The sequence below is a fragment of the Symsagittifera roscoffensis genome, chromosome 3, assembly GCF_963678635.1.
Source record: "Symsagittifera roscoffensis chromosome 3, txSymRosc1.1, whole genome shotgun sequence".
Taxonomy (NCBI): Eukaryota; Metazoa; Xenacoelomorpha; order Acoela; family Convolutidae; genus Symsagittifera; species Symsagittifera roscoffensis.
The window spans coordinates 48378768-48522946 of NC_087064.1; the positions used below are offsets into that span (position 1 = coordinate 48378768).

A 144179-nucleotide genomic window follows, 5' to 3' on the forward strand; every position below is an offset into this window, starting at 1 on the left:
GGTGATTGAAGCAGATGAAGAAACCTTACCCTACGCAGAAGAGGACTGGCAACACCCAGAACAAATGGAGGTCCCCAAGAATTTGGAACCAGGTCATCCGCTTACGTTACAGACTCGACAGAGTGACAGGACAAGACTCACGAAGAAATATAATCCTTACGGAGATGACTTCGTAGTGGACAGGATAGATCTGAAGAAGATAGTGGAAGAAGTGGTGGTTCTAGGAATAACTGTGTCGCAACACATCGGCATAGTCGACGACCACGACGAGGAGTGGATCGATGACCGGTCCAAGCCCGATGTAGAATTCGACGACGAGCAACAGCAATCCTATGAACAAGACTTAACGAATCTGCGTGTCTTGGAATGGCTGAACGAAATGACGTCGGACCCAATGGAGACCAGTGTCACGATTCAAGATGTAGATTGTGAGAGCATGAAATACATAAAAACTGAAAGGGATGATACTTCTTCGACTTAAAATCCGGTATGCGATCAACGGGGACGTCGATGGATATTTTTGTCCGGGGAGTGGGTGTAAAACTTAAAACTTACCCACGCTGAAAAATTATTAATAAAAAATTAAGAATAGCAAGAGAGACATGTGATCTAGAAGCAGAAACAGGCGAGGACCCTAAGAAACCGGATATAGGGAGAGTAGTTGAGACATACTTTAATTGCCAAAATAATACTCAAGTAGCATAATATTGACAGATAGCGATTTTATACTCACAAATAGAACATGTGCGATGGCGATCACAGCAGACATGAGTTTTAAGACAGCGTTAGCAGCGGATTTTGAGAGAGAATAAAAAAACATAGAATTCCTTTGGAAGCAAAGACCAGGAATAGGAGGCGTAGCAGCCTTGCCTCCGGCGGCGTCACAGATACCGGGAAAGTACTTATGCTTCTCGGTGACGAGGGCGAAGGAGAAATGGCACATGGACCCGGAAAACCTAGTCTTGTCCTTGAACTCCCGCTCCCAGTGTACGACCCGAACAAAGCACAACTGCATTCACGGGAGCTGCATGCACTGATGCACGTAATATTTTCTGATACTAATATACAAGTATTTTTTATAAGAAAGATTATTTAAAAATAGGCTGAGTTTAGGTTGCATGCAGGAAGGCGTCATACTAAATGTGTGTTGTGTGTGATATGTGTGTTAGATTATTTTATGTTTTATGTTATTAAAACCCTGGGTAGGAAGGGATTAGTGACCATGAATAACCGAATGACGATCTTAGGAAAAGATCCAATTTTTGGACAGTCCATTCTTAGGTCGAATTCAAAAATTTTAGCAACAAACTGATTTTGATAAATTTTAAGATCAAAACCTTTTTATCCAACTGTTTCAAATAATTTCCAATATAAAATTAGAGTAAAGCTGACAAATGTGATTTTCGTGACCTCTTTTCTGGATCCTGATCGATCGTTTAATTATTCGCCCGATTTGTATTGATCAAACTGATAACAAGAATCGAATCTAAATGAAGATGGACAACTTCAATTTGAACAAATATATGGACCTGGCAGAGGCGTATGTAGGACCGATGATAGATGCGATCTTTCGTCGGCTGATGGATCGAGACTTCACTCTGGAGGACCCAGATGTAGTCATGTTGCTGGCCGCCTTAATAAACATCTTGGGGCAAGATAACCGAGCGGACCGCCGCACGGAAGTCTTATTGATGGCAGCATATTAAGAAAGAGGAGTAATAGACTGCCCGAACATGAGGGCAATGAGGTGGAGAAACGGGGCTCTCTCAGGAAGTGACTTGGCGAACGAGCCTGGATTGGGAAGTTCTAGGACCTACCAACCAAGTGAGATGCCTCTGCCAACCAAGAGTAGGCCTGGTCTCGTTCACAATTGAGAGCAGCTGTGCCACCAAAGAGGCCGAGAGTAGAAGAAGAGGTTCAGACGAACGAAACCATGCAAGATCTTAACGGAACGATAGAAGAACTGGAGAAGACGAGAACGGAGCTGGACGAAATGACCAAATTCATGCTCAGTACGGAAGAAAACAGAGACATGTGGAAGCGACTGTTTGAAGATTGCAACAAGAAACAGGCTGAAGAAATAGAGCGCTTGAGGCGAGAGTACAAAGAGCGATCGGAGCGGCTGACGTTGACGACAGCCGTAGAAAGAGTGATACCTACAAGGAACATTCCTCGTGGGCAGTCCCCGATGGATCTTTTGACGCCTCGCGAGTTGAGTCAAACGAGGGAGACGCGACTCCCAGGTACAACTGGTCAAGTGGCAATCCCGGACCCGAGTGATACCCTAGGTGACCCAGTCGTGGAGCAAACAGTGAGAAAATTGATAGAAACAGCTGGACGATTGGTCGCTAACAGGAATGTGCCAGGTTCCGTGTTGACTGCACCCTATGGAACAATAGATGATTCGGGCAGAGTACAACACTCCCAAGAGAAGAGGACGAGAACGGGAGTTAGTCATGCAACGTTACCAACAAAGAGCTCTAAGGTCCCAGACAGGAATATACGAGAAATGCCGATGAAGAAAGTGTCCCGAGTGCAGAAGAACAACCACGTGAAGAATAACTTCACAGGAGCCTGCTCCAATCGATCCACTTGGAGCCCAGTAGTAAACCTGCAGCAACTGCCACTTGGGACATCACATCTGATACTGGGTGACAGCTTGGTGATAATACTCCAGAAGCTGAGGACCACCTGGATCACTACGGTGATGGCCTTTGGAGGTGCAACGATAGCCCACCAATAGGACAGCACGTAAAAATGGTCAGGCAGATAAGAGCACCCCCAGGTCACGTAAAAGAAAGAGCGTACCCGAAATAAGTGAATCAAGAAGGTGATGTTCAGAGATACAGTGGACTGTAGTCGTTTAGGAAAGACGAGACCATCTTTGCGGCGTATGACAAAGCAGAAATGAAGAAGGCAAAGATTATGATAGTCTCGAACCCAGACTTCATATATACCTCTAAGCCTCTCTTTTGGCCTGATGTTATAATGTTGGCAGCGGTCGACCTGGAGCTAATGCAGTCGGTGTCAATGGCAATCGGGGTACAACGATAGACGGAAATGAAGCCAATCACAATCGTATTTGCTGGCATGAATGACCATCTACACAGTGGGGGTTTCCTGAGCAGACTCAGAGAGCCTACGACAGCCGAAGATGCTTTATGGCAAGCTATAAGGATATCCTCGAATCAATGGGTGAAGTAGTAGACACCCTGAAAGAAGGTGCATCCACCAAGATAACACCGAGAGCCGTGTTTGCACTGTCTCCGGGTTATGCACATCTCCCGGATGGACTGAAGTTTGTACTCGCGATGGTGGCGTTGTTCTCGGAAGGGAAGTATGATGTGATCATATCTGCCCAAAATCGCGGAATAGATATGGAGAACCTAAGACCACTTAGGGCGGAATTACCTGCAGTGTGGTCTGACATCTCGAATGCGATGCGAGGATTTAAGAACCATTCATTACGTTAGTATAAGACGACGTATTAGAGTTGGAACTCAAACTGAAACCAGGAATTGACAATGAACATCGAGCGATCGTAGCGATGTCAAACGTTTTATGGTTCCGAGGAATGGAAGTAAAGGAGAAAGGAGAGAGAAGAAAGAATTCCAAGGAGACGAGAGCTCACTTGGAAGCAATGGTTCTGAGAACAAAACCAGAGGTTAACAAATGGCTGCACTTGACCCCTCGAATAGCCGCATTGGGCGCGGATGCTTTGGAGCGAGGCCCAGTGATGATCAGGAAAATCCATGCCTACCTGGTGAAAAAGGTAAACCTGGCCAAAAATGCTGAAGAAAAGTCAGCCGAGTTCGTAAACAGAGTGTGCCAAGTTACCCTGGAAGCTTTCTGGACACAGAATGTAAAGGGAGAAGAAGGTTTTGACCGGATTGACAGCATGCTGGAAGGGTTAGGATCCGGATGGACCGCGTCCTTCTTGGCGAAAATCAACCCATCGTTTTCTCGATATTTGATAGAAGAATTCCTCCAAGCAGTCGTAGAAGTATCGATCGTTGAAGTACTAGCCCTGTTCGTGACATTTGGAGCCGATAACTTCGTGGGAGGACCAGCGATACTGCTCACCGAAGGAACACAGACTTTGCGACTAGATGGACTTCTAACGTTGATTGCTGTAACACATGGAAACTTGGGAGGATTTATGAATTTGACACGCTCTCTGGAGCAGATGAAGGAGAATGTGATGAAATTCGATGTGAAGCGATCCACGGATTCCTGGAATAAGATAAGAGATTTGCGACATACTCTCATCCAGTACCTCCTGCAGCAGATTCGCTTTGGAACAGGAGAAGATGAAACGATTCAGAGGGAGGAAGACGTGCGACGTCATGCTGGGGGCATGCCCCTGCTAACTGACCTGAGCTTAGCTATGAGGACTGATCCCTTAGCATTGATCAGAGGAGCCACGCAGTTCGTGATAGTGATATACAGTCCCGCAGTCACGTTTGCGTTCCCTGACGTTAAGGTGGAGGCTTACAGGAGGTCGGTGTTGCACCTCTCATATCAGCAGTGGACGGAAGTACACTTAACTGGTGTGAACAACACGCACTACAAGAGTTGATGAGTGAGGATTTGTTATTCGCGAAGATATCAGAGCCGGAGATGACCGTCATAATTTTTGATGATCACTTCCAGGACAGGATGGTGGAACTGGACAGAGGGCACATTGAGGTATTACCGAAGCTCTACAATCTAAGACCCTACGACAAAACAAACGGCGAAGTCACAAGAATTCCTCGACTGACCGCAGCGTACCATAAATTGAGAGCAGAAACGAAGGGCTGGGGTGACTACAAGGAACTGCCAGAAGAGATCCTGGAATTCCTTTCGATTAGATTGATGTTGCTCGGAGCAGACTCCGCAGTACAAACCCCTAGATTGAGAGCCTTTGAGACCAATGAGAGGGGGGTAGCGAAGTTCTCTGAGATGATGCAGATGTGTTTTGTGGGCAGGAACGCCGCAGTGCTGCAGTATACGCAGTTTGCTCACACGGATGAAGCAACGAAGAGACGATTGAACAATACAGCGACGCCGAAGCCTGGAAGGTTTGACGAGGAATGGGCGAAACTGGATCTAGCGCCTATGATCATGAGAGGCAAGGCTGATTTACCAGAAGCCTCCCTAATCTTAACGAGTGTAAGACCAGAGTTAACGGTGGGAGGAACACTACAGACTAGAACCGTGCTAGCACCATTCGGCTCTGAAGAAGTCAAGTTCACGGAGAGGAAGAGGATCAGTCAGCTGGCAGACTAGTTGTACCGAAATTTCCTGATGGGGCAAGGGATGAAGAGCAAGGGCCCTCAAGTTCAGGGAAGAATCCAAGACGAGACGATGGGCAGGGAGGAAGCCGTCGATCGGAAGAATCTATGCAAGAGGATCCCGATCAAGCCGTGAAAGAGGACGATAAGGTTTCGACAGGAGGGATGTCCAGCCTGGACTTCAATTTCCTCAACGACTTTGAAAACGGCACCGACACGTTGGAAGCGACGACTGAGCCGGCAGACGAGGGAACTTCCACGCTGGAACCCCCGTCGGCCTTCATGGGAGCGAACCGGAACTGTCCGGAGAGCAGCTCTCCGAGCAATTCTAAAAACACCGAAAAGAAACTCTTGATGGAATCACCAAGGAGAAGAAGAATAGAAGGCACTGCCATATTACCTTTCTTGGGAACGTTGCCCGAAGAAGATTAGGAAGTGCATCATAGAGACCATGAAAATAGGACGAGATGCAGAACGATAGAGTGGCCTTCATGGAAAAGGTCTGGACAGTAGTATAGAGCTACGGACCCAGTCTATTTTGAAAATAGGTCTCAACCGACCACTAATGCGGGAAGTGCTTGACAAACTCGACAAGTGTGAAGGGAGATTGAGCGAATTGCTGATCGACTCGGCCACTGATGAAAGTGAGGCAAACTCTCCTATAAAAATGACGCCGCAAGAAGACAAGGGAGAAGTGGTATAACTGTCAAAAACCCGAAAGGGAACGATGCGATCAAAAATGGTGATTGATAGGATTAAGGAAATAAAAATGAAACTAGGCAGCAAAGTGACATTGAGGAAAGCTAGAAAAACAAAGATAGATTCCTAAATCTCGATGAAAGCTGTCAACTCAGCCAAAAGAGAACGCGTCGATGAAGCCATGGACTTGGGACAGGGTGATGATCGATTGCCTGGCACAGACAGGATGTTGACTGACGTAGCGATGGTGCCTCCCATTCTCATGGCAGGAATAAAATCAGCCAGTTACAAAACCGAGAGGAGTGACCGCACTCTGACTAGAGCGACGTTAGAAATGGAGATACTTAGCCAATGCGGAGAGTACCCTTAAAGATTTCAAACCGTCTCCCATGAATTACGGAAAGGAAGCGTCGTAGGACAGCTAGTCCCAGTGGAATATAACCGACTGACAGTATCGAAAACTGTATCGATTGATGAACCCGCCGGTGGATTCATGGAGATGTTGGATTACAGAAATTCGAAGACAAAAGTGCCATGGAAGGTTTTTTGGAGACGATGACGCAAGGCACCACCCTGAAGCAGAAGGCATACGGGACTCTGGTATTGTCTGAAATACACGCGGAAACGATCGAGCAGTAGTGCTACGATACTTCGAAGAAGAAATGAGAACCACGCCGAAGGTACACGCTCTGATAGCAACACCCTATGTGAGAACTGAGCTACAACTGAGGTTCGCTTGGTGCATGATTGGACTGACACGCGCGGAATATGATTCGGAAGAAATAAAAAGATCGAAGGGAGAAAATGTGTTCTTAACGACGAGTGTGAGAGATCTGATAACCCAAGAAGGAGCAGCAGTAGCGTGCGCGAAGCGGGGAGACGCTCTCTGTTTCATCCGGTTCATGATAGAACAAATTTCAGTGCCAGCATTGAACACTTGTGTCAAGATGCTAAGAGAAAGCGACGAACAAGCGAAAGCCTTGCTCTTGCTAGCACTTTTGGAATTCCATTAGAGCAAGCTGATGCGAGTAAACATGAAGGAGCCTGTGGAGCTGGAACCTATTAAAAAGATTGACGAAATAAGGAGATTCCCTAGCAAGGAGATGAGGCTCTCGAAAGAATCTATGGGAGCACTGCCAAAATCCAGTAATTACTGTGGACCTATCAGGAAGAAATCACACAGTTACGTGTCCGGAATCCTCAGGATGGCGTACAACCATTTCGTAAATGAAGACATACGCGATTGCTTCCTTGATTACGCGCAGGCAGTGGTGCTAAGATTCTGGACGTCAAGAATTGCAACGATAAGAAGTGCTGCTAATCAGCAGACCAAGTTGGGACTTGTCTTGGAGAAAAAGATGACTGCACCTTCAGTGCCAATATCTGACAACCGAGTGGAATTTGGATTGGGATTCTCGGAAGGACTGCTGAGAACGAGCTCGATGATAGTGTGGGAACTGATGAAACCATCATGGTGTCCGATTCCTAATGCCAATTCGATATTGCATGCGACACAAGACGTGCAGAGGGAACTAAACTCAGACTGTAACTTGCGTGACCTGAAAATCATCTATAATTTGATGACGACAGCCTCAAAGAGCAACGGATAGAACAAAGTAGAGTTGCCTGGCTGGGGACCAGAGGACTGGGTCAAACCTGGTAGCTGTCTGGCAGAAGCCTGTGGACTGGAGGGTCACATCTGTGGAGATCTTGATTGCGTAAAGAACCTGGAGAAACAACACAAACAATTGACGATATTGTTTGGGAACATGGTGATGAAGGCGAAAACGGAAACAGAATTGATTGCCACGGAGGAACCGAGGTGAATCTAGTGACTGCACTAGGATTCTACAGTATGTTTGGTTTTTTAGAGTCACTAATGAATCCAGAACAAAAGCGTGAGATGGTTACGACCATCAGTGTAGAAGTTTTTCCGGGAGTGTTGCAAACCGAGCAGAAATATATTGGAAAGTGGAGAGAAGCAGCGATCGAGACGGAAATGAACATCCGGCACAGTGAAACTTATCGTAGACCGACGAGAGGGAGATATTTAGTGGGATCAACTCTAGCTCCAATGGGCAAGAGCAGATAACCAGTGCATTTTGTAGCGGTGGATGAGAAGATTACGAGAGCGATCGTGGATCAAGCCTTCTCAGTACCAAAATGCGTAAGACTAGCAAGAATGTCAGAAAAATCTTACGAGTTGCTGTGCAAAATATTCTCAGCAGTTCCGGAGAGAACCAAAGAGGAATTCGAATTGATACTGGGTAAGAAGTTCTTGGGATACGCCAGTGGAAATTTCAGTGACTTTGAAAGACAAAGGCGCAGAAAGGATCAACAGTCACGGATTACAAGGCCGTAGATGAGAATGATGAAGTCCATCGAGTGATGATGGAAGTGGAACCACTACTGGAAGCTTCGGGAAAGCGTAATTGGAGATGCATCATGTCAACACATGATGAGTTCCCCTGCCATTGCTTGCTGCAAACATGGTGGTATCCCGCGCGTTGTAATCTGGTGTTGATCTGGGACTGTAGCGAGCTGCTCTCCATGGGCTTACCAGATTCATCAAAGCCCATAACGATAGTGATAGTAGGAGTTATGATGGCGATACAATGGCTGGAAGCTCATGTATGAGAGAACAATAGATAGGAAACGCCGACGAAAGAACAGTTACAGGAATTGGATTGTCTTAAATATTTAGATCTTTTTGAGACAATGTGCAGAATCTTGAACATTCTGATGGAAGTGGAAAAAATATGGGCCAGAAGACGACTGATGCCATGGTTCAGAGCCAACATGACTGCATGGTTGTACGAGTATGCCAAGAAACTCATGTCGAAGCACAGCAGAGTGTACAGTGCCTATCAGCTGGTTATTGGAGCAGGAGAATTTAAGCGAGCTTTTGTAAGTCATCGGATTACATTAACCATCGCAGTTAAGACAACTTCTAGGACAAGTGAATGTGACGGAAGGGAAAAAGAAGAGATCTTGAAGGAAGCCTTGGAGAGGAACGTGACGTTGTGCCTCCACAACAGCTCCTGCCGAAACAGAGAAACTAACGTTGACCCTCTACCTTGTTGTTAACAAAGAGTAGAAGAGCAGAAGTCGTGTTGCAAGACACAGAGACTGAAAATGTGGAGTTAATGTCGCAGGAGGAGGAGATGGATCATTGACAAATGGGCGAAAAACAAGATGCAAAATGAAAGAAAGTGTGAAGAATTTAGAAAAATTAGAACTTCTAAACGACGAACAAAGAACAAAACAAAGAAGCAACGAAAGAGAAGATGTTAAAACTCAGAATTAATTTGTGGGTGACAAAAACTCAAATGAGAAACAAAGCAACTAAGTTCACAATTGGAACTGAAGAGAAAACATTAGTTGAGTTTTGAAGATTAAAGAATTGGTTGCATTTATAAATTTGCATTATCATTTTAGTTGATAGCTTTAGAGACACTTACTACTTATTTAGAGAGGCTTGAGTGGAGAGTATATTAAAATATTCCAACCTGTTTGATTATTTTTAATCAACTAAGACGGCTGATCACTTTGTGGTGACATGAAAGGCTTGGATAATCTCTTGAATAGTGAGGTTATTTCATTTTTCCTTCTAACCAAAAAGTTCCTTAATTTTAAAATTTAGGACCAGTAACAAATAAATTTCCGAAGGGAAGAAGCGTAGTAGGATAATTTTAGTTTGTTGGTTGGCAAGACTGTCCTGCGGCCCAACTTTTTTGAAACCTACGAGAAAAAGTTTTAAATAAGAACATAGACATTGGAAGTCAGAAAAAAAATGTTTTATCTTAAGTATATCCTCAAGAGTGCAGATTAGTGAAAAAATTTGGAGGGATATAATAGTGTAGTATGATGCCATTTATATTCTGCAGTGAGTCGATATGACGTGGATATAAGTGATTTTCTGCATTTTGTAAATTCTGGTCGATGGCACTGTACCATTTCCATGGAGTCAACGAGACTTAATGAAGACATTGACCGGGCTGTCCGGGGAGTATGTCTAGCTGGGAAGATTGATGGTTTTGATAAATTAGTGACGTTATTTGAACGATTAGATGTATCGGGACGGGTTAGTTTTGACTTACATGCTAATTTTCAAAGTAATCTGCACTCTTGAGGATATACTTAAGATAAAACAATTTTTTCAGACTTCCAATGTCTATGTTCTTATTTAAAATTTTTTCTCGTAGGTTTCAAAAAAGTTGGGCCGCAGGACAGTCTTGCCAACCAACAAACTAAAATTATCCTACTACGCTTCTTCCCTTCGGAATGTGCCAAGACACGTAACCTTTTATTGTTTCGCACACACTGAAACGGCGAAATCACAACAACAGAATTCGTAGAGAACAATAGTAATCTCAATGACAACAACGACTAAACGGTAGAAGATTGAAATTATGGTTACAAATTGTCAGAAACCACTCCGAGTTGTAACGATTTTGCCGCTACAATCGCTACCGAGCAGTTCAAAAGAACCAGGAAGGCTATTGTGACGACTTGTCTAGCGTTCCGAGAAGAAATAAGAGTGTTATTTCTCCGGATTCCAGAATTCAGAAGGGTCTCGGCATTGAAACTTGAACTGTTTTATACAAACTTTTAGCTTCCCGGAACGTCTTGAGTTGAATTCAATTAATAAGAATTTCGTTTTCAGATAATGAGAAGCGAGGAGTTGAGTGAAAGGGTTGATCCATCTTCGATGGAGATGATGATTTTTATCTACTGAACAAAAACAATAGTAATATATTATATATGTAGTAGCCCGTTTTTAAAAGTGACCTCGTGGTCTGGGGATACTGAGAGCCAGCCCTGAGCTCACTATTTTTGCATATAATTAAGTTAATTAGAGCGTTCTGATCGAAGCCGGAAACAATAACGTTTTTTTGTTGACTCGACGTTAGAAAGACCACCAAAAGAACTGGCTTTGGCAGAGACGGTGAAAAGCATATAGAGCTGTGTTTAGACGCTAGCCAGTCATTTTAGAACCTAGTATGAAATTCCGTCGATATGTACTTCCGGGCCAATGTTACACAAAGCCAGTTCTTTTGGTGGTCTTTCTAACACCGGGTCGACAAAAAAAATTTACTGTTTCCGGGTTCAATCAGAACGCTCTAATTAACTTAATTATATGCAAAAAAAGTGAGCTCACGGCTGGGTCTTAGTATCCCCAGACCACGAGGTCACTCCTAAAAACAGGGCTACTAATTATTTAATACATTACTATTAATTTTGTTCAGTAGATATAAATCATCATCTCCATCGAAAATGGATCAATCCTTTCCCTCAACTCCTAGCTTCTCATACTCTTAAAACTAATTCAGATGTTATGAATTCAATTCAGGACATCTCCAGGAAGCTGAAAGTTTGTAAAAATAATGTCCAAGTTCTCTCCCGAGACTACTCCGGATTCTGGAATCCGGGGTAATAACGTCCTTGATTCTTTCCGGAAGGCTGGACACGTCATCCCAACACCCTTCCTGGTTCTCGTGAGTTGCTTTATAACGATTCTTACTGCACAATCGTTACAACTCAGAATGGTCTTCTATCATTAATTTCAACTGCTATTCCAATTTGCATTGTTCACCTCGTCTATTTCAACAAATATAGTTGTTTTCTCTGAGAAACTTGTTGTTGTTGTATTTTGCCGTTTCATTTGGTGGTAATCTCCAGGTCGTGACGTGTCTTGATTTTGGAACGAATTTTTTAAAATTAACTGGAAACTCTAAATTAACCCTTCCGAGTTCGTCAAAATGAACGATTAAGACCTCTAATTGATTGAAACAGTCAGTCTTCTCACTCCGACGTTACAATAAAATTTCGAGTTCCAACTTGCATTTTGACACATTCTGGTCGATTGTCACAACACTGAAACTCGCGAAAATCAGAACAACGATTTTCGTTAAGACAAGCATGACGTACCAGAAATTATAGCAAACGACAGATTTATACTACGGTTGGCGACACTTACGTAAGAAGTTTCCGAATTGTAACGATTGTAGCTGTACAATCATTACCGAGAAGTTGCCGAGAAATCGGATGGATAACGGGAGGAGTTTACTACACTCCCAGATGGACGAAAAGAGCGCTTTTCGTCCGGATTTGAGTTTCCGGAAGGGTCTCGGAAAGAAACTGAATCTGTATTTTTAACAACTTATATGTCCTGAAACTGAAACTGTGTTTGTAACAATTCAATTCGGATATGTCCTGAATTGAATCAAATAACATTAAAAATAGTTTTTAAATAATGAGAAGCTAGGAGTTGAGGGTAAGGGTTGATCCATCTCCGATGGACATGATGATTTTTATCTGCTGAACAAAAACAATTGTGATATGATAATAAGTAATAGCCCTGTTGTTAGGAGTGACGTCGTGGTCATGGGATAATGAGACCCAGCCATGAGCTCACTATTTTAGCATGTAATAAAGTTAATTAGAGCGTTCTGATCGAAGCCGGAAACAGTAACGTTTTTTCGTCGACCCGATGTTAGAAAGACCACCAAAAGAACTGGCTTTGGCAGGGACGGTGAAAAGCATTTAGAGCTGTGTTTAGACGCTAATCACCTCTCCGAATTCGTTCAATTGAACGATTAACACTGCTAATTGTTCAAAACAGTCAATCTTCCCGCCAAACTGCTCCAATCAAATTTCGTTGATGACAAGTATTTTCAGGTCATTCTGGTCGAATGTCATTTTTTCCTTTTGTATTCCCCTTAAAGTTTTTTGTTGCCCAAATGTTTTGACTTATGTTTCATCGGTTTAGTGACCTACTTTTGAGTCGTTTAGAGTTAAAATGTTTTTATTGCCCACTGGATTGCAAAAATTGCTAAATTCTTAATAGAAAGTTTAGTTCAAGTTTATTCAGGAAATTATTTTTGGCTCTGTTTCCTATTTTTCTCGGCTTGATAGAAGAAGAAGAAACAGTTACTATACACAATAATAAAATAAAATAAAGGATTTAGGACTAATCCAAGGGTTCGCATAAAACCCAGTGATTGGGAGGTTCAATGTTTGTGTTTCAGTTGTTACAGTTAAGTTTCTTCAAATCTCTACAGTTGTTGCAGCCACATAATATCTGCCAAGTGCATGAATCTTATTCGTTGTAGCGCGTTTTGAAGAACTTCGTATAAACTTCCAGCAGTTTAATTTTGCATCCTGGATCAAAGATTATGTCAAATTTGAAGTAATCGTTAAAAAGGATGGCCAGACGGCAAGCTCGAAACCAGTAATCTGATTCACACTTCTTCAGACGTATTTGTTGGCAGGCAAAATTTCGTGTTACTGGTGTTCTTCGAGTACCGATGTCTGTGATGGTTACTTGACTACGCCAGTCTATGTCAACTTTTCCGGATAGTATTTTGGCAAACAAGAGAAAAACATGAAGTTCTTGATATAAGGAGATTGGAAGGATGTCAAGTTTCACGAGCTTATCCTTAAAGGATATGTTGTTTGTGATGAAGATCCATGATACTGCTTTTCGCTGGATACTTTCAAGAGTACCTAAGTCGCCTTTTGATGGTTTCCAAAGGGCTGATCCGTAGTTTAAAATTGGCAGAACATAACAGATACATGCGTTCTTTCTGGTCCAAAACGTTGCTTTTGAAAGATTCCGTTTTAGGATGAAGAGAGCGTTCAAGGCTTTTTCGGTCCTTTTCTTTGCATGCAGAGTCCACGAGAGTGTGTCATTTACGAGAATGCCCAGATATTTCATACTTTCAGTTGTTTCAAATTCATGGTTTGACAGTGCAATAGGAGCTGTACCTTTAATGCAGAGCACTTTTATTTTTCCTAAGTTCGTTGACATGAAATTTTCGTCACACCACCGCCACAGTTTTCTAACGTCTATATTCAGTGTTAAAGGGTTGTCGCCTACAATTTTGTAGTCATCAACATAACCGAACGATTTGGACATGACACATGATGGAAGATCGTTTATGAAAACCAAGAAGAAGAGCAGTCTGAGGATGGAGCCTTGTGGTACGCCACTGAATACTTCTAATTCATCTGAAACAGTGTCATTTAGTCTCACAGTTTGCTTCCGTTTATAGAGTTAGCTTCTTAACAGATTCAAACAGTTTCCACCAATCCCCAGAGCAGCCAACTTTTGTATGAGAAGCTCATGCGTGACTTTGTCAAACGCTTTCTCGAAGTCTATGAAGAAGATATTCAGATAGGAGCAGCTATAGATTCAGACTCTAAGCAGCTATAGATTTCATGCAGATATTCTATAAGGTTCGTTATAGTTGACCGTTTGGGTCTGAAACCATGTTGGGCTGATGCCAGAGTTGGGTAAACAATTGGAATCAGCTTCTCGAAAATCAGTTTCTCTAGCAGTTTTGAAACTGTTGAAAGCAGGCTGATAGGCCCGTAATTACTCACATCTTGTTCATCTCCGTCTTTGAGTATTGGTGCAATTTCACTGACTTTCCATTTTTCCGGAAATCGGGCTTTATTTGCGATGAGGTTAAACAGTAAGTGCAATGATTTCGGCAGTGACTTGGAGAGACTCTTCAGAAGTAAGTTCCCGATCTTATCCGGTCCTTTGGCTTTATTTACGTCCAGTAGTTGCAGAGCGTTTTCTTTTTCATCGGTTGTAAAGTAAATCTGATTTAGTAGGGTGCTATTTTGTTCGCCTATTTTCGTATAGTAGGTGTTTTGAGTGAACACTGATTGAAAATATTCGTTGAATAATATTACTTTTTCAATATCTGTATTGGCAGTTCTTTGATCCAAAAAAATTTCGGTAGGGATAGTGTTCGACTTGGTGAGCGACTTCAAGTATCTTTGTATGTCGCTGAATTTGCCTTCCTTGAAGAGCCTGTTTGTAGACATTCAATTTTAATTTTGTTTGACGGCGTGGGCTGCCGTTGTTGTTTCAATTGAAGTGTTTTTATTTTCTTGATGAGGTTTGAAGAGTTGCCACTTACCCATGGAGCCAGTTCGGACCTATGTTTCGTAGTTATTGGAAGAAGATCCTTTAATATTTCATGTAGCCACTTATACCAAAGTTCAACCATCAAGTACACGTTGCTCATGCAGTATGGTCGGAAGGGATGTTGGAGAATGATCTCATTAATTTCTTTCCAGTTAGCTTTCTTGTATGCAAATATACCGAAGTCTAGCTTTTGTTTGGGAGACGGTGAAGAGATTTGTACAGGTCAGATGTCAAACGAGACTTTAGCTTGATAAGGTTTGTGATCAGATTTGAAGAGACTTCTCAGATGATTATCAATGACTATGCTTGTCACATAGTGGGTTTTTATGAGTTGCTGAAAATTTGATTCACATAGTTCATTGAGGATTGTTTGCTCGAAGAGAGATGTTGACGTCATTGAGGGCCAGTGTGTAGATGAAAGATTGATGTCTCCAGCTATATATGAGCAAACAGCACTGTATTCGAACTGTTTTCGCCTAATGAACTTTAGGAGCTCAACGATGCCCGGAAGAGTCCATGTGTACGCACTGTTTGACGGGGCGCTGTAAAGACAACATATTAGGAATGTTTTAACTAAGCTTACACGAATTATCACACAGTTTTGAAAAATTGAGTCAATTTGAGAGCTTGGAATGTTTTTGCTTACTGCTATCAGTACACCGCCATGCTTTGTCAACCCTTTATCAGATAGTCTGTCTTTTCGATGTATCGCATAGTTGGTTAGAAACAGACCTATATCGCTAATGCTCTCTGTGAGCCACGTTTCTGTTAGGCAGATAATTTGATAAATATTTTTCACTTGAACGGCATTGGAGAAATTTGTTCGGCGTTGGTATTCAAGTATACTTCTCACATTGTAAATTAGTATATTTATGAAAGCTGCTAGTCATTCGTCCGCCACGGGAAGCTTCTCTTTTGTCCACTTTGCGCCCTGTCGAATAAACAGGGTTGCGTTACGATCACGCAGATTTTTCGGATCAGTGCCTTTATTTATCAGTTCTCGTCGTCTCACAAGAGCTAAGTTTTCAAGATCAGCTTCTTCTTTTGTCAGTTGTTTGCTGAGAAAGATTGGTTGACTGAAAGTTTTCAGCTTTCTCGCCGATAGCAGTACCATTCGACGCTGATATGCATTTGGAACTTTTAATAGGATAGTTCTCGTTTTGTTCTCTTCATATCGACCAAGTCTTATGACGTCGCCTATAATAGCATTGACTTCCATATGGGTTAGTAGTTTTTGAACTTCTGCAGGGTCGTGTTCTTGGCGTACTCTTGCTTCTTTTTCCGTTGATTCTGGGATACCACGTATACGAATTCCAACGAGTTCTTCGGGAGGTTTCGGCATTTGTTCTTGTTATTTGGTAATTGGACTATTTTGGGCTGGTTGCCCGGAATCGGGCGGTTTCCTTTTGAGAAGCGTTTTGATTTCGGACACAGTTTTCTTGAGGTCAGTCATTTCGGTTTCAAGGTTTTTCATCTGACTTTCTTGGTGTTCATTTGAGACCGTGTTCACATGGGCAGATTGTGCAAGCTTTTCGTGGCGCTTCTCTTCGATACACTTGTTACAAAGTAAGGCATTTTTTCCAATAGCCAGTACTCCATTGACAGCCGCTTCACTCAGGCCAGTACAATTTTTAGTCAGATGCATTTGACAGCCACGGACGAAGCAGTCGAATGAACTTTCATTTTTCAGGATTTTCTCATCACAGGTGAAGCATGAATCAGAGATTGATTTGACTCGATTTCAAGTGTTATGTTTAGACATATGTTTAGCCTAATTGTTGTGATAAACTTATTAAATAGTTTCATATACTATGATGACGGGGACACGTGGACGCTTGAAGAGTGCTCAAAATTCACCGTGTACATCCTGCAACGCAGCCGTGAAGAAACAAGACGAAGGAATGCAATGCGATAGATGTGGCGAGTGGTGGCATCGGGCGTGTACGGACATCCCGCAGCAGTTTTACGACCATCTATCATCGGTTCGTGGGATTATGTGGGCCTGTGCGAACTGCCTTGACAATGCCAAGACAGCAATGAAGACGTCCATTCGAGATAAGTCTATTGAAACTTCTCTAGAATCTATCAAAACTGAAGTCATCAATCTTAAAGCAGCTCTTGTATCCACTGATACTAAGACAATTGTAAATGGCCACACAGCAACGCCTGTTACACCTGATGATCAAAGTAAAATGGGAATAAGAATAAATGGCGTGCCTGAACTTTCCAACCAGAAAATGCATGACAGAATGGATTCAGACTTTCAAGCAGTCAGAAAAGTTATGGAGTATTTGGGAGAGCTTGGCAATGAGCCTATTACTGATTCCTTTCGGCTGGGAAAGTATCGATCTGATGCTACCAGGCCGAGAACCTTGCTGGTGATGTTTAAGAATCCATGGCTGGTTCGTAAGTTGCTGGCTAAATCGTATATCTTGAAAGATTATTCTGATAGCATCTACTTATCCAGAGAGCTTACTGTTGACGAAAAGAAATTGGAGTCGCGTATTCTCTTTGAACGTTATAAACTTGTCGAAACCGGTATCTCAAAAAATAGACTGAGAGTTAGAGATTTAAACTTGTATCTGGATGGCAAAGAACATGTGTTTTGACTAGCCAACCGCAAAATTAGTCTCCGTTTGCTGAATGCCCGTTCATTGAAAAAACATAATGCCATTTATGAACTACAGTGTGATGCCAGTTATCACGGATTTGATATTATCTGTATAACTGAGTCTTGGTTAACCACGGACATTAATAATTCGTTTATTGCTATTCCTGGGTATAATATATTTAGGAAAGACCGCAGTTCGTTGAACTCAAACAAAACCACAGGCGGCGCTGTCTGTATTTTTGTTCGTGAAGGTATTGTCAGTGATCGGTGGACTTGTCATCATTTTGATCAGTATGAAATTCTGTGGCTGTCACTTAGCGTAGGAAATAAATATTTGTTGGTATGTTTGGTTTATTTCCCACCTGATGCTACGTATGGCTGTCAGCTAGAAATGCATATCTCACATTCCATCAATGTCTTCAGGGACCAGAACCTATCGTCACTTGTTGTACTCTGTGGGGATTTCAATAACTTGGATACTGATGACCTCGTATTAGATTGCGGTCTTTACGATGTTTGTACGGAACCCACACGCGGGAATAATAGACTTGACAAAATATTGTGTTCGGATGAAATTTATTTCAATGGTATTGAACGATTTACTCCTACTTTGAGAACGGACAATATGGGTTTGGTTGCTTATCATGGTGTTGAACAATCTGAAAAGAAGGTTGTTTACTTTCGTGGCCATAGATTTGCCAACAAAAATCATTTGAACTATTTGCTGGATACCCATGATTTAAGTTATTTTCTTAACTACAACGATCCAAATGTGTTGTTAGGGGAACTTTCTAACGAGCTTCTGAATCTGTATAAGGTCGCCTGTCCATTGAAACGTGTTGTTCTTAGCTCAAAGGATCCACCTTTCATGACTCCGGTTATCAAATACCTTTTAAGGAAGAAGCATCGACATACACGTCGAGGTAAACTTGCGGAAGCGAATGCTGTCGGCCTTCAAGTTCGTATGTTAATTACTAAACGTGCCTTTTCTGATTTCAGTGGTCGAAACTGGTGACAGCGTGTGAATACTTTATTGAATAAGAATACAATAGCCCCAGATCGCACCTGTGCTTTTTCGGCTGAGCAGCTTAACCAGTACTATAATGGCATCTCCATTGCTTCTGGAGGCCCATTCAAGCCTACTTATTTGGAGACTACAAATGACGGTCCGCAGTTTTCGCTCTTGCAAATATTTAATGCCATGAAACGCATTAGACGTACCGCTACTGGCCCAGACGCTCTGCCGTTTTGGATCTTTAAGGACAATGCTCACAATTTGGCCGAAATCTATTGTCATATGTTCATATTGTGCTTGGAACAAGGTATTTTCCCGGAGTTTTGGAAGCTTGCAAAAATATTTCCCTTGCCAAAGTTTCGTCTCCAAAGCAGCCAAAGGATTTGAGGCCTGTCTCTGTTACTTCTGTTATGTCCAGAGTGTTTGAAAGGTTAATTTACCAGAACTATATGCAACCTTATAACAGATGGCTTACACGTAACCAGTATGGTTTTCGTAAACATTCTTCTACTTCTTGTTTGCTCATTAGGCTGCAATATCATCTCTGGAATTTCCGTGAAAACTATGATTATGTTCGCTTCTTTTCTCTAGATATGTCAAAAGCTTTTGATACTATTTCCCACAAGAGTGTTATAGAAGGAGTAATCAATATTGTCCCAGTAGTCGATCCTGCGGTTGCCAACGTAATCATTAACTTCTTGCAAAATAGAGCCCATTATACATCTCTCAATGGCTTGGATTCAACTGTTTTGTATACTAATCAGGGTGTCCCTCAGGGCACTGTCCTTGGTCCGCCTCTTTACAATTACTCTACCCATGCTATTGATGTTTCAGATATTTCCACCACGTTATCAACTTATGCTGACGATAACAATCCTCTTGTAGCTGGCTGCAATAGCGCTGACAATGCTCGGGAAGTTATTAGTGTGACATTCGACCAGAATGGACCAAAATGCAATCTCTGCAGATTTCGAATTTTTAGCAGTGAATCTTCCGAGTTAATGATTTTGAAGGATTAACGACGTTATTCGGATGATTAGCAGAACGGTGAAGGTCAGGATATTCCCGTATTTTAAAATTTTAAATTTTCGAAGTGATGACGTAACATTTCTGAGAAACGTCAGAAACGGCCATTTTGGCAGAAAAGCTAAAAAGAAACAGAACTTAGGACTTAGTTTTATTTTCCGTCGATATGTATCTTCCGGGCGAATGTTACATACATGTTTTTATGGCGCTCCTGGGTGTTATTCTTTTTTAACATCATGACCGGCAGAACCGTTAACGAGCACTCCGCGCCGAGCGGATGCTCACATTAACGCCCTTAATAGGCCTAAACCGCCGGGGCGGAAGGGTAGTTCGGAACGCGGAAGCCTTCCGGATTACCGTGAATAGCTTTTTAACCTAGTTAAGACCGAAAATTCACGAACCAGGAAGGGTGGGGGGATTCGCGGTCCCGTCATCTCCTGAATAGTTTGTGACCAAAAACACTTAAAGATATATATAAAACCAAACAAAAAGTAGTATAGTACCCAAGAAAAACAAAAAACATAAAAAAATAACCGAAAAACCAAAAACAGTAAAAAAAAAAAGTAAAAAATCAGCAGAAATCATCCCCCCAGACAAGATGTGATCCGACCCCCCCGTTTGTTGTTGATAGATATATTGTTGTTACAGGCATTTATATCAGTCAGGATCGTTACGATCAGTTTTGTAGCCCGTTTGTGAGGCTTGTACTGTAGGGTTATTTGAGCATTTAAGCACGTTAATGATAAATTGCGCTCAATCCGGAAGGGTCAGCTGATTTGCTCTCAATTCGGTAGGGTCTTGGGAGAAGATTGATCCGGCAAGCAGTACAAGAAGCAACAAGAAGGGGCTCAACGACAACAACAATCGACTGTTGGGTATCGTTAACAAGTTTTATATCCCTTTTGGTACAAAAAATAAAGATAGCAATCTGTGGGGGGCTCGACAGTGCTGCACTGTAGTGACCCTTCACCGAACTGCGAATATCCGAGTTAAGCACCTTAATTCGGATATTAAACAACATCCGGAGGGGTATAGTATTACTAATATTGTTACTTATATAGCCTATATTAATAGTCTCATATCGTTTTTCAGTGAAAACAACGAAAACAGACCTGTTTTTAGGGTCAAAATAGCAATATTTTGATCCCCCACAAGTTGAGATTTTTGAGATATCGATATTTTTTGAAACGAAAAAAAGCGCTAATGTAGTGTGTTACATTGTAACTGCACTACCATAATAGATAGAACCGGTTAAGTTTAGTTCGAAAGTGGTTGGAACTATTTTGGTACCGAAAACCGAAATTTCGTGATTTTTGAGAAAACGAAACACTATAAATTCACACATTTTTTGAAAATTTTGAGTTAGAACAGTAAAAATAGTTGTCCGGACAACGTCCACTAGTGAATGTACAAGTTTTAAAATCCGCTACCCGAAAGCCTTCCGGGTTGCAGAGAAATCGAACTTAACGTGTTTGATTTGGTGGATTCATCAATCCGGAGGGGTACAGGTAGCACAGTTTTTCGCAAATTTTTTCAACAAAAGCGTTTTAGATCGGGTCTTTTGCATTGAACTAGAAGAGTATAGGCCTTCTGAGCTCGGATCAATAGTTTTTAGGTCGAAAGGACCAGATTTGCGGAAAAAGTTAGGCGGAACCTATAAGAGAGAAATTTCTTGACTTAAAAAAAAAGACGTTTTGATTAATAACTTTGGAACTACTAGGCATATCGAGTTGATCTTGGTACCAATAGATCAGAAATTAGCTGTACTTACTGATAGGAACAGACTTTTTTCGGAAAAATAAGCGTGAAAATTTTTTTGAGATTGTTTTTAGCAGATTCACCAATTTGGGAGGGTAGACCCTTCACGTTTTATAAATTTCTTTTAGAAAAGCCCTTATACCCTTACCAAAAGGTAAGAGCGGTTGAATAAAGTAACTTTAGGCTGTTCTAGACGAAAAGGGAAGGCTAAAGGCACAGCAAAACCTTAAACGAGCCGAAGTTAGGCGAGCGATAAGACCCTTCACCGTTAGCGTGAATTGTCAAATAAGAGGCTTAACTTCAATCCGGAAGGGACTAGAAAAGCATTACATACCCTTCCTAGTTAACCTGAAAAGCAAAATAGCATCGGAAAACGTATCCGGAGGGGTATAGGTTGAAAGAAGGAGATCTCCGAAAAGCTACTTTTACAAAACCGGAGGGGTCCCAATCCGGAGGGGTCAAAAAAATTTTTTTTTTCAAATTAGGAGGGGTCCGAATCCGGAGGGGTCTTAAAGTTGCTAATTCGGAGGGGTCCAAATCCGGAGGGGTCTTATATTAACTAAATCAAAGGGGTCCCAATCCGGAGGGGTCTAGATTTTGTTAGTCCGGAAGGGTCCTATTTGCGCCAATCCGGAGGGGTATTTTTTTATTAAAGGACTTAGGTAGACGGAAGAAAGACTAAAGTGAGAGGTATTAGGTTATTAGCAGACAGGCTAGGAATCAGTGACTGCACTGGTAACTTGCCTTTCAATAAAAACCAGACCAAAACAAAACAGGTCCGAACTCGGATATTCGCGACTCTAAGTCTAAACTAAAAAGAGCGTGATTCATTGGTGTGGATTGTAACTTAATACGTTTTTGTGAAAAGTGACTGCCCTGAGGATTTTAGTAGGTCTAGCTCGGGCAGTCCGAAGGCAGATAGGTAACACAGTACTCGGTGGGTGCAATAGACGCCCACTTGAGAAAATTACTGCCTTCAAAGTTTTGTCTGTTTGGTGCAGCACCGAGCAGGGAAAGCTTTTTCTTTAAAAGACAAGTTCGACTATTGTACTGTGACAGACTAAAAGTACACTACAATACGTTTTTTTCATAGAGGCATTAATATTCTGTCATTATATATATATTTTTTTTGATTTTAAATCAACGTAAACTGTGCTTGATTGGGTAGTGAGTACACTATCTTTTAAATTGACTGATAACATCATATTGTGCTAGTTTTCGAATCTTACGACCGATAATCGGTTAGTGTGAATAAATTTTATACAAACTGTACTCTGATAACATACAGGGATTCGTGGTCACTATTTAATAGAATCTTGTGAAACTTATTGTGTTGTGTCATTATTATTGGTAATCGAACTATAAGGTCACTAGCAATCGAATTTAGTGTATAGGCATTAAGAAGTGACAAATAGAGAATGAGTCTAGACAAATCAAGGATACCAAAACGAGGTAATAGCTCTAGGAAATTCATACCTGAAGAGCAAAGAAAAAAGATGACCGATCCTTTTGTGGATTGGATCAAACAGGCCCGGACCGACAAAGGGGAGACGGTTTCAGGCAGAATGGTTGAAACGAGAAGTCAGAAGACCTCAGAAGAGCGAAAAGAACTGTTAGAAGTGGAGGTCAATACAGACCATGCCATGAACGACAACCAGGAAGTACATGGACTGGGAGGGAGAGGCAGAAGGCTGGCGAGTGAATCTACTCCGGTAGAACAGGGCCAAGATTTTGCCACTTCCACCGGGACATTGGATCGAGAGGAGATTGCGGAACTGTCCGACATCTCAAATGAAATAGCGGCAACTAGAAGATCTCCAACAGACAACACTATGATGGCAGGCGGGACTGAGAAACAAACAACGTCATCATCGTTCTCAGAAAGAATGAGGAACACCTTAGGAAACATCTTTCCATTCACCATGGGAGGAGGCGCAGGAAATGAAGGTGAATCCCAGGAGGAAGAGGACGAAGAAGAGCAAGGGGACTTTGGGTCTCAAGTCAGCCTCAATAGTTCGACCCAGGAGAATGAGGCATACGTCGGAGGAGAGACTGGAACCATGGACAAATTTGGTGTAGTGACAACGATAAGCAAAGAGGCAAATACACCGGGCCAGTCAAAAGACTTCGCGTCTATGACAAGTTCAGAGCTGCAAGCTGGGGAGAGTAGAAACAGAGGGCTAGGCAACGCATTGGCGGATCCTGAGGTAGATAATGAAAAGACGTCGAGGCAGAGAGTCAAGGCCCGGATCTCGACCAGCACGAAGCTACCTGGGACCGACCGGGTTACACCGCCACTCGTGGATAACGGGGCAGCACTAGAAGAAGCCTTAGACAACATAGTGGACAGTTTAGGAGAACAAAATGAACAGATGTCCATAAGAATGAGTGAACTAGAAAGGGCAGTTCACATCGAAAGAGAAAGTCTGCGGGAAGAAATAAACCGCAATAGACAAGAAGTTGGTAGGAGCGAAAAACGCTTAAAAGAAAGAACGGACGAGCATATGGCGAAGAACTTGTCGCGAATGACAAGAGAAGCGGAACAGCGAGAGTTACGCTTAAGAGACGACACGGAGAAATTAAGAATTCAGCAAGAGCAGTCTCTTGGGACTCTTGACACAAAGATAGACGCGATGATGGAGAGGCGAACTCAGGCTATCATGGTTAGGTTGGACGGGCTACTAAGCAGCAAGAGTGGACCAAAAGAAGGAGAACCGAACACGGGAGGTCCCAGCAGGGAGCCGAGGGTGAACTTCAATGAACATCAAAAGAGGAAGACGTATGGATCCACTAGAGGCAGGGGCAGTTCATCAGGCTATGCCACGAGGGGTAATGGAACATGGGGCCCGAACAGTAGAACAAGTTCAACGGGGAACAGACAGACCTCTAATGAACGACCAACGCAAGGCACACATGCGACTGGGAGAAGTGATTCCGGTAACAGGGGGCATGCAAGCCCGAAGAGGAGTCATGTGGGCCAAGCGGGAAACACTCACGGCGATTCGGATTGCAGGGATGCACCGCATACAGAGCCTTTGACGAGGTGTGAGGACACTCAGGCGGGACACTCATGGGATGCTACGGCAATGGCCACAGCATTTGAACCCCCTAAATAGGTCTTTGGAGACATTCCTTACAAGGTTATCCAGAACCAATGAACGCAGTGAGAAGTCCAGAAGAGTCTTTAAGAAACCAAGATGCTATAAAGATGAATCTGATGGCTGTATAGATACCTGGATAGAGGTAATGAAGCTGCATTTTGAGGAAGAGGACTTGTCGGAGAGACAGGAATGCAGTGCGCTCACCAGCAACTTGGAAGGGACAGCCCTGAACTGTGTCATGGCCAAGAAGCAATATCAACGTGACACAGCTGAGAAAATCTTCGAAATCTTGTTAAACCGTTTCGGATCAGGGGTGCAGGGGCACCAAGCGATGATGCGCTTCGAGAAACGGAGGCAACGAGAAGATGAAACGATAGACAAGTTTCTCGATGACTTGGAAATGCTGAGAAGACGCAGCCAACCGGATGAGTCAAACCGAAGAATGAACCTGGCCGTAGCCTCAAAATTCATCGATGGTGTGAAGAATGATGAACTTCGAACAATGCTAGCCACGCATTACACACCACTATCAACCAATGCGCCAACACCAGAGGAGTTGAGGCTCAAGTCAAAGGAGTATCTTTTGTTGAAACCTCCTTCGAGATCTGGATACTACAAGAACAATTATGGCAATTTTAACAACGGACCAGCAAACCAAGGGAACAATTGGTACAAACCGAGGGATGATATGGACAAGAGACGCTCTTGTGCCAATTGCAGTTCAACGGACCATCATGTGTCAGCATGCCCAACTTACAAACAAGGCATGAAAGCAATAGGCTTTAGCCTCGAGGACGAAGATGCGTCAGAATTGGACCATGAGGATTTCATGAGAGGAGTAATTGCAAAATTCGGCCCGAGGTGTTTCTTTTGCAACTTGGAGGGTCATTTTAAATCAGATTGTCCGCAATTCTGGGATGCAGTGGCAGACATCAAGCATCCAAGACATGAAGAAGCTTTGTCAGGAGTGAAAGCCAGCAAGGCTCGACTTTTGAGTGAAGCGGAGGCACGCCGAAAGGATAAACCTCAAGAGCTGGCGGCAAAAAAAATGCAAGCGGTGACAGAGGAGACACGTGAACCGGAACCAGCAACTGATGACTTCAAGGTCGATTATAGGGCAGCCGCGAGGGATGCTCTAAATATAGTGCAGCAGGAACTGGTGACAAAAGAGATCGAACAAAAAGTGAAACTTGAACTGGAGAATGAGAAACTTCAGGAGCAACTGAATACCTTCGAAGCAACTGAGTTCGAAGAAACTAAAGCACCAAGCAGTTTGAACATGAAACTTAATGTGATCTCCGGTCAGAGGTTCGGCATGGTGCCGCAAGGAAGCAGGATACAGTCGATAATCTCAGTGGCTGGACATCAGGTGATCAGAAATCTGAGTGAACCATCTGAGTTCACTTTGATGCATTTGGACACATATGCAGATTATCTGAGGCAGGTGGAGCCACGCGCCGAGTCGAGAGCCGTGCGAGCACTACTATGGACGCTACCTAGAGGTCTATGGGCCGTATCAAGTGATGCTGAACGTGGATGGAATCAGTATCTACACCAGGACTTATGTAACAACAGATGATGACCAAATGGGGCAAATCTATTTGGGTGAGGAGGAACTCAAATTCCGCAGGATAGGCCATGACGCCATGATGGAACAAGACGCAGTACACATTGGGTATGAAGCAAATGTGACCGCACATCTGCTCGACGCCAACGGAACAAAAATCGGAGTCACAGGGCTTCTGGACACAGGAGCGGTAGTGAGTGTGATGCCGATAAAAACTTGGGAAAGAATGGGCTTCACGCGGGAAGATCTAATTCCAACAAATCTCCGACTGGCCGCCGCCGATCGAGGAGCTATCTACGTAGCCGGAAGAACACCAATAACGGTCCTCCACATGGGAGGACGGGATCTTTGGATGAGCTTCCTGGTGGTAGAGAATTTGGACGACGCCGACCAATTCATCTTGGGCAGAGATTTTGTCAGGAATTTTGACGTGATGATTGACTTGAACAACGGTCTGATACGGATTCGAAACCCGGACCGGAAGTATGTTAAGAGACCAATTAATAGGATAATAACAGACAAAAACAAGGTACCAATTTTTTTGGATAGAAAAGTAAAACTACAACCAGGACAAGCTGTGGTAGCAATTTTTAGAATGAGAAATTTGAATTCGTTAAGTGATAGTAAACAGGTTTGCTTAGTACCGAATCCAAATAGTCAGAGTTCGGTGATTTTAGGCCGGAGCTTCTCGGTAACGCGAAACGGACTGTGTGTCAGTGTGTTGTTGAACACACTGAACACCACGGTTTCAATCCAGCGTGGAAAGAAGCTTGGCTACGCTTTGCCGATGAGGACCGACTATGAGGAGACACAAAACTTGAAGAAGTTTAGTGTGAAATACTGTCCTTATCATGCCAATAAAGATAAAATTTTAAAGAGGATTAATGAAGTAAAATCTTTTCATAAATTGTTTTCAATGAAATCCGAAACGGACGACGGCTTATCAAGCTGCTCGAATTTTCCGGAACGCCCCTCGTCATATGAATTAGAATCTGACAAACCGGTTTTGCCAGAGATAGAACATTTAAAAGGGAAAATAGGTGAGGGAGATTTCAAAAAATTGCGGGACCTCCTAAATCGGAACCCAGATGTATTTTCAAAACATAAGGCGGATATCGGTTGCTGTAATTTCGTCGAACACGAAATCGAACTAGAAGAGGGCGCCGTTCCCCATAGGGAAGGCGCAAGGCGAATGACGCCACACAAATCGGAAGCGTGCCGAGCGGAAATAGAAATGTTGCTAGAATACGACATGATAGAACCCTCGAAATCGCCATGGGCTTGCGGGGTAGTAATGGCGAAAAAGAAAGGGGGCAGTTTAGATTTTGTTGCGACTTTCGCTACTTGAACGCGGTAACGATAAAAGATGCGTACCCGATACCGCGAATAGACGAGAGCCTATCTAAGCTTGGTGATGCCAAGTTCTTCACCACATTGGACTTAGGTTCTGCCTTCTGGCAGGTCCCTCTGCGGAAGAAGGACAGAGAGAAAACCGGATTCGCGTGCGAATTGGGATTGTACCAGTAGAAGAGGATGCCCTTCGGCTTGTGCAATGCAACGGCCACTTTTCAAAGACTGATGGCTCAGGCTTTGACGAGAGTGACCAAGAAGTACGGGAATCTCGTGATGTGTTACGTGGATGACGTAGTCATAGCGACACCGACCCTGGAAGACCATATTGATAGGCTCGATGAGGTCTTTGGATGCATCAAAAGAGCAGGATTGAAGCGCAAACCATCGAAATGTGAAATCCTTAGGGATTCATTAAAGTACCTGGGAAGAATGGTGGATAAAAATGGTGTGAGGCCGGACCCGGAAGCAGTGGAAGCAGTGTTGACATGGAAAGCTCCCAGAACGGACACACAGCTCCTGAGCTTCCTAGGGTTTGCGAATTACTACCGGGAATTCATAAAAGGATATGCGGACAAGGTGTACCCGATGCAGAAGCTGATGCGCAACAAGGGGAAAAAGTTCGAATGGAACGATGAGGCACAGGTTGCTTTCGAGAAAATAAAGCGGGAACTGTGCGAAGCGCCAGTGCTAGGCATGCCTACAGAAAAGGGCATGTATGTTCTTGACACAGACGCATCGGTAGTGGCCATCCCAGGAATATTGCACCAAGAGCAAGAATGGAACGGAAGAACAGTTCTCCGTCCCATTGCATACGGCAGCAAGGTCTTGAGTGACACAGAGATGAAATATGGCGCACCAAAAGCAAAAATGTTTGCAGTAGTCACCTTCGTGGAAAAGTACCGTGCATACTTGGGGAGCGCTCCCTTCAAGTTACGCGTGGACAACAGAGCGTTATCCTGGTTGAAGACCTACTCGATGGATCAGAGTTATATTGGTAAATGGATAGTAAGATTGGATGGCTACCATATGATAATCGAACATAGGATGCGTGATAAACACCAGAATGCTGACAACCTCAGCAAGAAAACTGAGTTCTATGAAAGATTGGAGCAGAAGCAGGCCAATCAGGCGGAAATAAAGGAGGGATTCTCGTTTCTGGACAAAGAAACTTATGAAGCACTTCCCTTAACGAGATGGTTGGATAAATCTGGACATCCAATTCCAGGGCATCCTGAGTTACCTGTAGAGAAAGCAGCCGAGATAAAGATCCTATCCAAAGAGGACCCGGTCCCCTTGGATCTGTTGCTGCGCTCGAATCTGGTCCAGCAAGAACTCTCTCGCATGAACATAAACAGGCTCTCATTATTGGATAGAACGGTGCAAGTCACACCTCAAGTGATGCGGATGCTGGGTGGATTGTTAGAAAGAGAAGTGACCAGAGATGACCCCGAGTGGACAGCAGCAGTGGCATCGCTAACAGTCAGTGAGAAGGTGAAGATCATGCCGTCCAGACGACAGCACGAAGAGAATGAGAGGATTGTAGGACAATAGTTCAGCAACCAGTATCCTCAATACCCCACGAGATTTTGACCAGTACTTCTTACGGACAGAAAGAACAGGGGGGCAGCAAGCGAAAGAAAACCGTCACCTTTGTGGACCAGGATAAGGAAGATGAAAAGGTAGAACAAAAAATGATGCAAGACTTTTTGTCCGGGGAGACGAAAGATGAGAAGAACCAGCGATCACAAGATCAACACCCAGGACAAGAAAAATTGTCCGGGGAGTCTGAGATAGACGAGAAAATTCCTGATGAGAAACAGGACCTAGAGAACAAGGTTTTGTCCGGGGAGATCAGATGGATGCGAAGAAGGCACAGACATGATCTGGAGGAGCGTGCAGTCTCCAGCACAACCTCTTCGATGGATGATAATTCCCGCAACTCAGGAATGGACACCTATTCAGACAGGAACTCGAGCTCGGGATCAGAACTGTCAGAACTAGCGATACACACACTACTAGTGGAAACTCGGGCAAGGGATCTGGACAGAGAGGTGTACCAGGATCCTGACAGCGATCGCTACCTTATACCAGGCGAAAGAGTCTTTGACAACGCAGCGGATGACTTGGAGACAATAGCGGTATCGAAACGTTCGATAAGCCTGTTGCCGCAAAAAGAGGTAGTCAGGACTGATCTTCAGCCGTTTAAAAAAGAAACACAGCCGTTGGCGAAGATTTGGTGCGTTAAGATTGAAGAGGACACACACCAGCCCAACGAGCTGAATAGTCAGATGAGGGTCATGAAGACGTACTTAAAGGCGAGATACAGACTCTCGGACCTTCTGAGGGCGCAGAGAAATGATCGCATGACAAGCAACCTGAAAAGGTGGATCGAAAATGGTTCTGCGGATAAAGGGGACCTCGAGGAAGATAGTTATTGCATCCTGAGACAATACTTCATGCAGAAGGAATGGAGGTTATATTTGAACAAAAACGGGATTGTGGCTTGCAAAAGAAGGGAGAAAGACAGAGTCCTATACAAGTATAATGCGATAGTGTTACCGCAACTCTATCAGACAGAGCTATTATTCAGGTCACATGATCAGATGGGCCATCAGGGGATCGACAAAGTATATCAGAGGATCCTGAAGCGCTTTGAGTGGCCTGGGATGAAAAAAGCATGCGAGAAGTGGGTAACAGCATGTCTGTCATGCCAACAGGTCAAGGATCCAAGGAAGTTGCGATTTCCTTTACAGTCGATCGAGTCGTCTGAATTCAACGAGGTGGTGCAGATAGATCACCAAAAGATATGCATGACAGACAATGGTTATAATCAGGTGCTGGTCATGATAGATCATTTTACGAAGTATGCAGAGGCCGTGCCCTGCATAACTCCCTCGGCGGAAGAGACATGCGACCACCTGATCAATACGTGGATAGCAAGACATGGTTGTCCGATGACGTTTCAATCGGATAATGGAACAGCTTTCGTAGGAGAGCTTACGAAAGAGCTTATGAGACGCTCACAGGTCGCTCAGGCTCACTCCACGACATACCACCCTCAGACGAATGGCTTAGTGGAAAGACAGAATAGGACGTTAGTGTCGATGCTGAGAGTATATTGTTCCAGGTACATGACCGATTGGGACAGATACCTTCCACAGGTGATGGGAGCATATAACAGCACGCAACACTCCACCACCGGAGTCAGTCCACACATGATGCTAACTGGACACGAAAAGTCTTTACCCTTAACCTTCTTCTACCCAGAGTATGAGGGAAAGAAAACGTCCCCACAGGTCAACGTGAGGGATGTGATCAGACGCCAGCCAACAGGAGTTGAATGATTTGTGTAGACAAAATACTCAGCAAGCACAGGCAAGGCAGAGGAAAAGATTCGACAAGAAAGCAGCTGGTGCAAAGGCTTACTCGGTGGGAGACTAGGTATGGGTATTTCAGAACGTTATACCACCGAAAGGGACGAAAAAGCTCCTAAAAAAATGGAGGGGACCCTTCATGATTACAGAGGTGCACCAGGAGGGACGCTTTTATAGACTGAGTACTGGCCGAGCCGCCCACTACGAGAACATCAAGCCACACAATCCATCGAAAGAAGACTGGTGTATACCTGCAGACATGGAAGAAGGGGATTATCTAATGATGAATCCTGCTTGTGAGGTCAATGAAAAGGGCACCAGGGGGAAGAACGATGGAAACGAAGTCGTAGAGGAAGGTACGGATACACCGCTGGACCTGGATCTAAACGAGGCGATCGAAGTGGACGATGAAACCTTACCCTACGCAGAGGAAGAATGGCAGGATCCCGAACAGACAGAAGTTCCCGAGAACTTGGCACCGGATCTTCCGTTCACAATACAGACTCGTCAGAAGGACGGGACGAGATCAAGAGAGAAATACAATCCTTACGGTGACGACTTTGTAGTGGATAGGATAGATCTGAAGAAGATAGTGGAGGAAGTAGTGGGTCTAGAGGAAATAACTGTGTCACAAGACATTGACATAGTCGATGATCACGACGATGAGTGAGTTGACGACTGGTCAAAACCCGAGGTAGAATTCGACGACGAGCAACAGCAGTCATGTGAACAAGACTGGACGAACCTGCGTGTCTTAGAATGGCTGAATGAAACGACCTCGGATCCTGAGGAGACCAGCGTCACAATTCAAGACGTAGATTGTGAAAGCATGAAATACATCAAGACCGAACGAGATGATCCTTCCTGGGCTGCCAAGGAAGGACGAATACTCATTCCAGCTTCTAATCTCGACTTCATACCCGGTATGCGATCGACGGGGACGTCGATGGATATTTTTGTCCGGGGAGTGGGGGTAGGACTTACCCACACTGAAAACTTGACAATAAAAAAATTAAGGATAGCAAGAGAAACAGGAGACTTAGAAGCAGAAACAGGCGAAGAACCTAAGAAACCTGACATAGGCAGGGTGTTGAGTCATATTTTAACTTACCAAATGAATATTCAAGTAACATAATACTAACAGACAGTGATTTCATACTCACAAACAGAACATGTGCGATAGCAATCACAGCAGACATGAGTTTTAGGACAGCGTTAGCGGCAGACTTTAAGAGAGAATACAAAAACAGGAATTCCTTTGGAAGCAAAGACCAGGGATAGGGGGCGTAGCGGCCTTACCTCCGGCGGCGTCGCAGATACCGGGAAAATACTTATGCTTCTTGGTAACGAGGGCGACGGAGAAGTAGCACGTGGACCCAGAGAACCTAGTCTTGTCCTTGACGAGGCTGAGGGACTTCCTCGTGGAAATGGACGTCAAGGAGCTCTCGCTTCCAGTGTATGATCCAAACAGAGGAAGACTGCATCCTCGGGAATTGTACGCGCATGTGCACGTGATATTCTCTGATACGAATATACAAGTATACCTACATAAGAAATATTACTTAAGTATAGGCTGAGTGACGTGCGAGAGGGTATTAGGCCAAAGACTAAGTTGTATGTAATATGTGTTATGTTATGTTATGTTATGTGTTAGGTTATTAAAATCATGGGTAAGTAGGGGTTAGTGACCATGAACAACTGAATGACGATCTTAGGAATAGATCCAAAGTTTGGACTGTCCAATCTTAGGTCGAATTCCAAAATTTTAGAGACCGATTGATTTTAATAAATTTTAGGATAAATATCTTTTTATCTGAACTGTTTTTAAGCAAATTTTAACGATATATGTTAGGGTGAAACTGACAAGTGTGATATTTGTGACTTCTTTTTGTGACCTGATTGATTATTTAATTACTCACTTGAGTCAAAACCTTGTAAGCGAATCGAATCAAATCAAATCTTAAGAACAGTATGGACAATTTCAACTTAGATGAATTGATGGACCTGGCAGAGGCATATGTAGGATCGATGATAGATGCGATCTATCGTCGGCTGATCGATCGAGACTTCGCTCTGGAGGAACCAGAGGTAGTCATGTTGCTGACCGCCCTGATCAACATCTTGGGGCACGACAACCGTTTGGACCACCTCACGGAAGTCCTGTTGATGGCAGCATATGGAGAAAGGGGAGTACTAGACCGCCCGAACATGAGAGTGATGAGGTGGAGAAACGGGGCTCTCTCAGGGAGTGACTTGGCGAATGAGCCTGGACTGGGAAGTCCTAGGACCTACCAACCAGGTGAGATGCCTATGCCCTCCAAGCCCAAACCTGGGCTGACGAGAATGCATCGGGAGATGAACAGCGAGGCGACCTCGTTTGGTTCACCACTGAGAGCAGCTGTGCCACCAAAAAGGTCGAAAGTAGGACAGAAGGTTCAGACGAACCAAACCATGCAAGATCTGGATGAGATGAACGATGAACTGAAAAGTACGAAGAAGGAGCTGGAGGAGATGACCAAAAGTATGCTCCAGATGGAGGAAGATCGAGACATGTGGAGAAAGTTGTTTGAAGACTGCAACAAAAAGCAGGGTCAAGAGATTGAGCGCTTGAGGCAGGACTACAAAGAGCAATCGGAACAGATGGCGTTGACAACGGCCGTGGAGAAAGTGATACCTGCAAGGAATGTTCCTCGTGGGCAGTCCCCGATGGAGCTCTTGACGCCTCGAGAAATGAGTCAAACAACGGAGACACAGCTCCCAGCAGAGACAAATCGAGTAACAATCCCGGATCCTAGTGACACCTTGGGTGACCCCGTCGTGGAACAGACAGTGAGGAAGCTGATAGAGACAGCTGGACGACTGGTCGCTAACAAGAATGCGCCAGGTTCCGGGGTGACCGCACCCTATGGAACGATCGACGACACGGGCAGAGTACGACTCTCCCAGACCGTGATCAGACAGGGGATAAGTGACGTGACACCACTCATGGGGAGCTCGAGGGCCCCAGAGAGATGAACACGGAAGATGCCAGCGAAGAAAGTGTCTCGCATAATAGACGTGCAAAAGAATAATCAATTGAAATATATAATTTCACGGGAGTTCCGGAGACAGATCCGAGGGCCTGCTTCAATCGAGCGACTTGGAGCCCGGCAGTAAACCTGCAGCAACCACCACTCGGGACATCTCATCTGATACTGGGAGACAGCTTGGTCAGAGTGCTGTCGAATTTGAGGACCTCGTGGGTCACCACGGTGATGGCCTTTGGAGGCGCGACGATAGCCCAGTTATATCGAATGGTGGAACTGATGAATCCAGGGAGGATCCCCAATGTGATGATCTTGGTTGGGACGAATGACATCTCCCGAGGTTCAGATGAGCAGGAAGCACTATGGGAGTCAATGATGGTGTGTTTGTTTACTACCCTCTGGCAGAAATTCAATTGCGCGGTACTGACCGTTTGCACTGTGCCAATGAACACGAGAAGCCTGACAGCAGCAGGAAGAAGGCACAACGAGGGAGTCGTCAGGTGGAAAAACATCTTGAGGAACCTCGCAAGTCGGAACGCCGGAAGAATGATCCTCATGGACATCGAACATGAGTTGAGAGCTATGGATCAGGCCAGACTGACCACGGACGGCATCCACTTCGACAGTATCGAAGGACAAGCTTGGTTGAATCGAGTCTTGCAAGAGCGGTTGGACGAACTAGAAGCGGAACTCTTTGACACAGGAGTGCTGAAGGAAGAAGGAACAGCGAGTGACGCGGTGATTACCACCTTCGTGCCTCCTAGCCTGGAAACACGCTTGGGTACGGTCCCGGCCGTCACGAACTACAGGCAACAAAGCTCCAGCGAACCAGGTCAAAGGACAGACGTACAGGATTGATTGGGAGAAGCACCGATGAGGAGGACCATCCATCCTAGGAGAAGGATAGGACCTGTCAACCCAATCGAAGAGACAGCCGGCACGTCTAGATCGGACACTAGATCGGACACTAGATCGGAGACGACAAGTACCAGTCGAGAGGAGACGTCCGGGCAGAGGCTCGTTGATGTGGTCAAGACCCATACCGTCTCCCTAACATGTATACAAAGACGAGCTAATGAAGCTGGATCTCCAGAGGGTAAGCTTCATCGAAGATGCAAGGAGGATGCTGAATGGAGCGACGCTATCCGTCAGCAGATTGTACTCGATAACTGGCGTAGACTGGTTGATAGCCGCTAGCATAAATTTCAGCTCCACGACGGCCTTGAGATTTGCTGACCTAGAGGGACTGGCCTCTAACAACACAATGGGACCAGTGAACGCGAGACCATTGCAAGATGTGAGGTTGAATCATGATGAGGGGAATCGTGAAGAGAGACCAGGAAGATTCCTGACGACGAGAGCGCTGATTGGACAACACGTGAAGATATTCAGGCAGCTGACGACACCCCCTGGTCATGTGAAGGAGAAAATATACCCAAAACTAGTGAATCAAGATGGTGATGCCCAAAGATATGGCGGATTGAAAGCGATAAAGAAAGATGAGACCATCTTCGCCGCCTATGACAAAGCAGAAATGAGGAAGGCCAAGATAATGGTAGTAGCGAATTCAGAGTTCGTGCACACCTCCAAGTCTCTGTTTTGGCTGGACGTCATAATGTTGGCAGCGGTCGACCTGGACCTACTGCAATCGATATCTCTGGCTATAGGGGTACAAAGGCAGACGGATATGAACCCAATTACGATCGTGTTCGCTGGCATCAATGACCATCTACACAGTAGAGGTTTTCTGAGCAGACTCAGAGATCCTACAACGGCAGAGAACGCTGTATGGCCCGCGATAAAAGATATCCTTGAGTCGATGGGTGAAGTGGTGCATGCGACGAAGGAGGGGTCATTCACCAAAGTGACACTGAGAGTAGTATTCGCGTTGTCTCCGGGATATGCACATCTCCCGGATGGACTGAAATTTGTGTATGCGATTGTGGCCTTACTTTCGGAAGGAAAATATGATGTGATCATATCAGCCCCGAATCGCATGATAGAAATGGAGAACCTGAGGCCACTCAAGGTTGAACTACCTGCAGTGTGGTCAGATATCTCAAACGCGATGAGAGGATTCAGGGACCATGCGCTACACATGTTAGTGTTGGACGAAGTGCTGGGGTTAGAACTGTCCAACTTCAGTCGACAGCTCAAACTGAAACCGGGAATAGACGACGACCATCGAGTGATCGCGGCGATGTCCAACGACTTATGGTTCCGAGCAATGGAAGTGGCAGGTGAAAACACAAGAAGGAAAAATTCACTAGAGACGAGAGCTCATTTGGAGGCGATGGTTTTGAGAACCAAGCCGGAAGCCAACCAGTGGCTACACCTGAATCCTAGAGTAGCGGCATTGGGTGCAGATGTTTTTGAGCAAGGCCCCGTGATGATCACAAAGATACATGCCTACTTGTTGAAGGAGGTGAACCTGGCGGAAAATTCTGGAGAAAAGACCGCTGAATTTGTGAACAGAATGTGTCAAATTACTCTGGAAACCTTCTGGACCCAGGAAGTGAAGGGCCAGGAGGGCTTTGAACGGACAGACAGCATGTTGGAAGGGTTGGGAGCCGGATGGACCGCGCCCTTCTTGGCAAAAGTTTACCCGAAAGTCTCGCATACTTGATAAAAGAATTCCTCCAAGCAGTAGTGGAAGTATCGGTAGTGGAACTAATAGCCTTGTTCGTGACATTTGGAGCAGAGAGTTTCGTGAAAAGACCGGCGATACTGCTCACCGATGGAATCCAGAACCTGCGGCTAGACGGACTTCTGACATTGATTGCAATTACCCACGGAAACTTGGGAGGACTGATGAAACTGGCACGTTGTCCAGAGCAGATGAGAGAGAGAGTGAGGAATTTGGATATGAAGAAATCCACGGACTCGTGGAGCAAGATAAGAGACCTGAGACACACTCTTATCCAGTATCTCTTACAACAAAATCGCTTTGGAACGGGAGAAGACGAGACGATTGAAAGAGAGGAAGATGTTAGACGACATGTTGGAGGCATGCACATGTTAACCGATCTGAGCTTGGCTATGAGAACCGATCCCTTGGCGCTGATCAGAGGAGTCACGGAGTTCGTGACAGTGATCTATGGACCAGCAGTCACGTTTGCGTTCCCTGACGTTAAAGTGGAAGCATATAGGAGGTCGGTGCTGCACCTGAACCTCATATCGGCAGTGGACGGTAGTACACTGAACTGGTGTGAGCAGCACATATTGCGGGAGCTCATGAGTGAAGATCTGTTGTTTACGAAAATATCAGAGCCAGAGATGGCAGTCATCAATTTTGACGATCACTTCCGTGATCGCATGGGAGAAGTAGAAAGAGGACACATCGAAGTATTTCCGAAGCTTTGGAATCTGAGACCCTATGATAAAACAAATGGTGAAATAACCAGAGTGCCTCGTCTCACTGCAGCATATCATAAAGTGAGAGAAGAAACGAAGGACTGGGGTGATTACAAGAAGCTGCCGGAGGCAATCCCTGAATTCCCTCTGATAAGAAGGATGTTGCTCGGAGCAGTCTCCGTGGTACAAACTCCTAGATTGAGAGCATTCGAAACCAATGAAAGGAGAATAGGGAATTTCGTGGGAACGATGGATCCATACTTTGTAGGGAGAAATGCCGCCGTGTTACAATACACACGATTTGCATATACGGATCAAGCAACGAGAAGGCGAATAAGCAACGCCGCGACTCCCAAGCCTGGAAGATTTGATGAGGAATGGAAGGGATTAGGCTTAGCTCCGATGAGGATGAGAGGCAGGACCGAACTGACTGAAGCCTCATTAATTCTGACTAGTGTAAAACAGGAGATGAAAGTGGGAGGAATACTGCAGACGAGAACCTTCCTAGCACCCTTCGGCTGCGAGGAAATTAGAGTGGTCCATGGAGAAGAGGGAGATAGATCGGCCGGTACATTGCTCATACCGAGATTCCCGGGAGAAGCCGGCAATGATGAACAAGGACCCTCGAGCTCGAACAAGGATAAATCAGAAGGAGATGACGGACAGGGAGGAAGCCGTCAAGCCGAAGAACCCATGCAACAAGATCAAGCTGGTGGGGAAGACGACAGGGCATCGACAGGAGGAACATCCAGCCTGGATTTCAATATCTTCAGTGATCTTGAGAACAATGCAGATACGTTGGAAACGACTGAGCCAGCGGATGAAGGCATCTCGACACTGGAGCCTCCGTCAGCCTTTATGGAAATGAAACGGAATTTGCCGGAGAGCAGCTCTCCTGGCAATTCAAGAAATAACGAACAAAGAATCCTTATGGAATCACCTAGAAGAAGAAGAATAGAGGCCTCAGCCAGAGTACCTTTCTTGGGAACGCTGCCCGAAGAAGAATGGGAAGTACATCACCGAGACCACGAGAGTAGGACGGGATGCAAATTGGACAGAGTGGCGTTTATGGAAGAAATCTGGACCGTGGTTCAGAGCTATGGGACCCAGTCCATTCTGAAAACGGGTCTCAACCAACCCTTGATGAGAGAAGTCCTTGACAAGCTTGATGATTGTGAAGGGAGACTGAGTGAGTTAATGATTGACTCGGCCACTGATGAAAGTGAAGCTAATTCTCCCATCAAGATGACACCGCAGGATGATAAGGGAGAGGTGGTGTATCTGTCAAGAACCAGGAGAGGGACGATGCGATCAAAATTGGTGATTGATAAAATCAATGCGATGAAAATGACGTTAGGCAGCAGAGTGATGCCGAGGAGAGTTGGAAAGACGAAGGTGGATTCAGAGATATCGATGAAAGCTGTTAATTCAGCGAAAAGGAAACGAGTCGAGGAGGTCATGGATTTGGGGCAAGGTGATTATCAGCCGCCTGGCACAGATAAAATGTTAACTGATATAGCGATGGTGCCACCCATTCTCATGACGGGGATAAACCAACAGGTTATAAATCCAAAAGGTCTGACTGGAGCAACCTTAGAAATGGAAATACTCAGCCAATGTGGAGAGAGCAACCTTAGAAATGGAACACTCTGACTGGAGCAACACTCTGACTGGAGCAACCTTAGAAATGGAAATACTCAGCCAATGTGGAGAGAGCACAATGAAAGACTTTAAGCCATCTCCCATGAATCACGGAAAGGGAAGTATCGCAGGACAACTAATACCAGTGGAATATAACCGACTAACAGTGTCGGAGACTGTGTCGATAGATGAACCCACCGGTGGATACATGGAGATGTTAGAATACCGAAACTCGGCTAGAGGGTATGTGATGGCCCTGGAAGATGGAAAAGCCATGGAGGGTTATCTGGAAACGATGTTGCAAGGCACCACCCTCAAGCAGAAGGCGTACGGGACTTTAGCGTCAGCGTCGTCTGACATACAGGCAGAAACGATGGATCAGTTGGTGAGCCTTCCATGGAAAGCAGTGGTATTAAGGTATTTCGAAGAAGAAATGAGGACTACGCCAAAAATACATGCTCTCGTGGCAGTACCTTACGTAAGAACAGAGTTACAACTCAGGTTCGCCTGGTGCATGATGGGACTGACTCGCGATGAATATGATTCAGAAGAGAGGAAGAGGTCAAAAGAGGAGAAGGTTTTCCTTATGACGAACCTGAGGGATCTGATAGTCCAAGAAGGAGCAGCAGTAGCGTGTGCGAAGCGGAGAGATGCTCTCTGTTTCATTCGATTCCTGATAGAGCAGATTTCAGTACCTGCATTGAACACTTATGTTAAGATGTTGAGGGAAAGCGATGAGCGAGCGAAAGCCTTATTCTTGCTAGCACTGCTGGATATGCAGCAAAGTAAGCCGATGAGGGTGAACATGAAAGAACCCGAGGAATTAGAACCCATGAGAAAGATAGACGAAATCAGGAGATTCTCAAACAAGGAGCTGAGACTCGCGAAAGAATCTATGGGGGCATTGCCGAAATCCAGTGAATACTGTGGACCGATCAAGAAGAAATCGTATAGCTACGTATCCGGGATCATAGGGATAGCGTACAACCCTTTCCTGAGTGAAGACATACGCGATTGCTTCTTCGATTAGGAGCAGGCGGTGTTGCTAAGATTCTGGACGTCCAGAATTGTAACGATTAAAAGCGTTAACAATCCACAGGCCAAATTGGGACTGGTCTTGGAAGAAGAGGTGACTGCACCTTCAGTACCAAAATCTGACAAAAGAGTGGAGTTTGGGTTGGGATTCTCAGATGAATTACTGAGAACGAGATTGATGGCAGTGTGGGAATTGATGAGGCCATCATGGTGCCCTAGTCCCAACGCTGACTCGATGTTGCGAGCGACACAAGACGTGCAGAGGGAACTGAATGCAGACTGTAACCTGCGTGACCTCAACATCATATATAATGTGATGATAACGGCCTCTAGGAGCAACGGAGAAGATAAAGTGGAGTTGCCTGGCTGGGGACCAGAAGACTGGGTCAAACCTGGTAGCTGTCTGGCGGAAGTCTGTGGACTGGAGGGTCACGTTTGTGGAAGTCTGGACTGTGTGAAGACCCTGGAGAAACAACACAAGCAATTGACGGTATTGTTTGGAAACGTAGTGATGAAAGCAAGAACAGAAACGGAACTGATAGCAGATTGCCATGGAGGAACCGAGGTGAATCTAGTAACTGCACTAGGATTCTACAGCATGTTTGGTTCTTTAGACTCACTATTGAATCTGGAACAGAAACATGAGATGGTCACAGCCATCAGTGTAGAAGAATTCCCAGGAGTTATGCAGACTGAGCAGAAATACATAGGAAAATGGAGGGAAGCAATCGAGACGGAAATCAACATCAGGCACAGTGAGACTCATTGTAGACCATCAGGAGCACGATATTTGGTGGGTTCAACATTGGCAAGAGCAGATACCCTGTACATTTCGTGGCTGTGGACGTAAAGAGTACGAGAACGATCGTGGATCAAGCCTTCTCAGTGCCGAAGTGTGTGAGACTGGCGAGAATGTCCGAGAAGTCTTATGAGTTGCTATGTAAGATGTTCTCAGCAGTTCCAGAGAGAACCAAGTAAGAATTGGAGTCAATACTAGGAAAGAAGTTCATGGGATATGTGAGCGGGAACTTCAGTGACTTTGAGAGACAGAAACAGAGAGGATCAACTGTCACAGATTACAATGCCGTAGATGAGAATGATGAAGTCCACCGAGTGTTGAAGGAAGTGGAACCATTACTGGAAGCTTCGGGAAAACGTAATTGGAGGAGCATCATTTTGACACATGACGAGTTTCCTTGCCACTGCTTGCTGCAGACCTGGTGGTATCCCAAGCGTAGCAATCTGATGTTGATCTGGGACTCTGGAGAGCTGCTCTCCATGGGTGTACCAGATTCATCACAGCCCATAACAATAGTGATAGTGGGAGTTATGATGGCGATAGGATGGCTGGAGGTTCATGTGAGAGAAAATAATAGACAGGAGGCACCGAAGAGAGAACAGTTGCGGAAATTAGATTGTCTTAAAGATTTAGATCTTTTTGAGACAATGTGCAAAATTCTAAACATTCCGATGGAAGTGAAGAAGATATGGGCAAGAAAACGATTGATACCATGGTTCAGAGCTAACATGACTGCATGGTTGTACGAATATGCGAAAAAGCATATGTCGAAGCACGGCAGAGTGTACAGTGAATATCAGCTGGACATTGGAGCAGGAGCTTTCAAGCGAGCTCTCGTGACTCATCGGAATGCAGTGACTACCGCTGTGAAAAGAATTTCCAGGACGAGTGAACGTAGTGGAAAGGAGAAGGCAGAGATGTTAATGGAAGATTTGGAGAGAAACGTGACGTTGTGTCTCCACAACAGCTTCTGCAGGAACAGAGAATCTAACGTGGATCCCCTACCTTGTTGCAAACAGAGGGTAGAAGAGCAGAAGTGTCGGAGGACGGCTTCCAGCAGCGTCAGGATAGCTAACGACGTGTTGCAAGATACGGAAACTGAGAGTGCAGAGTCAGTATCACAGGAGGAACAAATGGAACATCGACGAATGGCCGAAAAACGAGATGCAAAAAGAGAGATGAAATTAGAAGAATTTAGAAGTTTTAGAACTACTAAACGACGAAAAAAGAAGAAAACAAAGGAGTGATGAAGGAAAAGTTAAAACTCAGAATTGTTTTATGTGTGTGAAAAAACTCAAGTGAGAAACCAAGCAACCAAGTTGTAATTGAAAACTGAAACGTTTAGTTGAGTTTTGAAATTGTTGCATTTATAAATTTGCATTTTGATTTTAGTTGAGTGGCTTTAGAGACACTCACTTACTATTTGTTTAGAAAGGCTTAAGTAAAGGAGTGTATTTAAATATTCCAGCCTACAGGACTGTTTTTAATCAGATAGGAGAACTGATCACTTTGTGGTGACATGGAAGGCTTGGGTAATCTCTCGAAGAGGGAGGTTGTTTCATTGTTCTTTCTAACCACAGAGTTTCTTAGTTTTAATGTTCAGGACAATAAAAAGCAAGATTTCCGAAGGGAAAAAGTATAGTAGGATAATTTTAGCTTGTTGGTTGGCAGGACTGTCCTGCAAACCAACACCTTTTAAATCTAAGAGAAAAAGTTTTAATCGGGACATTGACATTGGAAGTCAGAAAATATGTTTTATCTTGGATCATATCCTCGATGTGCAGATTAATGAAAGAGTTTGAAGGTTATAGTGATGTGGTATGATGCCAATTAAATTCTGCAGTGATTCGATGTGACGTGGATAAAAGTAATTTTGTGCATTTTGTAAACTCTGTTCGATGACACTGTATCTATTTTACGAACATTGCGTGATTCAATGAGGACATTGACCGGACTGTCCGGGGAGTATGTGACATTCGACCAGAATGGACAAAATGCAATCTCTGCAGATTTCGAACTTTTAGCAGTGAACCTTCCGAGTTAATGATTTTGAAGGATTAACGACGTTATTCGGATGATTAGCAGAACGGTGAAGGTCAGGATATTCCCGTATTTTAAAATTTTAAATTTTCGAAGTGATGACGTAACATTTCTGAGAAACGTCAGAAACGGCCATTTTGGCAGAAAAGCTAAAAAGAAAAAGAACAGCATTAGTAGCGATTGCGAGAAGAACGGAAATTGTGGTTAATAAACGACAACAAATCCGTCGAAGAGAACATTCCGAGTTGCAACTATTGTGTCGCTACAATAGTTGCAAGGCCGTTGCGAACAACGGTGAAGGGTGGAAGACAGCCTTCCGGATTACGAAGAAGTCAAGTTTAACGTGCTTGATTCAGTGGATTCAAGAATCCGGAAGGGTTTCGGGACTGAAACTTTTATCCTTTTACATAAACTTTTAGCTTCCTGTCATGTCTTGAATTGAATTTAATTAACAACTAGATTCATTTTGATAAGGATGAGAAGCTAGGAGTTGGGGGAAGGGTTTGATCCATCTTCGATGGAGATGATGATTTTTATCTACGGAACAAAAACAATAGTAATATAATAAATAGTAGTAGCCCTGTTTTTAGGATTGACCTCGTGGTCTGGGGATACTGAGACCCAGCCATGAGCTCACTATTTCTGCATTTAATTAAGTTAATTTGAGTGTTTTGACCGAAGCCGAAAGCAGTAACGTTTTTGTCGACCCGATGTTAGAAAAGACCACCGAAAAGTACTGGCTTGGTAGAAACGGTGAAAAGTATATAAAGCTCTGCTTAGACTTAGCCAGTCGTCTTAGGACTTAGTTTTATTTTCCGTCGATATGTATCTTCCGGGCGAATGTTACATAGTTCGCTCTGTCACCAATTTGACGCAAGAAACTTGTTTCTCAATGTTCAAAAATCTTCCAAGGAAAAGCGTATCATTTTCAACCATAGTGGCAGTAATGCCATACATATGGTTGAGGGCATTGAGGTTGTTGATGACCTCAAAGTGCTGGGGTTTACGATTGACTCCAAATTTGGTTTTTCTAAGCATATTGACAAAGCTGTTAAACAATCGAATTCTATACTTTTTTCAATCTGGCGCCTTGGTAAAATCGGTTATTCGAAGGACGAACTTGCTATTTTGTATCGTGTTTTTATTCTCCCAAAGCTGTACTATGGCATTAATGTTTGGGGTGGTTCAAATGTTAAAGATCTAGAGCAGATAAATTTGTTTCAAAGACGTGCAATAAGGCTCGGCGTTACTGATACTTATGAACCAATATCTGCAACTATTAGAAGAGCTGACCAAAAACTCTACGATGCAATCCTCCAAACAGGTTCTGATCATCTGTTGTTTGTGTGCCAGTTGGTCATATTTGGAAGTTTGACCTTGAGAGAAGCAAAAAACACTTGATTTTGGAGTGAAATTTAATTTTTCTAAATTTCGAATGGAACCTGTCATGCACGATTTTCTCGCGAGAACTGAAAATCAGAAAAAGAGATCAGAACAATTTCAGAACAATTGAGTGAAAAACGCGGGAAAGTCGCAAGAAAAAGCAGTAGGAAATTGCTATTCGCAATTTCCATCACTATAATAATCGAGAGTAGAGCTGTCCCATCTGTGACAGAGACGAGAGCATTCCCTCGAATTGGATTATAACTGTAACATTCGCCCAAATATCACACAGCGACGGAGCGTAGAAAAAGTACCTATTGACGACTGGCAGGCGTCAGTTACCTTAATTCCACTCGTTTTTCACCGTCTCGACCTTGCCAGTTGATTTTCTGGTCTGTCTAGGGCAAAGTAAAAAGTTACTATTTTTAGGCCATCAGTCAAACGACTTTTGATCAGCTTTCGTTTGCATGCGAACACAACCACATAGCTGAGTCTCGGATCCTCAGACTACGTGATTGTCATTAAAAACACGGCTCGAACAACCTATTTTTATATGTTTTTGTGTGACAGTTTTATATTAAATCCATTGGAGATGGATTGACCCTTTCCTTTCTCTATCTACTCATGCTCTGAAATATTAAATAATAACGGTGTTTAATTCAGATCTAGGACATTACAGCAACTGTTATGGCTAGTTTACACAGTCCCTTCACATATAACAGTCTCTGGGGGACCAAGCCTCCGCTCCCGTGATTTTCTTGAGACAACACTCTTATCTCCTATATTTCGTGTCCCGGGAGGGTTCCGTGGTATTTCTCTTCCCCCCACTGAAGCCTCCGTCTCCACAAATATCCGTCACTAAGGTCCTTATCGTGTGTTATTGCCACGATAAGAGGCTCCGTAATTTTCTCGTCTCGGATACAACCGTTCGTCACAAAATATGGCGTCGTTCTCCTTTTTCTCTATTTTATTCAAAATGGCCGTCTTTTTTCTATTTCTCAGAAATGTTCTCCTTCAAATCGAAATTTTAAAAATAAAAATTCCAGAACATTCTGACCCTCCGTCGCAACACTTTTCTGTTCGTAAGGCCTTTAGTCACTTTTCTTTCCGTCGCGGGAAGGTTATACTGTGTCATCCGGCGGAATGGCACATACTCCCCGGACAAGTCTCCATCAATGTCCCTATTGATCGCACAACACCGGGTTATCGTCAAGTAGGTATCCAGTTTTCTGTAACCAATCTTACAAATCGCATAAGAAAATGAAATTTATCTACTCCACCTCAACTCACTACGTGTTCACAAATGGCATCGTACTACATCTCACTGCCTTTCAACATTTTCACAAAAGTTGCACCATGAGGAGTGTCCTAGATAAAATTTCCTTTCTGACTACTTACGTCATCTCGCCATAAAACTTCTTTTCGCTTCTGATTAAAAAGTGGGACGTGGCACGGCCACGCACCCGTTAAAATTAACTTAACTTCACTCACCAAGTATAATTAGTCATTTATGCGGTCCTTTCAATATTAAAACTAAGAAACTCTGTGGCTAGGAAAGTTATTGAGTTACCCACCCTTCTCGAGCGAGTTTACTCAAACTTACCATGTCGCCACACAGTGAATTTGTGTCTTACACAGGTTAAAAACTTCAGTCGGGAATAAATAGGTAAATATACTCACCTATGCTCCTTATATACATACATAGATAGTAGTAACTAAAATCAACAATTTCAACAATTTTAACAATTGCAACAATTTTCAAAGTTTGGTCTGACCAAACTAAATCAAAACAAAAAGTTTCACAAGTTCAATAATCAAAACTTGGTTGATTTGTTCAAGTTTTTACACACAAAGACAATCAAGTTTTTTCTCCTTCTCTTCTCTTCCTCCGTCATCTTCATTCCATCATTTCTCCATCCTGATGTTCAGCGTCACTGTCTTCCAGAACTTTCTCTAACATGTCCAGAGAGTTGCGGGCCGTGCCCCAACCCTCCTGCTCCAACAGCCTCGGTTTGCAACAAGGTAGTAAGTCCACATTCACCTTCTGCTCCCGGTTCCTGCAAAAGCTGTTGTGAAGACACAGGCTCACGTTTCGTTCTAGGTCAGCTCTTAAGACCTCTTTCTTTTCATCTTCAGTAACACAAGGCGCTCCAGCTACTCGCTTCACCGCAGTGGTGACCGCGTTTCTATGCGTCAGGAAAGCTCTCTTATAGGCTCCTGGTCCTATGTCTAGCTGGAAAGATTGATAGGCTTCCGTGTTCCTTGACATGTGACGCTTCGCGCGTTCATACATCCAAGATGTCATCACTGCACGGAACCAAGGCATCAATCTTTGCCTTGACCATATTCTTTCAATGGCTTTAGGTATTCTCAGAACCTTGCAAGTGGTTCTGAAAAGATCCAATTCACTACTCATTTTCACGTTGCTCAGCTGTTCAGGAGTCGGCACGGCCATCTCCTGCTCATTTGTGTCCGCATAAGCCTCCAACCATCTCACTGCTAGCATGGCGCTAACCACCACGATTGACACTGGTTGATTCTGATCGGGCAACCCCGTGGAGTACAACTCCTCCACGTCCCAAATTAGGATCAGGTTCCCACGTTTGGGGTACCACAACGTCTGCGCTAAGCAGTGGCAAGGATACTCCCCGTGGGTTCTCACTATGTTCCTTCGGGTTCGATACCCTGAGGCTCCCAGCAACGGTTCCACTTCCATCAGGATTCTATGTAGATCGTCTTTCTCTTCTATGGTGGGGAATTCAGTGGGTAACGCTCCACTCGCTTTCTGCTTCTGGAACTCACTCACGTTGCCTTCGTTCAGTATCATGAACTCTTCACCCACAACGTCTTGCAACTCGCCTTCGGATCTCTTCGGGACTGCCCGAAAGATCTTTGCCAACAAGTCATATGACCTCTCTGACATTCTGGCCAACCTCACGCATTTTGGCACAGAGAAAAGCTGGTCAACCAACACCTGTTGCGTCCTCGCATCCATCACCACCATGTGCGTAGGATACTTGCTATTGCAGTATGGCGCGGAGCTTGAACCCACCATATATTTTGAACCAGTAGGTCTGTGATAGGCTTCACTATCCCTCAGATTCATTTCATTCTCTAGGGCTTCTCGCCAGCCTCCAATCTTTTGCTCTGTCTGTAATGCTCCAGGGAATATCTCCACGCTGAGGGACGCCACTAGCTCATGGGCACGCTCCAAGCGCTCGAGCGATTCTATCGAACTCGTCATGCTACAAAATCCCAAGGCTGTGATCAGGTTTACGTCCGTCACCCCATGGCAGTCTGCGACCAATTCCATGGCACTCTTATCTGACATGCTCAATCTTCCGTACAATCGTGCCAGTTGTCGATGCTGCTCGCTCAGCGTAATCAGGCAGTGTCCCATGTTACAAACATGTCCTTCCATCCCACTGTGTTGAGCCAAGCATGTGCCTTGCTCCAACCAATCACTCGACGTACCTTCCTCGGACAGCTCCGTGGACGGGTTGCTCTTCTTCTTCATCAATCTCATGCTTAGCAGGTGATGTATCATGGCCAGATCATGTAAACTCGCATCATCATCCCTTTCCAATATGACATCCGCGGTCATGTCCCAGATTAAGCCTGCGTTAGGATGGGGACACCAGGAAGGCTTCATGAGTTCCCACATCACCACTAGACTGGTTTTCAAGGGACCGTCCCAAGAACCACAATCAAAACTCACTTGCCCTTTTAGCTCGGGAATCGAGGGTTCGACTACTCGTTCCTCCAAAATAATTCCCAGCTTGGGTTGTTCCACCATCAGCATTCCGATCTCCTTAATTCGTTCAACCCAGAAGTTGAGCACTGTGACTTGCTCGTAGTCGAAGTATGCTTCCCTGGCTTCTTCGTTCACGAAGGGATTATACGCCATCCCTGGTATGCCAGACACGTATTGGAACGACTTCAGTCTCCCTAGGGTTGCAAACTCTTTTTGTCCTCTGACCGCTTCAATCAAGTCTCGACTCACTTTCAATTCTTTGTTGGAGTATCTTCTCACTTCTTCCAACTTGCGATAGCTTTCCATATCATTCGACTCCTTGTTTGGCACGGTCAATGGCATGTCCTGATATAGCTCTAGGAGTGCCCTAAGGAAGTTCCTTTCGCAATCAACTCCCTTTTCCCGAATGATCTTTATACATTCTCCCAACACAGGAGTGGGGATGCGATCCACCACAAACCTGACAAAGCAAAGGGCATCCTTCCGTTTAGCCCATGCTATCGCTGAATCGTCTTTTGAGATCAATGTTCGTAAAGCTTCCATCAATTCTAGCTCCTGTTCTCGTGATTTCGAGTCGTTGCTGGCTTCATACTCCGCCCTTTTGATGCCCATCAAGCACCAAGCCAGTCGTACTTGCAGATCAGTTCTCACGCAAGGATGAGCCAGGTATGCTGCTACAGTCGCAGGTGCATTCATCGTCTCATCAAAGTATTTCTGGAGGGCCGCCCTCCAAGAAATCTCTAGCAACTTTTCTAATCCAATTTCGTTCGCTTCTGATGACATTACTGTCCCATATTCTTTTCGATTGAAGTTGGAGTTCTCCGTAAGCCCCTTCAAGTATTCTTGCATGGCTCGCTTCTCGTTCCAAGCCATCAGGTGCCCTCTCGCGGAGTTCCTCGCTTTCAACATTTCCACATAACCCCCTGCCGGATCTCCCATGTGGACCGATTCCGGCACAGTTATTCGACTGTACTCGACCACGTCGAGTTGTCCTTCCAGTTTCAACTTGGCCATGTTGATTCGCGAGGGCCTGTAATCTTCAAGTCCTCCAGATCCACATTGACTGATTACTTCCATTTCTAACTTGGTGTCTGCCAGGGTTCGCGCCGTCTTCTTCGACCTTGTGGCGGTCACGGTCAGACCTGCCAAGAGCATAGGGGGTATCAGATTCTCTTTTTCTCCCCCTGTCAGCGTTGTAGTATCTCCCTGCCCGCTCTCGCCTGAGCGACCTGCGCTCGCTAAAGAGGTCACCACTGCGTTGGCTCTTGACTTCACCACTTTCGGGTTCATGGCTCGACTTCCTGTCTTCCCTTTTAGTCGCTTCAGCCCTTTCCTGGCTCGTCTGACAGGTAATTTCTTTGCAACATGCTGATCATCGGCACTGTCTTCTGTTACTGACTCGGTCAGCACATCCGACTCCATGGAGCTCACTATTTTCTCCAGGACCTCACGCATGATGGGTTGGTTCAATCCCACCTTCATTATGGACTGCGTCCCATATCGCCTTATCACGTCCCAAGATTTCTCCATGAAGTTTACTCGGCTCCAGATTGCTCCTGTCTTGCCTTCCAACTCCATTTGATATCTTTCCCATTCTTCTTCTGGTAATGTGCTAATGTCTCTTCGCTCCAATGAGTGGCTGCGCAGGTTGGACGGGCAAGGGCATCTCACCTAGCCGGTGGTCCCTTTGCTCACCTAGTCCTGGCTCACGAGCCAGGTCGTGGCCAGACATTTCTCCGCGCCTCCATCTCATCAATCGGTTTCGGCCTCTCTCGGCGTTCCCGGACTCACCGAAGGCCAACATCAACACTACTTCCGTAGGGCGATTCCCTCGACCCTCTCTTCCCAGTGCATTGAGGAGTGCGACCACAAACATCGCCAACCCCGGGTCTTCTCGTGTGAAGTCACAATCGATCAGCCGCTGATAGATCTCGTCTAGAGTCGCTCCTAGACTCGCTGAGAGGAATTCCATGAGTTCGTTAGTATCTCCCATTTCTTTTCGTGTTGATTCTTCGTGTAATCTCTTCTGATTCAGTGTCAGTAAACAATTTCCGATCAATCAAGATCTAAAAGACAGGTCGCGACTTAGAACCATCATTTTAAGATGCAACATCAATCAATTCTCTAAAACTCTCCATTGAAATTCTCTTTTTCAATTCTGATTTAAAATTTTAGCACCAAGGTGGATCGTCCACCTTTACTTTTGTCAGAGTAGCATGAATGTACGCTGTCACCTTGATGACCTGGGGTGCCCCAGGTCTTTTATGACACTAACATAAAACATAACATCACAATAACATAACATAAACATCACATAAAAACCTAATCCCTAATACTGTACCTAAGACCTAACCTAATCTAAAACTTGACTCTAATTCTTATCGAGCAACTTAATAAAAACCACTTATCGCCGAGCGCAATTCTTAGCATATGCTCAGATAGTATTTTTTATGTAAGTAAACCTCTATGTCAGTCTCTGAAAATATCACATGCACAAGAGCGTACAACTCTCTCGGATGTAGCTTTCCCCTATTAGGATCGTACACTGGCAACGAGAGAGAGGTCACACCTCTCTCAACCAGGAAATCCCTAAGTCGAGTCAAGGCCAACACCAAGCTCTCCGGATTCACGTGTTGCCTATCAGTAGCTTTCGTAACCAAAAAACACAAATATTTCCCTGGTATCTGTGATGCAACAGGGGGCAACGCTATCACTCCTCCTACACCCGGCCTCTGTTTCCACAAAAACTCGATATTCTTGTACTCCCTTTTAAAGTCGGCCGCTAGTGCTGTTTTGAAGCTTACGTCCGCAGTTATCGCTATGGCGCATGTGCGTTCCGTGAGTATGAAATCGCTGTCCGTTATCACGATATTGTTCGAATAATGGTTCGGGAGATCAAAATACGATTCAAAGACTCGTCCAAAAGGTGGTTCCTTAGCATTCTCGCCCTCTGTCTCTAGTTCTCCGGTTTCCCTTGCCGATTTTAATTTTTTTATCATGAGATTTTCGGTGTGGGTGAGTCCTACCCCCACTCCCCGGACAAAAATATCCATCGACGTCCCCGTCGATCGCCCAAAGTCTAGGAGACCGAGGTTGGATTGTGGAACACGTAGAGGACCATCTGGGGCGACCCAGTTGGACTCGGTATTGTCATGACTGATGTATCTGACGCCATCTCTGTCGACGTCCTGAATCGTCAGGATCGTCTCTTTTGGATCTGTCGGCAGATCGTGGAGCCATTCGAGCACGCGCAAGTTTGTTAGTTCTTGCTCATGAGTCTGTTCCGCTTCTGGTTCGAACTCCACTTCCGGTTCTGATCGATCGTCGATCCAATCTTGATCCATATCGTTCACAAGGTCGATTTCTTTTAGGATTGCTACTTCGTCCAGCCCCACCAGCGAGTCTATGACATCACTCACTACTATCCGGTCTACAACGAAGTCCTCGCCATACGGATTGTATTTCTTCTGGTTTTTTCCCCTCTTACTTTGGCGTGTCTCCATAGTGAGCGGAAAGTCAGGCTGTATTCCTTTGTCAATTTCGGTTTGTTCTGGGCAATCCCAGTCTTCTTCGGCATATGGTAGAGTTTCATCGTCCACCTCTACTCGCTCAGTCAACTCGAGATCCAGTGGTAGATCACAATTGTCCACCATCTCATTCCCGTCGTTCTTGTCGCGAGTACCCCTTTCATTCACTTCACAAGCAGGATCCACTATTAAATAGTCTCCCTCTTGCATGTCCGCTGGGATGCACCAATCCTCGGACGAGGCGTTGTGTGGTTTGATATTCTCGTAATGAGCCGCTCTTCCGGTGCTCAGCCGATAAAAACGACCTCCTTGATGCACCTCTGTTATCTGAAATGGACCACGCCATTTCTTTAATAGTTTCTTGGTTCCTTTTGGTGGAACCACTTCCTGGAACACCCAGACGTAATCGCCAACTGAGTAGGCTTTTGCATCGGCTGTTCTTTTATCAAACCTCCTTTTTTGTCTAATTTGCGCCTGTTGCGTATTCCTCCTGCATAAGTCATTGAGGTCCTGTTGTCTTCTAATAACGTCCCGCACGTACGTTTGCGGTGCTGTCCTCTTCCCTTCATATTCAGGGTAGAAGAACGTTAACGGGAGTGCTTTTTCATGACCCGTGAGCATCATATGCGGACTTATTCCCGTGGTGGAATGCTCCGTGCTGTTGTAAGCACCCATCACTTGCGGTAAGTGCTTGTCCCAGTCATCCATGTAGCGTGAGCAGTAGACTCTCAACATGGATACCAGTGTGCGATTCTGCCTCTCGACTAGGCCATTCGTTTGCGGGTGATAAGTGGTCGAGTGGGCCTGCGCTACCTGCGACCTTTTCATTAACTCTTTCGTGAGATCACCTACGAATGCTTTGCCATTGTCAGATTGGAACGTGATGGGGCAGCCATGCCTTGCTATCCACACGTTTATCAAATGATCGCACGTTTCTTCTGCCGATGCTGTCATGCAGGGTGCCGCCTCCGCATATTTCGTAAAATGGTCGATCATTACCAGCACCTGATTATAGCCCGTTGCTGTCATGCAGATTTTCTGGTGATCAATTTGCACCACTTCGTTGAAACCTGACGATTCTATTGACTGTAGGGGGAACCTCAGTTTTCTGGGATCCTTTGCCTGTTGACAAGACAGGCATGCGGCTATCCATTTCTCACAAGCCTTCTTTAATCCCGGCCATTCGAATCGTTTTTGTATCCTGTTATACACTTTGTCCACACCTTGATGTCCCATCTGATCATGTGAGCGAAAGAGTAATTCGGTCTGGTACAACTGAGGTAACACGATTGAATTGTATTTATAAAGGAGCTTGTCCTCTTCCTTGCGCTTACAGGCCACGATTCCGTCCTTATTCAGGTACAACAAGTCTTTCCTCTTCAGGTAAAACTGCTTCAGGATTTTGTAGCTGTCTTCTTCCAAGTCTCCCTTGTCAGGTGCTCCATTCTCGATCCATCTTTTCAGACTGCTCGTCATTCTATCATTTCGTTGAGCCCTCAGGAGATCTGACAGCCTGTACCTGGCTTTCAAATACGTCTTCACCACGTTCATTTGCCCACTCATTATCTCCGGAGCATGAGCATCGTCCATCAACTTGACACACCATATCTTTTTCAAAGGCGTCGCTTCTTGCACAGATGGTTCCAGATTGGTACGGACGACCGTACCATGTGGCAGCAATCTGGTTGGGCGTTTTGAAACTGCTATCAGTTCGAGCTCGTCTGCGGCATTGTCTACCACAGTGCCCTCTTCATCTGAGGTGTATCTGTCCCTGTCTGGATCCTGATGTATTTCTCGGTCCAGCCCACGCTGCTTCCAGTCTACCAATAAGAAGTGGATCGCAATCTCTGACATGTCGGAATTGGAAGTTGTTTCAGACGTGTTGTCCCCGGACTGAGGTCCCGAATCAACACTTGAGTCGACCGATTCTCCAACATCATATTCCAAGTTGTTTGAGATGTTTCTCGACTCCCCGGACAAAACTCTGTCCATCGGTCGCCTTGAACCCGACTCCCCGGACAAAATTCTGCCCCTAGGTAGTCTAGTCAACCTCTCCCCGGACAAGTTGTCCTGCACGGGCTCAAAGGCGTTTGACTCCTCAGACAAGTCGTCCTTGACTGGCTCGAAGGTGTCAGACTCCCCGGACATTGTCTCGTCCAGAGACGAACAATCTGGGCTTGGCTCGTATTCCTCTTTTGCATCCGTGAAGTGCACTCTCCTCGTGAAGCTAGATTTCGACCTGATCCTGACTTCCTCAGTAGCTTGGTTCTGACTCAATGTTCTATATTCAGTGAACGAGGTTCTCAACAAGACCTCTTTCGGCATCGCGGTCACCAGCTGGTTGACGATCGACCTGCAATCCCGTTCAACGCCTCGGCTGCGAATGGACACTGGCCTCTTCTCTGTTCTCTCGGTGACAGTCAACCTCTGCATGGTCTCCATCCATTCACGATCATGCCTATCCACTTCCCTATCCAACAAGTCACGGAGTTTTCCCATGACGTCCGGCGCCACGTTCACCGTCTTATTCAATAAAGCGATGCTGTTTATACCCAGCCTGGTCAGTTCTTGCTGTACCAAGTTGGATCGGACTAGCAGATCCAACGGAACGGGTTCGCCTCTGGCTAAAAGCTTTATCTCCGCAGCCGTCTCCACTGGAAGGTCAGGGTGTCCAGGTATAGGATGTCCTGATTTGTCTAACCACCTAGTGAGTGGCAGCTCATCATAGGTTTCTTTGTCCAGAAAGGAAAACCCGTCTTTGATCTCTGATTGGTTAGCTTGCTTCTCTTCGAGGCGCTCATAAAATTCTGTCTTTTTGCTGAGGCTATCTGCGTTCTGGTGCTTGTCACGGGTACGGTGCTCTATGATCATGTGGTATCCATCCAAGCGCACGATCCAACGACCAATGTAGCTCTGGTCCATCGAATAGGTTTTCAGCCAGGCAAGGGCACGATTGTCCACACGCAACTTGAAGGGAGCACTCCCCAAGTAGGCCCTGTATTTTTCCACGAACGTGATCACAGCAAACATCTCCGCTTTTGGCGCGCCGTACTTCATCTCAGTGTCACTCAGGACTTTACTTCCATAAGCTATCGGACGAAGAACCGTTCTCCCGTTCCACTCCTGCTCTTGGTGAAGTATGCCTGATATCGCAACCACTGATGCATCCGTGTCCAGCACGAACATCCCCTTCTCCGTTGGCATGCCGAGGACCGGTGCCTCGCAAAGTTCGCGTTTGATGTTTTCAAATGAGACTTGTGCCTCATCAGTCCACGTGAACTTTTTGCCCTTGTTTCTCATCAACTTCTGCATGGGGTATATTTTGTCAGCATACCCCTTGATGAACTCGCGATAATAATTGGCGAATCCCAGAAAACTCATCAATTGTGTATCTGTTTTAGGTGCCTTCCAGGTCAGCACCGCTTCAACCGCTTCGGGATCTGGTCTCACTCCATGTTTGTCAACCAGGCGGCCCAGATACTTTATGGAATCCTTGAGGATTTCGCACTTAGAGGGTTTGCATTTCAGACCCGCTTGCTTCATGCAAGAAAACACCTCTTCCAACCTCTCGATGTGGTCTTCCAAGGTTGGTGTCGCGATCACTACATCATCGACATAACACATGATGAGATTCCCATACTTCTTAGTAACGCTAGTGAGTGCCTGAGCCATCAGTCGCTGGAATGTGGCTGTCGCGTTGCACAATCCGAATGGCATCCTCTTCCACTGGAACAGTCCCAGCTCACAAGCGAAACCTGTTTTCTCTCGATCTTGCTTTCTGAGCGGCACTTGCCAGAATGCTGAGCCCAAATCCAACGTCGTGAAGAACTTGGCGTCTCCCAGCTTGGATAGGCTCTCATCGATGCGGGGAATCGGGTATGCGTCCTTTATAGTCACTGCGTTCAGATAACGGAAATCGCAACAAAATCTGAGTTGTCCCCCTTTCTTTTTTGCCATGACCACGCCACAAGCCCATGGGGACTTCGACGGCTCGATCATGTCGTACTCCATTAACATCTCGATTTCCTTCCTACACGCTTCTGACTTGTTTGGGGTCATTCTTCTCGCCCCTTCCCTATGAGGTACCGAGCCCTCTTCTATCTCAATCTCGTGCTCTACAAAATTGCAACAACCTATGTCGGCCTTATGTTTCGAAAAAACGTCTGCGTTCCGATTTAGCACCGCCCTGAGCGAATCTAGTTCCTTGTCGGATATTTTACCCTTCAGATGCTCTATCTCAGGTAGGACAGGCCTATTCGCTGCTAACTCTGCTTCCGTCGGTCTCTCAGGAAAGTTGGAACAACTAGACAGCCCATCATCTGTTTCCGACTTAATTGAAAACAATTTCCTAGAAGATTTCAATTCAATTACTCTTTTCATTATACATTCTTGGTTCGCATGTAATGGACACTTAGTTACATCAAACTTCTTCAAGTTCTCCACACTCAGAAAGTCTGTGTTCAGAGGCAAAGCGTAGCCAAGTTTCTTTCCCCTCTGTATTGTCACTGTTGTTGCCTCTGTGTTCAATAACACACTCACACACAGTCCGCTCTGAGTGAGCGAGAAGCTTCTTCCTAAAATAGCCGAGCTTTTACTGTTTGGATTTGGTACCAGACACACCTGTCTGTCATTGCTGAGTTCATTCAAGTTCCTCATCCTAAACGTTGCTATTACGGCTTGGTTCGGTTTTAATCTAACTTTTCGATCCAGAAAAATCGGCACCTTGGCCTGATTAATTAAGATCTTATTAAGGGGTCTTTTCTCATACTTTCTTTCAGGATCCTTGATCCTAATCAATCCGTCATTGAGATCTATCGTGACGTCAAAGTTGCGAACGAAATCCCTTCCTAGGATGAACTGGTCGGATTCGTCCAAATTCTCTACTACTAGGAAGCTCATCCAAAGATGTCTCCCTCCGAGCTGCAGTGAGATGATCGGGGTTCGCCCGGTGACATAGATCGCTCCCTGATTGGCAGCTGCCAACCTGATGTTTGTCGGTATGAGATCCGACCTCTCAAAACCCATGTCGGTCCAAGTTTTGACTGGCATGACACTGACTACTGCTCCCGTGTCCAGCAGTCCCTTTACTGAAAGTTGTCTGCCTTGCACGTCCAGAACGTGTGCGGCCAGATCTGCCTCGCAACCAATATGCACAGCATCTTGCTCGAGCATCGCGTTGTGTCCGATTCGTCTGACCTTCAGCTCCTCTTGACCAATGTATATCCGGCCAACCTGATCGTTCGCATCAGTTATGTGAGCTTTCGTGTAGATATTGATGCCATCCACGTTCATCAGAATCGGGTAAGGGCTATGGACATCGATATAATGTCCGTCCACTTTCATCAGCCTCGGACCTCCCGTTGTGAGCAGCGCTCGCACTGCCCTGGAGTCCAGTTTGGGATCCTTCTCCTTCAGGTAGTCGGCATAGATGTCCAGGTGGACCAGTGTAATCTCGGATGGCTCGCTCAGGTTCTTGACCACCTGGTGCCCTGCGACTGAGATGATAGACATTATTTTGGTCCCTGCCTTCGTCATGCCGAAAGTCTTGCCAGATATAACGTTCAGTTTTAGTCCCTGTTTCTTGGGCTCTTTTTCATCTTCTGCTCTTGTCGTCTTACTCAGGACATTAAGACTTTCCCGAAGATCTGTGCTCTCCAGCTCCGACCTTACCCATTGCTCCACTTCTTTCGTGGCAAGGTCCTGTTTGACATTCTGCAGCGCTGTCCTTGCCGCCAGGCCGTAATCCACCTTGAGTGGACTAGACGACTCTGCTTCGAGGTTCGAGGCTACCACCTCGTCAGGCCATGTCTTAACCTTTTTGGTCGCAAAGGTGCTCGGTGTCGTTTCCTTTCTCCGAGATTCAGCCTCGTTCATCAGACGTGCTCGACTGGCCTTGACACCCGAAAGCGCCTCTTCGTGGCGGGGATGTTTCGCGTCCGCTACTGCGTCCCAAAATTGAGTACAATCCGACTTGAAGTGTCCCTCCAAATTACAGAAGAAACACCTCGGACCATATTTCATGATGAGCCCTCTCACGTACTCTTCATGATCCTCGTCGGTCGCGTCAGCGTCCTCGAGAAAGTAGCCTATGGCCTTCATGTTCTGTTTGTATGCAGAACACGCAGAAACGTGATGGTCCATCGAACCACAATTCGCACACGACCTCCTCTTGTCCATGTCATCGCGAGGTTTGTACCAACTGGAATTCGCACCAGTGTTTGTCCCGCTATAGTTGCCATAATTGCTGTAACGGTTTTGCGCCCTCGGTTTTATCAGTAAATACTCGCGTGACTTCATACGCAAGTCGTCGGGCGTGGGTACCTGGTCAAGCGACAGGGTGAAGTGAGTGGCCAACATCGTCTTCAACTCCTCACTCCTTACACCATCCATGAACTTCGAAGCGATCGCCAAGTTTCGTTCGGATATTCTCTCATCCGGGTTACTTCTCCTCCTGAGCAGTTCAAGGTCATCCAAGAATTTATCTATTGATTCTTCATCTCTCTGACGTCTCTTCTCGAACTTCACCATGGCCTGGTGCCCTTGTACTCCCGAGCCGAAACGATTCAGCAGGATGTCGAATATCTTGCGAGCGCTGTCTCTCTCATTGGCTCTTTTCGCCATTACACAATTTAGTGCAGTACCCTCCAAGTTGCTCGTCAGCGCGCTGCACTCTTGTTTCTTGGAGAGATTCTCTTCCTCAAAGTGTAACTTCATCACCTCTATCCAAGTATCAATGCAGCCGTCCGACTCGTCTTTATATGACTTTGGCTTTTTCAGTGTTCTTCTTGACCTCTCTCCTCTCTCGGTTGACTTCGAGAGCTTGGTGATGAATGTTTCAAGAGATCTGTTCAGAGGCTCAAACATCGAGGCATACATCGTTGTGTCTTGTGAGACTGTAGTCAGATCTGGTACTGAACTGACTTGTGGCACGGTTGGCAATCTTGTCTCCGGGGTGGCATCTGCCTCCGGTGGGACTGGATTTGTCCAGCCAGGCCTCTGCGGGGCTGCCCTTGGCCGCTCCTTGTTTCTATGTTCGTAGTTCGTTCTCGAGCCTTGCTGGGCTCTGGCACTGTTGCCCGTACCATCTCCAACATTCGCATGGCGTGAGCGCTCCCTTGAGTTGGAATGCTCCTGCCAACTATTCCCATTCAGGATCGCGTCAAGCTTCCGCATCATCAAGTCAGATTTGGCGTCCAACCTCCTTTCCAGGCCAGTCATCGTTTGGGCGTAGGTATTATCATGATCATTCAACAATCGCTCGATCTCTCTTGTCATCCTAGCCTCCCTTTCCTCTGACTCTTTCTTTGCCTGTGCCAGGCTCTCGGCTAGGCATTGATCAGTGTTGCGAATCAACTGAGCCTGATCAAACCTCGCCTGCGACTTCACGTGCGTCAGCTCATCTTTCAAGCTCTCTCTGCCATGGTGAGCTCTCTCGTCAACTTGATCTATCTTCTTAGTCATGTCCCGTCTCAATTCATCCAGGCCATTCATCACACCAGCGAACATATCACTTATGTCACCAGCTGCCCCCAGTGACGGGGTTAGCTGCGGCGGTAGCCTAGTACTCGATGACGCCCCGTCCTTTTGCTTGTGCATTGACGTCAGTAGTCTGTCAAAAGTTGATGACGCTCCCATCGTTATCCCATCTGACATGGGCCTGTTCGGCGAGACTGATGACGCCTTGCTGCTCTTCCTGTTCCTTGGGCACGGTGTGAAGTCTACACCCGGATGGGATGTCTCCGGGTAGTCATAACTGGAAGTCAAATCAACAGTTGGTAGTGACGCCATGCGCTCGTCGTACAGAGACCTCCAACTCTTCTTGGCTTTCGAACCCGGTTGTTCTTCACTCGGGCTTATACTCGACATCATCGCGTTGTTGCTCTGCTTGGCCAGAGATGAGTGGGTACTAGCCGAATGTGAGTATTCTCCCCTCCACCTGTGACTCTTGGTCTCCGATTTGGACATTCCCTTGAACAAGACTTCTTCTCGCGGCTCGACCTCGGAACGCTCCGAGGTCTCCTCTGTCCTCTCGACTCCCTCTCGTTCGAGGACCTCGTCTGGCTCAAAGTCGGGTCGAATGAGCGTTCGCTCCCCTTCGTCAAAGGGATCCACCGGCGTTTCGCTCGCAGGCTCGGCCTCGGCGCTCCGCCCTTGATTGCCATCAAGGTTTTTCTCGCTCCTTAGTCTCATTTCGATCACTGAAAGATCAGGTTGACCTTTAGTCGATTCGTCTTCAGCAAACGCGTCGGAAGCGCTGCTAAACGAGGTTTGGCTACGCCTAGTTCTAAATTTCCGCGTGCTTCCCTTGCTTAGCCTGGGAATTTTAGTAGTCGATCCTAACGAGTCCCTGCGCTGCATAGTTTTGTACAAAATGAAAGTATTCGTAATTTGATGGCAATGCAAACGTACCACAAACAAGATCTAGTTAAATCACTTAACGCTGCCTACTCGATTCCGTCAGTATCAAAATGTCTCTTAGATCTCTCACGACTAAATTAGTGACTCAGCTAAAGTTACACACAGGGTCTACCCAGTATTGATATAATGCTAACTCAACCCGGTTGTATAGTATAACAGTATCACTAAGTTTCCACAAGATATAATCGACACACAAAACACAATCGATAATCAGATAAGAATATCCTACAGGTGACAGCGACCTTTTGTCAGTATCAATTTATCGCCACACAATTTATCAAGTCACTGCTTTGTTAAAATTAAACAATCTTCGATAAAAAGCAGTGATGATTCAGAAATAGATAAATAAAACTTAGTCTTAAAGAAAAAGACTTCCCCCAATCGGAACGATCCGAAAGAACGAAGCCCAGGACACAGTCTTCTCAAGTGGGTGTGTATTTGCCTAATACACCCACCGAGGTCTTCTTTTAGGTGTCCTGCGATTGCCCGAGCTGTCCTACTAAGTAGCTCAAGGCAACCTCTTGGTCGAAAATTCGTCAAATCTATGAAAAAGCTCTCCCACACTCGGACTGCTCCAAGTGCACGAGAGTAGGGAACAATTCTTCTTCTCAAGTGGGTGTGTATTTGCTTAATACACCCACCGAGGTCTTCCTTTATTTGTTCCCGGATTGCCCGAACTTCCCTATTAAGTAGCTCAAGGCAACCACTCAACCAAAATCACAATCAAAAAAAATCTTGTTCGGGTACTTCTAATACACCCAATATAGAATCCAAAGTTGATCACGAATTTCCGGGTCAGAATGGGTTCTTATGACCCTGATAAGCACGCCTAATATCCTAATATGATCCTAATTAAATGGATATTTTCCGTTTCCCAAATTGCCACAGAAGGTTTACTCAAGTCTCTTACAAGGAGGGTCGCTAGAAGGTTTAAGACACTCCGGAGGGTTACCTCGGAGGGTACCTCAATCACTCAAGTTACTTAGGAGGGTATCTTAATCACCCAAGTTACTTCGGAGGGTCCCCTTAAATTTACTAAGGAGGGTCAATAAGATGCTTAATACGCTCCGGAGGGTCACTTCGGAGGGTACCTCCAAAATTTTCAAATTTTCTGATCTCACTTGGAAGGTTCTCCTACTAGCTTCAAAAAGCGTCAAAATAAGCTAAGGGTTCTAGGGGGAGCTGTTTCAACTTCTTAGGGTGATCTCGTGGAAATTTTCCACTAAGGAGGGTTGCTAAAGGGTTTAGCTGACTCCGGAGGGTCACTTCGGAGGGTTCCCCCTAAAATCAAGAAAAAGGGTTAAATCACCGCAGTAAAGCCTCTGAAAGCGGTCTACCTGACTTAAGACTAGGTTGGCTGACACGGTCAACCTTCCCAGTTGAATAAAAAGATGTTTTGATAAAATTTTCTGCCGCTCGGAGGGTTGCCCGTTACTTGGACCCTCCGAACCAACAAATTCTAAAAAATTCCGAAATAATCAACCCAAAAACGGTTGCGATTCGGAAAAGTGGTCAAAAACGTCGACTTATGGTACCAAAATTATCCCGATCGGATAACTAGTCTTTGAGAAATCGCCAAAAACGCGTTCGTCAAAATGGCCTTTTTCACCACCTGTGTAGGATCTGAAAGACTTTTTTCGCAATTCCGGTCGAAAGTGCCTAAAAATACTTGAAATGAGCGTAGTAGCCCTGTACGGCACTGGAATAATGCAAAAAACCGGACCAAAATTGGTTTAGAAACAAAAATTTGGCCAAAAACTATCAAATTTGGACCCTCCGATTCCTTCCTTTTCCAAACCTTAAGTCGTTAGCTCTATCCACGGAGCTACTCGGAGGGTTACCCAAAAATTTCTCTAGTAACCGAGCACGTTATGCTAGCACGCTCCTAACGCAAAAAATTTTATTGCTCTAACTCTAAAAACTCAAAAAATCGATCCCCAAAACAGATTGACAAAATACAGAAAATTATCAAAATTTTGGTCGAAAAATTCTCGTTTTCCTAACTTCTACTGAATCTTTGCTCACGCGGTTTCTTTAATAAAGGGGATCGAACTACGTGGCTACTCTCTATATAAAAGCTTTTTGCCTATCGGAAAAGCTCGGATATCCGAAAATTTGGGGGTCTACAGTTTGGTCGAAAATTGGTAATTTTCGACAAAAAATGGGTGTTTCTTGGGTCTAAATAGGAGATAAGTAATATATAGTAAGGACAATAATCTATAAATAGTCGTTAATAAATAGTACTATACCCTCCTTTGCACCAAAATATTCGAATTAAGACCCTTACCTCGGAAATTTGTAATCGATGGAGGGTACAATCGGACCGCGCCAATCGTGCCCCCCACCACTTAAGTTTTAAGGAAATAGTACCCGAACGATACTAAAATTGCTTCAACGATACCCAACAGTCGTTGCGGATGTTGTCCTTGATGTCCCTGTTGAGTGTGGAACACGTTGATCAGCCTGCCACTCTACCCTCCGGTCACCGGCAAAATCACCATTAACGTGCTTAAACACTCAAATTACACTCGAGGGAGGGTACCCAACCCTTCACCAAAACACACAATCTCTCTATCAGAAACGATATAAATCAATCTGAAACAACAACAAATAGGAAGGTCAGATCACATCTCGTCCGGAAATAACATATAAACTGTCACTTTATGTTTTTTTACTTTTTTTTTACTGTTTTTGGTCTTTTTTGGATTTTTTACTGTTTTTTGTACTTTTTTTTTGTTTTTAAATAATTATTTTTGGCTTTTTCTCGGTTATACACTATTTTTTGTTTGGTTTTACGCTTTCTCTTTAATTGTTTTTGGTCCTGGGACCTCAGGACAAGCGGGCTCTAGATTTCCCACCTAACCCTCCGACCCCCGGAATTTTCGGTGTTAACTAAGTTAAAAAGCTAAATCGTACTAGACGGAGGGGTACGCACCTTCCCCCTAGTACGAAAACGGTCATTAAGGCCTCTAACTCGGGCATACGCCCGGAGCGGAGGGTACGTCGCTGAAACGCTTGCTGATCATGATGGTTTCATGCCTTTAACAGGCCCACCCAGGAGCGCCATAAAAACGTCTATGTAACATTCGCCCAAATATCACACAGCGACGGAGCGTAGAAAAAGTACCTATTGACGACTGGCAGGCGTCAGTTACCTTAATTCCACTCGTTTTTCACCGTCTCGACCTTGCCAGTTGATTTTCTGGTCTGTCTAGGGCAAAGTAAAAAGTTACTATTTTTAGGCCATCAGTCAAACGACTTTTGATCAGCTTTCGTTTGCATGCGAACACAACCACATAGCTGAGTCTCGGATCCTCAGACTACGTGATTGTCATTAAAAACACGGCTCGAACAACCTATTTTTATATGTTTTTGTGTGACAGTTTTATATTAAATCCATTGGAGATGGATTGACCCTTTCCTTTCTCTATCTACTCATGCTCTGAAATATTAAATAATAACGGTGTTTAATTCAGATCTAGGACATTACAGCAACTGTTATGGCTAGTTTACACAGTCCCTTCACATATAACAGTCTCTGGGGGACCAAGCCTCCGCTCCCGTGATTTTCTTGAGACAACACTCTTATCTCCTATATTTCGTGTCCCGGGAGGGTTCCGTGGTATTTCTCTTCCCCCCACTGAAGCCTCCGTCTCCACAAATATCCGTCACTAAGGTCCTTATCGTGTGTTATTGCCACGATAAGAGGCTCCGTAATTTTCTCGTCTCGGATACAACCGTTCGTCACAAAATATGGCGTCGTTCTCCTTTTTCTCTATTTTATTCAAAATGGCCGTCTTTTTTCTATTTCTCAGAAATGTTCTCCTTCAAATCGAAATTTTAAAAATAAAAATTCCAGAACATTCTGACCCTCCGTCGCAACACTTTTCTGTTCGTAAGGCCTTTAGTCACTTTTCTTTCCGTCGCGGGAAGGTTATACTGTGTCATCCGGCGGAATGGCACAAACGACTGGAGTATTATTCGGAACTGGACTAGAGTGAACCTTCGGTGGAAAGGTGGACAGCTTGAGTGTCCTAATGGTTCACAAGAAAACTATTGTCTAGAGTATAAACTCGTTCTCATTGTTAAAACTATAAAACATTAGACTCATTTAGTTACGTTATTTAATTCTTGAGTTAGTTAACGACTGGATTATTTCCCACTTCTTGAGCGTGCTACTATGTGAGTACAAATTTAAATTCCTAGAGTGTGTTTTATAATTGTTATGTTGAGGTAAGGCGAGTTTTAGGTTGATCCATCTGAAATGGATCAAAGTTCCACTGTCTAATAAAAAGTAACTTAACGGATTGTTCCAACCCGGTTTTTAACGGCGTTCATGTATTTTGGGTATCTAGAGACCTAAGTATGGGGACGTTTCTAATTCTAGAGTGGGGGGATATTTTAGTAGTAGCCTTTAAGCTGTAACGGGTCGTAGTCTCATGTCACAAGCGAACCGAACTGGCTCCGACCGTTCTTGAGGTAGAAAAACACAAGAGATAGTGTCCCTGACCCTTGAGCCAGTGGTTATAGGGCCTATTTTTCTTAAGCCTCATGTGTGACTGCAGTAGACGAATGTTACATTGATTTAGTTCCGAAACGTTCTACCTACTCAGCAAACAACCTGCGCTGTCGTAATCCACCTATTGCTCGCTGTAAGATGGAGAGGCAAATGAAAATATTTCCGTATCGCCTGCTGCGCAGACTTCATGACATTTAGTTTAATTTTTTATGTCTTATTACGATTTATAGATGTCATTCTATAACTAATTTAAGTATCTATCTATCTATCTATCTTTGAGGGGCTCAGAGCCAGAGACTCAATAAGCGCACCTATGTAAAGAGTAAATCTAAAAACAACTTCAGTACTTATAGGGAGGGGCTCAGAGCCAGAGACTCGATAAGCACGCTTACCTGTTTAGATTAGTTACCAAACACAATATTAACATTGTTGCAGTAGTAAAGTAAATGTGAAGTAAAAGAAATAATTTGACCCTGATAAGTTTCAGGCCTAAATTATATTGGCTTAATGGACTCATACTGTGTTTTTCGATGAGCGAAAAGTTTTTGTATGTGCCATTGGTTGTTTTCAGTGGAGGGGGACCTTTTTTAAGTCTTGTTGGTTTTTTTTCAGCTTGAAGGGTTCCTGCTAAGGTATTATCGTTTTTGTTACCGCTCGGTAAATTTGTTTCGATTCGAATTTCACATTCCATTGCCCTGGCATGTTTTTGTCCCGTTTCATTTTGGTAGATCTAGTTTTTTTCGACATTTTCGAATTTTTTTTATTTCTCTGGTTTAGCGGTCCCCCCTTTCAAATTCAATTTTAAAAAGCTTATTTAAAGTTATCATATTGCAATGAAATTTGGCGTGGTGAACAAATCGACAACTGAACAAATTTGCTCTTCATACTTTACAGCGTAACATCACGCATTTAGCCGTAATAACACGTAAAACATACATAAAACTCGGTATTTTGAAAAGGGGGGACTGGAAAAGAGCCCGGTTTTCTATCGCAAGTGGTGCGAAGCACAGCTTCGCTTCTGTGTGTAACTTTAACGCACTGTTTTTTTTTCGTATCACTAAAATTAGCCTTAAATGTACACACGAAATGGATTTTCTCAATACTCGAAAATGGAGCTATGATAACAAAATTAAGGCAATCACTAATCATATATCTTATTTTCCAGACATCAAAAATGCTCCCCTACGACGACGCTGTGTTCAAAGGTTTTGCTTTTTATGGTTCTATCTCACTTGTGAAAATGATGGGCCTGGCCCTGTGGACAGGAAAAACTAAGCGAGCTACTCAATCTTTTGTCAATCCAGAAGATGCTCAAAGACAAGGAGTGGCGCCTGCTACAAGCGAAAACAAAGACGTAGAAAGAGTGCAAAGAGCTCATAGAAATGATGTCGAGAACTTGCTCCCTTTTCTAGGATTGGGAATTTTCTACTGTGCCTCCCGGCCAGACCCAGTAGTTGCTCTGTGGCATTTCAGAGCGTTTGCTTTGGGGAGGTTTATCCACTCTATAGCGTATTTAAATGAAAGAGGAATTGAAAGGGCTTTCGGGTTCATGTTGGGAGCTGTCGTTTGCGTGTCAATGGCAGTCCAAAATGTGATGTACTATGCTGTTTCTTACTAAGTTCAAGATATCTGCATTTGAAATCATTCATGCAGTATAGCTTAGCACAAAAATTTTGAAAATAGTTTATTTGAGACTTGTTTGAATATACTTCAACTGTTTGGTCATTGTTGCTACAGAAAATTGATTACTATCTATGCACATTGTTTTTCAAAATTTGTTCTGATGTAACCATGCATTACGTGCGTCTTAAGTACTATTCAAGCTACTGCAAACTAATGAATTAATAGAACAAAAGGTTGATCCAGAGCATGGTGTTCTTTCCCAATAAACCCCCACCCCCATCCTACCAAATATAAACAGCTCCAACAATTTGCTTTTTGTATTTTCAGAAAGCGCCGAACAAAGCAGATTTCGAGAGCTCATTATTCGCGAGTTTGATACAAGTATGGTTGCTTAGGCCCTAAATTGTGAAAGGATCCCTGAAGAAAATAAATCAGGCTTCAAAGTTATTGAAAAATTGCTTTCAAATTTGTGTAATTGCGTTTTTCGGCATTTATCAAAACAGAAATACTTTTGTTCTTGCTTTTTTCAGGGACCCAAATACCATACTTTTACCGCGAATTAGTTTTTTCATTGGTTTTGCATGCATGCTCATGTTTGAGTCAGTAATCGTTATTTACTAGGCCGCTGTATTCTGATTGACAATCCCGGAAGTACATGGAGCGTTTTTTAGCCTGTCGTTGTTGCCAGCAGAATTTGATTATCAGACCAGCTATGGCGAGAAGTAGAAATGAGATCACACAGACAATGAAAAGAGTCACACTGAAACAAAAAAAACAGGAATTTAATTCTCGGTGTTTGCTCAAATTTTATTGTTCACATCTTGATTAATTTTCGGGTTAACAACTAGTTTAACAGAATCACATGAATCATTTTACCTTTGGTTCATGTTAAATAAAAAGTCAGAAGTTAGTTTGCGCATATTGCGAAGAGGTAACATATAAAACAAAGGTCAATGGTTCGAATCTGGCCAGGACCTGTTTTTTTTGGCGGAATTAATCGGACTTCTGTTTGTCTGCTTTTTTCCGTCGGCTTAGTTATCGCAGCATCAAATTTGCCTAAAATTGCCATTTTTCATTAGAATTTTAAAAAACCTAATCAGTGTATACCGGTTTTGGGCTAGTAATTATGTTCCAAGTTTTCCCAATTTTTTTTGTTGTTTTTTCATGCTGTTCATAAAAAGATTTTGGAAGTTGTTTTCTCTATAAATTCATGGACTGTTCTGTGCGTTTGGTGCAGCGGTAACACTCATACTTGTGACGACAAATCCCAGAAGTTCGATTTCAGTCGTTACCTGTTTTTTGTCGAAACTGAAAATTTTCGAATATACTAGACTTTGGTGTCTGCTAATTTGGGTTTTGCGTCCCGCAGAAAGGTTCGGTTTCTTTTAGGTTTCCTTTCAGGAAAGCTTTTGCAAAGATTTCAACGGTGCAATCAATTTTGTTTCAATAACTCTTAGACGAAACTTTTTTTGACAAAAAAAACGATTTTTGTGATTTTTTTCGAATGTTGATTTGTCTTTTCATTTGCTGGTAATCATAATTATAGATATTAATGTCAGATCTGATACATCTGTGTCAGCTATATCAGTTTTTCAATAGGACCGTTTAAGTTAAACATCCAGAAAGTAAATCCTATTTCGAACTTAATTTTAGGATACGGGAGTTGAATTCGCTCCAGTAATTACAAAACTTAGGACTGCGCTCAGGTAGATATGCTTTTTTCGAGTTCAGTTTAAGTCTTTTGCTGAAAATTGGCCAATTGCGATCTCAAATTACAAATGTGAAAATGGCGCAAAGACGTGATTGAATTTTATTTGGTACGTGGATTTTAATTTTTAGATTTCCAGCGGAATATAAAATGTATCTTTTGATCCAGTTTTCTTAATCTAGATTAATTTTCCAAAAAGTTCCAATATGGAATTCTGAAATTTTTTATTTCGATTTTTTTAAGAGGAAATTTGGAATCAAATGTACCTTATTTACTATTACTATCGAAGTTCTAGGCTTTCGTTCAGGTTCAGATCCTCTGATCGCGCCAAGAACCAAAACGACACATTTTGTAGTAGGAACTTTCTGTGCTAGCTCCACAGCAACCGGCTATCCTTCTGTATGCTTGCAATTTTCTGATTTCCTTTTTCGTATGAAAGGTTTGTTTCTTTCAAATGGTGTCGGGATATGTTTTTTGGTTTTGTTATCTTATAATTCATCGTTTGAAGGGGCTTGCCAAATTAGTTCATTAGGTTTGTCATGAAAATGTTTGTTCGGATCAAAGTATTGTCGGCTTAGTTGTTGCCTCTCGGTTAAATTTTTCCGATTGCTTTTTTATTGCTGTCGGTTGTCTTTCTGGATATGTGATCCGCAAATTGAATATCAATCGAGACAAACATATGAAGTTTTGCATATGTCGTTTTTAATGAGTTAGCTTAAGGCGTGCATTTGTAGTTTAGAGTCTGGGGTTTGAATCTCAACCGGACGCGGTTTTTTGATGTCTGTTTTTTGACCATCGAACTAATTGGGATTTCGAATCAATAAGGCAAGTTATTTGAGCTATTTACCAGCTTTCTATTCACACTTTGCTTAGGCGGCGAGTAATCCGGCTGAGAACTCCTTCACTATTGTATTGAGATAAGAAGGTTTTTGGTCTTTTTATGAGGCCGTGAACTAAAGGAACTTGAAGTCCACACGCTATTTAAAGTACAAGTGATAAGTTTTCTCGTATAGTTAAACTTATCACTTGTACTTCAAATAGCGAGTGCGGGTTGGGGATCCTTTAATTGACGGCCTAATTTTTTCGCTTGTTTGCGAAGAGCAGCTTCGCCTCTGTATCAATTATCTATAAGGTTTGATTCTTAAGCTGTTCACAGATGTTTGCGAAGTTTTACCTCGCCTGTGTGTTAGATAGAAAATTTTGGACTTAGTGAAGTTAACTGACTTTCTTGTGGAATAAAAACAAGTTTTGTTTTCAGATAATAACTACTTAAGCATGACCGAATCAGATACATCGAGTGCTACAAGCAGCGAAACACCGAAAAACAATGAAAAGCGGCGACGAAAGAGTCTGCTTCGTCAATCACTCCTTAATGCTACTTTCAACTCATCGGTGATTGAAGAAGGATGTCTCTCGCCCGCCTCCAAGGCAAATACGGACGAATTGACGGACGGTGATACCCACCAGAACCAAGCCAGAAGATCTGTGAGAGCAGACGATGTTCTGTCTAGCTCTCATGTGCCAAATAAAGAGCAACTTGAAGTTGTGTCGAGACCAAACATGGACACAGCTCAAGTTGTGAGTCATTATCAGAGTTGCATCCAAGCTGCTAATTCCGGAAAGTTGAACTCGAAAAATGCGTTTTCTTTGCATCTAATTGACATGATGGGAGAAGTACTGAAAACCATCAATAAAGACCAGTTTTTTCAAACTGCAGGATGTACGATTGACGTTGGTGCAAAAATTTATTCGTACCGTGTTGATGGTCTACACACTGATGCATACAGAGTAGCAAATATCCTGGGAGGGGGCAAGAAAGAAGACAAGGAAAATGCGGACGATGGAGAAGCGGATATGGAATCTGAAGTGCCGATCCGATTGAAGAAGAAAAAGAAAAACTTCAAGTGTATCGTTCAAGACACCAGCAAGATTTTTAAACACGTGGTGTATAACGTTGACCATGATGCAATTCGGCTCAAAGCGGGATCATTGATTGACACGACTAATAACGATTTCGTGAGTCTGAATTTACCTATCGAAGAAGGTGACGATCGAAAAGAACGAATAGTGACTGATGGGAAAGAAAAAATGAGAATTTTTAAAACGGAATACCCTGACGCGAGTACCTTCCCACTGATCTCAAAAGATGCATTAAATTTACCTACGTTAGAAGATTTGAAACGAAAGGTTTTGTGTCCACCTATAGATGAAATTTACAGGATATTCAATGAATCACTGCTCAACAGAACTAATGATGAAGGAATTAATGATTCGAGATTGGACAAGTTTTTGACTGATGTTCAAGACAACTTCGCTTTCGACCCGGACGCACCACCAGTTCCGGACAATGATGACTACTCTATTCATTTTGATCAAGATGAGAACATTGGATCTGTTTCTCGCCTCGAGGAGACTTTTGGAGCTGTGCCGCATGGAAGTGAGTCAAGTAGTGGTGAGTTTGATTTAATGGGTCAAAGTCAACTGACAGTGATCGAACCATCACTTGAGAACCTACTGAAATTCATTCAGCCGGGAGAATTTACCAACTTCAGTGAGCCAGTACTTAATGCGTTTTTCGGAACCAGAGCAAAAGCTGCGCAGCGTAGGGGCAGTAAAGCTGTCAAGAAAAAAACCAAAACATCACCGGATAGCATAACAGTGGAATACAAGTTGGAAACTGTGTCACTGGCTAACGAGAAAAGGCAGGCTGCGACTACTTTGTCAGACAGAAACCTGGACAAAAACAAGAAAACATGCGCAGAGTTGAGTCGCGAGGAGTACCCGCGTCAAAAGTGGACCTCGTACTTTGAGCTGGAACTAGACTTTGCGAAGTTCCATAAGTCGGATAAAAGAGTCCCAAAAGATGTTCATATTGAAATTGAGGAGGGATATAATTATCAAAATGAACTGGATAAGAGTAATGTAGCACCAGTATTCAGAGATGACGATTACCAAGATGATGGCAATGATAAGCAAGACATGGATGACGATGAACCTCAGTTCTTTAATGCCAATGGCGATGATTTTGACGTTGATGATTTTGCTAATAACGAAAACGAAATTAATGATAATGCTCTTGTTGACCAACCAGTGTACACTCAACAGTTCAAGTTGAACTACTCGAAACGAGCAAAAACTGTTGATGTGCGAAAAGTCAAACAGTGTATGTTGGCGACCCTGATAAATAAAGCCAAGGAAACTGAAAATACAGATAAGGAAAGTACAGTTGAACTAACTGAGCTATTCGCGAAAGCAAAAAGAAGGCTGCCCGAGCGAGCTGTTGGTGATCTTTCAATTCCGATCACGCTTGTAGCGCTTCTAGACTTGGCAAACGAAAAGAGTTTAAAGTTGGATACTAATGAGAATCGAACCAACGTATTGGCTTCTTTTGAAGATAATACTTAATCATGTACTGGTAGAAACTCATGATCTTGTTTTTCAGAAATAGTTGTTATTGTTTGTAGAAATTGAGTGAATACTTTGAAAAATTTCAAATCTGCGGTTTATTGTGGTTGGTCATTTCTACCCAATCAATGTATTTTTGTAGTTTTTCTTTGGCATATTTTGAGTGTTTGATTTTCTTGTGAATGAAATAACAGATTTTGTCTTTGCTTGTGATACTAATTAAATATTTGATTCGATATTTTTTAGCTTTGTTTTTTGAGAAAAAGAAATGTGAAAAAACTGTACTTTAGCTATAGACTGCCTGGAAAAAAGAATGGTTTTTAATTCAATGTTCTGTGCTGCAAAAATTATATCTTTTAACCAGTTTTTAAAATCAAAAGATATAGAAGCTTTGAAAAAAAAACATCTTTTGTCAAAGCTTTTTCTGGCACTGGTAATGTTTTATTAGCGCACCATTTTACGGCTCTTTTTCCTGCCCCACCCTCACACGAACAGAAATTTAATGGTTTAATGAGTGGTTTTATGAGGTTCGTTTTTGACTAAATATGTTTGTCATGGCTTAATTTGTTCGTACGTTAATATTCAGAACTATCGGACAATGCAGTAGCGGATTTAAGGGGGGGGGGGGGGGGGTTTAGACGCTCACCCACCCTCAGGGATTCGACCCCCTGACTACCCTTTAGCACTATTTCAAGACCTCCATTTTTGGCTGGCTGACCCTGAATTTTTTTAAGGCGCCTTTCGCGCAAATATATACTATTTTTGATCGCCAAAATCAATTTGGTCGGCCTCAGAAAAAGTTTTTTATTGCAATTTGGGAGAGCTCGGAGGGTCTTTTCAGTGATTTGACAGAGCTCAGAGGATCTTTTCAGTGATTTGAGAGAGCTCGGAAAATCAATTTAGCTCACCACGTCAAAAAAAATCATTACGTCAAAAAAGGTTGACAAAATTTTCGTTTTTTTGTAACTCTCCTTCCCCCTCCCTTGAGAAAATCCTAGATCCACCCCTGTGGCAATATGAACAAATTTTTTACTTGTATATTTCGCAGTAGAAGGGGGAGGGAAAAGGCACATTAGACCTGCCGGTTTTGGCTCTACATACATGATGTACAATAAAAGATGTCGTAGCTAAGTGGATAAGGCGAGTGACTGTTGAGCGGAATGTCGGAGTTTGAATCTTGTCGCCTTGAAGTTTTTTTAAATAAAATTTTGGATTTGATTTTTTTTCAGGGAATAGTTTTGTATTTTCTTGTGTTTACCTGATGACGTTTTTAGTACTTTTTGTTGTTTTTGTTTGTATTTGAGAACGGCAGCTTGGGCCAATTTTTATTGCCATCATTTTAAACGCAACGGTATGTTGCTGTTGGTTCATTAATGCGAATCTCTGCTCCGCGTGTGTGAATTTATGATAGTGTTTTTTGTTACTATTCCGTATAGTTTTCTGAATTGCGGTTCTTTTGTTTATGGTTTTTGATACGTTGTATGGCTTAGTTCCCATCTGATATGGTGTTAAGAATTTATGGGATTGTGGTATTTTGCATTTAAAAGCTACTCATATCATATTACTACTTCATAAATACCCTTGCGATTAGCAAGGGTATTGCAATCGGGTATCAGACCTTTTTCCCATAAATAACTTTGTATACAGGACTCATCTGGACGCCTGATGGTATCTTAATTCATAATGAATTCTAATTTCTTAGTATCTGCTGCACTTTTAGCCTGGAGGTATCGAATGGGCCTGGAACCGCAAAGGTCTTGGGTTCGAATCTGACCTGGACTTATGTTTTTAAACGGGAAATTTTCTGTTTCAAATTAAACTGTCCGCCTAATATTTGTCTGCCTATGTTTTGCCGACTCAATTGCGTTATATGAGAACCGTTTAATTTCGCTGTAAAATATTTTCATTGTAGTTGCTTTTAGTGCGTAGCGAAATTCGATTTACACATTGTTTGTAATTTTACCAACACGATCTGTTGAAATTTCGTTTTTTAAAATTTTTTTGATTTTTTTTTGGTTAAATCGGTTTCGGCGTAATTTATATCGACATAGTGTCCTCTTCTTTTTCATCGTTTGATAACCGAAAAAAATTGTGTGCGTTTGTGTTCTGAGGGGAAGGGGGACTTAATGTTTTCACATTTGTTTACTTTAAACTTTTTTAGTTTCAATACTTTTTTGCTGATGTTTTTTCGGCTTTATGGTTGTCGATTAAGCTCGTTTTAGTTTCCGAATTGGATATACCACCTTGCATTCGGTACATATATGACTGCCGTGTATACTACTTGGGCAGTACGTATATATATTTTTTCAATTGATTTTCAGCTGATTCGCTGTCGGCTTTAATTCTGTCGGCTTATTTTTCTAATATTTTGTTTTCTACAAGGTTCCGATAATGGTTATGAGATCAATAAGACTTAGGATCCAAGTTTAAACTTGCGATTGTTCAATTTAACCCCACTTGTGGAACTCTATAAAAAATGTTTTAGTTCATTCTTTAACGGCAACAAAGTTCCAATTCCTCTTTGATAGTTCTTGAGTCTCTTGCTATTTTAATCATGTACTTGTTGTGTCGAAAAATTATGGATACACAATAATTCCAAAATGTGTGCTGCACTTCTTTGTTCGTGTAATTTCGAGAGAATCGTTGCAACCTCTATCGATTTTCTGATTGAATGGATTATTTTGAAGAAGTAGTTTTCAAAATATTGAATGCAAACTTGATGAGTTTTTTCAAATTTTGGATAATCCTTGTTGGTTTTTATTTTTTTAAGAGTACTGAACTTAGTTACGACTCTGATATTGGTTTTGCTGATTATTTTTTGTTGTTTTTTTTTTCAGGAAAAGTCTTAACAGTCTATTAACTACAGATGTGCATTCATACACTTAAGTATAAATGCACTTTTTGAGTTCAATTGAAGATCATCTGCTAAAAGTGACGTAACTAGTATGCTCCAAATACGAACGTGAAAATGGCGCAAAAATTCGTGAAAGAATTCTAGTTTCGAAAATGGAATTTAATTTTTAGATTTCCAGCGGAAAAAAAACTTTACCTATTGATCCAGTTTTCTCAAATTGGGTTAATGTTATCAAAAAAGCGCCAATCACAAATCGTTCTAGAAATTCAAAGAGCTGTAGGGGCATCTATTTTTTTCTTTGAAATTCGAAAGATGAGATTTTTTAGTGTTTTTTTATGTTTACTTGCGTTCATCTCTCTTATCTAATCTTCGATTGGTCATGTTTTAGTTTTTCATAGCTTCATAAATATCTAAATAGTTCCGGTTAGTTTTTGAAACGTCAGTGCTATTTTCTAACAGAATCAACAGATTTTCGCTGACTAACAAACGTTTTTTGAGCATTTTTGCATCTTATATACCCCGTCGATTCAAAGTTTGCGTCAAGTACAAAAAATTACTGTTCCGTGGCTGTTTCGAAGTGAGTTGGGCTTAAAAGCTTGGATTCTTAGGATGCTTCCAAGCTCAACAATTTTTCGGCTCAACGTGCGTCTGCCCAAGTTTTAAGAATTAAGTAACGTTGGTGGTATTTTGTTAATGATAGTATTTCTTGAAAAGTTGTCCTCAAAATGAACTTTTTTCGTGACACATTGAGACAAACTTATGAAGATAAAAGCTAGGTTTTCATGCGATCTTTCATGTATAAGTGGTGCAAAGCTGAACTTGCCTCTGCGTAATCAATGCGTGCTCTGTTGCCAAATTAATGCCCACGCAAGGGGTGAAATCTGACTCAAACTCAGCCGAAACGTTAAATGTAATGTAATCTGTTGAATGTAATGTTTCAAGTTTTTTTGTTGCTAAGAAGTAATGCACAAAGAGAATTTATTTCCATTCATATACTGTGCAAAAATTGCCTGACAGTTTTTTTGAGAAAATCTTTCAAATGGCTCAATCGCAGTATTAATGATCTGACTTTTTTCTTTAGAAGCTCGCATCAAATTATGTTAATAATTAGAGGGTAAATTTAGTCTCTGCAAAATTTACGAGGAGGGGATAAATAAGACTGCTTGTATATCAGGGCGTAGCACTGAATGTTCAGACTGTCTTTTACCATATGTTGGTAAAAGCTATTTATGAAGAAAAATTTTACTTGCTAAACTCGTCCGCTTATTTTGTTTTTCAAAAAAATTTGGAATATGCTCATTTTTTCAGGATAATTCGCCATACAAAAATAGCTCTTACGTTTTCAGCATCATATGTAAATCCTTAATGTGCGCATATGTTAATCCATTGTATAGCCAATTTGTAATTTTCAAACCCGCAGAAAGTTATATAAATAATTGCCGGCAAAATATCCTTTTTCTTTTGAACGAAGTGTGTTGATATCTTCATTGAAGTATACACATTTGACATAAAAAAACTATTTCGATCGCCTTAATTGGTCTGAAAAAAAGTTCCTTAGCCGTTCTACAAAAGTCCAAAGAGAAAGTGATTTTTATTTTCGGAAGTGCATTTCAATTTATAGATGTTTCTAGAGGAAGATAAATTTCTTAATAAACGTGTCCTAATTTTGCTCAATGCATCATCAATTTTACTCTTAAGTATCTTTCGCAGAGGATATTAACTAAAGTTTCAAATGAAGTACAAATTCTTGAAAATTCTGGAAATTGCGAAATGGTTGCTGTTTTTTTTCAGTTTTGAAACGATGGGATATTTTTGTTTTTATGGTACACTGTAAAAGAAATTATCATCATTATTTGGTTTGTAAACCCTTGATAAAAGGCAAAATAAAAAGCGAATTGCAGGTTATGTAAAAATTGAACATTTATATTTTCTGTGCGTGGCGCGAGCAAAACAATTGAACGATTCTGATACCATTAAAAGTAGCTGTTACCAACTACAGTGAGAAGACTAAAAAACGAAAAGTTAAACAAAAAATCATAAATATGTATAGGTATATATATAGATACATGTGTTTAAATATATATCGATATCTCCTTTTTAGCTCGTTGCACGTTAGAGTTAATGTCTATAGTTAATGTGCCTAGAGTTGATGTGTTACTGGATGTACTGGTAAAAAAAAATTTCCGATGTTAATTTTTTATAGTAGGCTTAATTGATTTCGGCCCAAATTTTGCCGGCTTAGCCCAAGAGTTCGTTTCCAGTTGGGACTTGTTTCTTTGCCAATTGAAAATATTCGGCTATTCTAGATTTTTGGGTCTGCTTATTTTTTCTGACTTAGTTTCCGCAGAAAGGAGTTAATTGAAAGTTCCACTTCATTCTTGCATTCGAAAGTTCTTTGTAAAGTTTATAATTATGCAGGTAATTTTGTTCTAGATATTTTGGGCTTTTGCAATTTTTTTTGACAAAATTCGATTTTTTTGAAGTTTTTTTTTGGCATTTGATTTCAATCATAGTCATTCATTTTGGAATCGCAAGCGTTGCGAAGCTCAGCTTCGCATCTGTGGTATTAATATTTTTATTATTTCTGTATTTTAAACTTAAACTGCTGTGGAAGCGCTGTTTTATGCAGCTGAATTCATACTTTTCCCTGCTTTAAATCAAAGACTTCGGGACTTCTAGTCTGTTTCTGACAGTTGGTTGAATCAGCAAATTAGTTTCGCGTGAAATAAAAGTTTCAAAGTTTTTTTTAATTAGAGATATCTAAGTACAAAATTCTTCCAATTTCGTGGTTTCATTAAAATGTCGTTTTGACAAAATTAGGTAGATGTTTCTTTGACGATTACAGAGAAAATGCTTGAAAATATATATTAGTTTTTATTCGGCTGCATAATGAGCCTCTGAGCAATTTTTCTATTGTTAACTTTTTGTTTGACAAATGAAAGTGGGGAGGAACTGTTTTCGGGTGTGTTTTAAGCTTTTTTAAATTTTTTTCAATGCAAAATTAGGTGAAACAAATAATTATCCAATTGTTTCGAGTGATGTATTATTGTAAAGCACTCTAATTCTAAAATCGAGTGAATTTTCAAAAAATTGAAAATTTTCTCTATGCCAAGAAAAATTGGTTAGAAATCGATTAAGAGGTAAAAATGTAGTCGGGTATTACTTATTAATTAATGATATAAGATTTTGTTTTGTTCTTATCACATCACGCTCAAAACACTGCCCAAAATTGAACAAAATGATAATTCTTAGTTTTTTCATCTTAATGTTGTCGGTACTTTAATGCGATTTTTCTGTACAATCAGCTTGTGCTTACACTTACCGTTGGTTGAATACCGATGTTTTTATAGATATCGCCCATTGCATCAATTTCAAAATAAGGTTTACATAATATTCGATGGCAAAATAATCATTCTCATGTCTTAAAACTTCTTTTAAAACTCGAAACTCATACTTTATAGTTTATACGTTAGCATCCGAAATTACTTTTGAATCAGTAGTTCTTTTTGTTTTTCATAAAAGTTGACTTCAGCTGACAAAACGTAAGCTTAAATCTTTATAGAAAAAAAATAAAAAACAAAGAAACGGGTATTCAAAGTTTGAGTTGGTAAAATGACGAAATAAGAGGACTCAATAAACGTAAAAATTGCTCAAATGAGAAAACTCAAAAAATCATTTATATTGAAAAAGAGAGGTCCGACTGGGGCTCGAACCCCAAACCTTAGGATGCAAAGGCAATTGTGTTAACTCCAGGCCAAGTGGGAATGAGCATCCAATTTGTTAAGGTTCATTAATAAAAACTGCGATAAAACGAAATTCAACCGACAAAAATTAGGACGAAGCCCAAAAATTAGGACGAAGCACACAAATATAATTGTTCACAATAATTCGCAATTTTTTAGCATGTAGTGTGAAATAAAAATAAATGGAAAAAGATAATAGAAAAATAAATTTATATTATTTTTATAATATTCAAATCTCATTGCCAAGGCGCATTAAAGGAAGATCAGTAGTTTCGATTCCGTTGTCCCAACAACTAAGTGATATTTTTGACAAAGGCCTTTAAAGCTTTTTATCTGTAAGTCAATTGGTATTAAATTTGATTTCGGGGTCTAAACTGGAGAAATATACTTGGAATGCGAATTACGTCAAATGTTTTATTTCATCTTACGCTATTTATAGGTTTATTAAAATTGAGACATCACTGACTGGCACTGACCTCTTCTATGTCGATTTGTTTTTTGTTTTTCCGAGCATTGAACGTTGGAAAAAATGGATCCTAGTGTTTTTCTTCATGGAATCTTATGTTATCTTACACGGATACCGTTTCCAAAAAATAATCAAAGAGCAAATGAAATTGTGTTTCCTTATTTCACTTGGTTACTTCCGTGTATAACTTTTGCACCTCTCTAACAAATTAAACTTGCTTTATTATGGAACCTCAACACCTTGATGCATATTTCCATTTTGCCTAGTGGTAACCCAAAAGCCCTGGATTTTGTAAGCGTGGGACTTGAGGATCTTGTTTTTTTTTCGATACAGTTTAATCAGATTTTTTCTTGAAGTTTTGAATAGTCGGATTACCGTTTGTCTGCATATTTTTCTCGGCTTTTTTCGAACGTATAAACTTTTCTTCTGATTTAAACAATTTGTAGTGTAATTGAAAATCGTTCTGTAACTTGTTATATTATGAACTATTTTCAAATACATTCCGTTCTATTTTTTTTCAGTTTTCCTTTTTAATCGTTTTGTTTTGGCTTATTTTACATCAGCTTAGTCACCTTATTTTATATTCTATGGGTAAAAATTGTTGTTGTGTTCTTGTATGTTTTCAGGAGTGTAGGGTGTAAAAACTTGGATTTTGAAACCTGAAATCTCTAATTTTTTTACGACAAGTTAGTGTTAGCTTTTTCTTTTTTTGGCTGAATGGTTTTGTATCCTAGTATTGTCGTCTAAGAGGCCGCTCGGTAAGGAATGCTTAACGCTTATATAAGGCTCATGATTTGTTTTGCGACTTTTTTCTCATGAACTTGAACATCAGTCGATTCAAACGTTTGAAGTGTTTGTAGATCTAGTTTTTTGTTTATACTTCCGTCTCATTTTCTCTTCGCAAGCGTGTTATGTTATATTGTGTTGTATCGCAAATGCTGTGAAGCTCTGCTTCACCTCTGTGTTTCAAATTACTTATCTTCAATTGCAACTAAAAAAGTTCATCGATTTCCCTGACAATTGTTGCGTTAAGGGCTTTTAAAAATAGGAGACACCAGTCAGATAGAACAAAGTATCACCCATGACTTGCATTTACGTTCATGTCGGATCAATCAAATGTTCATACCTTAAGGGGTACGAGACTCGACATGAAATGTTTTACCTCGTTCAAACTACCATTCACGGCAAACACTCAATTGAGGGATTAAATTAAGGTGCTTCTTATAACTTCCATCAGTTGATTCGTTCAGCTTTTTGACGTATTATGCTCTTGGAAGTATTCTTTTCTTGAATGCTTTCTGCTCAATGCTTAGCTTTCATCGTATCTAATTTCCCTTCTTGTGATTTGGCCTGATAACGGTGATATACCGGTCACCAAGTTTTGACGCGAGTAAAGAATTAAGTGCTATTTTCTAATGGAGGTAATGTGTTATTGGATCCACCTCGACGAAAATGAAAATTATTTCGATAACTTTGGAACTAAGTTTTCAAATTTTTGCCCGACATAATGATAGCACAGTGCCCGCTGAAATCAATTGGGGCTTAATTTTTCCTTGACAATGTATCTTTGCAATCGAAGACACAGTATCTGAGTTTTGACGTGTGTTTTGATTTTCACAACTCTAATTAAACCGCAAAAATTGAGTTAAGTGATACAAAATAATTTTTTCATTTTGCCATCTGCCGTTTCTCATTTTTTTGATTAATTTTTTTAAATCTCTAATACCGAGATAATAATAATAAATTGTTTCCGAACGATATCTAGTTACAGAGTTTTTTATAGAAATTTATAAATACAAATTATAATTATTTGGGAGAACAACATTAAGCCAGCACGGCCCGTTTTCAGGTGTCTCATTAAGCGGAGAACAAAAAAATTAGTTAACTTCTTCGATCCAATGCAACCCGTAAACATTTATTAAACGTAAAACCTCTTTATTCGCACCTTTAAACCATTCTTTTTATAAAAAATTATTTTTTTTGTTTTCTCGGGTAGTCCTTTCTACCTAAAACCTTGAAACCAACAGAAACAATTTCTACAAATTGAGCATTAAAATGTCTCAAAGCATGCCCAATAAAACCGAAAACCGTGTTTCCTAGAATGTAATTATCCAAAAATTTATGATGACAACTATTCAATTGAAACCGAGAAGCCCCATTCAAGAAATTGACCCAGGCGGGAAAAAATACTACAAAATTAACATTTCTCTAGTTTTAGGTGTAATCGATCCTCTGTTCAGTCTATTTATAGCTAACTTTTGATTTGTTTCTCTTTGAAAATATCGCGTTTAACTCTTGTTCAGTAATAGAATATCTCAAGGGATCAACTTGGCACTCTTTTCGAATAGTTTTCCCGGTTAATTTCAGAGAAGTTCGTACGTTAAAAATTCTCTTACGGTATATATTTTATTTTCATGCTTTATTTCAGGAATTGAATTCATCCTGTGTATAAAAAAATTATTCTGATTAGCCTTCTGATTTTCATTTCCAGTTCTAACAGTTTGGTTTTGTCGGTATTCGCATAAACTAAAACTCCATATTGATAATTGGGTGCACATAACCTTTATACGCAAATATTAATTGCCGTCCAGTTAGAAACTTTCTCAATTGAAAAAACACTCCACGGAATTGCAAAACTTTATTTTTACCTTATCTGCTGATAAAATTTCAATGTACAGTCAAGGTGAATTCCAAGATATTTAAAACATTCTACATCTTCTATTTGGGTTTCATTTAAAAGTTACTTGACAGGTCTTTTTTCAGTTTTTTTGGTCCGACAGTGGCTCATGGTCTTGGTTCTTTTGATATTTAGTGTTAATTTGTTCTTTTCTAACCAATCATTTACTTCAAGCAAAGTCGATTGATGTGCGAGAGCAATATAGTCTATTGTTTCATCAGCATACAAAAGTACCCCCGTTTTTTTTGTGGCTATTTGAAGAGCTGTTGTGTAAAGTATGAATAAAGGTGGCCAAGGATAGGTCTTAAAAGAGTTTGTGTTGATGTGCTGATAGCCATTGCCAAGGTAAGATTCCAAGAGTTTTAAGACAGGCACTCTAAATCCCATATGTTCCTATTTTATTAACAGATTACAGTGATCAACAATGTCAAAAGCCTTTGTTAGGTCTAAAAAAGTATTCTGAAGTTAGTTTTTTGTTCGATAGCGATGTTGAAACTTGTTCCAACAATGTAAGGATGGCGTCGACAGTGCTCCTTTTTGATCTGAAGCCAAACTGAGAGTTTCGGATGATATTAAACTTGTCTACATATGATTGTGCTCGTCTGAAAATTAGACGCTTAAAAGATTTTTCCAGAACTGGAAGAAGCGAAATTGGTCTATAGTCTGAGGGGTCATCGATATTTCCTTCCCTGAAAATTGGTACAATTTTTGCAATTTTTAAAAATTTTGGGTAGATTTCTGAAGTTAGGCAGTCATTTAAAATTTCAGTCAAAGGGCCTGCTAATATAGTTTTTAAATGCTTGACGAGAACGTTGTTGATATCATAGCAATCTGTACTATCTTTATTTTTTAGATTTCCGATGACTTATTACTTCAATTAAATCAATTTTTTTTTTCAAAAACAACGATTGCTGCTGACGGATAACATTATTATCCGTGCAAGTTATTTTGCTTTGTGAAAGCCTGGCGCCAATGTTTGCGAAGTATTCGTTAAAATGCTCAGCGTTCTCCTTAGATAGATTAAGTGACTTGGAGTAGTTTCAATAATTTAAGATAATAGTTGCAACTTTATGTTAATTTTTACAACTCTATTTTACTAATCGGACTTCGACTTCCGCTTTTTTAAGCAGAATTGAAAATTTAGTGCCGAGTAGCAGGCGCAAAGTAAACATCATAAATAGTAAGGGATCGCGATGTGCTTGAGCTCGTGGCAGGAGGTTAGCGCTCGTGTTCCAATGCTGCTCGATAGTTAGGATTGGTTGCTCGCTTTTTATGACTTAAGAATTCAAGTTTTTCATTATTCATAAATTATTCGTAGATCCATATGCAAACAAGACATTAAGATAACCATTTCCTGATTTTAACAGCAGTAGGGAACTTTTCTGATTGTTTTTCATTTTGTTGCTTCCGTGCCAGAAGTGCACCAAATTGAATTGCTTCTTGTCTGAGAGCTTGAGAGCCTGAGACCAAGTAATAAATTTTAAGCATTGGACCTGATAATCGATTTTTTTCGTTAAAAGCGAGTTATTCGCTTTTAGTAAATTTGAATTATAGGAATACTTTACGTAGTAGCACTGCCCTTCATCCTTCACGTGCACTAAATACGGGGTAAGTGAAAAAATTGTACATCCTGGATGTGATAGTTAGAACTTGATTAGCTCTAATGAAAACAAAGCTGGCGTTCGTCCATGAGAAACATAATAAGGCATGATATCATTGCAACAAACCCATGCTTCAGTTCAGTGAAGTTCAAACTGTTGCAGTTAATATTTTCATGTGAATTTTACCCTGAGTCTATTATATATAACATAAGTTGCTTGGAAATCTCTTCATCTCAATCTCTATTTGCTACGAAATGTTTCTACCCTGAGCCTTGTAAAATTCCTTTGAACCTTGACATTAAACTCATTATTTGCTTCATTGAAACGCATATTTCTTTGCCACTAGTTTAACTTGCTCGGGCTTTGATTTCAGTTGAATGATTGAACTGAAGTTGTGATTTGATGCTTTTGCTGCTCCTTTGAAGCTAGTATTATGCCTAAGCCACCAGCACCGAAAAAATCTCACTATAAAATCAACCTTCTCTTCTTTGCGAGATTCTTCGAAATTCTGAGACTTTCAAATGGATACTTGTCGTTTATTCTTTCCTCGTTTATTCTTCTCATTTCTATTTTACAGCAGATTTTAGTCTACTATGTCGGTTTACTGGCTTCGAAGTTCACAAAAACTCTTGTGGATCAGGATTTTCCAGCATTCAAGCAGGTTTTATGTCAGGCCTTGGCTCTAATGAGTGCGATATCAGTGGTCAACGCCGTAGTTCAGTATGCTTCTTCGATGCTTTACGTTCACTGGAGACAAAATATGTGCAAACATTTGCATAAATTATACTTCTCGGGGTTTAATTATTTCCATATCAATTCGACCCTGAGCTCGGAAAAGTTCATTGACAACGTGGACCAAAGACTCGCAGCAGATCTGGATAAGATGTTGTTGACCTTTGCAAATATGTTTCCACTTCTACTTCTGTCCCCATTCACTATAGCTTACTATGCCTGTAAATGCTATTTGACAACTGGAGTTTTCGGACCCTTGGTGATTTTTGGCGTGTTTTGCGTCGGAACTGTCGTGAACAAATTCCTTATGGGTCCCGTCGTGACTCGAACCGTCGCGCAAGAGCTAGCGGAAGGGAATTTCCGGTTTCTTCATATGCGTGTGCGATCAAGTTGTCAAAGCATAGCGTTTTACAGAGGGGAAAAGTACGAATCTATAAATGCCGATGAGCGGCTGGATAAATTAATCTCAGTTCAAACGAGACTCTTTTTCTCACAGTTTGTGGTGAAGACTTTCACTTCGTTTTACGACTACATGGGTGCTATTCAAAGCTATCTAGTTATTGCCATTCCAATTTTCGGAGGTCAGTTTGACCATAAATCGCCAGGCGAAAGGTCAGAGTTGGTGTCTGCCTACGCGTTTCAGTCTCTCTATCTCATATACTGTTTCAGCCAACTGATTGACCTGTCGAACAAAGTGTCAGAGCTAGCGGGAGTCACTCACAGGGTCGGAGAGTTGTTAGAAACCCTGCAAATTATGCAAGGCAGTGTTGAAATGATTGCCGAAAATAGAATGAAACGTGAATCGCAAAATTCAGATCAAGGTTCTCAGACATTAGAAGCTCTTCAATGTAGTTCAAGTGATAGTGGTTTACATGATGATAATTCAAAATCTGATAACTCCGGACATGGTGAATATCTTTTGAAAGTGGAAAGTGTCTCTTTTGGTTTGCCAGGGGGAGAAAAGTTTTCATCGATGGTCGAAAACGCTGAATCTACAGATGATGACGTACTGATTAAATTTCTAGATTTCAATCTTTCATCTGGCGACAAGTTGCTCATTTCAGGACCTAACGGGGTCGGAAAATCCTCGCTTTTTCGTATTCTTAACTCAATGTGGGAGGTTCAAAGTGGCAATGTATCATTTCAATTGAACAAAACTAAAATGTTCTTGCCTCAAACGCCATATTTTTGCCAAGGTTCTCTAATTCGACAGCTGTTCTACCCGAAAATAGTTGAGATTAACGACTCAACTATCGACAGAGTAGTAGAAGTATTGAAAACTCTGAACTTAGAGTATATTATTGAGAGATGCGGGTCTATAACGGAAGATCATGACTGGGACTGGTCCAGTGTGTTTTCCCAGGGCGAAGCGCAGAGACTTTCATTTGGCCGGGTGATGCTAAGCCGACCTAATATTCTCTTCATGGACGAGTCAACTAGTGCTGTGAGCAACGATGAGCAAGCGAGGATCTACAAAATATTGTCTTGCCAGAGTGAGATTGAGTGTTTTGTGACTATTGCTCACTCTCCCTCTCTTACTCAATATCACAACTGTGTTTTAACTATTTCTCCGGATAAAACGTGGAAGTTTGAACAGCTTAGGAAGTAGCTCTTCAATATATGCCAAATATCAAACTTAAATGATGTAGCCCGTTTCTTTGATAATCAGTATAAATGAATTCGGAAAAATAGTTTGTTTTTATTGTATTAGAAATTAAATTTATAGTTAAAGCCAAATTTTTAGCAAAATCCTTTTCGGTCAGGGAATCTATCTGAGTGAAGGATGTAAAAATTGTTGAAGTGAAGATGTAATCACCAACAGATTTAGGGGGGGGGGGCTGCCGACCCAAAGGGTCCCTCTTTGTCCTATTTTGAGATATCCATTTTTGGCTGACTGACCCTAAAGTTTTTCTTAAGAAAATCAAAAAATCCGCCCCCTCTAGAAAACCCTAGATCCGCTCCTGGATGTAATACAACCTAGAAAGCACTGTTTTTTGACCAATTAAGGCACTCAGGATCACCGATGGTCTCAACAGTTCGGAATTAACTATAGAACAATTTTTATATGATAGTTTGAATAATTTTTTTTTTAAATGTTTTTATAGCATTTCTGTCATTTTCACTTCATTTTGAAGCAGTGCCGAATCTTTGCTGAACGAAATGGAAGAAACTTGACGGTTTAAGAAAGCGTTTTGGCTATTGGATACTTGTTGGAAGTTCGTTACAGGAGCAATAATGGTAATATAAAACCATTGTAAATGGCACATTTTTCACAGATGTGTGCCGTTTTTTGAGCGTTCGTGTGATGAGAGGAACTAGTAAAGCTTAGATCTTTGGAAAATCAATCATAAGCGCTTGCTCTTGTCTTCAAAAAATGAATTACTGAACCTATCGAATAGGAAAAAAATTACCAGTATAACTTTTTGTAAGGTTGATCGAATCATGATTTAAAGAATTTTAATTTGATATATGACTCGTCTCATACTGATCAAAATTTGTAGTACCTTATTTGTTATATCTCAATTTGTTTTATCTTTTTTGCCTCATGACTATCTTGAAAACAAGTTTATGCCGAAAACTTATATAAATTTGTGTTTAAGTTGAAACAAAATTAACTGATCATTACGAACCTGTCGTTGTCCTTTTCCTTGTGGAATTTGGGAAGCTCTTCGGAGTACCCTGGCCTGTAGCTAGTAACTGGACAAAGGTTGTAAAATAAAGATAGAAAGACATAGGCATCTATGATAATGTGGATGTGAAGTGAATTTAACTGATCTATCATCATAATTTTTTGTATAATTATACTTACGATCATGTCTGAAAATTGTTTGATGGTCAATTACTTGTCTTGCTTTTTGTTGTTAGTCTCAAGGCATTCAACTTTGGTGGTCTCAAGCCATTCGACGAACTAAATAACACTGGAAAAAAATTTAGTTTTGGAAAACATGATAAACAGAAATGCCAAAAAATCAAGAACATTTTGAAAAAATAAGTTTTTTCCCATTCTTTCAATTGAGCGACAGTTTTTTTTTGTTCCGACAATTGGTGGGAGAGAAATTTATATAACTTATGGTTAAATGCTGCGTTCGAACATTTTTTGGTTCTCAGAAGGAATTGCTCTAATAAAATAAAGGTCTTGGCGAACCAACGATCTGACAAACTAAATCAGTTTTATTCGTTCCTCTCAAAACTTGCATTTCCAGAACTGCTGGCGAAATTTCTAGTTCGATTGCTGGTAGCGCCGTTAAATTTCGGTTTCAGTCCGGATAGATCTTCTACTTAAATTTGACCATAGATCTTATTTTGAAAATAAAATATTTGTCGGACAGAAGCTACGGTGGATCGAGGTATGCCCCCCCCCCCCCACACACACACGCGCGCGCGTAGTCTTGCTCGTACTTAAATTCACTTCACGTTTATAGATTTGTGAAAAGGAAAGCAATTTCGGAATTATTATCTCCATTTTCCGCTGCTAATATTAACCAATTCGAATGAGCAATTCAGAAATGTCATAAATTATAGCATCAACTGAGGCTGTTTTGTTGTGATTTTTTTTTATCTGATAAGGTTTTTATTGTTGAGTCTTATGGTTTGCTAGCTCCAAACGTTGGTACGGTTGTTTCTAATGTCCCTTTAATCTACTGTGACAAAGGAGGATTTTGGCAATGTTTTAATGCATTTATGTACTTTAAAAAGCGTTTCAAGCCTGATAAATTTTCTTCAAATATGATAAATATAAATTTAGCCGTAAGCTTGTTCTCCTGATTGTTTGTTGTTGGGTCAATAACGACAAAAAAAGGAGTGGGATTGACGTAATAGTCAAGCTATATTCGTAAAGCTAAATAATCAAATTAATGATGTCTGTCTTTCGATAAGATTCGAGAGTCATATCGTGGCAGCCTCTTGATAGTTTAGAAATAATTGCTGATAAATGTTTTTTTCGGCAGCTCCAAATAAGTTGCGTCCAAATCGTAAAAAATAATTTCTGAATAGCGCTGTAAAGTTTGTTGTGAACTAGTGATTAAAAAATATGATGAGAATTGAAGGTATTTAAAGCAATGGCACTGTGTCTTCAAAAATAAAATTCACAATGAGATTAATGGGGCCCTACACGTCATAGGAAAACAAAATCTTCTTCTCGACTTCGTTTTTGTGCCAATTAGACTAGAAATAGGGGAATAAGTCGATGTTTTAATTTCAGTTTCTGTAGCTGGGTCAGTTTTTTTACTGCAGCTAATCATAAGGATGTTTCCTGTCTTTTTAATCAGTACATTAACTTTGAATGCGGTGGTTTAACATTTATTGGTGCTTAAGTCCACGTGATACTATCATTGTCCCATGCGATAGAGATAAATGGGAAGGAAATATGTAAATTGAGTAGTGTTAATCGAGGTTAGGCGGGTGAAAGTAGTGGCAATCAAATTTGCATTTTTGTGCTTTGTCTAAATTTCTGTCTGAGGTTAAATTCAAAACCCCAAAAATTGTTCTGTGTTGGTCGAAAAGTGTCCGTAGAATCAATTTTTGTGGCGCGTATTTTTTTTTTTTAAATTAATGGGCAAATTTCCTTGGGAAATTGGTGTGTAATTATTTAAATGTGACAACGGCGTGATGGTCGAACACTATCTTGCCTTCTTTTTAAAGAACGCAATGTGCTCTTTTCTCCTAAGTAATAGAAACCCAAAGTGTTTTTTTGCTACTTAGCTTTGAATGCTATAAATGGCTAAGATTTGAGCGACGAATGACCTTAAAAATCTCCTCCAATGACAGTTAAAGAGTTTTTGTCTTTTCAGATTTGTTTTTGTGAGACTTGATATGTCCTCTATTCCCAGTTCAGGACAAGTTTCCTCTGCTGATGGCCTAGGGGGAGGAGGAGGGGCAGGGGTGGGCGTGACAGTGACAGGCTCTGATGGGTCGGAAAGAGATCCCTCGGACTACCTGTCAATAACTCCACTGTAGGTTAACTCTCTTGGCAAGGCCACTAGACTGAATGTAGTGAAACTTTTATTTACAAATTAAGTGAACTTATGCTCATTTTTGTTGTGCTTGTGTTCTTTTAGATTTTAAAATATCACAAGATTGGATTGAGATTTTTAACTAGAAGTGGATTTTCAAGATAAATTTAATGATAAAATTGCCCGATTTCAATTGGCCAAAATGATATTTATAGCTCCTCTGCAACACTTACTAGTTGTTTTAGCTTGAAGCTTGCTGAACTGCAGGTAACTTTTCGAAAATCTCAAATTGCATTTTTTGGAAAAGGGAGCCGAGAAATAGCGCGTGCTGGTCTCTTTTGTTTTAGGGAAATTTAATTTTAAGGTTGATCGATCAAAAATGAATTAGTAAAGTAGTACCAAATAAGGTAAAGAGTTGTGGGCAATGAAAAGGTCGAATCCTTGAAGGGATCTGGTTTTTGTCTCTCTGACCCTTACCCAAATCCGCCCCTGGCTTCTCCATTAAGTTTTGATCTATTTTGACTCTCTTCTTCTGGAGATGGAAATTTAATATACTTATAAATTAAAATTCATCGGAGGTAGATGTGATTTCAGTCGAGATTTTCCTCGATATCCTCTTTTGTTTTGAATTAATTTGGTCTTATTTCGACCTCAAAGTATGACATGAAGATTGGTTAGCGGAGAGGAGAGTCTTTTATATTATTTTCCATCATGTTTCCTCTTGTTTCAGGGGAGCCGGCCAGGAAGTGGGGAGATCATGCATTATGCTGGAGTACAAGACTAAGAAAATTATGGTGAGTTTTTTAAGTATGATGAGCTTTTAATTTGTGATAAAATTGAATGAGATCTTGCGGTAAGTTGTTTGTAGGCGGGTTTTAGGAAGTTTGTGAATAGCAAAAAATGGATTTTCCTCAAAAATATCGACAACTGCGTCACCTATGTGTTTCAGTGCAACCAAATTGATTGATTTCCCGGCCCCCCAAAACTCCAAGCTGGCTTTTTTAAGTGCTGAAAAGGCCGTTAGATTTTGTGGCTCACGCTCTCCTCAAAATTAATGCCAAATGAAGTCTAAAGAAAAGTTATAGGATTGAATGAGCTTAAAATGGATCTTAAATAGAAACCAAATTTTTGTGTGGGTTTGGCTGCGCAATTTATATTGCAACTGTTTGCAAGCTGGTTGGATAATTGGTGTAAGCATTACTTTTGTATCATGGCAGCTCCGAATTTGTTTGTAGCTTGACTGTGGCATTCACCCAGGTCATCATGGGTTCGAGTCACTTCCGTACATCGAACACGTGGAACCCTCTGAGATTGATTTCCTTCTGGTCACGCAGTGAGTAACGTTAATGATTGATTTGATGGCAAATTGTTTACCTTTTTAATAAGTTATGGTTAAAAATGGCAGAAAAAATTCTTTAAAAAGTTTTGAATTGCACAAATTTAATTCTAATTCTTAAAGAGTGTATGCTTTGGATTTAGTTTCCATTTGGACCATTGTGGGGCACTGCCCTACTTCCTGACAAAGACTGCCTTCAAAGGAAGATGTTTCATGACTCATGCCACCAAAAGCATCTACAAGCTACTCATGTCGGATTACCTCAAAGTCAGGTCAGTTCAATTCTCCGCCATTGATACGGTCCTTGAAATCAGGGGCGGATTTAGGGGGGGGGGGGGGGGCGGACGCCCCCCCCCCTCAGGGATTCGACCCCCCTTTGGTACTTTTTAAGAAATCCATTTTTTGCCGACCGACCCTAAAAATTTTCTAAAGGCGCCTTTGGCGCCAATATATACGACTTTGAGGGGGAGCGCGCGCCAAAAAAAACTGTTTTTTCAAAAATTTTACTGCGGCGCAGAAAATTTGGCAAAAACAGGGACCTTTTAGTGCTTTAGAAGAGCTCGGAAAATCAATTTGGTCGATCTAAAAAAAAAAGGTCGTCAAAAAAAGGTCGTCCCCTTCAAAAAAATCCTAGATCCGCCCCTGCTTGAAATATTAGCAGTTTTCCACTTATTATCAAACTAATAAATTGTTGCCAGTATAGGTCCAGCATTGTAACTGATTTAAATAAATAATCTTTCAAATATGTATAAAGCACCCTTCTGGGATATCGCCTTTAGAATATGAATGTCTCTTTTCGGTGGTCTCTGACCGCAAAAAAAAAGATTAAACACTGGATGATGATTTGGAAAGCGGTTATTCTTACGACCATTGAAATTGAGGAGGAACTTTTTATTCGGGTGTGTTTTTCGTGTTGTTTTTCTTTTTGTTTTCCACGCAAAATTGAGATGCCACAAATAATCATCACACTGGGTTGATTGGTATATCATATTAAAGCCCTTTCAGTTGTGATTTGAATCACTTAAAAAAATTTCCCAAATTATTTCCCAGTGTCGAGAAAATCCGGTTTGAAATTTTTGATTTTTCGTCTTTATTCGAGCGAATAAAACAAACGAGCAGGCTTACAACAGCTGACTTATGCCCAATTTAAGACCTTTAAACTTGATTTTAAGCCAGTAAAACTAGTTTTTGCTTCATTTTGTGAACTCAAAATTTCAAAAGTTTTCAGCAAAAAATATATATATATTTTTTTTAGTTTTTCGAGTCATTTTTCTACAATTTTTTTTTCAATTTGCCTCTATTACTATGACTGTCTAATATGCCTAAATTATATTTTTATGTCAGATCCTTCTATCACACCAAGCAGAAAAAACTAAATTTTGGCTTATTTGGAAAAAACTTTTTTAACAGTAGTTTTCTAAAGACTATGGTCGGAACATTCTGCGCTATTTGCATATTAACGGGCTATCGTTGTTTAGTTTAGATTTCTCATGTAGCAGCAGGGGCGGATTTAGGGGGGGGGCGGACGCCCCCCCCCCCCCCCTCAGAGATTCGACCCCCTGCCGACCCAAAGGGTCCCCCCTTTGATACTTTTTCAGAAATCCATTTTTGGCCGACCGACCCTAAAATTTTTCTAAAGGCGCCTTTGGCGCCAATATATACTAATTTTGAGGGGGAGCGCGCGCCAAAAAAAAACGCGATTTTTTTGTCAAAATTTTTCAAAAATTGCCCAAAAACGGCTTTTTTGACTGTTTTTTCAAAAATTTGCCTGCGGCGCAGAAAATTTAGCCAAAGTAGGGCCAAAACAGTGCTTTGGGAGAGCTCGAAAAATCAATTTGGTCGACCTAAAAAAAAAAAAAGGTCGTCAAAATTTTGGAAAATTTTTTGAAAATCCGCCCCCCCCTCGAGAAAATCCTAGATCCGCCCCTGTGTAGCAGGTAGACTTATTTCAGTTTTGTGTTTGAAACTTGAGGTTCTTTTAATTCTGTTTAAATTGAGATCAAGTTTGAATTTTGGCTAATTGTTATATAATTCTTCCAAGAACTTATTTAACTTCTCATTAACACTTTCACGAGTGTTTTTGAGTTCTAGTGTCTTAAATAAAGATGACATTCAAATTTTTACTCAATAATTTCGTTGTTCTGATCTTTTATTGAACTAAAGGGAAAGTACTATGGATCAGTGTGTTGTTTTGCCGCCTGATTTTGTCTACCTCAGGCGAAACTCGCGTGTAGTCAGGTGTGGTTTATATTAAAGGTTTTTTGCCGTGATTTAGATTCCAAAAAGTTTCAATAACTGGTCTGAATTTATCTACTTTTCAGACTAATTTCCACTCTGGATCAAACTGCATTTCCAGACTGCATTTCTAATCTAGTTATTCCTCGTTTTGTGGTTTTTGTTGTAACCGTCTCTTATAGCTTATTTACCCATCCAGACTCTAACTATTTCACTAGCCAGATTGGTCCGATAAGTTTGAAACGAGTTTTTTTAATTTTCTTCTTTATGTACTTTTTTCAAGTTTTATTCAAAAATGAGCATGGTCGAAACTTTCTGTGGTACGCAGTGGCTATACTTCTGTATTAAATTTTTTTAATTGATTTACTTGAAGAGACTATTTTATACTTTCGTCTGAAATAACCTTCATTTAATTCAAGTCCAACCTTTATTTTCTCTTCTCCCATAAGTTTTTGTCGTAATTTCTGATGAAGTTTTTTATCGTCTCAATTTTTATCTAGCTGTGTCATCTGCGTACAGATAGGCATGGGTGCTTTCATTCATTTGTGGTTTTTCATTATTATACAAAATTTACAGAATTGGATTCAAAATTCGAGACTTCAATTTTTTAGGCTGTTTGTTATTGATAGAAACATCTTGTTTACGATCTAAAAGTTTGAAGCTAAATAATTATACGCTGGAACTGTTGTTGTGTTTTTGTAAAATTTTGATTGCAGTTAGGTTTTGATGGATTCTAGCGAAGGCGTTTCGTAAGTCACGGAATTTGCAATGAGCTTCATCTAATTAAGTATTCCACTGAGTTTTTGATACTTCACCTAAGGTGATAATTGCTTTAATTGTGTTGTTTTGCCGCCTGATTTTGTCTACCTCAGCGACACGAATGGAAATCCGAGGGACACGAATGGAAATCATACAGACCTTCACTCCGGTCAAAAAGATAATTGCGGATTGTGATCGAAATTTTTTATGAGCGTATAGGTTCTACACCATCCCATCTTTTGAAAGATATCTTACCTCAGCGTACCTGTTACTCAGTTAAACTCCGTAACCGATTACCATGCAGTAGCACAACACAGAAAGAAAAATACAAGAACTTGTTCCCTGACCGTCTCCTTCGGCAACTCAACGACTGATAGATAGCGAAATAGATGTATTTCTATTTTAATTTAAGTTTTTTGTTGTTGTTGTTGTTTAGCTGGCATATCGGTGAACTTTTTTTAGCAATAGCTAGGTTAAGACTGATACAAGGGAAATGGGTCTAAAGTTGCTGGCTTAAATTTACTTCTGTCTCTATGCATGAACTATTACTCGTTGATTTTTAGGCTGGCCTTTTGTTCCGACCATTGAAAATGGGACAAATTTTGTATTCGGATGTGTTTTAGTTTTTTCTTTTTTTGTTTTCCAAGCAAAATCGGGCAGTACAATTAATAATTGGAATGGTTTGATTGATATATCATATGAAAGCCCTTTCAGTCTTGATGCGAGGAGCATTGAAAAATTTCCAAAAAGCGAAGAACGCGATCGGGTAGCGTTCGTTATATAAAATTGGATGTAAACTGGTCAATTAAACTTAAAGAAAGAAGATTTGAAGTAAAAATGTTTTTATTTGAACGTTTTTTCATGTTTTTTGAAGATAACTTGTCAGTTTTGGCTAATTTTATACGCCTTTTTTATTTTTCTCATCTCACCGCTCACAAAAATTGACACAAAATAAAAGTAACAATTAGAAAAGATTTTTATGATTTTTCCTGATTGTTTTTTGATTGATTCCGTTGCTGGAAGTTATTCAAATACGAATGTTTTTTTTTGATGATTTTATTTCCTCTGGTTAACTCTTCTGGCGAGAAAATTGTTAAAAGTGATCGTTGGTTGCGATAGATACCATCTTGTTGTTTGCTGCAGCAGTCATTACTCGTTTTGCTGCTTGGTCGGAGGTAACTGGAAGTTGTCCAAATAAAACGTTTTTTTTTGTAATGGTTTAACTTCAGTTGGAAAACCTCCTGAATTTAATAGTAGGAACCATCTTTTTTTCTAGCCCAACTTTAAAATTAAAGTGTTCACTTATTTGGTGTTCCTTTTTGCTATATTCACGATCTGTAGCAGTGGAAGTTTCATAGCATCTGTTCTCTGCTTTATTTTTGTTTTGTGTTTGTGAATTATGAAGCGTCCGTGGCCGAGCCGAGTGGTTAGTGTGTGAGTCTCATTATCTCTAGGTCGTAGTATATCACAGATCGAGTCCGAGACGTAGCCGAATTTTTGCTAATTCGCTGCTTATTTCTACTTTTTTTATTGCTCATATAGGAAAAAGAGCTGCTTTTTTTTATATAAAAAGAGCTACATATTTATAGAGCTGCGTTTTGTCGGATTCTCGCAAGTGTTCGCAAAAGGATGCTTCGCCTCTGCGTAATTACCTTGTCTGTATCAGAAATCAGAATGAAATAACAGATCACTCTAAGGAAGGTACTGTGAGTTGCTCCTGGTATATGACATGCTTTTTGAAATCATATCTGAGTACTGCCCACAAAGAACTATCAAAAACTCTCAATGTCTCTAAATCAACTTCCGAAACGCTTCTCGTGTCGAACGGTGGTTCAAAATGTATGCCGGTTTCTTTTTCGTGTACCGCTTCGAAAGCAACCTTTCATTTTTTTGCCATTTCTCCAATATGTTTCAATCAGAAATATATTTATGTTGCTCTTCAATGCTCTAAAAAAAATTTGCACTAAAAGTTATAATATTATTTGATTTTTTTGTAAGTGACGCGCTAAATGAAGTTTTTAATACTAATTTTCCTTTTTAGTAAAATCAAAATTTTTTAGTCTAAATTGCTAAAACTCAAAAGTTTAAACCAATTTTTCTCGACACTGGGATAGTTTTTTGAAAATGTTATAATGTCGTTCGAATTACCACTGAAAGGACCTATATGATGTCACTCGAACCATTGCGATGATTATTTGTGGTACTTGATTTTGCGTGGAAAACGGAAAAAACTAAAACAAACCCGAATACAAATCTTTGTCATTTAAATGGCCTGGACAATAATAATTTTGTTACTTGAAGGCAGTTACAAATTTTCTGATTAAATTTTTTTCTCAAAATATTTAAAAATTCCTATTCATTTCAGTTCAGTTTTTTTCTTGAAGGTCGGCATGAACAAGCAAACAGATTAAACTAAATTCCGAAATTCAAATTGCCCTATTAAATATTTTGAAATTTTAATTTGTTTCTTCACAAGGGGGAGTGAACACAAACAGGAAAACAGCCGAGCTGAAAAATGAAATTAATTATGGAGCTATGTAGCTGACTTGCGGGCTCTGCTCCGCTAATTGGATGATTGAAAATTAAAACTCGACATTCAATTACAACAGCTGTAATCTTGTAATGTCAAATTATCATTTCCTTTTTTAACAGTAACATCGGATCAGATGACATGCTTTTCTCAGAAACAGACTTGGATGCATCGATGGAGAAAATTGAAACGATCAATTTCCATCAGGTACGGAACTCTTACAGAGACACCATTCGAAATGAATTGACTCCCGAAATTAAGAACGGTAATCGAAGGTCAGCGGAAGCTAGGAAATCTATGGTTTTGTTTTCGACAGGTTCAGGAGATTAGTGGCGTGAAGTTCTGGTGCTACCATGCTGGCCATGTGCTGGGTGCCTGTATGTTTATGATTGAAATAGCCGGAGTCAGGGTAAGTACAGATTACTTTTAGCTATTATCTAGTAACTTGCTCCTAATTTTTAAACTTGAGGGAACACCTTTAGACCATAAAGCCGCCGCTTTTGATGAAGTTTGTGTTCAAATAGCTAAATAAGTGGTCGAATAGTTACAGCTTTCCGAATCAGTTGTGATGTGAATATTGATGATTGACAGGTGCTGTACACTGGAGACTACAGCTGTGAGGAGGACCGACATCTGATGAAGGCAGAGGTGCCCCAGGTCAAACCACACGTCCTCATATCAGTAAGTGATTATGGAGGAATAGGACTGCATATAATGCCCGTTCGTTTTTTAAAATGGAATAAATTAGGGATAGGAAAACTATGCTCTAATTGTAAAAACAACTGTTGTTTTGCTGCATTCTTTTCTCCTGTGATACCTTTTCAATCCGCCTGAAGTTCACGTGAAACTTAATTGAAGTGCCCTCCTTTTTTGCTTGAATCTGAATTAAAACATTTCTATGATTTGACAGCTGAATTGTTTTTTTTTGTTCCTTAGTGTCCACTCCAAAAAAGAATGAATTTCTGTGATGCAGAAACAATCAGTGTTTAGATTGTGATAGGAATTCATAAGCACTTAGCCACCGTTCAGTTTCGATGTTAATCTTCGAGTGTTGGTTGCATAGTCGATACAGTCTGTTATCTAAAACGTTTCTGTATAGGAAGCAACCTATGGGACTTATCTGCACGACAACAGAATGACGCGGGAGACTAGATTCACAGGCAAAGTGCACGAGATCATCAGAAGGGGAGGCAGATGTCTCATTCCTGTGTTCGCTCTAGGCAGGGCACAGGAACTCCTGCTCATACTCGGTTAGTCTACCAAGAAACTTTTTGAGTCTCAGTTGAATTGAATTTAAACTTTCGTTGTAGACAAGCATTTGAGATACATTTTCATATATCAAGTACATTACAAACTCTACACCAGGAATGGCATGCAGGTTACTCAACCCTTCTAGTAGAATATCTCCAGGTCACCTAGTTCATTATTTCTTCATCTATTTCTGTTTAAGGCAAGTGAACATATTTGAAAACCATCAGTCAACCTTCTTCATAGTCAATAATTCCAAACTTTGAGCCTATCGAAACATTTGAATGACTTTTTTTTCAAAAAAAAAGATGCGCTCCTCTCAAAGTTTGTGTTAAAATGCGACTTGAGATCAAACTTATGGTCCAGCGGTCAAGACGACCACACGGTACCTGTGGGTAATTTTGGCAAGTACGATTGGGTCGTTTCCACTGAGCTTACTACTATTGCTAGGTTACTGTACCTTTTCTCTATTGATCTAAATGCTGTGTTCCTTGTTTGATTTGTTTCGTTTCGAACTATTTAAAAAAGTTTTTAAAAAAATTTTTTGTGTTCTAGATGAGTACTGGTCGCAGCAGCCGGAGCTACAGGATGTGCCCATCTACTACGCCTCATCCCTGGCCAAGAGGTGCATGCCAGTCTACCTCACCTTCTCCAATGCCATGAACGAGAAGATGCGCAAACAGATGGCACTCCGCAACCCATTCGCATTCAGACACGTCTCAAATCTCAAGGTCATTGTGTTCACAAGGCAAATTAAAATACAGTTGTTAGAAAAAAGTGGAGTTTCTCAGCTGCATATATCATTTTATACATGCGCTTATGCATGCACGTGTCAGTTTATTAATGCGCTTACTTTTCCTGAACTCTTTAAACGGTATACTTGATATGCTAGGAGGCACTGAAATTTTTCCAGGTAGAAACATAGCTTTTGCTCAAAATGCACTGTCTAATGTCACAGTTTTGGAAAACTTATCGATGTTTCAAACCGATTTATTCAGAGCATCGACCACTTTGACGACATTGGGCCCTCAGTGGTGATGGCCAGTCCAGGTATGATGCAGTCTGGCCTGTCTAGAGAGCTATTTGAGAGCTGGTGTACTGACTTCAAGAATGGAGTCATCATTGCCGGATACTCAGTTGAGGGAACCATGGCCAGGGTTAGTTATCACTTCATCAGCCATCAGCTAATGACTTCATATGTGTAACCGATGATAATTTAGTCATTTTGAGTTGTTACTTGGTGATTTAGAACTAGCTGTATTTACTTTTGAAGCTGAACATTTTTTGGCTATCTAATTTTAAGTCAATTAAGCTGAAATTTCGACGGACAAAAGGAAGTCCGCCCTACTTAAATGTGAATTTACCTAAAGCTAGCTTGTTTGAGCACTTAGGTGAGCGTTTCGAAACAATATACTCTTATTCGCTTCGGATGAAAATTGGGTTGTTTCGCCTTAAAGATGCTCCAATCCTCCGCAATAACAAACCGCTGTTTTTGTCGAAAAATTGTCCCACCGCGAACTGAGTAATGCAGAATACTACAGCTTCACTTCTACAGACAATTTTTTTGTCTGCAGAATACAACTCTGTGAACCGCAGTCGTCCTTTTGAATCTATGTAAAAGTTAGTCGACATGGAAAGTATTAATTATCTAAATAATGAATCAAGATCATGATAGTGATGCGACGATTGTTGCGTATCTGCAGGACATCCTGGCCCAGCCCGAGGAGGTGACTTCGATGAGTGGGATGAAGCTGCCTCTCAAATGCAGTGTGGACTACATCTCCTTCTCCGCCCACGTCGACTACAGACAGGTGTCCGAGTTCGTCAGGGCACTACAGCCGCCGCATCTGGTCCGCCAATTTCAGTTTTTGCTACGGATTTTTATGTATTTCACAAGAAATGGGGTTGTTTTTACTAGAGCAATCCGTAGGTTTTTGTCCACTCTGGAAAATAGGTTTGAATCTTAATTTGTTAGGGTAACATTTTGTATAGCTAAGCGTGATGGTAGCTTAGAAAAAAAACGACTTGTGAAGTTCTAAGTCCCGTGGCTACAATTTTTCCTATTTTGGCTTTCTAATTAGAAGCGTAATGATTTGAATCATGATAATCAAAAAAATATGAATGTGTCAGTTGCACACGATGATCAGTAAATACTCCTGTGAAATGTCAGGATTGTTGAGTTAATGCAGTGAGTAAGTTGAGCAAGTTACGAGCGTCATTGTGTACGTGGAATGTGGATGAATATATAGATGATTTTTTGGTTTTTCATAGTTTCACCTTGATGCGCCTTAGGGCTCCTGCGTGTTCATTGTGCATCAAAAAAAAAGTTTTTCTCACTATATAATTCAATTCAATTAGATACTAGTGCACGGTGAGGAAACAGAGATGGGCCGACTGCACAATGCACTGGGTAGACAGTACGAGAACAGTGCCAGCTACCAGCCCAAGATGTACATGCCCAAGAACAGCCAGAAGGTCCAGCTATTCTACCCCGGAGAGAAAATGGCCAAGGTAAACTCCGACAACCCATCAACTCAATTGATGAGATAGCTGAAAATGGACACGTCAAAAAATGTATTTTATTGAACTTAGTCCTATTCGGTTACGACGAATAGTATGGTTAAAAATTCTTCGGTTAAAGAATCCGATTGCAGAATTTCAGCTTCATATGTCTGGATTTTTGATTTCTCGTGTCATTGCTGATGATCAACTATAAAAACTACGAAGAAAACCTTTGAATTTTTGCCAATTCATTAGAAGCCATCAAAACATCAATTAACTCAACAATGTCACTGAATGAAGTTATCATAACAGTTTGAACTATGCAGTTTGAGGGGATTAAACAGCAGGCATGTCTACGAGCATGAATGATTCGAATATTTCCTTTTGATATTTCCCAAAAAAGAATGAATGGAGCTGGCGGGTATTCGGTAGTGATGGTGCCCAGCAATCATATGAGTGCGGATTCAAATCGAATTTGCGCCTGAGTTTAAGTAAGCTTCAATTCAACCCTAAATATTTAATCTCCGGGTAGCGCCTCCTGGCTGGTTGACTAAAAAAAATAACGCATTTGAATTTTGACACGTTACTAGATTTTGTTTGGATTGGAGTAGCATATGGAATATTTAAAGGTGATGGGAAGTCTCGCAGTTCAGAAACCCCAGATGGGACAGAAGGTGTCTGGGGTGCTCCTTAAAAGGAACTTCAACTACCACCTTCTGAATCCAAAAGACATAAATCGTAAGTGCAGAAAATTGGAGTAGAAAAATTTGAGACTAGTTATTTCAAATGAACGTATTCTTTAAAACGCTACGGATTTTGTGCTGAAATCTTATTTGTCAAATAATTCTGAAGAAAAAATGTTTGCTTTATAGTTATTAGTATACAGTTTCTTTTTATCGCAGTCTTAAAGTTTATCCTGAATTGTATAATTTCATCGTCTTACTAATCTGAAACCGGAATTTATATATTGGAATTAAAGTTCACATATCTAGACGTAACACACTCCCTCCCGAAAAGAAAACAGAGTACATTTTTATATAGTTCAAATAAATAGTAAATGATTTGCGGATTCTGTATGGGTGGCGTAAATTTGATTCAGTTTTTGAGGAGCGCTGATGAAGTGGTTACGTCTCTCTGCCTCTCAATCGAAAGGTCGGAAGTGATGCAACATTACCCAGCCCAGTAAAATAACCGCACAAATTGCATGCAGTTCTTAACCAGGGGCACAACAGCGGTTATCTGTGAAGAACTGGACAGATCCTATGTTGGTACTTTCTTTCGTGGATAAATCATCTTAACTTAAAATCAAAAGCTCTGATATTCCGTGTAAAGTCGTCATGAATGCCTTTTTTGTTTACCTGTTTTCAAGTATAGTCTGTATTTTTGTTTTTCTCAGACTACACAGATTTGACTATCAGCCGACTGAGTCAGAAGCTGTCAGTTCCGTTCACTCGCAGCTTCGCCACAGTACAGGTGGTGTTGCAGCAGCTATGTGGCCTGGATGACGTCATCCTCAACCAGGGAGTGCGCTTCTCCCTTAAAGTCTACAACAACTCCATCACGGTCACCCTCGAGGACGGAATATGCATTCTAGAGGTAGATAAATGAAGTGTATCTTACTTTTTGATCTTTGGAAGTATCATGGATGGATCTCCAGATATCAATGGATGGATCTCCAGATATCAATGGATGGATCTCCAGATATCAATATTTATGGTGCGGCACCCCAATTATGTTGGGGCACTTTTACAGCTTTTTGATAGCATGTGCTTTGACATTCGAATAGTAATAAGCAAACACAGTTGCTGCATTTTAATTCATCAAATGAACCGAAAAATGGCTGAGTGGATAGTGCGTATGACTCAAAATCTATTGATTGCAGTAGGTCACAGATTCGAAGCTTACTCGTAGCCGAGTTTTTGCTAATTCGAGGCTCATTTCTACTTTTTCTTTTTTTCACTTGATAGAGCTGCTTTTTGACCGTGTTCTCGCAAGTGTTTGCAAAGAGCAGCTTCGCCTCTTTGTTAACTATCTGGAACTATCTATCGTTCTATAGTTAAATGTTATTAAAAGTAATGAACGTAGTGAGTACTCTTATATAGGTCTTGCTGATTTTTTTTGGGTCTTGTTTCAGGAAAAAGTCGTAAAATTTGTTCACGCTCAATTTTGATCTTTCGCGGTTTGACTTGTGATTTCTTTTCAAGTTCGGTGCGCTTCCATTGTTGAAAGAAAGGCAAAATCCACTATCCAGCAGCAAAAGTGTAAAGGTCACGAAAAACATTCGACTTCTAATTTCGAAAATGGAAATTAATTATCAGATTTTCCACCGAAATAAAAGTTTTGCCTATTGATCCAGTTTTCTCAAATTGGGTTAATTTTAACAAAAAAATGTCCATCATAAATTATTCTACAAATTCAAATAGCTGTAGGGATATCTTTTTTTTTCTGTGAAATTCGAAAGTTGAGATTTAGTGTTTTTTTAATGTTTACTTGCGTTCAATTCTCTTTTCCAATCTTCGATTGGCCATGTTTAGATGTATATGCAACTGTTTTTTAAGTTGCCAACACAGTAATTGATGATTATCACCACAAATTGCATTCTGATTGCAAAATTTTTTTTGTTTGAACTCAGCTGTAGCCTGAGATTTCAGATGATTCTAGTAGTATAGATACTACTAGATGCTAAATTGATACTGAAGTTCAACTTCATGCTTTATCTTATCTCTTTTGTGTTCTCTGTGGGTGTGTAGTGGGAGGCAAGTACAGTGAGTGACATGTATGCGGATGCGGTGGTGGCAGCTCTCCTCAAGAGCGAGGAGGAGAAAGACGAACCATCGGCTAAGAGGGGTGAGGTTTATTGTTAAGAAGTCTTGTTTTGAAGAAGTCTCTAAGATTATGTAATTAAGCTAGTAGTGCAAAAATTAGAAGTTGCTTCAGTTGACTACAAAATGGTATCAGGCTGCGTTTATGCAATGCGTTTTTGTCGCTCATTAGAAAAATTTGAATCAGACAAAAACTATCTCAATCCCTTTATCCAAAAAATTTCTCATTTCAGCGGCTTTTTTTGAAAAACGGTCAGGCAGAATTAGATTGCAGAAAACAATTCCAAAATTTGAGTATCTTAAGCTGTGTAAGGGAGAGGAGTTAATTTTTCAATAAATTCTTCTCGTTTTTTGAAGGTTAACAGTTGTGTTCTTTTGATTTAGCTGGAAAGTCCTCCCTGTTGGAGGTGAGTGGTGAAGCGGAGTTGGGAGACTGCATGTTCCAGCTGCTGTGTGACATCTACGGGGACGGGAGTGTGTCCGCCCATCCAGAACACCAACAGGTCAGAGTGAGGCTGGGATCACACATGGCTGCAATCGACCTGAAAACATTCGTGAGTAGACCATTCCGATCATAGTTATAATAACTTCAGAAAATCTCGATTGTAGTGTTATAATGGGGGCTATTCTTCTCTCCCAGTGGCCTGGCGGTGGGCGCGATGGCACTTCGCGCCGATAACCGCCAGGCGTTTTTGTAAACAGTTCGTGTCTCGGTTCTTGCAATCACACAAAACGCATCAGCCCGGTTGCGACATACCAATTATATACTTCTAATTGTTGGTGCGAGTTGTCACTTTTTCGAAAAGTGCGAAATGCCGCTTTCGACCAGTTGTCGCCTCACGAATATCGGTATTCGTACCTTCTGGCATGAGGGTTTCTCCCATACTTAACGATTTGAAACGGTGCGCGTTCATAATCTTCAAATAAAATATCGTCGCAAGTAAAAGTTTCCAAACGACATTTAATATTGCAGACAGAATATATCCCCGGTTTAAAATATACCTGGTAGTCTTTTTCTGAAATACTCGTTTTATCGCAGAATTATCTCCGGAAAAATGTATCTCCGATAATTTTTAAGAATAATAGCGAAAACTCTCATATAGGTCTTGCTGATTTTTTTTGTTTCTTTTTGCGGAAAAAGTCTTAAAATGTGCATAAGTCTGTAATAGCTACAGATGTACATTCATACATATTGATGCATTTATGAATGCACTGAGCTATATATGAACTTTTTGAGTTCAATTGAAATTCATCTGCTGAAAGTGACGTAAATCCACTCTCCAAATACGAACTTGCAATTGGCGCGAAAATTCGTGAGCGATTTCTAGTTTCGAAAGCGGAATTTGTTATTAAGATTTCCCAGCGGAAAAAAAACTTTATCTGTTGATCTGGTTTTCTCAAGTTGGGTTAATTTTATCAAAAAAGCGGCAATCATAAATTGTTCTAGAAATTCATAGAGCTTATAGGGCATCTATTTTTTTCTTTGAAATTTGAAAGTTGAGATTGTTTCAACAAATTCAGTGTTTTTTAAATGTTTGCTTGCGTTTGTGATAAATTATCATCACTATCAAAATTATTCTAGGCCTACATACAGTATTTCCATATCACGTCCATCAACCACTAAGACATAAACCATCAAGGCTGAAGCGCTGTCAAATCCTTAAATTGCAGCAATATATACGGCTTCATAGATGTGTAATGAGTAAATTTTGCAGCGAGTGAATGGAAATTTATGTGTTAACGAATGGAGGGGAGAGAGTGTTCGATTTCAGGTCGAATTTTTCAATCAGATAGCTCTACAAGTTTATTTAAAATATTGTTTTTGCCTTAATGTGTTTATCCCACATAAATAGTACCTTATCGCCAAATTTTTATGATAATTCTTCACCTAACTTCGAGAAAGCCATTTCCCATTTTTCCTCCATTTCAGGAAGTAATATGTGAAGATGACGTTGACTTGAAGCTGAACATCGAAGAGAGCATCTCTAGGCTTAAAGTGGCCATGAAAGACTGTCTCCAGAACACAAACTGAAAGCTCCAAATAACGTCTCTCAAACATGATTTTAGTGCAATTCTATATCACTTCTTGATTCTGTTAGTCCCCGCTAAGTGTTTTTCTTTTGAATTAAATTATCATAATATTGTTTTTACTCATCGAGATCATTTATTCTCGAGGGAGAGGGTCGATATAGGAGCCAGTTGTTTTTACCCCTCATTCCGTTGATTTATTGTTTTGGTTTTTTGCTGGCCTGTGAAATCTTGCCCCACCCTCAAACTCTAGCCCGGATTATGGTGGGCCTTGACCCACAGATTTTCGGACTGTGATGTCACTATCTCATCGGCTACCTCGAATTTTTGTTTTCTGTCCACTAAACAAAATTTTCATTGCGGTGAAACACGATTGAAACCATCGTTCAATTATTCAGATTAACTTACAAAAGAAAATTGTTATCATGTTTGATTTTTGAATGCGCTCAAATTTAAAGATGCGCCTGCTTGTTTACAAAGCTGTACACCTTGCCTTCTATTAAGTTTCCTTTTAAAGAAATCAATTTTTTATCGACAAAACATAAACGGTTCCTGATGAAGTCAGTGCTGCCACTAGCAATGTTAATAGCAATAATAGGAGCTAATTTGGAGGTTCCTACAAGGTGAGTTTTCAAAATTACTCTTGCCATAACGGAAAATATGATCTTCTGTTGAACAAAATTACTCTTTCTGCATATTTGATCAAAAAATGTTGCTTTTTTGAATACAAAAAAGCTTAATGAGCGAAACATTGGTTAAAACAAAAAACTAATTTAAATCATAGATAAAAACAGTAATGGGCAAAGTTAAGGAACTCAGAAGTCAGAACTTCTATTGCTAAATTTGTGCAACGAATGTAACGGATTAGCTCAAAACTTTTGGATGAACAAGAGCAAGTCAAAAGCAAAGCCTAAATTGACTTTTGTTACCAGTTTCAACAAATCAAAAGATGACATTTTCAACATCATATGTTTATATATAATTTTTTTTTCATCTTAGGTCTTACGAAATTCTAATTTGTTTTAGAAGCTATCCTGGATTACATTAATTTCTTAAGATGAACTGTATAATTTATCCCTCTGGGTAATAATAAACATTTTCAGAAAATATGCAAAAACCTAACAAAATGATATATTTTTTAAAAACATTGTCCTCTTTCCAATGAAAAAACGGATCTTCAAATTTTTAGTTTCACAAAAATTTGAATTTTGATCAAGACCAGTTTTTTTGTTCATTTTTTTCTTTTCAGTTCATAAATAAAAAAGGGAGCTGGAAAATTTCGGAAAACACTGTTTAATTAGTTTTTTTAAATGAAAACAAAATATTTTTTTTCTATTTAATCACAAGAAGCAGGTTTCATTAAAAAGCACTTCAGTTGAACGAATTTTGATGAAGTTCAAGAAATTGTAAAGTGATATTGTTTTTCTATAAAATGAACTAAAAAAACTAACAAACTCCAAAAGAGATAGAGTTATGAGCAATTTCTCTGTTGACATTTGAACTTTATGTGCATTGATAGTTATTTACAGCTCTAATGTCCTTTTTTTTCACGCTAATTATAGGTTTTGTTTGATTGACTTTGTGGTGTTGCTATCGTTATGAGTTAAGACTGATCTCGTATTTAAGCTTACGCTAAAGGTCATAGTCCTAAACTATGTTCAGTAACACATTGTTTTAGTTGTCGTTACGATCTAATCTGAAACAGTATCTTCGAAAGACTGAACTAACGTTGAAAGCTCATGTAACATTTTAAAATCAAAGAATCTGTAGTTAAACCCCCAGGTAAATTGGTGGCAGGAGAAGACATAATGGTCAGCGACATAATTGTAGCCAATATCTCAAATTTAGGACGAACTCATGAAGGAAGCTATGACTCCAAAAAAGAGTATGCAAAACGATTAAAACAGATGCGGAAGAACACCAAGACTATTTGAGAGAAGGGCTGATATGGGAATTTGTTGAGCGGTTATGTAAACTGCGTGCAAAGGAATAGTGGGAGTTGTCGAGGGAAGCCGTGCAACTTATGAGGAAAGTCCTAATCAGCGCAGCGCCATCAGGTTTGCCTTGCCATGGGTCAAGATTGCAGACAAGGTGGCATGAAGAACCATTTTGTTAGGATGTGTAGGAGTGGAGGCCAAAACGGCTGGTGTAGTGCTAATTCTAGAGGCAGACGAGTATGAAGACTGTCGAGAGGTGGAGGTGGAACGAGTCCTATATTCCGTGACAAGGGTTATTATGTTGATGGGAGAGAGCAAGATAGTGACCAGCGTGAAAAAAATATGATGTAAAGTCAACAAATCTAATAGAAAATACAATTTGGTGGTTCGGATTCATCAGATAAACATGATATGAATGCAATTGATGATAAGACAGAGTATTCAAAATCAGTTAAGGAATCAAAAAAGGATTACAATACAAAATGCAAAAATGTCGAGGCATTCAATGTTTTTCTTTCCAATAGACAGGAAGCAGAAGATACGACTATGAGTAGGACATATTGAGTTTAAGTTTGCCGTGGTTAGTGGGAGTTCTAGAAGTCGGATGCCATGATATATGGTAACGATAGCCAACGGAAACTCGGAGCGAGCGTTTTGGTAAGATTCAGACGGGGTACTACGAGAAGTTCTGTTGACACTTCCGAAGTTCCGGGAAAAATGACAATGTACTTAAAATTCAATTTGCGAAACAACTTCCAAGGCTATTTACACGAAACGAAATAGCGAAAAGATTTTTTCCTTAATTCGACGCTTAAAAAACGTTTCACACCTAAGCAACAAAAGGGACGGAGAATTTATTATTTTTTTCAAAACAAGGTAATGGGTGAGACCAAAAGACTAGAAAAAAATTGGCACGTACCAAATGTGAAAAACGCGCAGACCAACAGTTTGTTCTCCTATCGTTCTAACGGTTAAACCTTTTTGTTTCTTTGATGTTACTATTGTAATCTCAACTGATGGTTATGAAGATCATTTTAGTGAAGTGGAAAAATGTTTAAAACGATTGCTTGACAAAAAATATTTTTGTTTATTTACCAAAGTGCGAAATTGCAAAAGCATTTGAATAGCTCAATTTTGAAGTGTCAATGCCGGGTTTTAAACAGCTGAAACTAAAAACCGAATCCTTCCGCTGGAATTAAAAACCGCTGCAAAAATACCGTCGCCAACCACAAAAAAAAAACAAAGATCTTTCCTTGGACCGGTACATTATGTGACAAAATTTAAACCAGGTTTAGCGGCACTGTGTTTGTCATTCAGAGATTTGTTAAAACTAGGATAATATGAAATACATGAAAAGATTTCCAGTTGGTCAAGTTTAAATTTTTCAAGATAACGGAATAAAACTCATTTTAACAAAAAATTGGAAGCGCACTCAAAGTGTGACGCGCTCAAAGTGTGACGCTTCAGAAGGTTGGAAGAGTGTCGCGCGTCCTCAATTGGGCCGAAATGAGAAAATGAGATATAGTTTTGAAGAGTTTTAATTGTTAGGTGTCGTATGGTCTATCGAGCATTTTCGTTACTAGTTGTACGGTCATTATGGTTGCAGTTCATAGAAAGTGATTTACTGTTCTTGAACCTAACCGTACAATCAAAACAGATCAAAGTAGGTTATTTAGATGAATAGATCGTCCGGATCCATTTACATTTAAAGTAGAGCGGTTTCCAGGAAACAATATTGGTTTGCTCGATTACATTCCCCGTTTTCCGGCCAGAAAAATTTGATTAGGAATTTATTGTTGCACAAATTACATCAATTATTAATTTGTTACGTAATTTCAATTCGTTGGATAAAGGATCGGAGGGAAAGTTCAGGCATTTGTTTGGTCTGAAAACGAGCAAAGATTTGAGTCACACCCCTAACTGCACAACTTTGAATAATAAATTGAGTGAAAAGAATTCACTATTCAAAATTTGCGCGAGTAGTCAAACATCAATATTCATATGGTCAACAAAGAGAAGAACAACGAGGACGAAGTGCAGACGATGACAGACCCGTTGGAGACTATTGTTGCTGCTCTGACAAATCGAGACGCGAAATAACGAGAATTGCGGAACTGCATCATCAACAAAGACGAGGAGAGATGTCGCAAACTAGGCCAGTACTATCTTCATTATTGAACGACTTGAGCTTGAAACGTGAAATAATCGTGTTTGATCAGGAAATTGCAATTCCGATTCAACTGCAATCAGTAGGATGTGGTTTTTTTCCACTCAACTCACCCGGACCAAACAGGAATGACAGAACTCGCAGAGAAAGTTTGGTTGAAAAGAATAAGGACAACATCCTCAAGTCCTCAACGTGCAAGCCGCGCACTAAAATCGATAAGAACCTAAATCTAAAATAAATAAAACGCTGAACCATTAACAAAATTGAAAGAACTGAACGAAAACCTTCAAATGAATTCATTGAGGTCAATAGTTAATGAAAAAAAATGTGAAGTACATTTTCTTTTTGCGGTTGATTGGTACTCTAAATTTGCCACCTTTAATTTTTTCACAATCGCAAACGTTGGAAAAACGTTGGTGGAAACGTGCTTCGGTTCCTTGAGTTTTATATTAGATTAAATAGAGTTCTTAGGGCGATAATAGTTGTTCAGTCGACATGCCTTAAAGCAACGGTGGTGAAAACATTGACTGAGGATAATAATTCAGAACTCCTGATATCGCTGGCGAGTGAGCAACGTGCGTCAAGAACAGTGGAATGGTTAATTCGTACACTCAGAGAAAATTAGGATGTATAAACGAAGAAATCAAAGGACAATTCTAATTACTGGAATTTCTGCTTCGCTTAATAAATCAACTGCGGATAACTAAACAACGATTGATAAAATTGTCACTGTTTCAAGCGCATTTAGCCGCTATCAAACTCGTGTCGATTAATGGTGACCCCAGGTCGATCAGAAGACAGAAGTGTTGTGTTAAAGACCGTGTTGCTATAGAAAATGTGAGTACCGAGTTACAACGTCATACACAAACGCCAACTAAACGGAAAGCTTAAGGGGACGTCAAAAATAGGAAAAAGGTAGTCCAAAAAGGAACAGGCAAAATGGATCATCCTGAGGAGACCGTAACAAGCTTCGGAGAAGGATTCGGACGAGATATTCAGACAGAGACGGAAGTATCCCACGATTCCAGTAACAGGGAGGTCGCACTTCCGGATACTGCGGAAGGAGATTTGGGATTCGCGGCCCAATTCGAATCAGCGGATATGCCAGGACCATCAACGCAAAACGATGCCAGAAGTTTTTATCAAAATTGTCAGCATTAAAGCGAGAAAGGCGACTAATTGAAATTGGAGTCAAGATTTGCAGTGTGAGCGAAGCGAAATGGGGAAAAACGGTGATTCCACAATGAAACAAAGGAGAAGAGGGCAAAATAGTAGCGAAACCCTCGGATCACAGCTGAATCGACGGAACTTGAAGTTCGAAGTGAAAAAAAGGAAAAAAAAAGTCGAAATTTGAACATATTAGAACCAAAAAAATGACTATCAAGAAAAACTTCATTTGAAAAACTTTTATAAAAACTGTTTAAAAGTCAATTTGCCCGAAGGGGTATGTGGTGGTGCTATCGTTATATGTTAAGATAGATCTCTTTTTCACGCTAAAGGTCATTGCTAACGCCAAAGTCCATTGTCCTAGCTGATGTTGACTGGTGCTTGGCAAAACTATGTTCAGTAACACATTGTTTCAGTTGTCGTCACGAACTGATCTGGAATAGTATGATCTAAAATAGAACACGTTTTTTACTAAGTTCTTGCAATCAGTAGTTAAATCCTTTAGGTAAGGTTTTTTATCATAGTTGGATCCGACTTCAAGTTATATCCGCTGTACACCTGGGCATTTACCAGTCTCTCAGTTTTTTTACTGCTCTCTTGGCTTCTAAAACGCACACATTATTGAGTTTTTGTGTGAAAGACTCTCTCAATTAAGGTGTTTGAAAAATGTTTTTGACTTCCTTGCAGTTTATTGCCAATTTTTTCTCTGGTATCTCAAACTGGAAAACGTTATTGTGCAGATGCCAAATCACATAGGTGTACAGCTTAGTTGCTTCTTCTGTGAAACAGACTCAAAAGCTACAAAAGTTAATCAAAAAAACTTTTTTGCAGTTTCCTTGAGTTATAAACAGATAAAATAACGGATTGTCGACAGCTTTAGATTTAATCGTTTTGATGAAGCTTCAAATTAGTTTTTCCTCTAAATTTTTTTGGTGCAGATTTGCGTCATTTTCAAAGAATTTATTTGAGTTAAATTTTATATCCGTTGTTTTTGTCCATCCATGAAGTGCTGATCTTGATGGCAGCTTCCAATCTGTAAGTAACTTTTGGTCGCTCCTCTTCAACTACAGAACACACTCTTTATCTATTGCTGTTTTAATTAGCTGGATTTCATTAGATGCATTTGACCTCTGTGTTAGATATAGTTGGAATAGTCTATAACGCTTGCTGAGTGAAAAAAAATAACTCGCGCTACAGTATTTCTCTACTAAAAACTGAAAGTTAAAATGAAATTTTAATAATCTCTTTCATGTAAAAAATGAAGATCAAGTATGAAAATTTTAGCAATGGTACAATTTCGCGACATCCACTTATGCAAAATCAGTTGATAATTTTTTGACAAGCCTCTATGCAAAAGCACCTAAAAACATAATTTCCGAAAAGAAGTACGTCCAAATCTTCCAAACAATGCATCTAAAGGTCGTTTTTTGGCCTGTTTATTCAGAAAGTTGCCCGCGGCTCCTCTTTGTGGAATAACAGGGTCTGCTTAGTGCACATTGGCAGCATATCAGGCAAGATATTTTGCTGGTCCATTTTTTTTTTAAATGCTGGTCGCAGATCATTTTGTCGAGCTACAAAATTCGTACTGTTTTGGGAGATCCTAGCCATTTTCATGAGAAAGTTTGACTACAAGCAAAATATGAAATAGAATCAAACGGCGCAATTTTTCGCTCAAAACAGGAAAGAGCTGAAAATTCTTCCTATAACTATAGTGCTTTGCCACTGCACCCGGCAACATCAACTGCATGCGGCGCAACACAATGTCAAATAACATGGAATCTGGAAAAGTTCAAACTTCAAGAAATAGTAGATCTCATTTCAACAAAAAAGACTGCTCGTATCAGGGCGAAGCCCTGAATGTTCCGACTGCCTTTTAAGGTCTATAGAGCAGTAGAAAAAATGAAAACAATTATTGTAACAAAATAAAACAAAAAAAATAATTTGAGAATTTTTTGTGAAAATCATACCTCCACACGCCATAAAAAGTACAAAGTGATAGATTTGGCTCCTACTAATAAATCAATTATGGCAAATAAACATCCGGCAACCAATTTGGAACGATTTGCAAGACGGACTCAACCTCCCCTTATGCGTCAATAGCGCAAAAAATATCGCGCGTTAACTGTCCTAAATTGGCCAAAATTGCAACCTTCATACCCCCATAAGTTTACGAAAAAGGATCACAGGTGAAAAAAATTTTCTTTCAATTTTAAGCTCAGAGCAACAATAATTTTTGAATGTTAACCAAAAAATTTCGCCAAAAAATCTATCTAAAAAGGTTGAAGGAAGCTTATTTGTCATAATTGATTTGTTAGTGATGAGTCTGAGTACTTTACAGAGATAGTTTATCATGAATATAAATGGTTATAACTACTAGTTTTAAACTGGTTCCTTAAAGCAGTTTGAAAACTTAGAGTTTTAGTCTAACTTCGATCCCGTAAAGCGAGCGCATATGTCTTATAATAGGCTTTTATTAGACTTATTCTAATCAATCAGGTAAGACCATGAACATTTAGTTTTTTCTTGACTTAATTTTTTCTTTAAATTCTTTAAATTTATTTTTAGCGCTTTCTTCAGAACTTTTTTTTAAAAAAAAATCAAAATTGTGTTTAATCTTTTGATTTTTTGATTACATTTTCTTTTAATTTTCCGATATTTTTTCGACAAAACTCATTTCGAATATACAAAGGATTCCATACTGTTACTATTGGACATGCCCAACTTCCACACTTTTGCTCAGACCCTCTTTTTACACCTCGAAAAAATGACGGAAGTTGAAAAAAAATATATGGATTTCTATACACCATCTGCTCGTCACGCTATCTTATTTTTGGCCGGATAGATTCGTGCAACTACTTAGTCTATTACCAATCTTAATCTTACTCTTATATCTCCTAGTCTCAATAGATCTAGTGTATACTGGTTTATGCGTGTTAGTTTCCAGAAGGAGAACAACTGTATTCTAAGTTTTATTCAAATTGCTCTGGTGCTGAAACTACAAGTAGTTTCAGCGCTTACAAAAAAGTGTATATGTTAGTTATGGGATGTGATTGGATAGTTAGGAATTTTTTTATAAAAATAGTGAATCATAATTATAACCAATTAAAATTTCTAGCTTAGAACTGTTTCCAACCATCCGGGGCTTAGAGAGTTTTTAGTTTTTAAATGTTTAATGCAGTGAAGGACGGGTGATGTAGTTTCTTTTTGAAGTTGCGAGCATTAACTTCTTGGAGAAAGGAGAAGTGTGGCTGTTTGTATTTGACGGAGGAAGGTTGCTATGTTCGTATCTCTAGATGGGTCTCGTTGATCGTGGTAGTCTTGGGTGATTGTGTCAAGACTTCTGATCGATGCAATGATGTATGGATTTCGTTAAGTTTAGAGCGAGACTACGTGCAGGGTGAAGTTTGACTTTTCCGTGTGAAGAGCCAAGTGACAAGGAATTGTAGGTGTAGTCAACATCGAGATGGCCATTGGCCTGGTTCAATGGTTCTCCTTTGCTGCAATGTTGAGTCCATACTTTAAACCCTTTGAGGGTAGTGACTTTAGGCAGCAAGTCGAATATATTTGCCATTCTGAAATTGGAATGTGATTGGGTCGTCGTCTCCTTCGCTGCTCGTCTCTTGGTCTTTACGAAATCTATACATACTGCATTTATCACTTACATAAATAGTTTTTTTTGTTGATTTAGTTTTAGTTATGATTTGTTATTAATGGTTATCTCAAAAGCGTTTTTATATTAGTTCAGTTATTTTAAAGAGTTGCTCACTCTGGAGCCACTCTTTTCAAAAGTAGAGTATTGGAGTGCCGTAGTGCATGGTGTGGGCATTAACATCGAGCAGTGTTGTTCTGGTTGATTAGGCCAGAAGTGGGTTAACTTTTTATGGTCTCTTTGTGCAGAGTCTTATTTTTGTGTTCAACTTCTTTGTTTCGTTTTTATTACTCGTTTTTCTCTTTTTGTTTTAAATGTGTCCTTTTCTTAAAAAGCGTATTTTTTGGTTTGGTTTTGTCTTTCGACTTTTTAGTGTTTTATTCAATTGTGGTATGACATGAAAGTGGTCTTCAAAAGAATAATTCATCCAGTTTCAATCTGGTTTTAATCTGATTTGGAAACCGGGGTTATTCTTCCTTAGTCATGCTATTAGCTTGAGGTTTTGTGACGTTGATAAGCTGCGTTGGTTATTTTAGTTTACTGTATAACTCATTCCAACCGGAGTAAAGGAAAGTTTGAAACGTGTGAAAACTGGTTAGAGTTGTTATCAGTAATTGATTATTTAAACATTTTTTCATGGGCGAGCTGTACGATTGTGGAAAAAGTTTTGTCGGCGAGTGAATGATTCAAATCTATAAAAGAAGCGTCTTTTAAAAAGGTTAGTATTTTTTTGATTTATCTGCATTTTTTTATGAATTTACTACAATGAAATATTAAATTTTTATTGCTTTTGGGAATTTAATTTTTAAATTTACTGCTTGGTAAAACAAATTTTGTTGCACTGAGGATTAATTATTAATTTACTGTTATTTGCGGGGTAAATTTTACTGTTTTTCAATAATACTGCGATTTGTTAACACGAGTCTAGAATTTCGAGAAAGGAGTTTTCAATGTTTTCATTTGTTTTTCTTTGTTTTAGATAATTGTGTGATGAGATTAGTGTGATCAATTTATTAGTGTAAGATACATAATTATACTTATTTAGTAGTCAGCAGACAATCATTTTGGGAAAATATCGTGAATGACGTTCGATAATGCTAGAAGTTTAGCCAGCAAGCGGGTGATATAATTAGTTTTGTTAGAGGCCAAAACAGGTCAAGTGCTTTGATGATCTTGTGCTCTTCACTACTTCGTGAGAATTTATGCGGTGTGTTTTGGATTTAGATTTTAACGCTTATGGTTGTATTTAGTGTTGTGAATGTATTCTAGGATTGGGATTTCAACGGGTTGTATATATTCGTGAGAGACAATTAGTGGACGGGATTCATCGACGTTAAAAGTTCTGGTTAGTGGGCAGAATATTTACATTTGTCGGATAGGGTCGGAGTTTCTAATGATTCCTTGCATGTTAGTGTTTTTATACAATATGTGAAGTTTAGGAAGAATGGTGAAGTGTATTTGGAGTTAAAAAACTGAAATCAATGTTGTGGGCTTCGTGATGGTGTATTAGTTATGTAATGGTGTTGTATGAAGTTTTATGTAATGGTGAGTGTATGTTTGAGTTTTTTTTGTGCGTAGCATCATTTGATGTGAGCAGTGTAAGTCACGTTCTTTTGGTGTCAGGAAATTAAAGGCTAGTGGAAAATGGTTAAATTTACTGAAATAGGAATCGTAGGTTTTTGTATCGCGAAGTGCTGTGGATATAACGTGATGATATTTTTTATTCATGCAGTTTATAGTAAATACAGATTGTGATTTGATGAAAAATTTCTCAGTTAGTTGGGGGTTAGCGTTAGTATTGTCATCTAAAAAGGAATCTTTATTGGATCGTGCAATGGTGTGATCATAATGCTTACTGGACAATCGGTTAGCTTTTTGTGCAGTGATTCTATTTAGTGTTTGGTTTAATCCGATGGCTGTGAATTGTTTTTCATGAAGTACTGTGGTTAGGTGATATAGTCTAGTGTGACATAAATCATTGTCGTCTGGATTAATTTATTGTAAAAGTGATAATGGATTACTGAAAGGATAATGTGAGCTCCATGAAAGAGTGGGAAATTTGGCATTTTCGTTAACAAAATTTGGTTGATCGTCGCTAGGATTTGAGTGATAGTAAGTATAATGTGGAAAGAATGGTAAGCACACTTGGCGAAATTCTTTTCTGCTAGTTTGAAATGGATGATTCGAAAAAGTTTGAGCTGGTCGAGAATTAGAAGGGAATGGGGTATTGGGGAGTTTTCGTTAAATTACTCGGTGGTCTCGGATTTCTCCAGTAGTGGTTGCGCGGTTGGAGGATTCTGAGGATGTCATGATTTGTGAGAAGTGATGAATGGTTAGTGTGTTAGGGTGTGGTAGCTGTTGTTGGAGGGTTATGAAGTTGTCTAGTTAGTTTTCGAGTTCTGTTTAAACGGGGCTAGAGTGGTCAGTTGGGTCGCTAGTCTTTGGGTAGTAAATTGGGGTTGCATCAGTGTAGGAAGAAGAGACTGAGGAAGGTTCAACGGGAATTTGGGTATGGAGTGGTTTAAAAGGGGTTGGGAAAACGTAGATGGGCTAGGCTCGGAGTCTGCGAACTCATCTGGGGTTTCAATACCAGAATTGTAAAATTGCCAGATTGTGTGAAAAACTGTGTTTGTGGAAGTGTCATCTGAATCCATGCTCGGTGAAATGTTAGCATTTAATGGTTCAGGGTAGGGATTGAAATCAAAAAGTGGTATGATCTGAGAGTGACATTGGAGGTTGGATGGGTATGAAAAGGAACGGTTGAGGGATCCAATCTGGCTGCTCATCGTGGGCTAGAAAGATGGTTGTTCTGAGAACGGAAGTAAGTGGTATGTGGCTGTTCGATAATTTGTTCATACGTTTCTTCTACAATTGTTTGTTGTGCTATACCTGGACTTTGTGGATAATTATGACTTGTAGAGATGTGCTCTGTTAGAAAATATTCCTGTAATTTCGTGGTACTAAAGAAAATGGATGGTTATTATGTAAAGTTTGTAATCGTGGTGCAGTAGGTGTTGTAGTTTTTTGTCTAGTTAATTGTCATATGCATTAGGTGTGGTTGATTTTTTTTGTTATAATCATTTATTTGAGCGTCTGAAAGGATTTTGTTAATTGAGGTTGAAAATATTCCGAAAAACCCTGCAAAAATAAGCGTGCTAAATTGCTTGTTTGTTTACTCATGTGTGTATTGCACATGCATTATTGATTTCTTTCAATAGTGAAAAAAGAGAACCAAAAAAGTTGAACATTGCAAATAATAAAGTCAATCTTTCTAAGGTGTAGTATGGTCATCCTAGAAAAGCGAGTAGTTCACTTTTCAATTTTACAAAACTAAAGATATTGATGGGCGATATATCTTATGGACGGTTTTTGCACCATTTAAATAAATGTATTCTTTTATATCTTTAAAGTATCCACTGTAGTCTTTTGTATAGATGTCTGAAAATCCTGCGGTTTCTGCAAGTTTTTTTACGTTTTAATCAATGGATTGTCTTTGTGTAGTATCCATTTTTGTAAAGAGTTCTTGAAATAGTTGTGTGCGGATGTGATGTTGTATATCTGATCTAGAGTATATACCTATTGATTGTAAATCTGTATTTGGGTTTCTAGCATTAGCTTTAATACTTTCTGGTGAAAATTTCTTAAATTTTGGCATAAATGTAGGATATGGTGTGAGAAGATAATATTTATGTTCATCGCGATTTAACTACAGTGTGGCTATTTTCAGATCCACATGGGACAACTGTATCCCAAAAATATGTTCTTCTAGAAGGTGTGTCAACAGAATGTACTATATTATTGTACAATACGGGGATTTTTTTGTAACATCTTTTGTCTTCAATTACATATAATGGTGATAATTTTTTCGTACATGTGTAATACCGTAATAAAATTCCTTCGTAGTCGATACAATTTAATCTATTCCCTGACAACAAATATCCTGCATAAGGTATCTTTAAAACTGCAAATGCAAGTGATTGTAAAATTTGTGTTCGTTCAAGTTCACATAATAGATGAAGCGTTTCTAGTTCTGATAGTGACATTTCTTGAAAAATTCTACTTATTGTAGAGTCTAATTTCATGTCTAAGTGGATATTATAGTGAATTGCATCAAAATGAGTATTTTTCATGAGTGATAGTTCTTGTAAGCGTGTACTGCTTTTGTCTTGTGGTCGAAGTTTTCCACCAGTTCTTCATGTTTTTCAGATAAGTTACTGGGATCTATGAGTTTTCGTCACTATTTGAAATGTGAAGTGTTGGATTTGGGTTAATAATTAGTTTTCTTGTGTTCATGTCGAAACCCTTTTCGTATTCGACAAGAACTTCTGAGTATTGTGTTTTATAAAGTAGAGTGTTATATTTGCAAGCCAGTTCTGTTTCTGGGTAGATTTGAAAACGTGTCAATTTGTTTTCTATATTATTAATATTATTGAAAAGTTGATTGTTTTGTTGGATTTTTTCAGGGTTTACTTTATCATAAGAGATGGATTCAATAAAGTATTTTTGATGAAAATTCATCATTCTTGCGTGTATTCTTGCAACTTGAAATGTGGTACATGTGTCTTCGGGGAACTAAACAATTGTTGCTTGTGTTCTTGTTGTTGGATTGCAATATCCTTGATCATTTTTACAAGGTAATTGTATTCATTGATAAATTATAGTGTCGTTTTTTAAATGTACTTTTTCTAATTGGATTTTACAATCAAAAAACATAATTTCTTGATATCCTTTGTTTTTTGTGTCAGCTTTGCAATCAGAAGGGTTGTTTTTTTCAATGTGTGGTATCCAATTTTTATCATGTGAGCCGTGGATTTGGTATTTGTCATCTAATTTCATTTGACCTTGGTATCTTTCAAGTTCCGCTTGATGTGCAGAGTCTGGAAAAACTTGAAAATTTACCAACTTTTGGTTTTTGCCTTTCGTTGTGGTTAATTTCAATCGATTAAATTCATTTTTACAATCTTCATGGCTAAGATGTAAAAGTCTTTCTAAATTACTTGATTAGAAAGATTCCTGATAAAGTCTATTTTTGTTTCAATTTGAGACTTGAGAACAATGTACTTTTTTATCTGAGAAGGTTGCTGTAAACTTGTATCCTGTAACTGTATTAGCTCGGTCTTTTGAATAAAGTGTGGCTATTATATTTGTTGTTTCTATTTCTTGTTGTTCGGATTCGCATTGAGTTACTTGGACTTGTTATGGCGTATTTATATAGTGATTTAGATCATTTTCTGACCAATCATAGTGTGTGACTAGTAAATTTTGGCGTCCTGTTCAAAGGGAAGGGTTTTTATGATTTATGGTTCTGAAAAAGTAAAAGGAGTAGGGTTTGAAGGAGAAGGATTATAAAAAACACATGTGTAGGATAGTCCTGAATATGGATTATAGAATGTGATGTATCCAAGTGTCTTTCTTGTATATCTATCGTGTTTATAGATAATTTCTGTGGTGATAAATGGGGGAGGTAAGGTTTGAGCTGTTATATTTGGTGGAGCTAAGGCGAGAGGGTGATATACTAAATTGTTTAATTTTACCGTTACTTCAAACTTAAGTGTCAGATTGTCTTGTGTAAGGATTTGTATGTTGTGTTCCTGTATGTCTTTTTGATTATCGTGTCGATATTGTAAGCTGTTGAGCGCCCAATTATGTAGTCTGTTACTGTCAAGATGCTGACCAAAAAATGGAGAGGGTGCTATGAATGTATTCCAATCTAATCGTAGGGGTTTTTTATTGGTTAAATGTTCCTTATATCTATCGTCTAAATTTGTAGGGAAATTTGGAGGAAATGATGTTGTTGAGGTCTGACTTATTGAAGGGGTTGAAGGAAGTGAGAGAGTTTCTGGTAGTGACAAGGACGTATCTGATGAGATATCTATTGGGTCGTTTACCAAGTTTGGTTCACCTTGAGTGAAAGCTTGTGTCATCCAATATGGGAGACGTTGTGTTGAAGTTGGGGGGTTAAAGGGATTTTCACGAATTTGTTCGGATGTGGGGGTTGATCCTAAGTAATCCGATGGTATGTTCGGAGTATTTTGCTGTGAGGTAGATTTTAATGGTAGTAGCTACTTTGAATTGTACTACTGGAAAGATCTAGAGGAATTGGTCTGGTGAAGAGCGTATATTAAAATGAACTCTGGGAGTTGTAAAGTTCCATTTCGTCTTAGATGGGTAATTTGTCTATCTCATAAGGATGTTTTTTGGTTTTGACTTGGGTGTCTTGTTCTATTAATATCTTGCTGAAGAGAGGGTTATATAAGATATTATGGTTCGTGTTGTGGTTCGCTTAGGGGTGCGTGGCGAACTAAAGATTCTAAAGGTTCTGATAATAGTGAATATATTTCCTCAAATGCATACGGATTTCCTTGAAACGAAATACGTGTTGATGATTGAGGGTGATTTGTCTGACTGGATGTTGGTGTTGCTGGAGACTCCTGGGATGTCGTAGTTGGTGGGGATTTTTATGTGGGTTGTTGATTAGCGATTTTGAAAAATTCTTTAAATTTTTTATCTATGAAGAAAATTTTTGTTCATTTTAATATTCTTCTATGAAATTTTTTGTAATTGTTTGAAATTGCAAAGTATCGTTGCTAATGCAAAAACTTTTATTGCCTTTTTCATGCTTTTGCATATTGTCAGAATTAAGGATATTAGAAATGAGAAAAATATCACTAAAAGAAGAAAAATGTCTTACTTGTTGAAAAGATGTTTCATTATTTAGTTAAATGTTGAAATATCGTACATGAGGAAGTGGTCAAGAAATTTTCCAAAGTTGAGGTAAGTTTTTGTAGTGAATAGAAAAATATGAAAAAACTGCAACAAATATGAAGAGAAAGAGAAAGAGTTCGAAAGTATCTATAATAAAAAATGGTCATTTGAAAAAAGGTTGATAGGACTGAAAAAAGTTTTGAAGTTATCATTTTGAGAAGTTTGATTGATTTGGAAAGAAGCATTTGAGATTCATTCTTACGTACTAATTTTTCCTTTTCGAGGCTAACTTTGAGTGTGGTCGGATGGTTTATTGATTTTTGACAAGTGGGTTGGATATAGGCAATTTTTGGTGAGGAGAAGTCTGAAGGTCTAAGAATGAGCTTTTTGATTTGGTTTTTGTTTATTGGATGATCGGGGGTATCGAGGAGTTTTTCGTACTTTAGTCTAAATAATTATGTCCTATTTTTTATTTAGGCTAATTTAATTTTTTCCTTAAGGGAAATTTGGAGTGTAAGTTGAGACAATAATGTTGATTTTGGTACAATTTGATGAGGGAGGGTTGTAATATTTAGATTTTGTTTATTCCGGCTGTCAATTATGAGCCTGTTGCTTATTTTTGACCTGGAGGTTTTTTAATTATATTTACATATATGTTTGAAGTTTTCAAAGTGTCGGCTAAAGAAGTGGTGTCAGAATGAGGTGATGTTTAGATAGTTTCTGATTGGCTAAAGTTGAACTAGTTGTTCAAGAGTGTCAGCTTGAACTTTCAGAAAAGATAAGAAAGATTAGTTTTTTTCTGAAAGTTTTAAAATGATAATTAATTTGAAAGAAGTTTTTGGAATTCAACTTTCTTTAATAATTTAGATTGTGGAATGAAGGTTTTGTAATCTTTTCGTGGTTGGTTTCGGAGTTGTGATGAATTTCGTTGTTGAGATTTTTCCATTTTTTTGTGGTAAAATTTTTTCTTCTAATTTTCGGTTTTTTCTCTGTTTCTGAGGTATTTGTTTATTGCTTATTTCTTGGAATTTTGTCGGTTGTTTTCTTTTTTTTTTGTTTGTGAAATTTGGGGTGAACAATTTACGTCATCTGTTGGTTTTTGATTATTGTCTTTAAAAGAGTACTCTTTGGGGTAAAATGGTGAAAGAATGTTTCTATGTTGAACAATTTCTTTTTAATTTGAATCAATAAGTTTATATGTTATATCAGCGGGCTTGTCAATAATTTAAAATGGTTCTTTTTGGATCGCTTGTTATTTTTTAGATATTCCTTTTTGTGTTAAAAAATTTGGGATAAAAACAAATGTTTTGATTTTTAAATTTGTTGCTGGTGTGAATCATGAAATTATTTGGGAATGAACATTCTGTCTTTGTGATAGTTTTTTAGCTATTCTTTAATAAATTTCATTGTTTTTCTATATCTATTTAAAGTCCATTCGGTATGTGTGCCGGAGGCTAATTTTTAACTTTGTGGTTGATGAAAATGATCTTCATCGTGTGTATGTTGTGGTAGATTATAACACATTGATTTTTTTGTAGTTTGACAAGAACCTTGTGTGTTTTTGAGGAGTTTGCTTTGAACAATTTTGATTTCCATGGTTTTTGAAGAAACACCCTTTCATAAGGTGATAGTTATAAGTTTGTTGCTATTTGTGAATTGTAAGCCATGAGGAATAATTTCACATCTGTTGACCATTCAGTATATTTTGTAACGTTTCGATTTATGATACATCTAAGGTATTCTTGTAGTGAACTGTTCATTCCATCTACTAAAACATTAGTCCAAGGGGCATGAGATGTTCGTGGTTTGAGTTTAATGTTATATAGATGGCATAATGTCTATAGATGGCATAACTCAGTGCCATTGTCTGGGTCAAGGTTTTCTGGTAATCCGAATTTTGCTATCCAGTGATCATAAAGTGTTGTATATGCATAATAGGCATTAAATGAGGTACTGGGTTAAGTGCTACGTAGTGTGTAAATGCGTCAACTATGACCATCATTTTTGAGTTTCCTTCTGAAGAGGGTGAAATTGGTACTTTTGTGTAGAATGATATTCTGTGGTTAGAGTATAAATTTTGTCCTTTAAAATCTATTTTTTTTCTGCTATTTGCTTTTAATGTAGGTATGGTTTAATTAATTGGCATGTTGAGCAATCATTGCATAATACTTTGATCCAAATTGGCGCATTTGGAAAGTAAAAATTTTGGATAAAATTTGAGTATATTTTTTCTGATCCTGCATGTCCTTAAGTGTTTAAGGAATAAAAAATGTGAAAGGCTAGGAGTATCATACTTAGTGGTAAACAGGGTACATTTAAATCAGATGTTTGGTATTCTAAAATTTTTTGCTTCTCATTTATGGATGTATTATTGAATTTTCTAAAGTGTCTTAGAAGTGTTTTGTTTCGTAGAATTGTGACATCTGCTTTTATGGGTTTTGTTTTATAATTGTGCCAAGACTTTTAATTATCCAATGACCGGATCAAAGCTTTGGTATAGCTGTAGCAGTTCAAGTGTTAATTTTTTTGTATTCGGTAGAAATATATTTTTAATTTCTAATTTTGCGAGAGGTATTTTATCTAGGGGGTCATGGAGATTAAAAACTTGATTTATTGTGTATTTGAATCGGTATCTGGAGGTCCTGATAATTTATTACTATCAGTTAGATTTTCTTTTTCTATTAATTGGAATAGGTCTGTACTAAACATTTTTTATCTGAGTGGTTTTTGTTGTGTATTGTTTTTGATCCATGATGAATATGGTATTGGTTTAAATGTAGAGTTCCCTAATAGGTCTACTTCGTAGTGATTATTTTGGCAATCTAAACATAATAGAAATTGTTGTAAATTATTTATTTGTGCGTGATCAACGTCAATTTTTACTGCATATTTGCATTCCAATCTTGGTAATAATTCGTCTTTTGCAAGAAAAAACTTAACTTTTTGTGGTATTTCTACTGTTGTTTTTCTTGTGGTGTGTTTTTACTGAGTGTGTCCGGTAATGCAAGATTTTTTCCTGCTGTTCAAACTATATGTAGGTTCCATTAAAAACAATTGAAATCTATAAACTCCATGGTTTGGATTTGATTTCTGTGTAAAGAGAAAATTTTTAGGTTTATGGTCTGTAAAAAGAACTGTTGGATGTTTTGATCCAAGTATTAAAAATTCATATTCTGTGAGAGTGTATTTTATAACTGTGCATTCTCTCATAAGTGTAGAGAGTCTAAGTTTAGCTTGTCTAAATAGTCTTGAGTTTGCTGAAATAAGATTCATTTTATTTGTTCCACTCTGCAATTGTAATAATGCTGCACCGATGCCAAAATTTGAGGCATCGTAGATAGCATAAAATGGTTGGTCTAGATCTGGGATAGTATTTGATATTTGTTCATTAAGAAGTGTTTTTATTTCTTCAAACCGTTTTTGATGATGTTCTGTTGTCCTTTCAAATTTGTTTTGCTGTCTGAGAAGGTTATAAAATGGTCTTAAATAAAGTTGCATTTTATAGACGTGTTTACTAAAGAAGTTAAGCATTCCAAGAAATTCTTGGATTTTCGTTTTATTTGGTGGAAGTTGAAGTTTTATGAATTCCTCTATGCGGGATTTTAATGGAGTTATCATATTTCCTTCTATAACATGTCCAAGGAACTTTACACGGATGAGAAAAAAAATGTGATTTATTCGGGCCTGCTTTCATGTTTTCTTTAAGTAGTAATTGATGATATTTATTTAAAACATTAAGCATTTTTTTTGTCTTTGATTTCTTGAAAACATCGTCTAATTATATAATAACCTTTTTACTGAGAATGAGTGGTCAAAAAATTTTACTCATAATGCTGAGAATGCTGCTGGTCCTATGGATATTCCTTAGAAGAGTCTATTATATTCGTATTGTTGGTTTCCAATAACGAAATGCGTTAAACGTCGTGATTGTTTATCTAATGGCATTTGGTTGTATGCATTGTTCTTGTCAGCTGTTGTGAAGTATTTTCCGTTTATTTTTGACGGAAACTACTTGAATTGGTTCTATGGGCCAATTACAATTAGATTCATCAATGAATGAATTGAGTTATCTTGCTTCTTAAACGATTTTTAATGATTCTCTTTAGCTAAAATAATAACGCGATTTATGAAGGTGTTTCCTTCTGGTAGTTCTCCTTTATTTACTGGGGAAATAACTTCATAGTGTTCTAGTATGTCTAGTAATCTATTGACTTTACCTTGTAAGTGAAATGGGACGTTACTTGCTCGTTGCTTTTTGGAAATTACGTCATGTTTCAGAGGTAGGTGTAGTGTTGAAATTACTTTTCTAACATCAATTTTAGATGTGGTGTGAACTTTTGTGTATTTTAGTAGCAATTCGACTAATTGTTCAAATTCTTTTTTTGTAATTTGAGAGTAATGGAAATTGAACATTTTAAGGAATTTTTGTTGTTCAGTGGTATACTTTGATATCTGAAATGTTGGTTTAAAATAGGGTAAAATAGTCTGTAATAAGGAATATTTTGTAAAAAGAGTCTGTGTTTCGTTTTTTATCACTTATTAATTGATAATTCTTCAATAAGAATTGTTGATTGACATATAACTAATAATTTCAAAATATTACTCTGTATGCTATTTCTATTGTGGGAGAAATTGTTGCATTTGTTTCAGAATAACATAAAATCCCATATCATAAATGTAATAAAATTTTATCTGAGTTTGTAATTTTCGTGTATTTGATGGATGAGATTGTTACTCGGAAAAATTTATGAATTGACTTGAATTCAAGGTCTGACTTATATAGTCGTTGTTTGTTCTGTTTCATGTTATATTGATAGACTTGACTTAGTGAAAAGTTATATACATATCCTGCTAATAGTTTCAGGTGTTTTCGTTCTTGGTTATATATAGGGTAGAATTCGGAGAAAAATGGCGGATGTTTATTTAGTCTTCGAAAGAATGTAAGTGATGAAATTTTCATTCTTGTATATTTGTCTTTTGTATGTATTTTGCTGTTTGAAATAAAAATAGTGGGAATATATTTAGTAATAATTGGTATTCCAACAATATTGTATTTGATATCTGTGAGGTAGAATGTTTGATTGAATGGTTAGGTTTAAAGGTTGTTCCATTGTTCGAGTGGGATAAAGGAATAATTGGAGTTTTTCAAAATTAGTTAAACCTGATCCTTGTGCTGTAGCTAATATGCTTGAGGTCTTAGATGGTATTAACTTTGGATGTAAAGTTTGTATTTCTTTCCATGTGGGAATATATATTAAATTTGACTCTGCCTCTGAGTCTAATAAAAAACCAATTTCGAGGTCTGGTGATTGAAAATCTTAACTTTTTGGACTTTCTAAGAGAAGTGGGGTTGTCCAATTTTTTCTTTGGGTTTTTTTATTTTATTTGACGTTTTCTGATATATATTGTTTGTGCTTTAACTTCTTTTAAGTTCTTGTTCAGTATTATCAGTTGTCTTTTGAATATTATCAGGGTTTTGGAAATGGTTATTTTTGTTTTGGTAATAATTAGATTCTAATGGTGTTTCGTATTCATTTTCAATCTGAAGCATGTTTTTTGAAAGCATATTTTCTGTTTCGCTCTCATCGTCTGTGGATTCGCAAATTACATGATTTAGTTGTTATTCTGTGGTTTCTGTGTTATCAACACCGGGAGGGTCTGATTGAGTTTTTTCAGTTGATATTCTTGGTTCTTTTTTCTTTGACGTTTAGGTGTACTACTTTTATAGTTTTATTGTGAAATCTGATTTTGTGTAATATTTCTGTGCGGTGACTGAAAAAATTTTTTTTGTCGATTTGGATAATTTGAATTTCTATTTTGAAAATTTTTACGTGATCTATTGTGATAACTATTGAAATTTAATCTATTGTCTGAATAGTTTCGTGATTTGTTACTTTGGTATTGTCTGTTCCTACTGTTTGAATAGTTTCTGTATCTATTGTATAATGACTTTCTAGAACGATCATTTGAATAATATATGTTTCGGGGATTTGAGTTTGAACGATTTCTGTTATAATTTGAGTAAATGCTTCTGTTTGAGTTTGATCTTGAACAGTTATTTCGATATTGATTGTTTTGACTGTTTGATCAACTATATCTATTTTGTGAGATTTTTCACGATAGTTATATCTGTAAGGTGATTGTTGTCTAGAGGCATTCTAATTATCAATAAATGGTTTTCCTGAACTGCTATTACTGTAAATGGTTTTATTTGGATCTCTGTGTTTTTGTGATTTGTTCTGATTATCTTGTTGTTTTTGTCTACATTCAGCAATGCTGTGTCCGTTTCTACGACAAAAGTTACACCAAATATACGGAATGATGGTTTGGCTTTAAAATTTGTCTTTTTCTTGTAGATATTTATTATTTGAGTGATTTTTTTTAGCTAGTTCAGAGTCAGAGTCATGAATATTATTTTTTTGTGAACTCGTTGTTTGGTTATTATTTACATTTGTAATTTGAAAATTTCTGTTTCTTCCAATTTCATAGTAATTTCAGCTTGTTCTAGTTTATCTACTACTCTTCTGAAGTCTACATCGGGTTCTCGAGTTGAAGATGGATGTGATGCCCCCTTTTTTATTGCTATTTTCCGTAATTGAGATGTTAGAGTCATCATTACAGTTTTTGTCATTTTTGTTTTCTTATAACATGCGTATTAGGGGAATATGCTTTTCTCCTACTAGTGTTTCAAGTCTTACTGCAAGTTGTTTAATTGTTTTGTTTGGGATTCTACGAATTTCTTTGCATAAGACTCTTTGGTGTTGTTTGTTTCTTTCAGAATCGAAAATTCTTGTGTGAATCTTTTCCAATCTGATTTAATATCTATAGGTAAAACTGAAAACCATTTTTGGGCTGCGCCATCAAGTGTGGTTTGGATTAGAGCTGTGCGTCTATTCATCCAATTTTGATGAAGTGGTGTATATACTGGTTCAGGTTCTATATTTAAAATCAAATTGGCTGTGAATGCTTTTAAATTATCTTCTACTGAGTATTCGGGATCTGTTCCTGTGAATACTCTTAGTGGCTTATTTGAAGATATAAAGGATCCACCCATAAAGTAAGGACTCATAGTCATTTGTAGTGATTCAGCGGCATTTGGTATTTTAGAAAAACTTTTAAATTGGGTTTTTGTTTTTTTGTGTAGTTGTAGATAATACGGTAATGGGATTTCATTGTGCATTTGAGTTGGTTGGTAATTTGTGTACTTACTGGGTTTTGTGATTGAAAACTGTTATTGTATGACATTGCGTGATATGTCTTGTTTGTCTCTGTTCGTTTCGTGTATATGGTTCGAAAAGATCTTGTTGATAGAAAGGATCTGGCTGATCAATGTTAAAATTATTGTTTTGCTGATTTGTAATGAATCGTTGTTGATTTTGATGATAGTATTCTTCGTCTTTTGAGTAATGTGGTTGATTCCTAATATGGTGTTTTTTTGTTATGTTTTTATTTTGTTGAAAAAATGGATAATTTTCGCAACGGTCTAGTGTAGCTTCTGGTTGATCATTAAAAGTTACTGATTGAGAAGTTTGTTGTGGTATATTTTGATTTTGTGATTGTGTTTGATTTTGACTACTCATATTGGGGGATTTTGTTGTTTTGAATTTTGCAAAAAAAATCATAACTATGATCTGACAAGTTGTTTCTATTTGACGTCTTTTGCTTATTTGTTTGTCTTGATGTTGTTACTGGTTTAAATGTTTGATAGTCCAATTGTGAATATTTTGGAATAACTGAAGGTTTTTTTGTCGATTGTATATTTGTTTGTGGAAATGCTGTGTTTTTTTTTCTTGGAGTTGTAAGTGAAGGGCGAATAGGGGAAGTGCTTTGTTGCGTTGTTGTTGGCATCTATTTCTTCATTTACGACATGTGATGGAGTTTGAATACTTGTTGTGTAAAAATTTTTGTTCCGTTTAAATTTTCTTGATTATTAAATGTAAAATTTAAACTATTGTTTCCTGTTCTGTCGGTGAATAGTGAATTGAAGTTTATAAGTGTTGCAGCAAAAGTTAGTGGAAGTATCCTAACATCATCTCCAATGATGAAAACTGTGGTAATTGTTTGACTTGATACATGAGTTGCTATATAAACAAATAATGGATGAGACCATTCAGGGTCCCAAACAAAATCTGTTTCATCTGCCAATATAGTTCCGTCATCTGAATTTTGTGGTCAAAAACTTTTTCTTGCTAGTGATATAAGATCAATTTTCAGGACAAAACAATCAATTATAAACCATGCTGCTATCTTTTGTAGATCGTGTTTAATTTTTTGTGATATATCATTATTAGTGAGGTTTTCACGGATTGTATTTAAAACTTTTGAGAAAATACTTATTTCTTACTTTACAACTATATGTCGGGATGTTTGAGTTGGTGAGTCACCCTGGGCTTCTCTTAATTCTAGTATTGATAGATAGCTATAAATGATTGAAAATATATCGTTCGTGAACTTTGAACTTGCTCGTTGTGAATTTTGGTTTTGTATATTTTTTTATATAACATGTAAAATTTTTTGAGAATTCTATATCTATATTGTCTGTTTGTATTTGGTGTTTTATGTGATTTGGTTTTGGTGATGCAATTTCGATTATAAATATACCATAATTTGATGTGATTTTACATATATCAATGAGATAGTGGTGAAGGATTTGTCGGTTTAGTTTTACTTCATGAAATTTTTGTCTACATGTGCAATTTCTTTTTCAAATAGATTTGAAATTAAGTTGTAACAAAACTGTACTTGTCCTCGGGAGGGATCATTTTGTGGTTTTAAGAAAATTGGGAGTATCGTGTTATCTTCGAATTTTTTGTTGTACTCGATCATGTTTTACAATGTAAAACTGTTAGTATGTAACATCCAATATGTCGTATTGGTTGATTCCAATTTCTTAGACGTATTGGTTTGTTAATATATGTCTTTTTTATTTTGCGTTTTCCTTTTATTGATAATGGTGTTGTGGCTTCTGAGTCGGAAAAATATATTTGGTCGTCGATCGGTTTGCTTTTTTTTGAATTTTTTAAATCTTGAAGTTCCTGTATCGTGTTTGTGTCTGATTCTGAGACTGCGTTTTTTCGTTTTGAAAATCGTTTTCTGATAATTAGTTTTTGTTTTGTTATAATGTCTTTTTTCGTGTTTGTCTCTTTGATCTAATATATTTTACTGTTTGCCTGTGTGGTGTGATTACAAAGTCGTATCTTTCGTTTTTAATTAACCAATTATGGAATACGATTATTTGTTTGTTACCTAGATTATCTCTTGACATCGGGTTTAGGAGGATGATGGATGCAATAGAGGAATTAGAGGTTTTTAATTTCTTAAACTGTTAGTGCTTACGCGTTTTGTGTGGTTACTTTATCTTGGGGAACAGATTGTCGTGGTTAGATGGGTTGGAGAGAGAGTAATATATCAATTCGTGAGAACGATTTTATTACTTTCTCTTGAGTAAGTTCTAATTTAAGATACATTTACCTAGTCTTACTTAGGGGTTTTCTTTGTGATCAAGGTTTGGAGAATAGTAAATCAATCCACAAGGTTCAGGCATAATTAGAACGCGAGTAAATCGTTAGATACTATTTTATGGCTTACTAAGTTTAAGTGTTTTAACCTGGGTCATCTAAGAGGAAGGGATCAAGTGAAGGATGAGAAACCGAAGTTTTTCACTGTTTATCTGAATTAAAATGGTTAGTTCTTTCAAAAATTTCTCTTAGTAGTGGGTCGCTGATAAGGGTTGGGTGGTGAATCGACGTTTGAGGTCGTTAGACACTTTGAAAACGTGGAAAGTGCAGAACAAAAGTGTTCTGTTTATTCCAAAGGAAGCCTTGATGATCAGAAGATAAAGAAATTTAACTTAAAGGATTTCAAAGATCGAAGGAAAGCCTTGATGATCTGTTATTTAAGTTAAGATAACTTAAAGGAAAACTAGGATAAGCCTTAATAAGATTTAATGTAAAAGTTTAAGTTTAAAATGTTTAAGACTAGAGTTAAGATGATAGTAGTATTTTGTAATTTGCTGTTATTTTTAGTTGATAAAGCTAGGGTGATGTGTATAGATTATTAAAACTAACAATTATTTTTTTTATATTAACTACTTTTTGTATTTTTATTCAATAAATTATCTTATCCAAAATGTTTAAATTTCTTGCAGTTTTTTTGGAGAGAACAACTTGTGTTGTTTTTATCAGTCGTTATTGTATAAATGGTAGGTTTAGCACCATCAAGGTTACTGAAAGATTTCTCCCAATTTCTTGTCAGCAAATGAAAATTTGAATTTACTGCGGCAAATTTTCTAAATACATAGGTTTGTTCCGGTTTCGGTCATACTATCATGAAGTCAATCGGTAGATTTCTTCCTAATCGTAGATCGTGCCTTGTCTTTGGTCTTCTCGCAATACCTGGTATTTCTCTTATTGTTTGGAAAATTGGTGGAGATCTATCGAGTCGTAGAGACAATTCTAATAAATTTTTTATTCCGTCGAACATTTTTGCAATTTTGCAATTGTCTAATTCTAAAACCTACTTTTTCTAAATCTAAGTTAGTTAAAGTCTTAATCGAGAGTTTTGGTCGCACCAGATGAGTTAGCTACTTGTGACTGTACTCATAGAGTAATTTCAGATAAGGTACACCATCTGTTTGTCACGTTATCTTATTTTCGGCCAGATAGATTCGAGCAACTTCTTAGTCTAATACCAATCTTAATCTTACTCTTATATCTCCTAGTCTCAGTAGATCTAGTGTATACTGGTTTATGCGTGTTAGTTTCCAGAAGGAGAACAACTGTATTCTATTCTTAATTCAAATTGCTCTGGTGCTGAAACTACAAGTAGTTTCAGCACTTACAAATAAGTGTAAATGTTGGAGATGGAATATGATTGTTTAGTTAGAAATATTCTATAGTAATAGAGTAGTAATAGAGAATTATATTTACAAATAATTATAAATTCTACTTTAGAACTGGTTGTAACATTCGCCCAAATACTACACAGCGACGGAGCGTAGAAAAAGTACCTATTAACGACTGGCAGGCGTCAGTTACCTTAATCCTACTCGTTTTTCACCGTCTCGACCTTGCCAGTTGATTTTCTGGTCTGTTTAGGGCAAAGTAAAAAGTTACCATTTTTAGGCCATCAGTCAAACGACTTTTGATCAGCTTTCGTTTACATGCGAACACAACCACATAGCTGAGTCTCGGATCCTCAGACTACGTGATTGTCATTAAAAACACGGCTCGAACAACCTATTTTAACATATTTTTGTGTGACAGTTCTATATTAAATCCATTGGAGGTGGATTGACCCTTTCCTTTTCCTAGCTACTCATATTCTGAAATATCAAACAATAACGGTGTTAATTAAGAGATCTATGACATTTCAGTAGCTATAAAGTTAGTTTATACAGTCCCTTCACATAAACAGTCTTTGGGGGACCAAGCCTCCGCTCCCGTAATATTCCTGAGATAACGCTCTTATCTCTTATAATTCGTGTCCCGGGAGGGTTCCGTGGTATATTTCTTCCCCCACTCAAGCCTCCTTCTCCACCAATATCTGTTAACAAGTGTCTTATCGTGCGTTGTTGCCACGATAAGAGGCTTCGTACTTTCCGTCTCTCGTACGACTGTTTTTCACAATATCTGTCGTTGTTCTGATTTTCGTCACTTTTTGGCTCAAAATGGCCGTTTTTCGTATTTCTGAGAAATATCAACTTGAAAATCGAAATTTTAAAAATAAATATTCCAGAATATTCTGACCCTCCTTTCAAGCACTTTTTTGCTGTTAAGGCCTTTTCTCTCTGATTCGTGCTTCGTCGGAAGGTTGCACTGTGCCATCTGGCAGAATGGCACAGGTTCCAATATAGCTCATCCTTTTATTTAACAACCTTTGTCCTTATTCAAAACCATCAAGTTAGTATATTTGAAGCCAGTTATAACAGAACTGCTTGTATCAGGGCGGAGCCAAGAATGATCCCTCTGCCCCTTAGGGTAATGGAATAGTTTTCGCTTACGGAAAAAAAATTATTTAAGTAAATTAATTTTAAAAAATTATTCATTTTTTCAATTTTTTTTTGCAAAAATCATACCCCTCACGGTATATAAAGTACACTTTTGTATTTGGAAAAAGATTGACTATATCAATAAGCAGGCCTCAATTCAAGTTGGAGCAACAAGGAAATAAGGAAACGATAAGGAAAAATTTTAATTCTTTTCAAGAAACTCTAAAACTTTTGTTTAGGTCATTCAACTTCGCAGATGTCCAACCTGGCCACAAGCTGACTGGAACGCTTGTAGTCAAAACAATAAGATCAAAACTCGTTTCCTTTGCACTCAACAATGTAACTCGGAGCCAAGCTGTCGCGCCTTCAACTTTTGCTCCCAACAACTATGTGAACTACTGCCTGATGATGCTTTCAGCGTGTCGGCCATTTTGGAGAAAAGTATTGACTGTGTATATGTCGGGATGAAAGTGTCAGATTTTCCTGATTGCAAAATGAACTTCTTTTCAGAAATAGATAGATTACAACAATGTGAAATCTTTGGCAAGTTTGGTTTTCACTGGAGTCCTTTCGGAGAACCTGTGAAAACACCTGATATGCGTTTCAATTGGTACCAACGACGAGCGAGGGACTGCTTGACTAAAAATGGTACTTCACAGGAGTTCAACTCCAGTGCCTGCGACGGAACTCCGTATCAGGTAACTTTTTCTCACAAGAATGATTTATTCCGCTCGATTTTAGGTGCCACAAAGAAATCCCGTAGGGATCTAGTGTGCTATCAAGTTTTTTGAGCATGGTTTAGTTTTTAAAAAATCAAAAAATTCCTCCCTTTTGTTGAAAAATATTTTTTGGATGTTTTGGCTTAGCCAAAATAAACTATAGAGGCACCAAAATTAAGAGTGAAGAAAAATGGGCAGAAAAGTATTCACAGTAAAATGAATTTAAAAATAAACAACTATCGTGCTACTCTAATCGGGCAGCTAAATTCAAACCCTCTGAATTGCTCTCATTCAATGTATGGGGCTCTCAATTGAAGTAGATTGAATATGTTTTGTGTCCCGATCCTAGTCGTTGATGTTGATGAGGAGGGGGGGGGGGGGGGTGGTTTAGTTCTTGATGAGGAGGGGAGTTAAGAAAAAATCTCCTAAGAAAAAAAAGTTAAGCAGACAAAATTTGCTCAGAGTGTTAGCAGAAGTATTATGATGCATTTGTTTTGCAGAACTTGGGAGCAAATTTTTACCCCGAAAATGGATCATAATACGCCAAATCTACATCATCGATCACTGACATAAATCATTCAAGTTGAGCCTCTTACGTAGCCCAACACTATCCGATAAACTGCGCAGATTGTTTTAAAAGCAAAATTGATGTTTTGTACACTAAACACAACTTTTTTGTATATCAAACAAAAATAAAAAAAAGTTTATACAGAATTTTGCAGATTATACCCTTCTTAAAGTTTGTTGGGAACGTAAGAGGCTCACTTTGATATGTTTTTGCGACTAGGTAGATTTGGCGTTATTTTTGAATAAATAAAAAAGCAAAAAACTACCACTTTTGGGGGGAAATTTTGAGCCCAAATTTCGCAGAACAATTTGCAACATATTAAAAAATCTATTTTATGTGACTGCTGAAAAATTAGAATAAGCAGCCCATAAATCATGAAAAACATCGTAGTTGGCAAAAACAGCCTGCGCTGCAGTTAAACTCGTCATGGCCGTAAGCCAAAGTTGGTAGTGCTGCATTTGAATACGGATTTCATGAAAATCATTCAGAGTAGAAAGTACAAAAAATGTGCGGCTAAGCGGTTCAAAACCGCTCAAAATGACTAGTTTTTATCCAACGTATCTTAATTTCAGATAAATTTTTGCGATTTTCAAGCAGGTTTCTTTTTAAGAATTATTTGTTTTTCTTCTCTCGAAAGTCTTTTTTTTTGCTCAAATGTTGTCTTTGTTGAATTTCGTTAAGCTCATTAAGATAAAGTCAAACTATTTTAAACAAAATTATTGCAAAACCGTGGATATTCAGACTCTACTGTTGTTAGGCTGATAATATCAATTTTACGCTGAAAATTTGAGTCGTAAATGAAATTAATAAGAACAATTAGCTTGCCTCAGTTCAATTTGAAAAGAATTTGCAGTGCCGGATAAGTTGCCACACCTAAATAAATCGCATTACACTTTCAAGATCAAAGTAAACAAGATTACTCGTATCAAGGCAGAGCCAGGAATGTTCCGATTGCCTTTCAATTTCAGTGGAGCAAAATGAATAAAATAATTGATGAAATTAAAAAAAAACTGTAAGAATTTATATTTCTTTTTGTATCTTTTTTTTACAAATCATCCCCAACGCGCTATGCAAAAAACATGTTAAGTACAAAGTGATATTTTTTGCATATGGAAAAACTTTAAATAGAAAATGAGCGTGCCTCATTTCGATTCGGAACAATTACTAATATGGATTATTTTTCCGCTCACGCATTTATGGCATGAAATATATCGCGCGTTAATTATCCCAAAAAAACCAAAGTAGCAATTTTCAGACCCCTGTAACATTATGAAAGAACTCAATGATAAAAAATATTTTTTTCGAGATTGTGCTCAGTACAACAATATCTTTCAGATGATGCAAAAAAATCTGTCAAAAAGGTTTAGTTAAGAAGTTATCAAAATAAAAAAATCACTCAAGCTTAAAAGTTCCGCGTTCCCTTTGAAAAATTTCTCCGAATGTATTCTAGTTTCTATTGAGTAATTTAAAACAAAACAAACGATTAAGTTTTCAAAACAAAAATAAGCGAAAAAAGTTTGATTTTTTTGAGTTTGTTTTTGAAAACCTTCCACCCACACGCTACTATGTGAAATACAAAATGATACATTCAGCACATAGTAAAACTTTAAATAGAACAAAAAGCATCCCTCAATTCAATTTTCAATTTGGAACAATTTCTAAGACGTACTAAACTTCCGCTTACGCGTTAATAGCTCAAATAAAATTGCGTGTTAACTGTCTCAATTTGGCAAAGTTGGCAATCTTTAAACCCCCATAGCTTTACAAAAAAACAATCACCGGTGAAGTATCGTTTTAAGTTTGAGCTCAGAATTTGAATACTTTTCGACCGATATAAAAAGCTTTTGTCAAAAACGGCTTTTGAAAAGTCGAGTAAAAAAACCACCTCAGCTCAAGTTTGCCGTCACTTTCTTCAAAAGTCGAAACATAAACAGATCTTTCGGGTGAGCCTAGAACAGAATGAATTAGCCAGAACACTTTCAACTTACAAGCAACAACGTGGTTGTCTTGGGTTAAACCGGAACTCACTTTTGTTGGAAAAAGCTGGCCTCTTTTCACAAAAAAAAGCTGAAGTTTGAGTTTCCATTCTGATAAGCTTATATGAGTTTCGATTTTGATAAAAACTTCATATTATCACTGCTTTGAGTTTTCTCGAATTTCAAACAAATTGACGGAGTTTTTGAGCTTGGGAAGGTTTTTTTTCTCCAGACAGATTTCGACTTTTTAACAAAGAACTTTCGAGGGAACTTTATAATTATCGCTCGAATGGTTTTGTTGTTTTGAGCTCAAGATTTCAAAAAGGTTCACCAGTGATTATTACTCATAAGTTGTGAGGCTTTCAAGATTGCCAATTTGACTAAATACGGATAGATAATTAACGCTCGTTATAATTTTTGCTATTAAATCGTAAGCGGAGATGGAACCCTTCTCCTCGCATCCAGTTCAAAGCAATTTTAATTGATTCTTTTATGATTCTGGTACCAATCTGAGTAACATCGAGATAAAACCTGTAGAAACAAAGCAATAAATGATTATTTTTTACAAACAAACAATAGTCAGTTATATTTTATTATTTTTAAATTATGATGGATTTTCAACTCATCTACTTTTTGATGCAGTTATAGTTGATTATAATCGATTGCTTTCATCTCAACTTCTAATTTTTTTGGCACAAAAAAAATCTAGAGGTTTATAATCAATTTAAACTTTTTTTTGCTTGCTTTGTTCTCGACCCTGTATCTGAATAGCTTATATTTTATGCTTTTCATGGAAACTTGTTGATGTGAAAAACGGGAAAATCGTTTAGGTAAATTTCAAATCTTTTCCTTTTTATCGTTTTTTCTTTCCTTTATCCTCGATTAGACTTGTTCCATGATGCATGCTTAGTTTTTCAGCAACGCTGTAATTGAAAACAATTTCAAAGCTTATTCTAATTGTTTCAATATTCGAAAAAAAAAGACACAAATCTCACGCTTGTAGTGCTTTGGTCTTTTTTCGTACGGTTATGGGTATCGGTTATTGTCATTTTGGCCAATCTTGGATAGTTAACGCGCAAAATACTTTGCGCTATTTACGCATAAGCAGAAATTTAATCCGTCTAGAAGTTGCTCCAAATCGGTTAAAGCAGGCTTTTGAAACTTGAAGTTTTTTCCTTTTTTGGCAAAAACACATCAGTTTTTATACCATTATATTTACAGTCCTTAGACATTGTTTGCTTTTATTGCCAAGTTTCTGTTTCAGATCTATGTTTCAGATCTAATGAATATATATATATATATATATATATATATATATATATATATATATATATATATACAAGAAAAAATTTAATTTTGATGAATGAATGATAAGTTTTTTCTTATACTACAAAATTTTTGGTTAAGATAAGAATGACCTTCGGTTTTCAATTTTTAGGTTCCAAACTGAACATACTTAACTTAAATTTCTCCAGATTGTTGTGTTGTTGACCCTTTTGTGGCACGGTTTCTCAAATGCTGTGACTTTAGTGAATTTAGTGTTCGATTATAATCTCTGATTGAAAACAAATTATATTCAATTATGAATGTTTTAATTGATTTTAACGATTTATTAGTCATTTTTTATACAATTTCAATTTTAATTTTAGATTTATCTGATACGGAAAAAAATCATTTTATTTGATTATAATTGATTATAAGCTTTTTTGTTTGCCCATTTTGTCTTCGGTTTTGTTAAAAAATGAAAAATTGTTGGAGCAGTGATCTAATCAAGTAAATTTGATAACAATTTTAATTCTTAATTTTTTCTTGGCTTAAGTTATTTCAAGTTGCATTAGTTAGTTTTTTAATCACCAAAATGTCAGCGCATTGTTTTGGAATCAAGTTTTTTTTTGAAAGAGTAATTTATCACGTAGCGCGGGAACATTTCAATTAAAATGTATCTATGAAATTTTAGTTTTTGTTAAATTTTAGTGCTCACTGTGATAAAACATCTCATTTTTAGAAATTCTTGTATTGACAGAAAAAAACTAACCCGGAGAATATAAATAAAAGTTTTTTTTAGTGGGATAAAACGTTGAAAAAATTAAGATCGATTTAGAGTGTTTTTTGTAAGATATTTAATCAATTATAACGAGTAAAGATTGAAATCTTTTGGAAAAAATCTTGTACTTATTTGAATAGAAATCCTATAACTACCTCTTTTGCTAGTTATTTTCAATCATATTTGTCAAAAATTCATTACAAGGATTCGTTATATTCTAATACTTAAACCCAAACACTGATGCAGGTGTTGATTAGTTTGTAATTAGAAAAAATTATTTAAATCAAATTTATCATAATTTAGTTTTCACTTGAAGTATCTCAAATGCTGAAGTGCATCTGAAGTGCTGATACTTTATGCTCTTCATAGACGTTGGTTTATGCGAAAATAAGAAAATGGTTTTTAGCAGTTTTCTAATCAAGTGGAACTTAAAGCGATGTAGTTTTTTCGTTTGTATTTCTCGATTACAGATATTTCATGATGCAAACCACAGAAACATCAACAAATTTTAGTTTTTTCTTTTCGTTTTTAAAAGACCTATTTACCACTTAGCGCAGAAACCTTTCAATTAAATTCAAAAAACAATTAAAGTTTTGTTTCTTGAAATATTTGTATATCCAGTGTCACAAAACACCAAAACACATCATTATTAAAGATTTGTTTATTGACAGAAAAACAATAACCCATAGAATATAAATAAAAAATAAAAAAAGATACTTCTGGTGTGACAAAATGTTGAAAAAAGTTAAAAGATAAGATCAATTATAAATGTTTTAAAGAGTTTTCTATATGAATTTTAGTCCATTATAACCGATTAAACGAGATTGTAATCTCTCGGAAAAAATCATCTTTTTTCCATTAGAAATGTCTCAAACCTCCATTTTGTTAATTTAATTCAAAGATAATTGTGAAAAAATCAACATATTATAGTCGGTTAAGCAAACCCAAACATGTATGCGGGTGGTATTTAGCTTGTAATTAGAACTAATTATTTAAATCAACCTTATCATCATTTAGATTTTACTTGAAGTACCTGAATTGCTGAGTTGCGTCTGAATTGCTAATATTTTTCTCTTTTTCACAGACGTTTGTTCGTGTGAAAATGGGAAAAAAAATCAGCAGTTTTCTGATCAAATTAAAACTATATCGCTTTCATTCTTTCATTTCTCCCTGATTAGAATTACTTCCTGATGCAAACTTAGTTTTTTAATTACTGAAATACTTATAAAATTTCATAATTGTTTTTGGAAAAGTTATTTTTTACTTAGCGGGGGAACCTTTCAATGAAAATGGAAAGATCACTTTGAAGTATTTGTTTCATGAAATTTTTTTATAATCCGTCTCAAAAGGCCTCTCATTTTTAGAGATCTTGATATCGACAGAGAAACAATAACCTATAGAACTTTTTATGATAATTTTCTTCTGACAAAAACTTTGAAAAAGATAAGTGCTTGTAATCGCTTATAATAGATTTAAAGAGCCATATGCCATATAATAGATTTCTTTATGCCATATAATCAATTAAAACGGATTATTCGAGATCGCAATATCATGAAAACAATTATCTTTTTTTTTGATGAGAAATGCTTTTAACATCTAATTTTGTTAATTTAATTCAAGGATGCTTGTGAAAAAGTAAACATAATAATCCGTTATGATCGATTACACAAACCCCAACATGGATGCGGATACTAATTGCTTGTAATTACAACTAGTGGTTTAACTCGACTTTATCATCATTACGAGTTAATTTGAAATACCTGAACTGCTAATTTACATTTGAATTGTTGATGTTTTATGCTTTTCACAGACGTTGGTTTGCGTTAAATTGACAAATTCGTTTTAGCAGTTTTCTATTCAAGTAAAACTTTCAACGGTCTTGTTAAATTTTAACTACTTGTTGAAAGTAGGAATCGAACATCTTACTTGTAGTTATTTTTTTTGGTGGGGGCTCACTTCCTGGGTAAGAGAAGCTGAAGACAAATGAATATAGCTGTTCGGTCGTCACATTTAAAAATTGGATCGAATGAGAGTAAAACTATGCGAACAATAGATTAATCTTAAGTGTGAGAGTCGTGCTAGTTAGTGTGATTGCGACTTGATTAGACCAAGGAAAATTATCCCAGAGATAATTGGCAGTATTTTTGAACCGACACAGGAACTAAGTCTCTTAAACAGTATGAATGGCCGCGATACTTACTTAGTTCCACGGATGTGGCTTTTTCCCACAATAAGGTGAACTACGCTCAACTGATAGCTAGAAAGTTGAGATTTAGAACAAAATAACTGGGAATTTTAGAAGCTTAAAACGCGGTAGCTACGTATGGAACTACCCAAGCCTCACAAGGCCGAAACGCTAGTAGGATAGTTTTTGGGAACTTGCTTAGGTAAACTTATTTTGTTTTTGAGACGGAAATAGTCTCAATAATTGAACATATTTCTTGTAGATACTTTTTTTGAATTGGCCTTCGTAGCAAGTGTGGTGAGGGGAAAATTTCGATTAAGACCTTGCATTAGAGTACCAGAATGAACGTCAAGATTTTTAGACACGATCATACTTATAACTGCAACAAACACTCAAAAGGACAAATATAGTGAGAAGTCTACAGATAACCTTCTTTTAGGCAGAAAGGCTTCGCTAAAAAAACGAACGTTTGACTTTTAATCAGTTTGAGAACAGTAACGCCAAGAGAGTGACCTGTACACTCTCAAAGTTAAAGAGAACAGTTTAAGTACCTCTAAAGGAACAGTGATCAAAAATACACTATAAGTTTTAGCAGGTCGAACTAATTTATTAAATGCAATTGAATAATTATCATTTTCCGAAGAAGAAATATTAGTTAGATGAAAAAACGGGATTTCGAATTCACTTAGATATTGTGTTGACATATCGCGGACTCTTTAATTTTGCAAAAAACGCTTCATTTTGCAAACAATATAAGATTTAAAAAAATTTTAAAGTAAAAGGCGTGGGAAAGTGGAAATAAGCGGAGCTTGAAAAGGAAAAACACATATGATGTTCGTGGTTTATGTTTTATTTTGTAGAGGTGACATAGTGTTATAGTTTCATTGTTAATAAATCTGCTCTATCAGAGCAAAACTTTAAATTTTCCAATGTTTGAGCTCTATGAGATAGTGTTTGCTTAAACAAATGATGAAAAATCAAATGAAAATGGATGAAAATCGAAAAACAAAGAAATTAAATCAATTAACAAGGAAAATTTTTAGATTTTTTTTAGAATTATTCGCCCCAATACGGTATATTACGAACAAGGTGATATCTATCGCGTATAGCTAAGTATCAAATAGACAAAATACGTACCTCATTTCAATTTGGAATGGTTTCGAAGACGGGTTAAATCTCCGCTTACGCGTTAAGAACGCGAAATATATTGCGCGTTATTGTCATAAATTGGCCAAAATGGCAATTTTTAAAGCTCCATAACTTTACCAAAAATGATCACAGGAAAAATTTTTTCCTAAATTTCAGCTCAGGAAAACAATAATTTTTGAATGATATATAAAAAAATTTCCCTTGTCTCTGTTTTTCTTAATCAAATGATTGAAACCATGAGAGATTTTTCGAACTTTCTGATGTTGCAGATGAATGTTGTTTCAGGTGACTCAAGTAATCGAATGGGTCAAGCAAAGTAATACATATGACGGTGCGGTGAACTACTGTGCCAGTAAAGGTGGTTTTTTATTTGGAGAAATAGACGGAACAGTGGAGCAGTTGCAACAGATGCAGGAAAAGCTGGAAGAGCACGCGGTTTTCTTGGGTGTAAGACCCGACCCGATCAAGACTTTGTAGTTTTTCACAACACAAATGGCGAAGATGTCAGTGACCTAATTCTATGGGCTGAAGGACAGCCGCATAAAGCACCTGCTGACCAGTGTGTACTTATAAACCCGTTTGACGGTCTTGTTCATGATAACAATTGTGGTCTATCGCGCACGTTCGCATGCGTTCTACCAGTTTGAAATTCACCTCTCTGTGTGAAATTGATCGACCATCTTTTAATCGCCTGCGAAATACCAAAATTTTTTTTGTCTAGTTTACTCTTCAGAACATAATTGATTGCTTTGATGTAAAGATCTGTCAGTTCTGGTTGAACTGTTCAATGTTTCTGAAGGAACTCTTGAAAAAATAAACCTGCTTTCAAAAAAATATATATTTTAAAATTAATTTCAATTTTCGTCCTCCCAAACGCAAGTTCAAGTACAAATAGACAAACTTTAGATTTGTTCAAACAGTTGTTGGATTAATGAGCTATCTTCCATTCAGTTTGGAAAACTGGCTCTTTTTGCTTTCCTCCCCTCCTCACATAGGCATCAAATTTAAGATGTAACGAGTGGTTTTACAAAAAATAAATATGCTGATCAATTATGCTTGTTATGGCCTAATTAGTCTGCATGTCGATTTTTGTAACAATCGGACAGTGTGAACAAAGAAGCTATTAATAAAACACTCACAGGGTGCCCCCTCTGGTATTATGTTGTGACATCCATTTTTGGCCGACCAATGCTAATATATGCTAACTCTGAAGAAGAATGCGCACAAAAAAACGTCTAGGTCACAATTTCCCAAAAAGCACCAACTGGAAACAGATATAAACTATATTTATTCTTTGGTTATAAATTGGATATTTTATCTCTAAAAAATATTTAATATGAACCAATCACGATCCATCTAACTAACAAACCACTTATTTGTAAGTGCTGAAATTACTTGTAATTTCAGCACCAGAGAGATTTGAATTTAACGTAGAAATTAGTTACCTCTCCCAGAGAACTTTAGCAATCGCAATAAGCCAGTATACTCTAGATCTATTGAGCCTAGCAGAGACTAGTTAAACACCCTGAGACTAGTATTTATAAGAGTAAGATTAGGACCGGTTTTAGCCTAAGAAGTTGCACGAATCTATCCGGCCGAAAATAAGATAGCGTGACGAGCAGACGGTGTACCCTATCCAAAATTACTCTATGAGTTACACACCGAACCTAACTCATCTGGTGCGACCATAAGTCTCGATCAAGATCTTAAAAAACAAATTAGCTTATAACTAACAGATAGATTAGAATTAGACAAAAAACATTTTCAAAAATGTTAATAATCTAATTGAAATGTCTCTACGACTCAACAGATCAGAACCGCTATTCCGCACAATAATAGAACTACCAGGCATTGGAAGAAAATCTCGGACAAGAAACGATCTACGACTACGAAGAAACTTATCATTAAGTTTCATGGTCGTACAGCGAAAGCCAGACCAAACTTTTATATTTAGGATTCTAATTGCGAAGAATTTAGATTTTCAATTGCAAACATAGAAACCTTGAAGAAAAATCTTCAATGATTACTACCGGCGCTAAATCTTATTTACTATTGTACAATAACGATTTATAAAACATCTCAATTCGTTCCCTCTAAATCTGCAGTAAAATTGAAAAAGAGATCTGAAAAATATGTTCATTAAAAGAAAAAATAAAAATTAGTTGACATGATCATAAATTGTTAGTAAGTATATAAATCATCCTGGCATCCCTCGCTTCATCACCTAAACATAATAGCAAACATTTCAATCACTAATATCATCAAACACTAAAAAAAAATTTTAACAAATAAATTTAAATTATCCTTAAAACCTTGTCTAATTTTTTATCCTTTTTCATCTCAATTTATTCAATCTTAAACCAGATCATCAAGGCTTTCTTTGGATCTCCATTAAATAATTAAATTAAATCCAATTTACACCATAAAAATTTATCATCTGATCATCAAGGCCTATCCTTGGATCAAATAGAACAATTTTGTTCTCCCCCACCCAAATAATAAAGTGTCTAACGACCTCAAACGTCGATTCACTACCCAATCCTTTCAAAGAGCCAGGACTAATAGAAAATTTTCAATCACATTAATCATTCAAATTAAGCTAAACAGTGAAGAACTTTGGTTATTTCATCCTTCACTTAATCCTCCTCTTACCAGACCCAGGCTAAATCTTAAATCTTAGTAAGTATTGAAATAGTATCTAGCGAACTACCCGTGTTCTAATTATACCTGAACCTTGTGGATCGATTTACTATTCTCCAAACCTTGAACACAATCCCTACCCGTAAGTAAGATTAAGTAAGTTAACACCATAACTTAGAATAGCCACGAGGAAGTAAAAATCATTCTTCGGAATCGATATATACTTTCCTTTCCAACCCTACATAATAGACCCAAGTTAGGTTAACCAAAAAATCGTAAGGACTAACAGTCTAGGATTTTAAAATTACTAATAACAACCTTGCACCCCTCATCCTAAACCATATGTCACTGAACAATTTAGGAAATAAACAAACAATTGTACTTACCAATTGTGAAATAAACAACGAAGCATACGATCTTGTGACTACACCGCATAAACAAACAATCGGATATATTCGCACAAAACGTCAAACAAAAAAAAAAGAAAAATTTTAAGCAAGCAAAGACAAATTACACGAAAAATTTTTTCAAAGCCTAGAAACGCAGTTTCCGAATCAGAAGTCAGCAATTTAGATGCACTCTACAAACTAAAAGACACAGTATACAAAAATTACCCAGTTCATGATCAATTATAATTTTCCGATTCAGAAGCTACATCACATTCATCAAAACAAGGAAAAAGAAGAATAAAAAAGATATACAAAAATAAACCAGTACGTTTATACAGTTGGAACCAACCAATCAGACACATTGAATATTACGCACTGACAGTCATAAAACGAAAAAATGAGTATGAGCCCAAGTGAAGAAAGTCCAGACGAAGACTCAGTTTTCCCATTTATCATGATTTCACTCACTGACGACAGAGGACAAACACAATTTTGTCATAACCTAATCGCAATTATATTTGAACAAGGAATAAGCCCATGTAAAGCAGAATTCCCAGAAATAAAAACAAAAAGACGAATTGTCGACCATTACATAAAAGGAATATGTAACTTAACACAACAAAATGGAATTTACACCATAGAACTCAGTACTACAAGAAACTTTCATGGCAAATATGTTATCCAAACAGATGATGTCGATATAGAATTGTCAAAAGTATTCACAGAATACATAAAAACATACAACATCAAAATTCGCAGAGAGCAAATTCAATTTTCACTAACGATGTTTTTGCAAGAATATATAACTATTTCTCTATACTAGAAAGAACAGAAACCGAAAGCACATCACCGGTTCAAACATCAAGACACACAAATGTCAGAAACAAAATTGCCGCATTCTCAGCATTTTTAAGCGCAATCCGTGAAAAATTTTCATATAACGTAATTTCACCAAATGTTAAACACGATTTACAAAAAAGCTTAGCATGGTTTATAATAGACTATTTTAACCACAATATAGATTTAATTGCACAAGCAAGAAAAAATTTTAGACCCCAGAGTACGAATGACGACACTGTCATTGCCGAACAATCAGATTACGTTTGGGACCCTGACTGGTCTCATACATTTTTTTTGAATATTCCAGTAGACATCTCAAGTCAAGCAATCAGAACAATAACTATTTACAAAGACTATGTAAAAGTAATTCCACTCACAACAGATGCAACACCTTTAAATTATAACTCATTTTTACCTGATAGAAGACAAAATAGTAGTTTAAATTCAACTTTTGTACAACAAGAAAACTTAAATGGAACTAGAAATCTTACACAACAAGATATTCAAACACCATCACATTTTATAAATGAAGAAATAGTTGAAACAATTGTATAACAACTACACAGCAAAGTATTTCACCAATACATCCAAACCTTACAACGCTAAAACCAAAG

The 144179-nt window shown here is 39.2% G+C and overlaps 4 protein-coding genes and 1 long non-coding RNA gene across 5 annotated transcripts; 4 read left to right on the forward strand and 1 right to left on the reverse strand.

The window, feature by feature from the left end:
• The first annotated feature begins 16702 nt into the window (after nucleotides 1-16702).
• LOC134842926 (cleavage and polyadenylation specificity factor subunit 3-like) lies at nucleotides 16703-103554 on the forward strand. The gene is made up of 18 exons (XM_063859455.1): nucleotides 16703-16717; nucleotides 87818-87981; nucleotides 88712-88775; nucleotides 89217-89314; nucleotides 89461-89589; nucleotides 94964-95048; nucleotides 95158-95250; nucleotides 95433-95522; nucleotides 95941-96091; nucleotides 96645-96820; nucleotides 97088-97246; nucleotides 97793-97939; nucleotides 98448-98600; nucleotides 99221-99329; nucleotides 99988-100187; nucleotides 101342-101438; nucleotides 101798-101967; nucleotides 103344-103554. The coding sequence occupies exons 2-18, from the start codon at nucleotides 87842-87844 to the stop codon at nucleotides 103443-103445; spliced, it is 2163 nt and encodes a 720-aa protein (XP_063715525.1). The 5' UTR covers nucleotides 16703-16717; nucleotides 87818-87841; the 3' UTR covers nucleotides 103446-103554.
• LOC134841741 (prostaglandin E synthase-like) lies at nucleotides 65461-65838 on the forward strand. The gene has a single exon (XM_063857780.1). It carries the CDS (start codon nucleotides 65461-65463, stop codon nucleotides 65836-65838), a length of 378 nt encoding a protein of 125 aa, XP_063713850.1.
• On the reverse strand, nucleotides 65839-87808 carry LOC134842927 (uncharacterized). The gene is made up of 3 exons (XR_010162571.1): nucleotides 86444-87808; nucleotides 85660-85768; nucleotides 65839-66603 (listed from the first exon to the last, which is right to left on the reverse strand). It is a non-coding gene; the product is annotated as an uncharacterized LOC134842927 (long non-coding RNA).
• LOC134841411 (condensin complex subunit 2-like) lies at nucleotides 68814-71097 on the forward strand. Its single transcript, XM_063857382.1, has one exon. It carries the CDS (start codon nucleotides 68827-68829, stop codon nucleotides 70954-70956), a length of 2130 nt encoding a protein of 709 aa, XP_063713452.1. The 5' UTR covers nucleotides 68814-68826; the 3' UTR covers nucleotides 70957-71097.
• On the forward strand, nucleotides 82211-84755 carry LOC134841272 (lysosomal cobalamin transporter ABCD4-like). Its single transcript, XM_063857152.1, has one exon. The coding sequence runs from the start codon at nucleotides 82731-82733 to the stop codon at nucleotides 84636-84638; it is 1908 nt and encodes a 635-aa protein (XP_063713222.1). The 5' UTR covers nucleotides 82211-82730; the 3' UTR covers nucleotides 84639-84755.
• Nucleotides 103555-144179: the final 40625 nt, after the last annotated feature.

What these genes read in the sequence shown, in the direction of transcription:
- LOC134841741 (XM_063857780.1), top strand. Translation starts at nt 65,461, where the DNA reads ATGATGGGCCTGGCCCTGTGGACAGGAAAAACTAAGCGAGCTACTCAA.
- LOC134841411 (XM_063857382.1), top strand. Translation starts at nt 68,827, where the DNA reads ATGACCGAATCAGATACATCGAGTGCTACAAGCAGCGAAACACCGAAA.
- LOC134841272 (XM_063857152.1), top strand. Translation starts at nt 82,731, where the DNA reads ATGCCTAAGCCACCAGCACCGAAAAAATCTCACTATAAAATCAACCTT.
- LOC134842926 (XM_063859455.1), top strand. Translation starts at nt 87,842, where the DNA reads ATGTCCTCTATTCCCAGTTCAGGACAAGTTTCCTCTGCTGATGGCCTA. An exon ending in TCGGATTACCTCAAAGTCAG is followed by an intron (nt 89,590 to 94,963) that starts GTCAGTTCAATT and finishes CTTTTTTAACAG; the next exon opens with TAACATCGGATCAGATGACA. An exon ending in CCGGAGAGAAAATGGCCAAG is followed by an intron (nt 98,601 to 99,220) that starts GTAAACTCCGAC and finishes GAATATTTAAAG; the next exon opens with GTGATGGGAAGTCTCGCAGT.